Genomic DNA, 144179 nt, shown 5'->3' with positions numbered 1-144179 from the left:
ACACAGACAAGGGCCCTCAGTCATGAGGAATGCTCTCTGCAACATCTGGACATAGCCAGCGGCCGTTTGACGCCCCTGCACTTCCTGAAGCTCCATTGTTCCACTGAAGGAAAAAGCACCCCAGGCCATTATGGTGCCCCCTCCACTGTGGCGCGTAGAAAACATCTCAGGTGGGATCTGCTTGTCATGCCAGTAATGTTGGAAACCATCAGGACCATCAAGGTTAATTTTTTTCTCATCAGAGAATAAAACTTTCTTTCACATTTGAATGTCCCATGTTTGGTGCTCTCTTGCAAAGTCCAAACGAGCAGTTCTGTGGTGTTCAAGGAGACGAGATCTTTGAAGACATTTTTTGTTTTTGAAGCCCTTCAGTCTCAGATGCCGTCTGATGGTTATGGGGCTGCAGTCAGCATTAGTACGGGCCTTAATTTGGGTCGAGGATCGCCCAGTGTCTTGACGGACAGCCAATTGGATCCTCCGGCTCAGTGCTGATGAAATTTTTTGGGGTCTTCCACTTGACTTTTATGTTCCATAACCCTCAGGATCATTTAAGAAATTCCTTACTGCGTCCCACCTCAGCAGCGATGGCGCGCTGTGAGAGACCCTGCTTATGCAGTTCCAAAACCCGACCATGTTCAAAAAGGGAGAGGTTTTTTTTGCCTTTGCCATCACAACGTGTGACTACCTGACAGAAAATGACAATGAATCCACATCTTTGCACAGATTTGGCCTTTTAAAGGCATGTGGTCCTAAAATTTGGATCAGCTGAAAAACAGCCTGTTTCAGTTTAATCATTATTTTCAATTAATTGAATGCTCAAAAATGTTTTGTCTCACTCTCATTTCTTCTTGTTGCATGTTGATGCTCTACTTGGAACCTTTTTAAGATCCAACAATGTAAAATATGAATTTTTTGGCATTTTTTAAGTGGTCTTAAACTTTTGATCAGGATTGCAATTGGCTATGTTAAAACAATGTAAAACAATATAGACAATAAAATATAAAGGTAAAAATAGTCCACAAGTGAGATTTTTTAATATTACCTATTCACTTGTGGACTATTTTTACTTTTATATTTTATTGTCTATATTGTTTTACATTGTTTTAACGTTGACAATTGCAATGTGTCGGGTTGTAATAATTCAATTAAGAATTATTAATTATGGTCATAAAAATAATTAATCATAAAAAAATTAATTTTATAAAATTTGTCATAAATTCTAAAAATCATGACCTATTGAATTGTAGACAACCTAATTGATACAATTCACATCTGAGTCTGACTATTTCCTCAGATAAATAAGTTCTTTTTGACCTGAGATGACGTTAATGATAAAACATGTAGTTCTGCATTATACAATAATACACAGGTTTATAAAAATATGCAGATTTATTGGTTACAAGATTATAGAAAAGGCACGACAAATGAAGTGATGGTTATATATGTTGCTATATATATAACAAGCAATTAATACAAATCATTGACCTGCACATTTATAGATTTGAGTGCACAAGTACGCATGCGCTGATCATTTTTTAATATCTGACCTTAATTAGGAGGAAGTATACAATTATGATCAGTTTGTTATAAATACCTACCTTTCCCTTTTATTTGTGATTTTAGATTTTTGAAATATTTGATATTCCAGAAATAAAGGCTTTTATATAGAATTTTCCCTGTGACATGCAGATATTTTGAGTGCCCTCAATGTTTTTCCTTTCTATTGAACCAGTTTATTAGGGCAAAGGGTGTTGCCCTGGGAGAGAGCACCATTTCTATGATAAATGCCTGTTGGTGAGCCACTGGAATTATAATGTACCAAGTGCATGGATTTGCATGTAGAGGTCCCAAGTTTGAATCCTAGGAGAGAACAGTCATTCACTAAAGTCTTGCGCAACTTCGGCCGAAATGAAGTTTGGCTTCACAGAGCCAATACATTTTAATGCTGTACGGAAACAGCATTACCTATGAAGTATTTTTTTAGCAAGTAGACTTCAGATTATGAAGAGTGATCGGCTCTGTCATTAGGATCAACCCTATAAGACCAGACATACTGGCTGGTAGGGCTTGTAACATTGTACCTAAATCAGCCATCGTTCAGATCATCAAAAACTTCAAGAGCAGAAGTTCAATTGCTGTAAGGAAGGCTTCAGGGTGCCCGAGAAAGTCGAGCAAGTGCCAGGACCGTCTCCTAAGGAGGATTCATCTATAGGATGGGCAAACTGCGGCTCTCCAGCTGTTGTAAAACTTCAACTCCCACCATGCCCTGCTGTAGACTGATAGCTGTAGGCAGTCTGGGCATGCTGGGAGTTGTAGTTTAGCAACAGCTGGAGAGCTGCAGTTTGCCCATCCCTGATCTATGGGATCAAATCACCCCCAGTGCAGAGTTTGCTTAGGAATGGCAGCAGGCAGGTGGGAGTGCATCTGCACACACAGTGAGGCAAAGGCTTTTTATAGAATGGGCTGGTGTCAAGAAGGGTAGCTGCGTGTGATAATGCCCATACAATTAAAATATAACAATATTAATGGCATACAGCAAATGGTGTAACGGGGGAAAAATAAAAACAACCAATTTGCCATTTTTTGTCACTTTAACCACTTCAACCCCGCTAGCTGAAACCCCCTTAATGACCAAGCCACTTTTTACACTTCTGCACTACACTACTTTCACTGTTTATTGCTCGGTCATGCAACTTACCACCCAAATGAATTTTACCTCCTTTTCTTCTCACTAATAGAGCTTTCATTTGGTGGTATTTCATTGCTGCTGACATTTTTACTTTTTTTGTTATTAATCAAACTTTAACGATTTTTTTGCAAAAAAATGACATTTTTCACTTTCAGTTGTAAAATTTTGCAAAAAAAACGACATCCATATATAAATTTTTCGCTAAATTTATTGTTCTACATGTCTTTGATAAAAAAAATGTTTGGGTAAAAAAAAATGGTTTGGGTAAAAGTTATAGCATTTACAAACTATGGTACAAAAATGTGAATTTCCGCTTTTTGAAGCAGCTCTGACTTTCTGAGCACCTGTCATGTTTCCTGAGGTTCTACAATGCCCAAACAGTAGAAAAACCCCACAAATGACCCCATTTCAGAAAGTAGACACCCTAAGGTATTCACTGATGGGCATAGTGAGTTCATAGAACTTTTTTTTTTGTCACAAGTTAGCGGAAAATGCTGATTTTTTTTTTTCTTACAAAGTCTCATATTCCACTAACTTGTGACAAAAAATAAAAACTTCCATGAACTCACTATGCCCATCACAAAATACTTTGGGGTGTCTTCTTTCCAAAATGGGGTCACTTGTGGGGTAGTTATACTGCCCTGGCATTCTAGGGGCCCAGATGTGTGAGAAGAAGTTTGCAATCAAAATCTGTAAAAAATGACCGGTGAAATCCTAAAGGTGCTCTTTGGAATGTGTGCCCCTTTGCCCACCTAGGCTGCAAAAAAGTGTCACACATCTGGTATCGCCGTACTCAGGAGAAGTTGGGGAATGTGTTTTGGGGTGTCATTTTACATATACCCATGCTGGGTGAGAGAAATATCTCGGCAAATGACAACTTTTCCCATTTTTTTATACAAAGTTGGCATTTGACCAAGATATTTATCTCACCCAGCATGGGTATATGTAAAATGACACCCCAAAACACATTCCACAACTTCTCCTGAGTACGGCGATACCAGATGTGTGACACTTTTTTGCAGCCTAGATGCGCAAAGGTGCCCAAATTCCTTTTAGGAGGGCATTTTTAGACATTTGGATCCCAGACTTCTTCTCACGCTTTAGGGCCCCTAAAAAGCCAGGGCAGTATAAATACCCCACATGTTACCCCATGTCACATGTGGGGTATTTTTTGTTGAATAAGTTCAAGCGGAAATTGATTTATTTTTATTTTTTTCTCACAAAGTCTCACTTTCCGCTAACCTGGGACAAAAATTTCAATCTTTCATGGACTCAATATGCCCCTCACGGAATACCTTGGGGTGTCTTCTTTCCGAAATGGGGTCACATGTGGGGTATTTATACTGCCCTGGCTTTTTAGGGGCCCTAAAGTGTGAGAAGAAGTCTGGAATATAAATGTCTAAAAAATGTTACGCATTTGGATTCCGTGAGGGGTATGATGAGTTCATGTGAGATTAAATTTTTGGGACACAAGTTAGTGGAATATGAGACTTTGTAAGAAAAAACAAACAAAAAAAAATATTTCCGCTAACTTGGGCCAAAAAAATGTCTGAATGGAGCCTTACAGGGGGTGATCAATGACAGAGGGGTGATCAGGGAGTGTATATGGGGTGATCACCCCCCTGTCACTGATCACCCCTCTGAAAGGCTCCATTCAGACGTCCATATGATTTTTACGGATCCACGGATCGGATCCGCAAAACACATATGGACGTCTGAATGGAGCCTTACAGGTGGGTGATCAATGACAAGGGGGTGATCACCCATATAGACTTCCTGATCACCCCCCTGTCATTGATCACACCCCTGTCATTGATCACCCCCCTGTAAGGCTCCATTCAGACGTCCGTATGATTTTTACGGATCCACGGATACATGGATCGGATCCGCAAAACACTTACAGGGAGGTGATCAATGACAGGGGGGTGATCAATGACAGGGAAGTGATCAGGAAGTCTATATGCGTGATCACCCCCTTGGCATTGATCACCCCCCTGTAAGGCTCCATTCAGACGTCCGTATGTGTTTTGTGGATCCAATCCATGTATCCGTGGATCCGTAAAAATCATACGGACGTCTGAATGGAGCCTTACAGGGGGGTGATCAATGACAGGGGGGTGATCAATGACAGGGGGGTGATCAGGAAGTCTATATGGGTGATCACCCCCTTGTCATTGATCACCCCCCTGTAAAGCTCCATTCAGACGTCCATATGTGTTTTGCGGATCCGATCCATGTATCCGTGGATCCGTAAAAATCATACGGACGTCTGAATGGAGCCTTACAGGGGGGTGATCAATGACAGGGGGGTGATCAGTGACAGGGAAGTGATCAGGAAGTCTATATGCGTGATCACCCCCTTGTCATTGATCACCCCCCTGTAAGGCTCCATTCAGACGTCCGTATGCGTTTTGTGGATCCGATCCATGTATCAGTGGATCCGTAAAAATCATACGGACGTCTGAACGGAGCCTGACAGGGGGGTGATCAATGACAGGGGGGTGATCAGGGAGTCTGTATGGGGTGATCTGTGGTTCATAAAGGGTTAATAAGTGACAGGGGGGGGGGTGTAGTGTAGTGTAGTGTTTTGTGTTACTTTACTGAGCTACCTGTGTCCTCTGGTGGTCGATCCAAACAAAAGGGACCACCAGAGGACCAGGTAGCAGGTATATTAGACGCTGTTATCAAAACAGCGTCTAATATACCTGTTAGGGGTTAAAAAAAAAACATCTCCAGCCTGCCAGCGAACGATCACCGCTGGCAGGCTGGAGATCCACTCTCTTACCTTCCGTTCCTGTGAGCACAGGAAATCTCGGCTCTCACGGGAGGACGCGTATATGCGTCCACCCAGAAGAGCAGGGCCGCAATCCTGCGTACGGCGGTCCTGGAGCGGTTAACTACCCAATATTTTTTTTTTTTAGAAATGATCAAAAAGTCACCTACACTTCAGATTGGTATCACTGAAAAGAACCGATCGTCCCACAAAAAATGAGCCCTCATACAGCCCTGTACACATAACTTCAAAAAAGTTCTAGGGGTCAGAATATGGTTATAAATTATTTTTTTTCCTCAAAGGTTAAAAAAAAAAAAATCACTATTAAAACACAAGAAAAATTATAAAAGTGTGGTATTGTTGTAACCGTACTGACCTGGAGAATGAAGATAGCAGGTCAATTTTACCACATAGTGGACAGTTTAAAGAAAGAGAAAATAAAAACTTTTATCAGAATTGCGTTTTTTCCCAATTGTACCCCATTTGGAAAAAGAAATCCGCTTCCTACTACATGGTATGCAACCGTAAATGGTTCCATTAGAAAGTACAACTTGTCCCACAAAAAATAAGCCCTATGTGAATGAAAAAATAAAAAAGTTAGGACTATGGAAGGCTGGGAGTGAAAAACAAAAACGCAAAAATGGAAAATCTCAAGGTCCTTAAGGGATTAATGCCCTCAGAAATTATAATTCCTCAGCCCCTCCACCATACAGTCCTATGTAAGTAACATTATTTCCCTCCGCTGTAGAGTCAATGTAAATAACATCACTCCCCTCCCTTCAGCCCCTCCAATGTACAGTCCCATGTAAATAACATCACCCCCTCCCACAGCTGCCTTTGACGTACAGTGCCATGTAAATAACATCACCCCCTCCCACAGCCGACTTCAACATACAGTCCCATGTAAATAACATCACCCCCTCAACATTCAGTCCCATGTAAATAACACCACTCCACCCCACTCCAACATACAGTCCTATGTAAATAGCATCCCTTCCTTCAGCCCTAACATACAGTCCCAGTTAAATAACAACTCCTAGCATTACTCTGCCTCTCACACTGAGAATCTATCCCTTCACTTACCTCTCCTCATGTAGCAGACCTCACCACAGCTTGTTTCCCAGGACTTGTCCTCTTCACTCCTGAACGCCATCCGCTCCTGCACTGGTCACATGATGGTGACATCATCGCAGGTCCTTCTCAACTACTGCCTTTTGCACTGATGATATGGACTGTGATGTCATCACAGGTCCTTTAGCCCTTGCAATGCATTAGATTCAATTGTATTGCCATCCTGAGGAGGCGGTACATTCGGGCCTGGGACAAAACATCCGGGGCCTAGGCCCCGAATGTTTTAACCTAGCAACGCCCCTGCAAGAAAGTAAAAAAAATGCAATATAAAGTGTTACTACATAAAAAATGGGATATCCCTTGAACATCTACATTATGTCCTATTAGTGTACCTGTGTATATGAGAATAAATATAGGGGGAGGGCGGTATATATGTATTAATTCAATGGGTTTGTACATGTATTTAATATTATTAATATATTCTCACACGTGGATCTCATTAACATAATGTTTTAGCATATGGGGTCTTTTACAGGCACAGTACCTATACCACTGTGTCATATCACAGCTATGGGAGGTTCCAGTCCTCATCTGTCAACAAATCCACATTATGATGGTGATCCTAAGCAATGCCCAGGTTTCAGCAACCAGTGTATATTGGATTTGGAGCTGCTGTCCCACCAGTTTCCCATTGGCCGCTTTGATAGCCCATCTTTCAGCAGAAGCGCTGGCCTGGATAAATCCCTTATGGATTATAGATTTCCTGTAGGTCTTCCAAAGGGTCTTTGAAGAACCCTGAGCACTTCTTCAGCTGCCTCCTCTCTACTACAGTTCAGGGCAGTCTCATGGGCCATCCAATTACAAACCCTGGCCTGGAACTGGCTTGCAATAATAACGTTTTGGTGGTATCTTTCCAGGAGTGTCTTTAAGGAGTTGGCAGGTTGTGACATTCCCTCTACTCTGGACACTCTGATCTCCTTGGCCATGAGTATCAACCAGCTTTCCAGGGAAGCACTCCATAAATGAATATCTATTCCACTGGCACCCCAGTTCCAGAGACTGCCTCTTCATCTCCTACTTCCGCCTTAGCTACTGGACCAAAGCCTATGCAGGTGGACAGGCTCAAGCTAATGGATGAGGAGAGTATGCACAGGCATACCAATAATCTGTGTATGTATCGTGGAGGCAAGGATCACAATGCACGCACCACCCTTTTCAAGCTGGGGAACTATAGAGCCTAGGGTTAGTAGGAGAGGTTACACTAGGTGAAGATCAGTCATCTGCAATATTGACTTTGCCTGTGATTATTTCCTTCCCTGGTACTCTGCTCACCACGTCGGCCCTTCTGTATTATGGTTGGCAGGAAACTTCTTGTATAAGGCTGTGGCGAATATCGGTATTCATGCAATGAGAGACCTTTGGTGGTGACTAGGGATGAGTAAATCGACTTTGGAGCTCTGTACAGTATTAGAATGTATTGGCTCAATGAGCCGAAGTTGGCTCAACTGAACCCGAGTTCTGTAAATGTTTTTTACAGTACAAGTTAATTTATGAAGTTATTGCGCGAAGAAGCAATAACTTTCGGCTCATCTGAGCCAATACATTCTAATACTGTACGGAGCTCCTGCTCCGTACAGAATTAGAATTTTTCTGCGAATCGACTTTGGATGTTTCATCTGAAGCTGATTCGCTCCTCCCTAGTGGTGACGTCTGTTGATGGGTTTGCAAGTGGGTGCACTCCACTCTTAGAAGATCTCCCTAATGGTTCTCCTGAAGTCCTCTACTTCCCTACTGCTGGGACCACCCTGGCTCCGTCTGCATACTCCAGTCCTTGATTGGGTGTCAACATTCTACATTGGAGATCAATCTGCCATTCCAAATACATGTTTTCGGTGCAGCCTGTTCGACATCTACCTGTACCTCAAAATCTGGAAGGTCTATCAGTAGCTTACTAAGACTTTGCTAACGTCTTTGACAAAAAGGAAGCCATGTCATTGCCAATGCATCGTCCTTACGATTGCCCAATTGATTTGGTGCCTGGGACCACTTGGGCTTGAACTACCTTTGTAGGGAGCTAGTTGTCTGGTCATCATTTATACTGATCATAAAAATTTGACATATCTTCAGTCTGCACAATGCCTTAACCCTGGTCATGCCAGATGGTCCTTGTTTTTCGCCTGGTTTAATTTCTTGTCGCTCTGAATATTAAAGCAGATGCCCTGTCGAGATCCTTCAATCTGACTAAGGCCTCATGCACACGACCACTGTTTGGGTCCGCATCCGAGCCGTCGTTTTGGCGACTCGGATGCGGACCCATTCACTTCAATGGGGCTGCAAAAGATGCTGACAGCACTCTGTGTACTGTCTGCATCCAGGGCTCTGTTCCGTGGCCCTGCAGAAAAAAAATATAACATGTCCTATTCTTGTCCGCGCTTTGCGGACAAGAATAGGCATTTATATTGCTGGCGCCCGTTCCGTTCCGCAAATTGCGGAAGGCAACACGGGCAGTTTGCGGACCGCAAAAAACGGCACGGTCGTGTGCATGAGGCCTAAGGGGAGAAACTGCAGCATATTATTGATTCTGACAAAATTGTGACTGTTGCCCCAGTTTGTATAAGGTACATTCCTCCTGGTAAAACCTATGTACCTGAATCCAAGAGGAGACTGGCTCTGCCTCAGGATCATTGTTCCAAAACTGCCAAACATCCAGGGCAACATAAAACTGCCAAATTAATTTCCTAATATCTTGGTGGCTGTCCATGTACGGAGTTTTGTTTAAGCATGTACCACGTGTGCCCAGAATAAGACTCTAAGGCAAAAAACGCTGTCCTTCTCCATACATGTTTCTGAAGCTACCTAGCAGCACACAACTAGTATGGGCTTTATTACTTACCTTCTGTACTCCTCTGGATGCAGTTATTTGCATAGTGGTAGACTGCTTTCCTAAAATGGCCTATTTTATACCCATGTCCGCTAGCCAAGATTTTCATTCTTCATATCTTCCGTCTACATATTGTGCCCAATAGAGGAATGCAGTTTATGTTAAAGTTCTAGAGAGCAATTTGTAAACTTTTGGATGTGTCCTTAGACTTCTCCTCTGCTTACCATTCCTAGTCTAATGGGCAAGTGAGCATATAAATCAAACCTTGACCAACTATCTGCGCCATTTCACTAATGTACATCAGGATGACTGGGCCGAGCTGCTCCCTTGGGCAGAGTTTTCCCACAACAACCTTGTCAACGAATTCACAGACAAATCTTTGTTCTCCACCTTATATGGTCACTAACTCAGAAATCCCCTTCCAGTTTCCAACACTTCAGATCTGGCAGGAGACCAAAGCCACTCTAGAAAAAAAATCTGTTGAAATTTTCTGACCATGAATAGTGTTGAGCGGGAGGTGCCATATTTGATTGCATGATATTTTGCGAATATTCGTCTTATATTCGTCGAAATCGGATGTTCGGCATTATTGTATTTATCGCAATTAATATGCGATTTAATAATTTGCATATTGCGATTTTTAAGCTTGGAATTAGAAGTTATAAATTATAACTTCTAATTGCCTTATAACTTAATAATAAGGCAACTTTCCTATTCTTTAATCTTGGAGATCTAGATTTAACACGTCACTCTTTATATTAGTAAAAGAATCAAGATTTTGATAATGGTGGTATTGGGAGAATTAACGGTCGATATAATGAATATAGTACTATATCTAAGAATAGTGGATTATAAAAGTTGGATTTGCAATGCGGTTAATAATAATAGCAAATATTATGCATATGATTAATATAACTTGAATTAATCGCATTGCGATTTCAACTTAGACCTGGTTTACTAAATTATTTTAAATTAGCGAGGATGACGAATATATTTATTAGTCAAAATGAAATATTCTCCATCTTCTCTAATTCAAGAAAGCCAACAATTGTAAACCAGGTACAAGTTAAAATCGTTATGCGATTTATTCAAGTTATATTATTCGCATTGCGATTGTTGTGGAAAAATTATTGTGCGCCGTATGGTCGCCATCTATCCTATGGAGATGCACAGATTCGCTCTCATTCGCATCTGCGCAGAGACTTTTGCACAATGGTCCGGTCGTCCTGACCTGTAGCTGATTAGTGCCCGGCCTGGTATTACTGCAGGATATTGTTCGCCGTATGGTCGCCATCTAACCTATGGAGATGCGCAGATTCGTTCGTATTCGCGTTTGCATCTGCACAGAGACTTTCACACGATGGTCCGGTCGTCCCGACCTGTAGCTGATTTGTGCCATGACAAAAGTACTGCTTTTGTCATGGCGCCGGCTGAGGAGGGAGGGATGGGGACCGTCGAGCGGGGGTTTCTTCATCCACGAGGATAAGCGCGGCAACAAGGGCGCAAATATGTGTGTGAACGCACGAACATAAGTTTGCGTGATCATTCGCATCTTCGCCAGCCAATCACTTCATACCATAACCTGTCTCCTCATTGGTCATGATTGTAAGACCGCCTTCCAGCCAATCACTTCATACCATAACCTGTCTCCTCATTGGTCATGATTGTAAGACCGCCTCCCATCTTCTGGTATAAATAAACCACGCCTAGCCGCTGGGAGGGAGGCACATTATTGGAACCTACTTGAGAACGTCTCTTTGATGTTATTTTGGAGGAATTGCGCACACATCGACGCACACTACACCAGGGATTTCCCAATTGTACTTCTGGTGGTCGTTTTCGGTTGTGAGAACGAGACAAAGGAGCACACAGCGACATCACGATTGCAACTTGATTCTCACATCCGACAGTACATTCTAGCATGGAGGCGTTCCCATGGTGATGGGAAGTAGATAGAGGCGGCAACGGGCACTGACTTGAGCAAGCAGGGAGCAAGGAATCCTCTCTTAAAAGTACTGCTTTTGGACAAAGCTAGGGTAACAATAAAAAATAATAATAATATTCAAAATAACGAATATATAACAGTATATTCGAAATATTCGTGAATTAGCGAAGTGCCGATATTCGCTTGCAGGTGGCTGAGTGTGGATTGCAGCAGAGATCATTGAAAGTTAAGTGTTTGTATTCTAGTACTGCCATTTAAACCTTTTTTTTTTTTCTCTGCTTAATTAAGGGGAGTGCCCTGGGCAACCAGGTGCTATAAATTGACCCACTAAAACTCTCCTGAGCCTGCTCTTCCTGAGGCTTGCTCTACTAAGTGGGCTTCTTATTAAGTGGAGTTAAAAAAACAAGGAGTTCTAGTGCTGTGTGTGGTTTTGTGGGAGTGATTGCAGGTGGCTGAGTGTGGATTGCAGCAGAGATCATTGAAAGTTAAGTGTTTGTATTCTAGTACTGCCATTTAAACCTTTTTTTTTTTTTCTCTGCTTAATTAAGGGGAGTGCCCTGGGCAACCAGGTGCTATAAATTGACCCACTAAAACTCTCCTGAGCCTGCTCTTCCTGAGGCTTGCTCTACTAAGTGGGCTTCTTATTAAGTGGAGTTAAAAAAACAAGGAGTTCTAGTGCTGTGTGTGGTTTTGTGGGAGTGATTGCAGGTGGCTGAGTGTGGATTGCAGCAGAGATCATTGAAAGTTAAGAGTTTGTATTCTAGTACTGCCATTTAAACCTTTTTTTTGTTTTTCCTCTGCTTAATTAAGGGGAGTGCCCTGGGCAACCAGGTGCTATAAATTGACCCACTAAAACTCTCCTGAGCCTGCTCTTCCTGAGGCTTGCTCTACTAAGTGGGCTTCTTATTAAGTGGAGTTAAAAAAACAAGGAGTTCTAGTGCTGTGTGTGGTTTTGTGGGAGTGATTGCAGGTGGCTGAGTGTGGATTGCAGCAGAGATCATTGAAAGTTAAGTGTTTGTATTCTAGTACTGCCATTTAAACCTTTTTTTTTTTTTTTTTTCTCTCTGCTTAATTAAGGGGAGTGCCCTGGGCAACCAGGTGCTATAAATTGACCCACTAAAACTCTCCTGAGCCTGCTCTTCCTGAGGCTTGCTCTACTAAGTGGGCTTCTTATTAAGTGGAGTTAAAAAAACAAGGAGTTCTAGTGCTGTGTGTGGTTTTGTGGGAGTGATTGCAGGTGGCTGAGTGTGGATTGCAGCAGAGATCATTGAAAGTTAAGTGTTTGTATTCTAGTACTGCCATTTAACCCCTTAAGGACCAGGCTCATTTTCACCTTAAGGACCAGGCCATTTTTTGCAAATCTGACCAGTGTCACTTTAAGTGCTCATAACTTTAAAACGCTTCGACTTACCCAGGCCGTTCTGAGATTGTTTTTTCGTCACATATTGTACTTCATGACACTGCTAAAATTGGGTCAAAAAAGTTAATTTTTTTGCATAAAAAAATACATTTTTTACCAAAAATTTTGAAAAATTAGCAAATTTCAAAGTTTCAGTTTCTCTACTTCTGTAATACATAGTAATACCCCCAAAAATTGTGATGACTTTACATTCCCCATATGTCTACTTCATGTTTGTAGCATTTTGGGAATGATATTTTATTTTTTGGGGATGTTACAAGGCTTAGAAGTTTAGAAGCAAATTTTGAAATTTTTGAGAAATCTTCAAAATCCCACTTTTTATGGACCAGTTCAGGTTTGCAGTCATATTGTGAGGCTTAGATAATAGAAACCTCCCAAAAATGACCCCATTCTAGAAACTACACCCCTCAAGGTATTCAAAACTGTTTTTTCAAACTTCATTAACCCTTTAGGTCTTCCACAAGAGTTGATGGCAGATGGAGAAACAATTTTGAAATTTCTATTTTTTGGAAAATTTTCCAATATAATCAATTTTTTCCAGGAGTAAAACAAGGGTTAACTGCCAAACAACACTCAAAATGGGTTGCCCTGATTCTGTAGTTTGCAGAAACACCCCATATGTGGTTGTAAACTACTGTTTGGCCGAACGGTAGCACATAGAAGGAGGGGAACACCATATGGGTTTTGGAAGGCAGATTTTGCAGGACTGGTTTTGTTTATACCATGTCCCATTTGAAGCCCCCTGTTGCACCCCTAGAATAGAAATTTCAAAAAAGTGACTCCATCTAAGAAAGTACACCCCTCAAGGTATTCAAAACTGGGTTTACAAACTTTGTTAACCCTTTAGGTGTTCCACAAGAGTTAATGGCAGATGGAGAAACAATTTTGAAATTTCTATTTTTTGGAAAATTTTCCAATATAATCAATTTTTTCCAGGAGTAAAACAAGGGTTAACTGCCAAACAACACTCAAAATGGGTTGCCCTGATTCTGTAGTTTACAGAAACACCCCATATGTGGTCGTAAACTACTATTTGGCCGAACGGGAGCACATAGAAGGAGGGGAACACCATATGGGTTTTGGAAGGCAGATTTTGCTGGACTGGTTTTGTTTATACCATGTCCCATTTGAAGCCCCCTGTTGCACCCCTAGAATAGAAATTTCAAAAAAGTGACTCCATCTAAGAAAGTACACCCCTCAAGGTATTCAAAACTGGGTTTACAAACTTTGTTAACCCTTTAGGTGTTCCACAAGAGTTAATGGCAGATGGAGAAACAATTTTGAAATTTCTATTTTTTGGAAAATTTTCCAATATAATCAATTTTTTCCAGGAGTAAAACAAGGGTTAACTGCCAAACAACACTCAAAATGGGTTGCCCTGATTCTGTAGTTTGCAAAAACACCCCATATGTGGTCGTAAACTACTGTTTGGCCGAACGGTAGCACATAGAAGGAGGGGAACACCATATGGGTTTTGGAAGGCAGATTTTGCAGGACTGGTTTTGTTTATACCATGTCCCATTTGAAGCCCCCTGTTGCACCCCTAGAATAGAAATTTCAAAAAAGTGACTCCATCTAAGAAAGTACACCCCTCAAGGTATTCAAAACTGGGTTTACAAACTTTGTTAACCCTTTAGGTGTTCCACAAGAGTTAATGGCAGATGGAGAAACAATTTTGAAATTTCTATTTTTTGGAAAATTTTCCAATATAATCAATTTTTTCCAGGAGTAAAACAAGGGTTAACTGCCAAACAACACTCAAAATGGGTTGCCCTGATTCTGTAGTTTGCAAAAACACCCCATATGTGGTCGTAAACTACTGTTTGGCCGAACGGTAGCACATAGAAGGAGGGGAACACCATATGGGTTTTGGAAGGCAGATTTTGCAGGACTGGTTTTGTTTATACCATGTCCCATTTGAAGCCCCCTGTTGCACCCCTAGAATAGAAATTTCAAAAAAGTGACTCCATCTAAGAAAGTACACCCCTCAAGGTATTCAAAACTGGGTTTACAAACTTTGTTAACCCTTTAGGTGTTCCACAAGAGTTAATGGCAGATGGAGAAACAATTTAGAAATTTCTATTTTTTGGAAAATTTTCCAATATAATCAGTTTTTTCCAGGAGTAAAACAAGGGTTAACTGCCAAACAAAACTCAAAATGGGTTGCCCTGATTCTGTAGTTTGCAAAAACACCCCAAATGTGGTCGTAAACTACTGTTTGGCTAAACGGCAGGACATAGAAGAAGGGGAACGCCATACGGTTTTTGGAAGGCAGATTTTGCTGGACTGGTTTATTTACACCATGTACCCTTTCAAGCCCCCTGATGCACCCCTAGAGTAGAAACTCCATAAAAGTGACCCCATCTAGGAAACTACGGGATAAGGTGGTTGTTGTTTTGGGACAATTTTTGGGGTAAATTAGATTTTTGGTTGCTCTATATTACTCTTTTTTGAGGCAATGTAACAAAAAAATTTAATTCTAAAATTGTTTCTACATTCGCTATTTAGTTTTGTGGAACACCTAAAGGGTTAACATAGTTTGTAAAGTAATTTTTGAATACCTTGAGGGGTGTAGTTTCTTAGATGGGGTCACTTTTTTGGAGTTTCTAGTCTAGGCTACATCAGGGGGGGCTTCTAATGGGACATGGTGTAAAAAAAAAAAACTGTCCATCAAAATCTGCCTTCCAGAAACCGTATGGAGTTCCCTTCGTTCTATGCCCTGCCGTGCGGCTATATAGCCATTTACGACCACATATGGGGTGTTTCTGCAAACTACATAATTGGGGCAATAAATGTTTAGTTTTGTTTGGCTGTTAACCCTTGCTTTATTACCGGCAAAATGGATTTAAATTTAAATTTTGCCCAAAAATAGGTGTTTTGGCACCGTTTTTATTTTATATTTTTAACACCGTTCATCCGAGGCGTTTGGTAAAAAGTTATTTTTATAGCGACGACTTTTACGCACGCGACGATGCCCAATATGTATGGCTCTCAGACTTTGGAGACACTAAGCAGGCATCCTAAAACTGCGGCCCTCCAGATGTTGTAAAACTACAATTCCCACCATGCCCTGATGATGGCTGTAGGTTGTCTGGGCATGCTGGGAGTTATAGTTTTACAACATCTGGAGGGCCGCAGTTTGAGGATGCCTGCACTAAAACTAATATTTTTTGGGGAAAGAAAAATTGTTTTCGTGTCTCCAAAGTCTGAGAGCCATAGTGTTTTATGTTCTCTAGTGAACTGTTGGGGATTATAAAAATTTAGTACTCCATGGAAGTGTGATACTCCCTGAAGCAATCGATAATGCAGAGGCCCGGATGATCGGGGCACGTGTCACATTGAGTTGTGGTGTCCTTCCGTATCCCCCTCTTGTGACACACTCTGCACTTTTTTTGGGTTCGTCCCTTCTTTCCAGTATGGGGGACCACACCTGGAAAGTGTTGGCCAGGGACGATCCGGGCGCCTCCAGTTCCCGAGGTACTCCGGCCTGCTCTTTCCCGGTCCGAAAAGATCAGGTCTTTGAGGACTGCCTCATAGAATTGGAGGAATGTCCCTGTGCTGCCAGCGCTTCGGGATAGTACAAAAGAGTTGTACATGGCAACCTGCACCATGTAGACCGCAACTTTTTTGTACCATGCCCGGGTTTTGCGCATGGCGTTATATGGCGTGAGGACTTGATCAGAGAGATCAACTCCTCCCATATACCGATTGTAGTCGACGATACAATCGGGCTTGAGGACCGTTGCCGCGGTACCTCGCACAGGGACTGGGGTGGTGCTGTTACCGTGGATTGTGGACAGCATAAGGACATCCCTCTTGTCCTTATACCTGACCAGCAACAGGTTTCCACTGGTAAGTGCACGGGTCTCACCCCTGGGGATAGGTACCTGGAGGGGGTAGGCAGGGAGGCCGCGTTGATTTTTCCGCACGGTCCCACAAGCGAACGTGGATCTGGCGGCAAGGGACCTGAACAAGGGAATGCTGGTATAAAAGTTGTCCACGTTACAAGTGGTAACCCTTATCCAGCAGTGGGTACATAAGGTCCCACACGAGTTTCCCGGTAACACCCAGAGTGGGGGGACATTCTGGTGGTTGAATCCGGGAATCTCGCCCCTCGTACACACGAAATTTGTAAGTGTACCCTGAGGTACTCTCACAAATTTTGTATAGCTTCACGCCATACCTCGCCCGCTTTGTGGGAATGTATTGGCGGAAACTGAGTCTCCCCTTGAACGCAACGAGAGACTCATCAACCGCGACCTCCCTTCCAGGTACGTAGGCCTGCTGAAATGTGGCCCCAAAGTGATCGATGACCGGCCGTATCTTGTACAGCCGGTCATAGGCAGGATCACCTCGGGGTGGACATGCTGCATTATCGGAATAATGCAGACATTTCCGGATGGCCTCAAACCGGTGACGTATCATGACCATACTGTACAGTGGGGTCTGGTACAGGACGTCCCCACTCCAGTATTGCCTGACACTGGGTTTTTGGACTAGACCCATATGCAGCACGAGGCCCCAAAATGTCCTCATTTCGGCTGCACTGACCGGCGTCCAGCCACCGGGTCTAGCCAAAACTGAGCCTGGGTTTTGAGCGACGAACTGTTGGGCGTACAGATTCGTCTGCTCCACCATCAAATTCACCAGTGGGTTACTGAAAAAAAAACTAAAAAAGTCTATTTCAGTAAACCCCACTGTGGGAATCTGGATTCCAGGATTGCCAGCGAAATCCGGAATCTCAGGCTCAAAGTCCACTGGGGGACACCAGCTAAGTTCATCGGCAGGGGGCTCCGGTGAACTTATTTGGTGGGCCGGGAAACCAGTACGAACCCCAGGGCGGCTCGTACTAGGGTGGGCCACAGGATCCCTAGCATGTGTGGCCCCTGGCTCCGCCTGGCGGCGTCTCCGCTGCCTTGGTGGCTCATCGTCATCCGATGATGATGAGGAGGATGCGGATGACAAAAGGAACGTGGGGTCATCCTCATCCTCACTGGGGCTCTCAGAGTCGGAGGCAATCTGGGCATATGCCTCCTCGGCCGAGAACACCCGGCGGGCCATGGGTGTGTGTGTGTGCGTGTGTATGTGCGTGCGTGTAAACCTTTATTCTATGTGCGTGTGTGTGGGGGCACGGGTGTTCACGTACTAAAAAGTCCAGGCAAAAAAAAGTGTTAGGAAAAAAAAAAAAAAAAAAAAAAAGTTCAAACTTGCTGATCTGCGGTTCAACGCTGATCAGCGGTCGGTGGGGTGGTGGGGCGGGCGATGCGCTAACAGTGGACGGACGCTAAAAAGTGCCGGCCAGTCAGCGCACGCAGAAAAAAAAAAAAAGTGGTGGTGGGGGAAGGGTCTGGTGGTGGGGGGAGGGGGTTGGTGGGGGGGGGGGGCTGGTGGTGGGGGGGGGGGGCTGGTGGTGGGGGGGATGCGGGGGGGGCAAGTGGCAGGGGGGGTCTGGGGTCTGAAAGTTGAAAAAAAAAAGTTTGGAATAAATGTGCTTTTTTTTTTTTTTTTTTTTTCTAACTTTTCCCTTCTATCCCTGCCTAAAGGTGCCTCTCCCTCACTGACCCTAACCTACCTGGGTGGCGATGGGTGCAGGAGGGTGATGGATGCCGATTTAGGGGGACACAGGAGCTGGTGCTGGACGATGCTGCACGGTCAGGGTGCTGGACAGGAAGAGGAGGGGAGAGAGGAGCGCAGGAAGTTTGAATCTCGCGCCTCTCTCCCCTGCACCAATCAGCACCCTGGACAGCGGCGTTCAGCACCAGGGCCAGCTCCGCCTCTGCAAATCCTCGGACTGCGATTGGTGGTGTAAAATTACGCCACCGATCGCAGTCTTTTTCCGGTTCATCGGGTCACAGGACACCCGAATGGACCGTAAACGCAGAAAACCGCAGGTCTGAATTGACCTGCGGTTTTCTGCGATCGCCGATACGGGGGGGTCCAATGACCCCCCCCTGCGTTGTTACGGGATGCCGGCTGAATGATTTCAGCCGAAATCCCGTTTCGATTAACCCCAGCGGCGCCGGAATTCAGATTTTAAGTCAGGACGTACCGGTACGTCCTCGGTCCTTAAGGACTCGGGAAATAGGGCGTACCGGTACGTCCTCGGTCCTTAAGGGGTTAAACCTTTTTTTTTTTTTTGTTCTCTCTGCTTAATTAAGGGGAGTGCCCTGGGCAACCAGGTGCTATAAATTGACCCACTAAAACTCTCCTGAGCCTGCTCTTCCTGAGGCTTGCTCTACTAAGTGGGCTTCTTATTAAGTGGAGTTAAAAAAAACAAGGAGTTCTAGTGCTGTGTGTGGTTTTGTGGGAGTGATTGCAGGTGGCTGAGTGTGGATTGCAGCAGAGATCATTGAAAGTTAAGTGTTTGTATTCTAGTACTGCCATTTAAACCTTTTTTTTTTTTTTTTTCTCTGCTTAATTAAGGGGAGTGCCCTGGGCAACCAGGTGCTATAAATTGACCCACTAAAACTCTCCTGAGCCTGCTCTTCCTGAGGCTTGCTCTACTAAGTGGGCTTCTTATTAAGTGGAGTTAAAAAAACAAGGAGTTCTAGTGCTGTGTGTGGTTTTGTGGGAGTGATTGCAGGTGGCTGAGTGTGGATTGCAGCAGAGATCATTGAAAGTTAAGTGTTTGTATTCTAGTACTGCCATTTAAACCTTTTTTTTTTTTTTTCTCTGCTTAATTAAGGGGAGTGCCCTGGGCAACCAGGTGCTATAAATTGACCCACTAAAACTCTCCTGAGCCTGCTCTTCCTGGGGCTTGCTCTACTAAGTGGGCTTCTTATTAAGTGGAGTTAAAAAAACAAGGAGTTCTAGTGCTGTGTGTGGTTTTGTGGGAGTGATTGCAGGTGGCTGAGTGTGGATTGCAGCAGAGATCATTGAAAGTTAAGTGTTTGTATTCTAGTACTGCCATTTAAACCTTTTTTTTTTTTTTTTTTTAATTAAGGGGAGTGCCCTGGGCAACCAGGTGCTATAAATTGACCCACTAAAACTCTCCTGAGCCTGCTCTTCCTGGGGCTTGCTCTACTAAGTGGGCTTCTTATTAAGTGGAGTTAAAAAAACAAGGAGTTCTAGTGCTGTGTGTGGTTTTGTGGGAGTGATTGCAGGTGGCTGAGTGTGGATTGCAGCAGAGATCATTGAAAGTTAAGAGTTTGTATTCTAGTACTGCCATTTAAACCTTTTTTTTGTTTTTTCTCTGCTTAATTAAGGGGAGTGCCCTGGGCAACCAGGTGCTATAAATTGACCCACTAAAACTCTCCTGAGCCTGCTCTTCCTGGGGCTTGCTCTACTAAGTGGGCTTCTTATTAAGTGGAGTTAAAAAACAAGGAGTTCTAGTGCTGTGTGTGGTTTTGTGGGAGTGATTGCAGGTGGCTGAGTGTGGATTGCAGCAGAGATCATTGAAAGTTAAGTGTTTGTATTCTAGTACTGCCATTTAAACCTTTTTTTTTTTTTTTCTTCTTAATTAAGGGGAGTGCCCTGGGCAACCAGGTGCTATAAATTGACCCACTAAAACTCTCCTGAGCCTGCTCTTCCTGGGGCTTGCTCTACTAAGTGGGCTTCTTATTAAGTGGAGTTAAAAAAACAAGGAGTTCTAGTGCTGTGTGTGGTTTTGTGGGAGTGATTGCAGGTGGCTGAGTGTGGATTGCAGCAGAGATCATTGAAAGTTAAGTGTTTGTATTCTAGTACTGCCATTTAAACCTTTTTTTTTTTTTTTTCTTAATTAAGGGGAGTGCCCTGGGCAACCAGGTGCTATAAATTGACCCACTAAAACTCTCCTGAGCCTGCTCTTCCTGGGGCTTGCTCTACTAAGTGGGCTTCTTATTAAGTGGAGTTAAAAAAACAAGGAGTTCTAGTGCTGTGTGTGGTTTTGTGGGAGTGATTGCAGGTGGCTGAGTGTGGATTGCAGCAGAGATCATTGAAAGTTAAGTGTTTGTATTCTAGTACTGCCATTTAAACCTTTTTTTTTTTTTTTTTTTAATTAAGGGGAGTGCCCTGGGCAACCAGGTGCTATAAATTGACCCACTAAAACTCTCCTGAGCCTGCTCTTCCTGGGGCTTGCTCTACTAAGTGGGCTTCTTATTAAGTGGAGTTAAAAAAACAAGGAGTTCTAGTGCTGTGTGTGGTTTTGTGGGAGTGATTGCAGGTGGCTGAGTGTGGATTGCAGCAGAGATCATTGAAAGTTAAGTGTTTGTATTCTAGTACTGCCATTTAAACCTTTTTTTTTTTTTTTTTTTTAATTAAGGGGAGTGCCCTGGGCAACCAGGTGCTATAAATTGACCCACTAAAACTCTCCTGAGCCTGCTCTTCCTGGGGCTTGCTCTACTAAGTGGGCTTCTTATTAAGTGGAGTTAAAAAAACAAGGAGTTCTAGTGCTGTGTGTGGTTTTGTGGGAGTGATTGCAGGTGGCTGAGTGTGGATTGCAGCAGAGATCATTGAAAGTTAAGTGTTTGTATTCTAGTACTGCCATTTAAACCTTTTTTTTTTTTTTTTTTTAATTAAGGGGAGTGCCCTGGGCAACCAGGTGCTATAAATTGACCCACTAAAACTCTCCTGAGCCTGCTCTTCCTGGGGCTTGCTCTACTAAGTGGGCTTCTTATTAAGTGGAGTTAAAAAAACAAGGAGTTCTAGTGCTGTGTGTGGTTTTGTGGGAGTGATTGCAGGTGGCTGAGTGTGGATTGCAGCAGAGATCATTGAAAGTTAAGTGTTTGTATTCTAGTACTGCCATTTAAACCTTTTTTTTTTTTTTTTTTTAATTAAGGGGAGTGCCCTGGGCAACCAGGTGCTATAAATTGACCCACTAAAACTCTCCTGAGCCTGCTCTTCCTGGGGCTTGCTCTACTAAGTGGGCTTCTTATTAAGTGGAGTTAAAAAAACAAGGAGTTCTAGTGCTGTGTGTGGTTTTGTGGGAGTGATTGCAGGTGGCTGAGTGTGGATTGCAGCAGAGATCATTGAAAGTTAAGTGTTTGTATTCTAGTACTGCCATTTAAACCTTTTTTTTTTTTTTTTTTAATTAAGGGGAGTGCCCTGGGCAACCAGGTGCTATAAATTGACCCACTAAAACTCTCCTGAGCCTGCTCTTCCTGGGGCTTGCTCTACTAAGTGGGCTTCTTATTAAGTGGAGTTAAAAAAACAAGGAGTTTAAGAAAAGGAGTTTGGAAACTAAGGTTGGATATAATTTCATTGTGTTGTTGGCTTAATTTTACGTAGCCCTTCAACTACAGCAGACAGGGTCTAAATCTAAATCATATATACTGTTTTACTTTTTTACTGTTGTAATCCCCATTTAGTATGAGTTGCACAATTTACAACGCAGTCCAGTGCACGTCTTGCATGATGTATACAGTCCTGGAACAGTTCCAGGGTGCATATCTTTGTTCTAGGTGTGAGCAAATAACCCGTTTGGAATCGCAAATCGAGTCTCTAAACAGGCAAGTTGCAACACTGAGAGGCATTGATAATTTGCAAAAGAGTTTGCTTCTCACCAAGCAAGCACTCTTTGGGGTAGATGAGGGGGAGGGTGACAGAGAATAGGCTGAGGAAAGTGAGGTAGCTAGCTGGGTAACAGTTAGAAAGCGGGGTAGAGGGAAGAGTGCCAGGGAGGCTAGCCCTGATCTGACACACCCCAACAAGTTTGCACGTTTGGCAGATGAGGGGGATGTCAGTCCGGGGACGGCACTGCTACAGCCGGACACTTCCTCTGCCAGTCAGGGGAATGTCAGCTCCAGTAAGCAGCGAACCAGGAGAGCAGGGCAGGCCAGACAGGTGCTGGTAGTGGGCGACTCCATTATTAGGGGAACAGATAGGGAAATCTGTCACAAAGACCGTGATCGCCGAACAGTGTACTGTCTTCCTGGCGCTAGAGTTCGACACATCGCGGATCGGGTTGACAGATTACTGGGAGGGGCTGGAGAAGATCCAGCGGTCATGGTCCATATCGGAACCAATGACAAAGTTAGAGGTAGGTGGAGGGTCCTTAAAAATGATTTCAGGGATTTAGGTCAAAAGCTGAGGGCAAGGACCTCAAAGGTAGTATTTTCCGAAATACTGCCTGTACCACGAGCCACACAAGAAAGGCAACGGGAGATTAGGGAGATTAACAAGTGGCTCAAGAACTGGTGTAGGAAGGAGGGGTTTGGGTTCCTGGAGAACTGGGCCGATTTTTCTATCGGCTACAGGCTCTATCGTAGGGACGGGCTGCACCTCAATGGGGAAGGGGCAGCTGTGCTGGGGAGAAAGATGGCTAGAAGGTTGGAGGAGTGTTTAAACTAGGGACTGGGGGGGATGGTAATTACGTTATAGGACGGGAAGATAGCGCAGATAGAGACCGGGGGCAAGGTAATGGGACTGGGGGAGGAATGGAAGGAGGGACTAGAACAGTTCAGAAGGAAAGGTGTAGGGTAAAAAATATACATAAACCTCTCAAATTTATGTATACTAATGCCAAAAGTCTGACTAATAAAACTGGTGAACTGGAATTAGTGATGTGTGAGGAGAACTATGACATAGTGGGAATAACTGAGACATGGCTGGATGATAGCTATGACTTGGCGGTTAATGTACAAGGTTACAGTCTGTTTAGAAAGGATCGTCAAAACCGGAGAGGGGGAGGAGTCTGCCTTTATGTAAAGTCCGGTCTAAAGCCCACACTCCGCGAAGATATAAGTGAGGGACATGAACATGTGGAGTCAGTGTGGGTAGAGATACATGGAGCTAAAAACAACAATAAATTACTAATAGGAGTTTACTATAAACCACCTAATATACCAGAGTCCACAGAAAATCTATTACCAAACGAGATAGACGAGGCGGCAAATCATAATGAGGTGGTTATTATGGGGGACTTTAACTACCCAGATATAGACTGGGAAACTGAAACTTGTATATCTCATAAAGGAAACAGGTTCTTGGCAATAACCAAAGACAATTACCTCTCCCAACTGGTTCACGACCCGACTAGAGGGACGGCCATACTGGACTTAGTATTAACCAATAGGCCGGACAGAACAACAGACGTGCAGGTTGGGGGACACCTGGGAAATAGTGACCACAAAGTAATAACCTTCCAATTATCATTCAAAAGAGCGTTTCTACAGGGAGGAACAAAAATACCAAACTTCAAAAAAGCTAAATTTAGCCAACTAAGAGAGGCCATAGGCCAAACTAACTGGGACAAAGTCCTCAAAAATAAAAATACAGCCACAAAATGGGATATCTTTAAAAACATCCTAAAATCTCATTGTGAGAGGTACATACCGTATGGGGAATGAAAGGTTAAGGAACAAAAAGAAACCAATGTGGATAAATAGAACTGTAAAGAAAGCAATAAATGACAAAAAGAAAGCATATCATTCATTGAAACAGGAGGGGAGCACGGAAGCACTGAAAAACTATAAGGAAAAAAATAGAACATGTAAAAAACAAATAAAAGCGGCCAAACTAGAGACCGAGAGATTAATTGCCAAAGAGAGTAAAACTAACCCTAAAATGTTCGTCAATTATGTAAATGTTAAAAAGTATAAATCTGAAGGTGTCGGCCCTTTAAAGAGTAATGAGGGAGAAGTCGCAGAGAGCGATGAGGAGAAAGCAAAGCTGTTAAATATTTTTTCTCCAATGTATTCACTGAGGAAAATAAATTGTCAGATGACATGCAGAATGCAAAAATAAATTCCCCATTAAAAGTGTCCTGTCTGACCCAGGAAGAAGTACATCAGCAACTTAAAAATATTAAAATAGACAAATCGCCAGGACCGGATGACATACACCACCGTATCCTAAAGGAAATAAGTAATGTCATAGCCAGATCCTTATTTCTGATATTTGCAGATTCTATATTGACAGGGAATGTCCCACAGGATTGGCGCATGGCATATGTGGTGCCAATATTCAAAAAGGGGCCAAAAACAGAGCCTGGAAACTATAGGCCGGTAAGTTTAACATCTGTTGTGGGTAAACTGTTTGAAGGTTTTCTGAGAGATGCTATATTAAAGCATCTCAACAGAAATAAGCAAATAACGCCATATCAGCATGGCTTCGTGAGGGATCGGTCATGTCAGACTAATTTAATCAGTTTCTATGAGGAGGTAAGTTCTAGACTTGACAGCGGCGAATCAATGGATGTCGTATATCTGGACTTCTCCAAAGCATTTGACACTGTACCACATAAAAGGTTAGTATATAAAATGAGAATGCTCGGACTGGGAGAAAACGTCTGTATGTGGGTAAGTAACTGGCTCAGTGATAGAAAACAGAGGGTGGTTATTAACGGTACACACTCAGATTGGGTCACTGTCACTAGTGGGGTACCTCAGGGGTCAGTATTGGGCCCTATTCTCTTCAATATATTTATTAATGATCTTGTAGAAGGCTTGCATAGTAAAGTATCAATTTTCGCAGATGACACTAAACTGTGTAAAGTAATTTACACTGATGAGGACAGTATACTACTACAGAGGGATCTGGACAGATTGGAGGCTTGGGCAGATAAGTGGCAGATGGGGTTTAACACTGATAAATGTAAAGTTATGCACATGGGAAGGAAAAATGCAAGTCACCCGTACATACTAAATGGTAAAACACTCGGTAACACTGACATGGAAAAGGATCTAGGAATTTTAATAAACAGCAAACTAAGCTGCAAAAACCAGTGTCAGGCAGCTGCTGCCAACGCCAACGAGATAATGGGTTGCATCAGAAGGGGCATAGATTCCCGTGATAAGAACATAGTCCTACCACTTTACAAATCACTAGTCAGACCACACATGGAGTACTGTGTACAGTTCTGGGCTCCTGTAAACAAGGCAGACATAGCAGAGCTGGAGAAGGTCCAGAGGAGGGCATCTAAAGTAATAACTGGAATGGGGCAACTACAGTACCCTGAAAGATTATCAAAATTAGGGTTATTCACTTTAGAAAAAAGACGACTGAGGGGAGATCTAATTAATATGTATAAATATATCAGGGGTCAGTACAGAGATCTATCCCATCAGCTATTTATCCCCAGGACTGTGACTGTGACGAGGGGACATCCTCTGCGTCTGGAGGAAAGAAGGTTTGTACACAAACATAGAAAAGGATTTTTTACGGTAAGAGCAGTGAGACTATGGAACTCTCTGCCTGAGGAGGTGGTGATGGTGAGTACAATAAAGGAATTCAAGAGGGCCCTGGACGTATTTCTGGAGCTTAATAATATTACAAGCTATAGCTACTAGAGAGGGGTCGTTGATCCAGGGAGTTATTCTGATTGCCTGATTGGAGTCGGGAAGGAAGTTTATAGTCCCCTAAAGTGGAGAAAATTGCCTTCCTCTGGATCAACTTGCGGGATAACAGGCCAAACTGGATGGACAAATGTCTTTTTTCGGCCTTATGTACTATGTTACTATGATATTCGAATATTCGCGCTCAACACTAACCATGAACGCAGATCTCTCTAGGCTATAAAGTTTGGTTATCCTCTACAGTATCTCACAAAAGTGAATACACCCCTCACATTTTTGTAAATATTTTATTATATCTTTTTAGGGGATAACACTGAAGATATGACACTTTGATACAATGTACAGTAGTCAGTGTACAGCTTTTATAACAGTGTAAATTTGGTGTGCCCTCAAAATAACTCATCACATAGCCATTAATGTCTAAACCGCTGGCAACAGTCTTACAAGTTGGCTCCTTGTTTCATGTCCTGTATGATATTAAGCACAAGTCCAGCTCACCTATGGGTGTACCAATGTTTACATAAAAATATGGAGAAATTCAGCTTCAGTAAAAATCCGTACATTACTTATGCAAAAAGATCAAAAGCCATACACAGACAACAGCGTCATGCAGTTGTATATCTGTATGGCTTCTTATCTTTTTGCATAAATAAACTACAGATTTTTTTTTATGGAAGCTGGATTTCTTCATATTTTCTGGTCTGCTATAAGTTACATCTACCAGCCTTTCAACAAACACCCAGTTCCTTTTATATATCTCTCCTCAGACCTGTGATCTTCAATCCCTATTCCAGAGGTTCTACATCTGCTGTCTCACTGGTCACTGCTGAAAATGTGTATGAGGTTAAGGATATGCTCTTAGAGGCAAGACTTTCTTTCTGATAGACTGGAAGGGCTTTGGCCCAGAGGAAAAATCCTGGGAGCCCCTGGAGAATATTGATGTCCTGGTGCTTTTGAAGACATTTCTGCAAAAATCCAGTGCAAAGAAAAGGGGAAGGAAGGGTACTGTTCCACTGGTGTCCTCTGCTGTCCCGCTCATTTCTGCAGGCACGGGTGCCACACTACTCATCCCTTCTCCCTGGCTGTGGTGCCCCTTGTCTGTGGCCTGCATGTCTGCTTTGTTGGCCTCCTGGTCTGCTTCCTTAGGGTACGCACATGCTTGCTCTCAGCTTGTTATAGGGCAAGTGCACGCATCCAAATCCTTCCTTACCCAATGGCTAAATATCAAACAACCGCCAGGACAATGCCCTTAGGTTTAACCCAAAGCCAAACCAGTTATTTGGCACAGTGGATCCAAGCCAATTGTCTGTAACAGTGACAAGTCCCACAGAAAGGAAAGTCTTCCAAATAATGTGATTAAAAAAAGAAAACCGGTGAATACTACACTGGAGAGCAGTATTATTTAATTGATATACACTCATTGACAAAAAAAAGAATGCACCAAGAAGTGGAATGAACTAAAATGTTATATGTTTGAATGTAATGATGATATACAACAGACCAAAAGTTTGGACACAGCTTCTCATTCAAAGAGTTTTCTTTATTTTCATGACTATGAAAATTGTAGATTCACACTGTAGGCATCAAAACTATGAATTAACACATGTGGAATTACATACATAACAAAAAAGTGTGAAACATATGAAAATATGTCATATTCTAGGTTCTTCAAAGTAGCCACTTTTTGCTTTGATTACTGCTTTGCACACTCTTGGCATTCTCTTGATGAGCTTCAAGAGGTAGTCACCTGAAATGGTCTTCCAACAGTCTTGAAGGAGTTCCCAGAGATGCTTAGCACTTTTGCCTTCACTCTGCGGTCCAGCTCACCCCAAACCATCTCGATTGGGTTCAGGTCCGGTGACTGTGGAGGCCAGGTCATCTGGTGCAGCACCTCATCACTCTCCTTCATGGTCAAATAGCCCTTACACAGCCTGGAGGTGTGTTTGGGGTCATTGTCCTGTTGAAAAATAAATGATGGTCCAACTAAACGCAAACCGGATGGAATAGCATGCCGCTGCAAGATGCTGTGGTAGCCATGCCGGTTGAGTATGCCTTCAATTTTGAATAAATCCCCAACAGTGTCACCAGCAAAGCACCCCCACACCATCACACCTCCTCCTCCATGCTTCACGGTGGGAACCAGGCATGTAGAGTCCATCCGTTCACCTTTTCTGCATTGCACAAAGACACAGTGGTTGGAACCAAAGATCTCAAATTTGGACTCATCAGACCAAAGCACAGATTTCCACTGGTCTAATGTCCATTCCTTGTGTTCTTTAGCCCAAACAAGTCCCTTCTGCTTGTTGCCTGTCCTTAGCAGTGGTTTCCTAGCAGATATTCTACCATGAAGGCCTGATTCACACAGTCTCCTCTTAACAGAACTCTGTGTGGATTTGACCTGGTCTCTAATCTGAGCTGCTGTTAACCTGCGATTTCTGAGGCTGGTGACTCGGATGAACTTATCCTCCGCAGCAGAGGTGACTCTTGGTCTTCCTTTCCTGGGGCGGTCCGCATGTGAGCCAGTTTTTTTGTAGTGCTTGATGGTTTTTGTGACTGCACTTGGGGACACTTTCAAAGTTTTCCCAATTTTTCGGACTGACTGACCTTCATTTCTTAAAGTAATGATGGCCACTCATTTTTCTTTACTTAGCTGCTTTATTTCTTGCCATAATACAAATTCTAACAGTCTATTCAGTAGGACTATCAGCTGTGTATCCACCTGACTCCACAACACAACTGATGGTCCTAACCCCATTTATAAGGCAAGAAATCCCACTTATTAAACCTGACAGGGCACACCTGTGAAGTGAAAACCATTTCAGGTGACTACCTCTTGAAGCTCATCAAGAGAATGCCAAGAGTGTGCAAAGCAGTAATCAAAGAAAAAGGTGGCTACTTTGAAGAACCTAGACTATGACATATTTTCAGTTGTTTCACACTTTTTTGTTCTGTATGTAATTCCACATGTGTTAATTCATAGTTGTGATGCCTTCAGTGTGAATCTACAATTTTCATAGTCATGAAAATAAAGAAAACTCTTTGAATGAGAAGGTGTGTCCAAACTTTTGGTCTGTACTGTATGTAATTACATTATTAGAGTGAAAGGATACAATTTACTGGGGAAAACTGTACAGTTGAATGGAGTTTCTAGCAGTACCCTTGTACAGTGGTACAAGATGAGACACAGTTGGGCATGGAAGAATACAGGTTCCGTGTGGTATGCAGCTGCATATTTGCCCACAGATGCAGCTGGGGCTGTAACTTCTGCATATTCATACATTGCTGAAGTTAGAGACCATGCTGGTCCCATAAATACTCAATTGGCGATAAATCTGGCATCAGGGCAGACCAATTATGTACCTTCTTACCTTCCAGGATCCTGAGGGCGCAGAGACAGTTGAATACAATAGTAGCCATCAACTCCCTGCATCACCATTCATCTGGCCGGTGCTGAGAGAGTGCACAGGCAGTGATGGTCAGTTTGCAGTGTTTGCCAGCGAACATATGCGGGCTGCCATCCTTAGTAAGGTAGATTCACCCGTCCGGCGATGCACAGGTAAGCCCTTACCTGTGCCTGTGCCGGTCTGAGATCAAATGCAGTCACCGGGCGCAGGCAGTTCCGAAAACAGCCTTTAACGGGCTGGCGAACACTGTGAACTGACCATCACTGTGCACAGGCCTAGGATTGATAATCATTCACCAGCCTGTGCGCTCTTGTGTTCATCTTGCTGCTAAGGAGAGTATGATGGTCACGATTCACTGTGGGAACGGGGCGGACTGGGAACTTAAAGTGGCCCCATGTTGTAGGTGAGTCCAACACAGGCAGGCAGGGCCAGCAATACTTTAGTGCAGCACAAAATACCTCCCCAGCAGAACCAAATACCACAGTGCAGCATAAAATACTGTCCTCATCCTGAGGACGGTGATAAAGTTGTGGTCGCTGGCCAGGTTCATAAGTACGAGATTCTGTTAACATTAATTCATGTTGAGAGTCTTGGATCATTATGTACCCGGCAGCGTAAGAAGGGCTCGAGTGGCCCCTGGGAAATTTCCCTGTAAGGTCTATGGCCAGTCAACCCCTGGGGCTGTGGAGCATTCAATTGTGAAGGGGGCATTAATGGGCATAACTACTGTGTGGGGGCACTAAGGTTGTATAACTACTGTCTGGGGGCACTAAGGTGGCATAACTACTGTGAAAGGCTTCATCCTGACTTCACCTGGATACACATTGTGCATTCAAATAAAAATCCAGATAGAAATAGCAAATTCTGTTGTGTGCTGTGGAATTTGATATTGAATTGTCTGACAGGAACGTGTCATCTCCACTGGCAGCATACAGCATGGCACAGGTCTCACCTTTACATGGAAGATCTCTATGACATGGCAGAGCTTTTATGAAATGATGGGTAGGGTCTTGAGTGTGGGCTTTAAATGGCTACATCTGGTGAATTTTTTTTTACGTATTCAGTATTACGATGAATGGAACACTAGATAACAGTTCAACTTTGATGTAAGAAAACTATTGAATGCATTGTCTGCATTACTTGAGTTGTGAGGATTATTGGGGGCTGGATAGGCGCAGCCATGATACAGTGTGTTTAGTAGATGTGAGCAGCAGAAGCACGTCATTCTCAATGTGCGCTCCATGGCACTATCATGAGCTCTAGTTGTATATTTCTCAATTCTCAGCACAGTCCGACAGCTTTTACTAAAGCCACTATCTGCACGAAGGCAGCGTCCTGGTTGTCTTGACAACGCACGCGCTTTCCACGTCAGCCGGCCGCGTAAGTTCCGTAACCTTTCGTCACCACGTCCAAACAAATGCAAAACGAGGAGCCTGAGCTGCGTGATGACGTCTTACTCACGCCCATACACGGCGACCTCTGAGCGCATGCGTGTCAGAAAGCGGCCCTATTATTATTTATGTGGGGTCCAAGATGGCGGTGGCGCACAGGATAGTTAATGTAATGGAGCTGGTGGCGGCTAGCAGGACATAGGAGTTTTGCCGTCACCAGTGCTCCGGCTACACGGGGTTGAAGTAAAGGAATAAGCAAGACGGTCTACAGGCCCTTAGCCTGGTGGTCTCGCAGGAGGCGCCCGTATCCGTAAAGAATGGCGGAGCCGCGCAGGGTGCCGTTTGTTAGCCTGTCACCCGTGAAGCCACGCGAGACTGGCGGAAGCTTGCTGGCGGAGCAGCAGCGGAGTACTTCCACCCCGTCGGCCGCTCAGCGCTCCCAGGTAGCTCGTCCTCCGCTTCCAGGTATGCAGCCGAGGCCTTCTCCACAGACCTCGCTCCAGCGGCCCCAGCGAGAAGCAGCCACTTCCTCCACTACGGTCAGGGAGGCCGGAGCCTGTCCTGCCAAGGCCAACAGTAAAGCGGAGGACGAGAAGCAGAGGGCGGAGAACACCATCAGGCTGGAGCTCACCCTGACAGACCCCACGGAGGAGAGCTGTGCGGAGTTCAGTTACCGAGTGCTGCTGCAGAACGAGAAGAAAGGCGGCAGTGTGGCCAAGGAGGAGGTGAGGGCGGCACCGGGGTAGCCCTTGGCAGGTCCGGCCTGTCCTGCGCGTTCTCCAGTGCCCTGTCCATAAGAGAACGAGTATGACTAGTGGGAGACTGTCAGCAGGTTTGGGGCCACTGAGCCCCTAGCAGTTCCTTATGCAGCTGGGGCTGAGTGTTCCTGAATTGTCTCATCCAAACCAGCTGTTTCTGCATTAAAGGGAACCAGTCACATTGGACATGGCGGCAGGAGGAGCTGAGCAGACCGATGCTTTTATGGGACGTCATTCAGTAAAACTTGTATTTAATTCATTTACATTCTGGCTCACTCTGGGCTTTGGAGTCCAGGAGGTGGTCCTATCAGTGTTTCACAGCCTTCCCTCTATGACACTGTATATAGAGATGGCTGTCAGTCACTGATAGGACCTCCTCCTGGACTCCAAAGCCCAGAGTGAGCAGAAATGTAAACCCAAACTGCACAAGAACATGCTGGTGCCTAAGTGACCCTAAACCTACCGACAGGTAACATAGGGGTTCTCTGATATGTATCAAACACCTATCCCATAGCCACAGTATAGGGGACACGTGTCTGATCTGCGGGGTTCCTATTCAACCTGTTTGAGTGCAGCAGGTGGTTGTGCTTGTCCACTGCCTCTACTCAACTCTGTAGGACTGTGGGTGAAAGTCAAGTCCAGCATCTGGGTATCTTCGTAAGTCCTATAAAATTGAATGGAGCAGCAGCGCATAACAACCCGCTCCTTTCAGATTTTGTCCCTATCAACTTCTCACCTTCATTACGAGTGTGGACTGTAACCAAGGGTTAAAGAGAGCCTGCCACCACCAAATGCAGTGTGATATACCAGGAGGAGCTGGGGAGATTGATTTGTAGTTCTAAGGGAAAATAGTCAGCATGACTTCTAGTTTATACATTTAGATCTCTGACTTAGGCCTCTTTCACACTTGCGTTGTCCGGATCCGGCGTGTACTCCATCTGCCGGAATTACACGCCGGATCTGGAAAAACGCAAGTGAACTGAAAGCATTTGAAGACTGATCCATCTTCAAAATGCATTCAGTGTTACTATGGCAGCCAGGACGCTATTAAAGTCCTGGTTGCTATAGTAGGAGCGGGGAGTGGGGGAGCAATATACTTGCCGTCCGTGCGGCTCCCGGGGCGCTCCAGAATGACGTCAGAGCGCCCCATGCGCATGGATGACGTGTCCATGCGATCACGTCATCCATGCGCGTGGGGCGCCCTGACGTCACTCTGGAGCGCCCCGGGAGCCGCATGGACGGTAAGTATACTGCTCCCGTGCTCCCCACTACACTTTACCATGGCTGCCAGGACTTTAGCGTCCTGGCTGCCATGGTAACCATTCGGAAAAAGCTAAATGTCGGATCCGGCAATGCGCTGAAATGACGTTTAGCTTAAGGACGGATCATGCCCAGATTAATGCCTTTCAATGGGCATTAATTCCGGATCAGGCCTTGAGGCAAGTGTTCAGGATTTTTGGCCGGAGCAAAAAGCGCAGCATGCTGCGGTATTTTCTCCGGCCAAAAAACGTTCCGATCCTGAACTGAACACATCCTGATGCATCCTGAACGGATTTCTCTCCATTCAGAATGCATTAGGATAAAACTGATCAGGATTCTTCCGGCATAGAGCCCCGACGACGGAACTCTATGCCGGAAGACAAGAACGCAAGTGTGAAAGAGCCCTTACCCCCACTCCATGTACAGATATTAGAGTTGGCTATACACACACAGAATGCTATGACTGGTGACACCTCCCTCATGTGCTGAGAGCTGTACACAAGGGTGCAGGTATATAAATGTATAAATGACTCATTTTACTTCATCTTTCCCCACACAAATATACATCAATCTGCTCATCTTCTCCTGCTCCTTCACATGCTGCCTGCAGATCGCACTGCTTTTTATGATGCCAGGTTCTCTAACATGTGCCACTACTCCAGTGTCGTGCCACCTATAAGGCCTCCTGCACACGAGCGTTTGCTTCTTGTTGCTGTATTGCAGACTGCATTTGCGGATCCGCAATACACGGGCGCCGTTCCGTGGCCATTCTGCGTCACAGATGCGGACCCATTCACTTCAATGGGTCTGCAAATCTGGAGATGCGGAACAGAAACACAGAACGGAACCCTACGGGAGCACTACAGAGTGCTTCCTTGGGGTTTCGTCCTGTACTTCCGTTCCTCAAAGAGATAGAACATGTCCTATCTTTTTGTGGAACGGCCGGATCGCGCACCCATTAAAGGGAATGGGTCCGCGATCCACTGCGACTGCCCCACGGATGGTGTTCGTGCATTGCTGCCCGCATTTTGCGGGATGCAGCACGACCACGGGGCGCACACGTTCGTGTGCAGGAGGCCTAAGGCTAACCTGAAATGGAGATTACATGTGTGAATGCACTTGTTATATAAAAGTGTTAAATATTCGGGGTGTAGTGTTTGCAGCTGATTGTCATCCTTGGCTACCTAAAGAGGACCTTTCATCGGTCCGAACATTGTGAACTACGTATCATGATCTGTACAGCGGCGCCCAGGAATCTCACTGCACTTGCTATTATGCCTGGGCGCCGCTCCGTTCTCCTGCTATGCTCTCTGGTATGTTCGGTCACTTGGTTATAGTAGGAGGAGACTGCCCTTGTTCTCCTGGGCGTCTCCCTCTCCCAGGCTGTAGCACTGGCCAATCGCAGCGCAGAGCTCACAGCCTAGGAGTTTTTTTTTCTCTCCTAGGCTGTGAGCTCTGCGCCTACTATAACCAGGTGACCGAACATACCAGAGGGCATAGCAGGAGAACGGAGCGGCGCCCGGGGATAAGTCAGTGCAGTGAGATTCCTGGGCGCCGCTGTACAGATCATGATACGTAGTTCACAATGTTTGGACCGATAAAAGGTCCTCTTTGAAGGGGTCCCCCCCCCCCCCAAATATATGCCTGGGCCTCTCACACAGATTAGAATAGCCGGCCGCGTCACCTGCGATGCTAGGGGGTTCGTTCCCATCGCGGCCTGCTATTGGCTACCACCAGCATTCACCACCGTCGCCGGATGTTTTCATCTGTACGACATGGAGATGCAGCGGCTGTGCCAGCATCAGAAGTGATGCGGGTGTCGGGGAGCGAGGCAAGTACAATCCGTGTGAGGGGCCCAGACATATGAGGGGGCATTATAGATCTTGGATAATGCCTTTTAAATATTGCTTTATTATAAATATATTCCCTGACAGGTAGTATAGGTGAGTGAGGCAGCTCTTCAGCTCAGTGATGTGTAGTAACTTGTCCTCCTGTGTGATCAGTACAGGTTTTACAGCGGCCATTTTATTTCCCCTGATTGCTCCCTAGACAAAACAAGCCACTATAACTAATGAAAGGTATTTGGGAATACTGTATATTTCTAATAAAGTAATATTTAAATATTTTCATTTTCTTAATTCTGGAGAACCCCTTTAAGTGCCATATTGTTTTGTCAAGCATAGTTCGTCAAACGCCATGTCATCTAGTTGTGTTGGGCTATGCCAAATAAAGGGATTGTAAGCTCTTCCTCCTTCTAAGGTGCTTTATTATAAAGTGGTCATCGTTATAGTTTAAGGATGCGTTCACATACGGGTTTTATATTCCGTTATGGCAGTCTGTTATAATGAAATTTAAAGGGGTTGTCTCACTTCAGCCAATTGAATTTATTATGTAGAGAGCGATAATACAAGGCACTTACTAATGTATTGTTTTTGTCCATATTGCTTCCTTTGCTGGCTGGATTCATTTTTACATCACATTATACATTGCTCATATCCATGGTTACAACCACCCTGTAATCCATCAGCAGTGGCTGTGCTTGCACACTATAGGAGAAAGTGCCGGCCTATGAGCACTCTCGCAGTCCTGGTCACCGGAGTGTTCAAGCACGAACACCACTAATGGATTGCAGGGTGGTCTGTAACCATGGAAACGAGCAGTGTATGATGTGATGGAAAAATTAATCCAGCCAGCAAATTAAGCAATATGGATGATAATGCATTAGTAAGTGCCTTGTATTAACTTTCTCTACATGATAAATGCTATTTGCTGAAGTGATAAAACCCCTTTATGGATGGAATGTAAAACAGAACCCTTAAAGGGAACCTGTCACCAGTTTTATGGTGTCCTAACTAAGGGCAACATAAATAAGTGACTGATTCTCTTAGCAAAATGCTGGGTCACTTTGTTTAATTGACCCAGTCTATCTGCCAACATCTTGTATTGAAAAGCTCCAGCTCATAATGATGAGTCCTGAATATTCATGAGCTCCTGACTCTCCCCGCCCACCTGCTGCTGAATGACAGTCATTTTCCATATGAATCAGCAGCAGGTGTGTAGGGGAGTGGCTGTAGCTCTGAATGAAAAAAACAACCCACTGGACTCATATTGGCTCATTAACATGCGGCATCTTTGTGTGTATATTATGAGGTAACCATCTGTCACACCAGTAAGTGAATACATCTAAGGTACTTTTTAGTAGTTAATGATTGTATATAATTAGTTAGATTATAATCAAATATCCACATGACAGGTTCCCTTTAAGAGACATTCAGTTTTGATCCATCCTAATATAGTTCTATGGGCACAAATAACGGTTCCGTTATGTAAGATGGAGAAAGGCCTGTAGACTGGATTTTTTCCATCTTGCACAACCGAACAAGATGGAACGGTTATTTGTGCCCATAGAACTCCATTAGGATGGATTAAAATGGAATGTCTCTTAAGGGTTCTGTTTTACATCCCATCCTTAAATTCCATTATTTTGTTATAATGGAGTATACAACACATATGTGAACCCAACCTAACAGTATGTTTCCTTAAGGAGTTGCCAAGATTTTGTAAGGCAAAATCATATCGCAGCTACTCCTCCTTATGCCCTGTTTCCAAAACGCCCCGAAATTTGTGCATTTGACTAATCTGAGCATGTGAAGAGCACAGCAGACTGGTAGTTATGAAGGGAGTGCCACCCCTGTCCCTTGTGGCGGTGACTGACAAGTTGTGAATAGAACAACCTCATGAATGTTGGACTCCTAACTAAGAGTCCAGCATGGACAAGTTCAGCTGAGAGATCCGCTTTAAAACTACAAGGCTAGCTGCACACATTGCGGGCGCTCCAAAACTGCAGCGCTATACAGTACCAGCAAAGTGTATTAAGTTAGACAAATCTCATGAACGCTTTTTTGGCGTTCTTTGTGTAATTGATTTGCCTTGTGGAGTTTGAAATCCTCAGCCTGTCGGTTCTTTGTGCAGATTTCACTCTTTTAAGATCTGCATCAAAACGGCATGAAAGCTGCACCAAAATCCGCAAGTAACCCGGAAATATGCACATGCATTTGTGTGGAATGTCTGCTAGACACCCCGTACCCGCGTGCAGGTATGCCATGGATTGCTAACCTCCGGAACTCCAGCTGTGGTGAAACTACAACTTCCAGCATGCTCCAGCAGATGTGCATTTTGGGAGTTGTAGTTTTACCAGAGCTGGAGTGCCGGAGGTAGGCTAATGCCTCTGTACCTGGCTGGTCTGTGTCTGTGAAGAAGGCTAGTGGAGGTGTGGAGCGGGCACAGTTCAGGATATTGTAGCAATGCTGCACAGACTAGAAGATCTGTCTACAGAATGAAGGGGCAGTGGTGCTAGCTGGAGCTACCATAGCAACGTGCCCTTTCAGTGGAGTAGACTGAGCCGTAGTAGCAGACTGTGCAACGTGGGCACGGACATCGCCACATCAGGTACTGCACTGATGGTGCTTTTATCATGGGACCCTGTGGGTGATGGATGCCACACAGGCCTTCGCTAGTCATATAGACTGGTGCCAAAAACACACAGAATTAGATTTATCAAAACGGATGTAGAGCAAAACAGGCTTAGCTGCCCCTAGCAGCCAATCGGAGTGTTATTTGCCAGGCTCGTGCTGTGTCTGCTGGGCCGCATGGAACAAGCAGCTTGTGGGTGTCGCTCAGCAGTATGCTCTTTCACTGTGCTAATAGTGACACCTTTTTCTAGTAAGAGTTTTCTGAGATTTATTTTTTTAAGCATGACCTATCCTCTGGATAGGTTATCAGATTGGTGGGGGTCCGACACCCTGTTTGAGAAGGCATTGGTGTTCCTGTGAGTGCTGCTGCTTTCTCTCAGCTCACCAAGCACAGCACAGTACATTGTATAGCGGATGTGCGTGGTATTGTTTGAATGGGTCTGAGCTGATCAGATACTGATGACCCATCCAGGGGATAGATCATTGGATAAAAATCTCAGAAAACCCCTTAAACAAAGCTCTATGTTTTGGAATAAAATAACTAAAAAGTAACCCATTATCCCATAACAATCGGTTCTGCTGTATTTTACGTTCTAGGAGAAAGCTCCACCATCCAATGATCCGTTTAATGATGACGAACGTGAAAGGCTTGAAGTAGAAAGAATTGCAAAGAAATTTGAAGCTAAATATGTAAGTAGGTTTTTAGTTCTCTGTACTGGGAAAGGAAATGGCAAATGAAGGATTATCCACTGATGGTTATTGCTTTCCATTGTTATGCAAATCACTTATTTATTGATTTTATTTTTTATGGAAAAATGACTGTAAGGCCCCTTTCAGACGAGCGAGTTTTCCACGCGGGTGCAATGCGTGATGCGAACACATTGCGCCCACAGTGAATCTGGACCCATTCATTTCAATGGGTCTGTGTACATGAGCGTTGTTTTTCACGCATCACTTCTGCGTTGCTTGAAAATCTCAGCATGTTCTATATTCTGTGTTTTTGCTGGCCCCATAGAAGTGAAGCTGCGTGAAAAACGTATCGCATCCGCGAGGATGCTAGGCGATGTTGTTTGTAAAACTTGAGATTTTTCTATCACGCGCGTGTAAAAACGCATCAATGTGCATTGCAACCGCGCGGAAAAAACTAAACGCAAACAAAACTGACTGAACTTGCTTGCGAAATGGTGCGAGTTTTCCTGAACGCATCCGGACCTAATCCATGTCGTTCGTGTGAAAGAGGCCTAACTCGGTGTATAAACCACATGGAAGTAGTCCTATGTCCATTTTCATATTAAAGGGAATGTCTTTTGTATTTAGTTTTTTAAGCTCACCAATTAGATTTTAGTATGTTGTGGAGAAATAGTTTGCCTTTTACTTTGTCACATTGCGCTGGTAATTAATGCCCTGTGTTGCAGTAGTATGTCATGTGCAGCCTCAGGAACTGGGCCTGCTCTATTGCTTGTGGGTGCTCGCAATTTAACCACCTGATTTCTCACGCTTGCACCATCCTCCATTGTTCCCAGTGCACCTAGTTGTAGTGTACTGGGCTTCTGAGGCTTTTTGCGCAATCTCCCAGGCTTGCTCACTCCTGGGCGCCTGTGCAGTGAGCTTTGGAAGCCCAGTACACTACAGTTGGCCTGGCACACTGCATAAGCGCCGAAAATAATAGAGCGAAAGAGCGAGATATCGGGCGCATCTGGCCTGTAGAAAGGAAAATAGCTGTCGACCAAGATTGCAGGGGACAGGAAGGAGATGTGGCAAGCTTGACTCGAGGCGTGAAGGCTACTGCCCCCTTGACTTCCAGCTTCCTCCTTTGCAAAGTTGGCCATCAGATGACAGAACAAAATACAGCATTGAAGACCAGGTGATTTGAACTTTAAGTTACTGCGAGCGGTTGGGGACAGGGACATTATGGAGATGTCAGGTTCCCTTTAAATAGGTTTTCCAGGAATATAATATTAATGACCTGTCCTAAGGATAGGCACCCTTTGCTGATCAGCTGTGTGAAAGGGTTGCAGAGCTCCTCAGCATACCAAGCTCAATGGGTTGCATAGTGGCAGTTCTTGGTATTGAGGCCATGGCCTATTTTCTTCAATGCGTCTGAGCTACACATAGCCAGTGTTACCTTATTGGACTAGGAGGAGGCCACAGTGGGCAACAGCCTCTTCAGACAGCTGGTTGGTGGTGGTTCTGTGGTTGGATCCACCACTGATCTGATATAGATGACTTATCATGAGGATAGGCCATCAATATTACTCCCAAAAAAACTAAAAAAAAATAGAGAGCAAAAATCAAAAGATAATATATCATAATTGGCGTTGCTGCATTCTGTAATGAATGATCGATTCTTTAAAATTATTTAACCAGCACAGTGAAAGCCCCCCCCCCCCCCCCAAAATAAAAATAAATGATCCTATGGTATCCCAAATTGATATTCTTAAAAGCTGACTCGCCCTGCAAACATTTTGCTCTTTTGGCAGAAAAGTAAAAGTTATGGATGTCAGAATATAGTTTAGTTTACATAGTTCATATTTTTTTTTTAGAAGTTCTTCATTTTCTGATAGTAGCACAGCATAAAACATTATTTACGGTATTGTTTTATTTTATGTATTTATATAGCACTACTATATTCCACTGCGCTTTACAGGCATTAGCATCACATGGTCCCCAGTGGGACTCACAATTTAAGCTCCCTATCAGTATGTCTTTGGAGTGTGGGATGAAACCGGAGCACCCGGAGGAAACCCACACAAACACCGGGAGAACATACAGACTCCATGCAGATGTTGTCCATGGTCGGATTCAAATCTAGGACCCCGGTGCTAACCACTCAGCCACAGTGCTGCCCTAATTTGGTATCTCCATAATTGTACCGACCTGTGGAAAAAGTTAACGTAATTTTTCTGCACAATGAACGCTGTAAAAATAAAGTTATACAATGCAGTAAAGGTACCTCAAAATGGTGACATTAAAAATTCAAATTTGCCCACAAACAACAAGCCCTAATATGACTTGACGGTAAAATAAAAAAAGTTATGGCTTTTGCAATGCAGAGATGAAAAAAGGAAAAAAACTGCCTTAAAGGGGTTGTCACTTCAGCAAGTGGCATTTATCATATAAAGAAAGTTAGTAGAAGTTACTTACTAATGTATTATTATACATATTGCTTCCTTTGCTGGCTGGATTCATTTTTCCATCACATCATACGTGCATAATGCGATGGAAAAATGAATCCAGCCACCAAAGGAAGCAAAATGGATAATAACAATACATTAGTAAATGCCTTGTATTAACTTTCTCTACATGATAAATGCCATTTGCTAAAGTGACAAAAACCCTTTAAAGAGGACCTTTCATGGGTCCAGACATGATCAAATAAGTAGTGGGTTGTGTAGGGCATAGTGAAGGGATGTAAGATTGCTTACTAGTTTATCTGTGCGCGGCTTCGTTTGTCCGCTGTGCCCGCTTTTTCTTTTCCCTTCTGTTATGTAAATTTTATATCTTTGGTACAGGGTGGAGGAGACGGCCCTGTTTCTCAATGGGCATCTCCTTCTCTCTGGCTGTGACCTGTCCAATCACAGCGGAGAGCGTCACAACCAGAGAGAAAAAAAGCTAACCTGCTCTCTGCTGCGATTGGACAGGTTTAAAGCCAGAGAGAAGTAGACGCTTATTGAGAAACAGGGCCGTCTCCTCCTCCCAGTACCGATGATGATAATTTACATACCATGCAGGAAGCGGTGCACAGATAAACTAGTAAGCGATCTTACATCGCTTTACTATGCCCTACACAACCCACTACATATTTGATAATGTCTGGACACATGAAAGGTCCTCTTTTTTTTAAAGGGGTTGTCCAGGTTCAGAGCTGAACCTGGACATACCTCCATTTTCACCCAGGCAGCCCCCCTGACTTTAGCATCGGAGCAGTTCATGATGCTCTCCTTTGCCCTGCACTAAATCTCACAGGGCAGAGGCATTTTAAGGAGTTCCAGTGACGAACCGGGCTGTCCATGGGGCTGCCAGGAACCCTGGTGATGTCTCTAGCACTGATGGGCGGGCTTTAGCGCTGCCCTAGTCAGTAAAATGACTAGGGCAGCGCTATAGCACGCCCATCAGAGCCAGTGACGTCACCGAACACACTGCCAGACGGAAGCCTCCACCCGGCAGTGTGTTATTTTAAACAAAAGAGCCCTGCCCTGCGATCTAGCACAGGGCAAGGGAGCGCATCAGAGTACGAGATGCTGCGATGCTAACATCAGGCTGGCTGCATGGGTGAAAATATGGGTATGTCCGGGTTCAGCTCCGAACCCAGACAACCTGTTTAAGTACCCAACAAGACAGGGTCCTTCCGATGTTTAAGGAGGCTGTGTCCTCTTCACTGTTTATGGCCTCATGCTCCATTTTTGTCCACAAAACACTGACATCTGTTGTTTTTTTTTTTTTTTTTTTTTTTACTTCAATGGGTCTGTGGTGAGGATTTTGTGGCCAAGAATGTTCTATCTTTTTAAGGAACGGACACATGGATGCAGACAGCACAGAAATGAGTGTATTGGACAAGGATACAAAATATGGTCGTGTGCTTGACGTCTAACTGCACACGATCTTACTTGTAACGTTTTAATGGCAGTGCGGTTTAATTACAACTGCTTGTCCCGTTGTCTTGAAGGAGCTGAGCAGTTGTAATTACACTTCCACTAGAAGTTAGACAGCGTTCAGTTAAACAGTGAAGAGGATACAGTGCTAGGCCTCTTCACACAGCTGATTTAGCATAGCCACTGTATTATTCAATAAAATGTATCTGTATAGCGCCACCTGCTGTTTTTTCTTATTACTTTGTCCTGCTCACTGAGAAGGCCGCACATGCTCAGTTTCATCCTTCAAATGCCTCCTGAGCTGTGATAGGAAGAGCTGAGAAACGCCCCTTAGCAGCAGCAGAAAAGACACTCCCCTTGAGTTGAGAGCTTGATATAAATCTAGTAGAGCAATGAATGGGGAGATCTGGATCCATGTGAGGTACAGGGCTGGTTCTAGCTTTGTTAGAGATTGTCATGATGTACTATATGATGTCTGATTTTCATTATTTACATTAGTCATGGGATAACCCCTTTAAGTAAGCAGGCTCTACCTGGCATGCTTGCTCTTACTTTGGTTCAGAGCGCCCAAGTGTGAGAGAGCAACATAGTAGTTAGTGCCTGCCCACTCTTCAGCTGAATTCTTAAAGAACTTACAATTAGAAATTCCAATTTTATATTTTAAATCTTTGCAGGGCGTAAAAAGTCACCGCCATCGGAAGGATCGTATGCAGGATCTTATTGATATAGGTTATGGCTATGATGAGACAGATCCCTTTATTGATAACTCTGAGGCAGTAAGTATACTTTCTCAATTCTAAAGTGTGTACTACAAAAACAATTTAACCTTGTTGCAGGTTAACACCCCCTAAAGCTGGCCATACATTTGAGATAATGATCGGCCACATTGCGACCGATCAGTCATCCATGGCATCATTTGTATGAATGATCCCACCAACTAAGCTGCCTGAACAGAGTAAGTTGTTTTAGAAAACAAGTGGTCGGCTGAATTCAGCCAATCATGCCAATGCCATCAACATTACGTTTTGGCCGATGAACAGCCAAAGTTTTTCAGCACGGCAGATCACAATTTGTTGTCTGCCGTCATCGTTAGCGAATGCTTGTTCACTCTAGTTTTTCAAATAGTTTGTGTAATGGCCAAAATCAGCCATTCCGGCCGACTTTAATTTCATGTGTATGACCACCTTAAGGATGAGGTAGTTGTCCAGGGAATATGTCTCCTATTTTTTTTGCCACTTTTGGCATGTGCATCAGGGAAGCTCCCAGCGGACGTGGCAAACTTACATAATCTCCCATTCGCCCAGCAATGCTGAGGAAACGTATACTGCTACTGTACAGTGTGTGTGTGTGTGTGTGTGTAATTTTTTTAGTAAAAATGTATGTCTAATATCTATCTTTAGGGCTGAAATGATTACTCGAATCAGTTGAGTAACATACATAAGAAATCCTCTGCAAATCTTTTTGCATCGAGGGTACATTTGTATCATGTGACCATGGAGCGTGAGCGAAGCGCTTGCGATTACTCACCACTATGTGGTCTCCCGCCAGCTGGCACTGTGCTGCACTGTGTAGTGCACTTAAGCATGCGCTGTGACCTGACACTTTGTGATGTCGGGTCCCAGTGCATCGCATGAAGAAGAGGATGGAAGAGCTGTCGAGTGTCGGTGGTATTTGATTTCACTGGAGCTGCGCCTGAGCACTGACAGCTAGGAGTGGGGGGTACAGATGGCATGGAGGGTACAGATGGCATGGGGTGGGCTGATGAGTTTTTATATTTTAATTAGATTTTTTTTATTTGAGTACCCGATTAATTGTTAGATTAATCAATAGAATACTTGATTACCGAAAGAATCAGTACCGGCAGGCCTATAACCTATACCTAATCATTGAACCTTTTCCCTAACTGAAATTACACTCCCTAATGGGATTTTACTTTGCCAATGTTTGGTTCATTTTCCATATTTCTTTCTTTGTCCAAAATGTTTAGTGTGATTACAAAATGTCTTGTTATGATTTATATTGTAACATTAAAAAAAAACATTGTTCTTTTGTTCTTTTCTTTCCCTCATTGTTAGTATGATGAGTTGGTTCCAGCGTCATTGACTACGAAATACGGGGGGTTTTATATAAACACAGGGACACTGCAATTTCGCCAAGCTTCAGATTCAGAAGCTGAAGATTTTGTTGAAAGTAAAAAGCACAAATCGTCGAAAGTGAGTATGCCGTTAACCCCTATCTGTGCAGTACAATAAATGCTCAATACTCACAGGCATAATGCAGTGCAAAGTGTTGCATGGTATTATAAAAGTGATCAAAAGTACCATATGTTCAAGTTCTGGGAATGGGGCCTAAAGGGGTTGTCTCCTCACTAGGAATATGCTCTCATTGTTTTATAGGTGCGGGACCCCCACCTATATCGAGAACGGGGCCCAGCAAGTTAAGGAGGGCGCATGCGCAGCCGCCCTCCATTTATTTTCTACGAAAATAGCCGGCTCCCCATAGAAGTGAATGGGAGCGTACTGCGCATGCGCGGCCCCCGCTCCCATTCATTTCTATGGGGCCGACGGAAATAGCCGAACCAGCGCTCAGCTATTTTAGTCGAACCAATAGAAAATGAATAAAGGATGGCTGCGCATGTGCAGTGCGCCCTTCAGCGGTGGGACCCTCACCTATAAGACAATGGGGGCATATCCTAGCGATCTGCCCCCTTTGTCCATGATGAGACAACCCTTTTAAATGAAAGATGTACAAGTTTCGGGGAAAAAAATGTGCTTCATTAAGGCTACTTTCACACTAGCGCTTTTGCTGTATCCGGCAAGGTTCCGTTATGAACAGATCCGGTTGCATTATCTTTAACGTACCCAAGACGGATCCATCATGAACCCCATTGAAAGTAAATGGGGGACGGATCAGTTTTCTAGTGTCAGAGAAAATGGATCCGTTCCCATTGACTTATATTGTGGGTCATAACGTATCCGTTTTGGTCCGCATCCCAGGATGGAAAGCAAACTGCAGCATGCTGCGGTTTGCTCTCTGTTATGAGAACGAAATGCATTTTGGAGCGTTCTGTTCAGTTACGTTTACGATGAATGGGGACAAAATGGAAGCGGAAAATATTAACGCTAGTGTGAAAGTAGCCTAAAGGAGTTGTCCACAATTTTCATATTGACAGCCTATGTTTTTTGGGGCATACCCAAATCATCCTGGCTAGACCTGCAAACGAAAGCATACTTGCCTTCTTCCTGCCACTGGGTCCAGCCTCCTTCGCTTCCCAGCCTTTGCTGCCTTGCTCTTGTCCCCTGCAGTTGACATCTGCTTTGATGCTACTGCAGGCTTGACCACTTGCATCATGTCAGTTGGTTGTGTGACACTAGGTGGGCAGGTCACTGCTGTGCCAGTCATTAGCTACAGCGGCATCAAAGCGTATGTTGACAGCAGGGGACCAGAGTGAACCAGCCGAGGCCAGGTATCGAAGGAGCCAGGACCAAACAATGCTAGCAGGTAAGTGTGGTTCCCTTTGCATGTTTGACCAGGGTCGAGGAAAAAATTTAAAAAGTGGCCATCCCCATTAAGGATGGAGGACCTCAGACTTCCAGTACGCGCAAATGCACAATGAGTTCCTGTAATAGGCATCTGGCATTTTTTTAATCAGTTTTGTTCTCTTTAGGTATCGAAGTTGAAAGATGATGATCGGTCACTTAAGAAACGTAAACGGAAGGAAGACCCAGGAGAGAAGGAAAAACAGTCAAGAAAACTGAAAGTCGCCAAATCAATGGGGTACAACGGGACAACTGTTTTCCTTATCTTTGTACTTTAAAGAGCAAGTGCAAGGGGATATTTGGCCTGGTTGGCTTTTGTCTATGCTCCTGAATGTTGAGGAGCACATTATGATCACTTGTCGTGTTTGACAAATGATTTCTTTCCTAATAGTAAATTTGTTGCAGTGAAGACAGAAGGAAGATGTTGTCATACAGACAGTCATTTGTCATACAGGATGTTGTCATACAGGCTCATTTTCACCTTAAACCTGACCATTGTCACTTTGTGGTTATAACTTTTAAAACACTTTCTTATCCAGGCCATTCTGAGATGGTGTTTTTTTTTTTCTTTTTTATATTTTTTTTTTGTCATGACACTGGTAAAATGGAGTAAAAAAAATAATCATTAATTTTTATTTATAAAAAATACCAAATTTGCAAAAAATTTAGAAAAATTTGCAAATTTCCAAGTTTCAATTTCTCTACTTCTATAATACATAGTAATACCTACAAAAATAGTTATTACTTTACATTCCCCATATGTCTACTTAATGTTTGGATCATTTTGAGAATTACATTTTATTTTTTGGGGATGTTACAAGTTTTAGAAGCAAAAACCCACTTTTTAACCCCTTAAGGACCGAGGACGTACCGGTACGCCCTATTTCCCGAGTCCTTAAGGACCGAGGACGTACCGGTACGTCCTGACTTAAAATCTGAATTCCGGCGCCGCGGGGGTTAATCGAAACGGGATTTCGGCTGAAATCATTCAGCCGGCATCCCGTAACAACGCAGGGGGGGGTCATTGGACCCCCCGTATCGGCGATCGCAGAAAACCGCAGGTCAATTCAGACCTGCGGTTTTCTGCGTTTCCGGTCCATTCGGGTGTCCTGTGACCCGATGAACCGGAAAAAGACTGCGATCGGTGGCGTAATTTTACACCACCAATCGCAGTCCGAGGATTTGAGGAGGCGGTGCTGGCCCTGGTGCTGAACGCCGCTGTCCAGGGTGCTGATTGGTGCAGGGGAGAGAGGCGCGAGATTCAAACTTCCTGCGCTCCTCTCTCCCCTCCTCTTCCTGTCCAGCACCCTGACCGTGCAGCATCGTCCAGCACCAGCTCCTGTGTCCCCCTAAATCGGCATCCATCACCCTCCTGCACCCATCGCCACCCAGGTAGGTTAGGGTCAGTGAGGGAGAGGCACCTTTAGGCAGGGATAGAAGGGAAAAGTTAGAAAAAAAAAAAAAAAAAAACACATTTATTCCAAACTTTTTTGTTTCAACTTTCAGACCCCAGACCCCCCCTGCCACTTGCCCCCCCCCCCCGCATCCCCCCCACCACCAACCCCCTCCCCCCACCACCAGACCCTTCCCCCACCACCACTTTTTTTTTTTTTCTGCGTGCGCTGACTGGCCGGCACTTTTTAGCGTCCGTCCACTGTTAGCGCATCGCCCGCCCCACCACCCCACCGACCGCTGATCAGCAAGTTTGAACTTTTTTTTTTATTTTTTTTTTTCCCTAACACTTGCCCATTTTTTTTGCCTGGACTTTTTAGTACGTGAACACCCGTGCCCCCACACACACGCACATAGAATAAAGGTTTACACGCACGCACATACACACGCACATACACACGCACACACACACACCCATGGCCCGCCGGGTGTTCTCGGCCGAGGAGGCATATGCCCAGATTGCCTCCGACTCTGAGAGCCCCAGTGAGGATGAGGATGACCCCACGTTCCTTTTGTCATCCGCATCCTCCTCATCATCATCGGATGACGATGAGCCACCAAGGCAGCGGAGACGCCGCCAGGCGGAGCCAGGGGCCACACATGCTAGGGATCCTGTGGCCCACCCTAGTACGAGCCGCCCTGGGGTTCGTACTGGTTTCCCGGCCCACCAAATAAGTTCACCGGAGCCCCCTGCCGATGAACTTAGCTGGTGTCCCCCAGTGGACTTTGAGCCTGAGATTCCGGATTTCGCTGGCAATCCTGGAATCCAGATTCCCACAGTGGGGTTTACTGAAATAGACTTTTTTAGTTTTTTTTTCAGTAACCCACTGGTGAATTTGATGGTGGAGCAGACGAATCTGTACGCCCAACAGTTCGTCGCTCAAAACCCAGGCTCAGTTTTGGCTAGACCCGGTGGCTGGACGCCGGTCAGTGCAGCCGAGATGAGGACATTTTGGGGCCTCGTGCTGCATATGGGTCTAGTCCAAAAACCCAGTGTCAGGCAATACTGGAGTGGGGACGTCCTGTACCAGACCCCACTGTACAGTATGGTCATGATACGTCACCGGTTTGAGGCCATCCGGAAATGTCTGCATTATTCCGATAATGCAGCATGTCCACCCCGAGGTGATCCTGCCTATGACCGGCTGTATAAGATACGGCCGGTCATCGATCACTTTGGGGCCACATTTCAGCAGGCCTACGTACCTGGAAGGGAGGTCGCGGTTGATGAGTCTCTCGTTGCGTTCAAGGGGAGACTCAGTTTCCGCCAATACATTCCCACAAAGCGGGCGAGGTATGGCGTGAAGCTATACAAAATTTGTGAGAGTACCTCAGGGTACACTTACAAATTTCGTGTGTACGAGGGGCGAGATTCCCGTATTCAACCCCCAGAATGTCCCCCCACTCTGGGTGTTAGCGGGAAACTCGTGTGGGACCTTATGTACCCACTGCTGGATAGTGGTTACCACTTGTACGTGGATAACTTTTATACCAGCATTCCCTTGTTCAGGTCCCTTGCCGCCAGATCCACGTTCGCTTGTGGGACCGTGCGGAAAAATCAACGCGGCCTCCCTGCCTACCCCCTCCAGGTACCTATCCCCAGGGGTGAGACCCGTGCACTTACCAGTGGAAACCTGTTGCTGGTCAGGTATAAGGACAAGAGGGATGTCCTTATGCTGTCCACAATCCACGGTAACAGCACCACCCCAGTCCCTGTGCGAGGTACCGCGGCAACGGTCCTCAAGCCCGATTGTATCGTCGACTACAATCGGTATATGGGAGGAGTTGATCTCTCTGATCAAGTCCTCACGCCATATAACGCCATGCGCAAAACCCGGGCATGGTACAAAAAAGTTGCGGTCTACTTGGTGCAGGTTGCCATGTACAACTCTTTTGTACTATCCCGAAGCGCTGGCAGCACAGGGACATTCCTCCAATTCTATGAGGCAGTCCTCAAGGACCTGATCTTTTCGGACCGGGAAAGAGCAGGCCGGAGTACCTCGGGAACTGGAGGCGCCCGGATCGTCCCTGGCCAACACTTTCCAGGTGTGGTCCCCCATACTGGAAAGAAGGGACGAACCCAAAAAAAGTGCAGTGTGTGTCACAAGAGGGGGATACGGAAGGACACCACCACTCAATGTGACACGTGCCCCGATCATCCGGGCCTCTGCATTATCGATTGCTTCAGGGAGTATCACACTTCCATGGAGTACTAAATTTTTATAATCCCCAACAGTCCACTAGAGAACATAAAACACTATGGCTCTCAGACTTTGGAGACACGAAAACAATTTTTCTTTCCCCAAAAAATATTAGTTTTAGTGCAGGCATCCTCAAACTGCGGCCCTCCAGATGTTGTAAAACCATAACTCCCAGCATGCCCAGACAACCTACAGCCATCATCAGGGCATGGTGGGAATTGTAGTTTTACAACATCTGGAGGGCCACAGTTTTAGGATGCCTGCTTAGTGTCTCCAAAGTCTGAGAGCCATACATATTGGGCATCGTCGCGTGCGTAAAAGTCGTCGCTATAAAAATAACTTTTTACCAAACGCCTCGGATGAACGGTGTTAAAAATATAAAATAAAAACGGTGCCAAAACACCTATTTTTGGGCAAAATTTAAATTTAAATCCATTTTGCCGGTAATAAAGCAAGGGTTAACAGCCAAACAAAACTAAACATTTATTGCCCCAATTCTGTAGTTTGCAGAAACACCCCATATGTGGTCGTAAATGGCTATATAGCCGCACGGCAGGGCATAGAACGAAGGGAACTCCATACGGTTTCTGGAAGGCAGATTTTGATGGACAGTTTTTTTTTTACACCATGTCCCATTAGAAGCCCCCCCTGATGTAGCCTAGACTAGAAACTCCAAAAAAGTGACCCCATCTAAGAAACTACACCCCTCAAGGTATTCAAAAGTTACTTTACAAACTATGTTAACCCTTTAGGTGTTCCACAAAACTAAATAGCGAATGTAGAAACAATTTTAGAATTTAATTTTTTTGTTACATTGCCTCAAAAAAGAGTAATATAGAGCAACCAAAAATCTAATTTACCCCAAAAATAGTCCCAAAACAACAACCACCTTATCCCGTAGTTTCCTAGATGGGGGTCACTTTTATGGAGTTTCTACTCTAGGGGGGCATCAGGGGGCTTGAAAGGGTACATGGTGTAAATAAACCAGTCCAGCAAAATCTGCCTTCCAAAAACCATATGACGTTCCCCTTCTTCTATGTCCTGCCGTTTAGCCAAATAGTAGTTTACCACCACATATGGGGTGTTTCTGCAAACTACAGAATCAGGGCAACCCATTTTGAGTGTTGTTTGGCAGTTAACCCTTGTTTTACTCCTGGAAAAAACTGATTATATTGGAAAATTTTCCAAAAAATAGAAATTTCAAAATTGTTTCTCCATCTGCCATTAACTCTTGTGGAACACCTAAAGGGTTAACAAAGTTTGTAAACCCAGTTTTGAATACCTTGAGGGGTGTACTTTCTTAGATGGAGTCACTTTTTTGAAATTTCTATTCTAGGGGTGCAACAGGGGGCTTCAAATGGGACATGGTATAAACAAAACCAGTCCTGCAAAATCTGCCTTCCAAAACCCATATGGTGTTCCCCTCCTTCTATGTGCTACCGTTCGGCCAAACAGTAGTTTACGACCACATATGGGGTGTTTCTGCAAACTACAGAATCAGGGCAACCCATTTTGAGTGTTGTTTGGCAGTTAACCCTTGTTTTACTCCTGGAAAAAATTGATTATATTGGAAAATTTTCCAAAAAATAGAAATTTCAAAATTGTTTCTCCATCTGCCATTAACTCTTGTGGAAGACCTAAAGGGTTAATAAAGTTTGAAAAAACAGTTTTGAATACCTTGAGGGGTGTAGTTTCTAGAATGGGGTCATTTTTGGGAGGTTTCTATTATCTAAGCCTCACAATATGACTTCAAACCTGAACTGGTCCATAAAAAGTGGGATTTTGAAGATTTCTCAAAAATTTCAAAATTTGCTTCTAAACTTCTAAGCCTTGTAACATCCCCAAAAAATAAAATATCATTCCCAAAATGCTACAAACATGAAGTAGACATATGGGGAATGTAAAGTCATCACAATTTTGGGGGGTATTACTATGTATTACAGAAGTAGAGAAACTGAAACTTTGAAATTTGCTAATTTTTCAAAATTTTTGGTAAAAAATGTATTTTTTTATGCATAAAAATTAACTTTTTTGACCCAATTTTAGCAGTGTCATGAAGTACAGTATGTGACGAAAAAACAATCTCAGAACGGCCTGGGTAAGTCGAAGCGTTTTAAAGTTATGAGCACTTAAAGTGACACTGGTCAGATTTGCAAAAAATGGCCTGGTCCTTAAAGGGATTCTGTCACCTCCCCTCAGCCAAAAAACGATTTAAAAGCAGCCATGCAGCACAGCTTACCTGGATTAGGCTGTGCTCTTTTATCTTGAAATCCGTCCAGCAGTTACTTCAAAAAACGACTTTGATCAATAAGGAAATGCGTCCTGAAGGTGCCCAGAGGGGCGTTTTTTTCTTCCTAGTGAGCCCAGTACCGCCCCTCTTTCAGTGCCCAGCCCGCCTTCCTTGTATTTTCTAACCGCCGCCCCCAGCCTGCCACAGCCTCCCCTCCCTCTCCTCCCCCTCCCTCACGCCGAACGAAGTCTCGCACAGGCGCAGTACCCACTGAGGGCTGCGCCTGTGCGATCATCAGGAGACTGAGGGCAGCAGCTTCATCTTCGTCACTGGGCATGCGCCGAGCCCAGTGACGTCCGATGCTCGCTCTTCCCTGCTGACTGAGGGAAGAGCGAGCATCGGACGTCACTGGGCTCGGCGCATGCCCAGTGACTAAGATGAAGCTGCCGCCCTCAGTCTCCTGATGATCGCACAGGCGCAGCCCTCAGTGGGTACTGCGCCTGTGCGAGACTTCGTTCGGCGTGAGGGAGGGGGAGGAGAGGGAGGGGAGGCTGTGGCAGGCTGGGGGCGGCGGTTAGAAAATACAAGGAAGGCGGGCTGGGCACTGAAAGAGGGGCGGTACTGGGCTCACTAGGAAGAAAAAAACGCCCCTCTGGGCACCTTCAGGACGCATTTCCTTATTGATCAAAGTCGTTTTTTGAAGTAACTGCTGGACGGATTTCAAGATAAAAGAGCACAGCCTAATCCAGGTAAGCTGTGCTGCATGGCTGCTTTTAAATCGTTTTTTGGCTGAGGGGAGGTGACAGAATCCCTTTAAGGTGAAAATGAGCCTGGTCCTTAAGGGGTTAAGGACCAGTTTAGGGCTGAAGTCACTTTGTGAGGCTTAAATAATAGAAACCACCCAAAAATGACCCCATTCTAGAAACTACACCCCTCAGGGTATTCAAAACTGATTTTACAAATTTTGTTAACCCTTTAGGTGTTCCACAAGAATTAATGGAAAACAGAGATACAATTTCAAAATTTCACTTTTTTGTCAGATTTTCCATTTTAATTTTTTTCCAGTTACAAAGCAAGGGTTAACAGCCAAACAAAACTCAATATTTATGGCTCTGATTCTGTAGTTTACAGAAATGCCCCATATGTGATCGTAAACTGCTGTACGGGCACACGGCAGGGCGCAGAAGGAAAGGAATGCCATATGGTTTTTGGAAGGCAGGTTTTGCTGGACTGGTTTTTTGACACCATGTCCCATTTGAAGCCCCCCCCCGATGCACCCCTAGAGTAGAAACTCTGAAAAAGTGACCCCATTTTAGAAACTATAGGATAGGGTGGCAGTTTTGTTGGTACTAGTTTAGGGTACATATGATTTTTGGTTGCTCTATATTACACTTTTTGTGAGGCAAGGTAACAAGAAATAGCTGTTTTGTCACATTTTTTATTTTTTGTTATTTACAACATTCATCTTTCAGATTAGATCATGGGGTATTTTTATAGACCAGGTTGTCACGGAAGCAGCGATACCTAATATGTATACTTTTTTTATTTTTTATTTATTAACAGCTTTTTTAAAAACAAAAAAAAATGTTTTAGTGTCTCCATATTCTGAGCCATAGTTTTATTTTTATATTTTGGGCGATTGTCTAAGGTAGGGCCTCATTTTTTGCAGGATGAGGTGACTGTTTGGTACTATTTTGGTGGGCATACGCCTTTTTGATCGCTTGCTGTTGTACTTTTTGTGGCGTAAGGTGACAGAAAAATTGTTTATTTAGCACAGTTTTTCTTTTTTACAGTGTTCATCTGAGGGGTTAGGTCATGTGATATGTTTATGGAGCTGGTCGATATGGCCATGGTGATACTTAATGTGTCTACTTCTTATTTATTTATTTTTTACCAATTTTTTATTTTTTCTCCTTTATTTAGGGAAAATATCAAATCTGATGTACACTTTTCTTTTTTCTTGCTAAGACCTCTCCTAGCAACATAGGACAGGTCTTAGCTGGCCAGCTACAGTATCAACAAATAGATGTTATTCTCTGTATAATTGAAAGAATTGTGAAATCTATTTCAATATCTGTTCCTCACTGTTTTTGAGATCTTTGTATCTTCTGGATCTCCACAGCAGCAATATCACTAAATGGTGCAGATTTTGTTGCGCAGTCCATTGCGTGCATTCCATGGGTGTGCTCTTTTGAGCACCAGTGGGCCGGTCATATAAGCCTTAAAACACCCCTCTCCTCTGTGGACTTTCCCTTCCCTGTGATTTACGGGGCTAGACATCCCACCTAGCCCTGTAATCTCATGCCTGTGCCATGGCTCATTGACTTGATACTTGCACCCTTGATCTACTGCTGCTTCTCGAGCAGCAGAGCAGCAGAGCCAGACTGCGCATATGCCAATGACTTGAGACTGCACCTGGAAGCAGAAGTATCAAAGCTGTCCTCTCCATTTCCTGGTGGACTCATGTGCCCTTGGGGCATGCGCAGTCAGCATCTGCACTGCCTGGGAAGCAGCAGTACATTGAGGGTGCTAGTACCAAGTCACTGAGCAATGGCGCAGGCATGAGAATAGATAACTAAGATACTGTTTTATTCAGCATGATTGACCCTACCATACAGAGCTGACTGATGCTCTTTAAAATCTGCATTGCAAGTTGTGTGGATTTTGATGCAGACATTGCCTACAGTGTGTGAAATATTAGTTGGAATCTCATTCACTTTGTTGCTACTGTAAATGCTGTGTATTTTTTTATCTCTGTTCCTCTATGAAAAGTCTGCAGCATATACGCAATGTGTGGGTCGGTTTGTGAATCTTTCCTGTGATGTTGAAAATTGTGAGGACCGATACAGAAAGTATATTAGAAAACTGTATGCATTTTAATTGTACAGTGAATAACTTTTTTGTCTGCTTAAACTGGAATTTGCCTTCAAAGGGATTATCCAAGTGCAATAATCCTTCCCCAGTAGCGGTACCATACCATACCATATTTCTTCCCTGTGCATTCCTGCGCCTCTTCCCCAGTGTTTGGCTGCAGCAGTGAAATCCCATACACCATGTGGCACTGCGGCAGCCAGTCACTGCCATCAGCAGTCACATACTATACACTGCTGAGACCAGTTGGTGGCTGCATGGTGGTGAGCTGTGCACAGAATATATCTACTGCATCCTGTTCGGTTCATATGATGGTCACAATCGGCTCTAGGGGGCCAAAGCACATGTCAGGAAGCAGCAGGGGAGAAATGTACTAAGTATGGCTTTGGTTGTTACTTTATTACATTTACTGATGTGGGGGAAGTAGTTAAAGGGTAACTGTCATATTTATTTTGTATTTGCAAGTTTATTAGAGCTAGGTATATATACCTGAGTTAGTCTGTCAATGATTTGTCAAAAGATCTGTGATGACCTTATAATAACAGCTTTCATTATTGTCCTCTGTCCCTTTCCACTGCTCCCGTAAAAGATCCACTTCTGCCTTTCTTTCAAAATACTGCATTAAAAACAGCAGTATTTCTCCAAAAAACAGTAAGAGGGGAGTTTATCAAGACTGGCATTTCTATCAGCAGTCATGATCTAGTTTGCATGAGATGCGGCAGATTTATGAAGCGGCCCATACCTTTTAATAATTTTGCTGCATCTGGGCAGTTCCTTGTATTAGAATCTGCCATCTGTGCCCGCTAGCAGCCAGAAAACTGGTGCAAAGTTTTTACAAATGCATAAAAGAGGCAAGAGTCTCAAATTTCTGCAGGGCTTTAAATCCCCCTGTGTGTGAAACCATCCCTATAGTTGATCCTTCTGACAAGGGGAAAGGGTAAAAATGTCTGCCCCATTCTGAATAGAGTTACTCTCCCCAGCATGCCTGAGCTGGGGTGGTGAAAGCCTTTTCACTTCAGAATTAGGAGAGAATAGTTATTTGTAAAGTATAGCTTGTTTCAGGGTTTTCATTTATTCCTCATATTTATGTTTTTTAGGGTTGTTGCCTTTAATGCGCATAAACCTGACAAAAAGAAGAAGAAGCTGTACAAAGACTCCATGGCTCTCGCTGCAATGCTTCAGAAATTTCAGAAGGAGAAAGATGCAATGCGAAAAAATGAAAACAAACCAAACCCACCAACTGTAACTGTAGTTTCTGCCCCTCCAAAGGCCAACACCACTCCCATTTCCAGCGATTTGTCTGATCTGACACTTGGTAATGACCCCGTCCTTGCCATCTTTGGTGGGGGAAGTGAGCGAGAGCTTTTACAGGAGGCAGAGTGTGCACTTAAAATGCTTGGGGATTTTGACCTTGATAAACTCTTGGATTCTGCATCTAATGACAGTCCTGCAGCTTCAGATCAGGGTGAGAATGGGAACGTGGTACAGTCAACAAATCCAGCCCAGGTGCAGACACCAAAACCAATCCCACCTCTTCCTGAGGGTCTTCCAGCTCAGCTGGAAAAAAGAATTGAAGACCTGCGGGCGGTAAGCTCAAAAGAGGCAGGAGTGTGTTGTAGTGCTCTTTCTATATGTGTGTCTGTGTTTTCATTAGCATATCCCTCTGTTTTCCCCTAGGCTGCAAAAATGTTTGATGAAGAAGGTCGGAAGAAATTTTTCACTCAAGAGATGAATAACATTTTGTTAGAGTATGTCAAACTTTTATTTTGCTATGAAAAATACACATTCAGTTTATCATCTGTTAGCACTGCATTTATGCTCTGTTGGATTTTCTGAATACCCAAAAACTATATTCAGACTTATTCCTCAGCGATCCATTCACTTCAGAAAGGTAAAGTCTAAAGGATTGAATTTTGGACTCTCTTGACTTGCATTCTGCCTGCTTTTCTTTCTCGTTAATGTCATTGGGGGACACAGCACCATGGGTATATGTCCAGCCACCACTAGGAAGCGACACTAGATATCAAAAAGTTTGTCTTCGCCCAGATGGGCTACAGACACAAGGCTAATCAGTTCTAGTCTAGTGTGCGTAGGAGGCAGACATGACCTACTCCATTTTTTGCAGGTGTTGCTGCTTTTCATTTTTATTTTATTCTTTTTTTCCTTTTCTTCTGCAGGTCTCTGCCTGCTGCAGGATGGGGCTCCATCATAGATTACCACTTTAGTTGCACCCGCTGCGGGCACGTACTTGAAGTACTTACGCTGGTCACCCACTCCCCCATTACTGCATCCACAGTGGCATGCCGGCAATCTCACGTAAGTGTTGAGTTTGCTGAAGGGGTGACCCTGCGGCACCTGAAGATGCTGGACGGTAAGTATTCTCCCCTGCCCCAAGAGGTCCCCCGGGTTAAACCCCCCATTTGGCCAAGGGATGGGATTCATTTTATTTGTGGGGCCTGGTTAGGTCCCTCCTTTCCCCTTTTTCTTCCCTCCCTTGGGTATCCTTTACCTTCCTGGCCACCCATGTCTCTCCTGTCCTTTCCCTTTACTTTAGTTCCCTGCTTCGTCTGGGACTAGGTCTCATCTTCCCCGGCCTGTCCTCGGGCCCCTGGTGCTCCTTTTGCCCCGTTTTTGCCCTCCCTGAGCGTCGCTCCTCCTCAGGAGCCCCCCTCACCCATTTTTATTTATTTAAACATTTTTTATTCCGGGGGGTTCTTTCTCGCCTAGGCAGTGTCTTCTCCCGGACCTGCCCCCCCTTTCCTTCACAGGCTTTTTCTTGGCCCCTCCCTGCTCCTTTCGGCTTTTGGGAGGGGTTCACTGCCCCCATATCCTCCTCCAGAGAGGACTCTCATTCCCAGCCCCCGCTTCTGGTCACCATGTATCTTACATATGCCCGTTGCGATAAAAACTTGCCATGCGGTCAGCCTTCCCTGTTTGTGCGCAGTACCTTGCTCCCAGGCCCTTCATGTCTCCCTGACTGGTCCTCTTTCCTGTCCCAAGCCATAGGGAACCTTGTCTGACTCTCACAATCCAGTGTGGAGTTGCTGGACCGCTTGCCTGCCCAAATTGCGGCCACCTCTTCCCCTCTCAGGGACTCATCCGCAGATGGGGCACGCTCACATTCAGACACCAGGTCACGCAAATGACCTTGGGTTGTCCTCCTCCTCCTCTGCATCCCTCCGGTCACCCCCAGGATAGGTCTGAGGCGGGTGACGTATTCTTCCCTGCTGCGTCTTGCGCCTCCTCGGGGGACACCCCTGCACCGGTTCTGACTCGGAACAGAGCATCAGGCATTCTTCCACCATACAGAATCGCTCTGGGTGGTCAAAGACCACTGAGGAACCTCTCCTCTCCAGGGTTGGTATCCCATTTAGTGGATTTTCAGATGGCACTTCCCTGGCTGCACACCTATGTGGTGTCCCAGGTACATACGCCTTCCCCTTCACAGGGGGGTACTAGTACCACTGCCAAATGCTGTATCCGACAGACTTTCCTCGTTCCAAGGTATCTCCTTTTCAGCTGGAGTAATTTCTCTATTCCAGGGGCTATATTCAACACACTCTCCTAGCCGGAGAGTGTTCCGGGCCACCGTATCACTTCTTCAGATGCTGTAGCCAGTACACCAGCCTGGGGCTAGCGTGCTCCACGCAACATCTTATTGGGGGAACCCTGGTTTACCATATTACTCCTTTATTAGGTGAAGTACCTATATCATCTCCAGCGGCTGTAGCCATTACACCTGTTTGGTTCTAGTGTGCATCACAGGCAAAGTATTCATGCCATGTTCATTTGCTGTAGCCATGGCACCTGTCTGGCTCTAGTGTGCACCATGCAACCACCTTGCTTCCTTCTTCAGTGGAGTACCTGTACCATCTCTAGATGCTGTAGCCATTACATCTGTCTGGTTTTTAGTCTTCACTACACAACTTATTACTTCCTTATTAGATAGAGTACCTGTACCATTTGCAGATGCTGTAGCCTTTACACCTGTCTGTTTTTTAATCTTCATTACACAGCCGTTTTTCTCGCCATTTACATATGTCTGGTTCTAGTATGCATCTTACAGTCATTCTACTCCTTTTATCAAGCGCAGTTCCTATGCCATTTCCAGATGCTGTAGCTATGTCTCCACTCTCATTATTGTGTGCACCATGCAATCAGATTACTCCTATTCAGGTGGAGTATTTATAGTATCTCAAAATGCTGTTCCCTATTTGTACAATCTGTGGCCCATACGGCTCCTGCATTACTGGGTATATTTTCCTGGCTCTAATGTGTGCTAGGCAATCCTGGGGCCCCTCTTCATGCTGAGTGATGGTATCATCCCCAGAAGCTTTTCTAGTTCTAGTATGCATCTGGCACCTCATTACCATCGTGCTCGGCGGTGTACTTGTACTATTTCAAGGCGCTGTATCAGACAGGCCATCATGGTTGGAGTATGTACCTGGCAACCGTAGGTTCTTGCCCCTTTTTTGACGGAGTAGAGTTGCAATTCTTAGTGTATGGCTGGCTTCTTCAGATCTGATACTCGATGCAGTACCTCCAAGTTTTCTTATTGCCCCTGTATTAGGCATGATTTTTACTTTATTGCTTGTCGTGCACCAGACAACCACACTCCCCTCACGTGCGCAGGTTGTTGGCTGTCATGATAGATTTTCAACCCTATAAAGTACTACTGTATTCCGCACAGTCTCATTACCCCATTTCATGGAGTACTCGTGTTGTTTTTACAGCTTTTCTGCTTTTTCCCAGAGTTACGTGGTCCAGTCCTGACAGAGTTCCGGGATCTCCACTGAATGCTCTATCCTGCAGAGATACAAAGCATTGTGAGCACCAGCCACTACTGCAGTTTTCGGGTCATCGCTGGAGGACCTCACTGATATGGCTGTGACGCGACTAGTGAGCACCTCACACCCTCTTGGTGGGTGGGATTTTCCTCTGCTCGCCCTGGTATCGGATATGGTCCTGTAGTTCTTCCATGGTCCCAGGCGTTCTTGTACGCCATTAGATTTGTGGATTAGTGGTTCAACATGACAGTAGTGCCATCCCCTTGGGCCTTGCCATTTTCTGCACCTGTCAGTTTCTTCCCCCTTCCTTGGGAGTTTCATTGTGCTCTGCTGGTAGCTGGTTTCTACATGTCAGTGTAGTCTCTCCTGCCTTCCCCAGGCAAATTCTGCATCCTCTTCTGACATATGGATGTCTGGCTCTTCTTTTACAAAATCCAGGTTGCTGTACTTTCCCATTCCGGAACAGTGTTATACAGTATGCTAGCCACGCCGCTTGGGATGGTTGGTTAACCATGGCCGATGTGTTGTTTTTTCTTTTCCCTATGGTGGATACTTTTCATTTTTCCCTTGATAATCTAGCTATTATTGTCCTGATATAGTCCAGTTCTGTCGACCCTACTTGAGCCTCTGTCTGGGTAATCTTGCTTGGAGTCCCTATCCCAATGATTATTTGACCATCTAGCTGGCCGGTTCCCTCTGGGGAATCTACTCGTGGCATCTCTGACCGCACATGCTCTGTATGACAGCTGCTTCTTTGGGCCCGGTTTGGTTCTTTTCCCTCCTGGGTCGCCATAGGCTCTTCCCATCTCCCCGGGTCAAGTACCTGGTATCTGGGAGTTTAATGCTACGGTTTGCAATTTGGATCGTATTGGTCACTTTCGGGATTAAGTTTTCCTTCGTTTTGAGAACTGTTCCCCCTTAGGCTGTTTGGAGTCCTCTCCCTTCTACTCCAGTATATCTCAGACGTGTGTCTGCTACTGTTTCCCTTTTCCCTGAGACTTCATGTGGCCAGGGATATCTCTGGTCTTACATTTCACAGCAATATTTTGTTAGTTTTTCGGAGGCTCAATCCTAGCCCCTCTCTCTCTGTCTCTCTCTCTGTCTCTCTCTCTGTCTCTCTCTCTGTCTCTCTCTCTGTCTCTCTCTCTGTCTCTCTCTCTGTCTCTCTCTCTGTCTCTCTCTCTGTCTCTCTCTCTGTCTCTCTCTCTGTCTCTCTCCTGTCTCTCTCTCTGTCTCTCCTCTTCCTCTCGTCGGTCTCTCTCTCTGTCTCTCTGCTCTCTGTCTCTCTCTCCTCTGTCTCTCTCTCTCTGTCTCTCGTCCTCTGTCTCTCTCCTCTTAGTCTCTCGTCGTGCTGTCTCTCTCTCTTAGGTCTCTCGCTCTCTGGTCTCTCTCGATCTGTCTCTCTCTCTCTGTCGTCTCTCTCCTGTCTCCTCTCTCTGTCTCTCTCTCTCTGTAGTCTCTCTCTCTAGTCTCTCTACTCTCTGTCTCTCTCTCTCTGTCTCTCTCTGTCTCTCTCTCTGTCTCTCTCTCTGTCTCTCTCTCTGTCTCTCTCTCTGTCTCTCTCTCTGTCTCTCCTTCTTGCTGTTGAAGGAGGCTCGCTCCCTTCCCATGGTTCCTCTCTACCCTGGCCTTTACAGGAGGTTGCCCACAGACAGGCCATGTTTTTGGTCTGCCACAAGTTTAGTTTTTTCCTTGCTGGGTCCTCTTTCTGGTCGGGTTCCTTTGCTTCCAGGCCTTATAGAAGCGCCTTCCTTTTGCCGAGGGGCGGTCCACAGGGTCTTTTAGCTGGTTTCCAGGAAGTGTTTCTCCTTGGTTAAAGACTGCTCCTTTCTTTTTTCCAGGCATTTTTTTTCTCCTGCCAGGTACCCTCATAGTCTAATTTTGTTGTTGGGTCTGTCCTCTTATGGATTCTTCTCCTCCTCCTGGAGCATTCTTCCATATGCAGAGCGCTAGTTTGTTACTAACAGACGTTGCTGTGCTACTCTCCTGTTTCTTCCGGAGGAGCCCTGGTTCTTCCAGATCCTTCCTTGGGCTCTTTAATGCGCACTTGTTCAACTGGTTCTTGTGTAGGGCATCTGCCTTGCTCCCTATCCCACCACAGGAGGAACCAGGTGTTTCCTGTCACCCGGCTGCTGTTCTCGTTTCCTTTCCTGGTCCAAAATGTTGGTTTTTCGCTTTAGTTTCTCTCTCCTACTGCTATAGGTACAAACTGATTAGCCTAGTGGCTGTGGAGAGGGTATAGCCCACCTGGGCAGAGCCAAACTTTTTTTATATCTAGTGGTAGCTGGGCATATACCCATGGTGCTGTGTCACCCAATGAATTGAACGAGAAAGGGATTTTACGGTAAGTACAAAAATCCAATTTTGCAGAACACTATCGTGCAGTAAACTATGCTATAGTCCCCCTCACCCCCCAAAAAATGTACAGAAAGCAGTTACGATGGACTCCAAATTTTAATCCTTAATAATGTAGCCCCGTGGCAGAAAGCACAGCAAAGTTATCCCCTATCCACGGGCCCCCCATTCTTGTGTTTGGTGGAGGTCCCAGTGATAGGGCCCCCACTGATCTAATAGTTTATCCCAGGGCTTGACACATTTCCTTGGAATCTAGGAGCCAGCTAAAAAAGTTAGGAGCCTCCCCGGTATTAAAATCATTGGTGGGCAGTGCGCCCCCCTCCCCGGTATTAAAGTCATTGGGTTACTCCGTGTGCATTCCGTTTCCGTATGTCCGTATACTCGTGTGAAAAAAAAAAAAAAAACCCGAAGGTTTGCATAAATCTCCTAGCAACCATCCCTGAAAAACGCATTGCACCCGGACTGCATTTGGATTGCATCCAGATGCAATGCGTTTTTCACTGAAGCCCCATTTAACTTCTATGGGGTCAGGGCTGTGTGAAACGCAGAATATAGAACATGCTGCGATTCTTACACAACACAGAACTGATGCGTGAAAAAAAAATGTACACAGACCTATTGAAATCAGTGGGTCAGTATTTTACGCAAAATACGGAATGCACGTAGACGCATACACACAGTTTTACTCCAGGTTTCCATAAGAACCCAACAATTTTTCTTCACTGCTGTATGTCAGCTGTAGGCAAGGGCTACAGGACGACATGTGTCGCGCGGCAATAAGTCGCACGACACATAGGGCACAACTACACTGCTACATGTGTTGGACGACAATTTTTATAATGATAGGCTATGGGGTTGCACTGCGACATGTGACATGCTGCAACGCGACAATCGCAGAAATATCCATCTGGGATGTATTTTTTACAACTGTTGTGTCACAGCATGTCACATGTCGCAGTGCGACACCATAGCCTATCATTATAAAAATTGTTGAGACAAAATGTCGTGCGACACATGCTGTCGTGTAGCCCTAGCATTAATGGGGCAGGGCGCTGTGGAGGTCACTGTTAAGGCAGCAGGGTACTGTAAGGTCACTGTTAAGCCAGCAGGGTACCGTGGAGGTGGGCTCCTGAGGACGTCACTGTCAAGGGAGTGGGGTGCTGTGAAAGTCGCTGTTAAAGGGGCGGGCTGCTGTAAAGGTCAAAGTTAAGGGAATGGGCTGCTGTGGAGGTCCCATTTTAAAGTGGGGCGGTCAGTGTTAAGGGATGGGGGACTGTGGAGTTCACTGTTATGGGGGATACTGTCGATATCTTTCAACGATACACACAAACATGAAATGAAATATACCCGTGCAAAGCCGGATCCTTCTGCTAGTAAGGTATAATGGAAAGATTTGCACTTGTTCATTTGTTTTTGACCCACACTTGGTTTTGGCTCACAAAAAAACTGATGAAAATAACGGATCAAATAACTAAAGTGCAAACTAGACCTTAGTAAATTTGAGTTGATATGTTTTACTATTTATTTAAAAAAAATGGAAAAATTCAAAATTTGAATTTCTTTTACTTTTAAGACAGTGGTACCTCACAAAATAAAATTGTATGTCTACTTTATGTGAGCATCAATTTGTAAAATGTATTTTTTTTAGGACGTTAGAAGGCTTAGAATTTTAGAAGCAAATTTTCAGATCTTAAAGAAAATGTCCAAAATTGACTTTTACATAATATAAATCATCCAGAAATGACCCAGAAATGTGTAGAAACTGCACTCCTCAAATTATGAAACACTTGGGTGTGAAAATGTTTTTTTTTTTTTTCTTTATTTATTTTTTTAGCAATAATTAGGCTTGAGCACATCTGGTTCAGATTGCTGTTTCTGAACCTGATTTGTTTGAAAACTTCGTTTTACAATATCTCCTCCATGCAGTGTGGCACATCCCCATCTTTTTTACGGATCACACTGGAAGTACTTTGCTGAAGAAAATGTGTGACTAATCGCCCTTAAAATCCACATTTACACCTGAATTTGCCATGGATTTCACTCTAAGGCTACTTTCACACTAGCGGCAGGATCCGTCCTACCGCTATTTCGCCGTGCCGCCGCTCGGTCCCCATTAACTATAATGGGGATGGGGGAGGAGTTCCGGCGCAGTACTGCATGTCCAATGACCTCTCACCGTGCACTGCACTGGGGACCGAGCGGTGGCACGGCGGAATAGCGGCAGGACAGATCCGACAGGGTGAACAGCCTGTCGGATCCGTCCTGCCGCTAGTGTGAAAGTACCCTAAGCATTGCATCTTTTGCATTGACATGCTGATTTTTGTTTAACTCTCATCCATTTTACTGCTACTATAAAGATTTTAGGGCCCATTTATTACGCCGCTCTTAATAAGGTCCAGCTCTTGAGGTTATAAAGAGGCGCCGGCCTCTACATAACTTTGGCTTATCCACTGCTTCTTTTAAATGTCAGACCGCTTCCTAGCTGGCTTATATTTAGACCATTTTCTAAAACAGGCGTAGACAATGGTAAATGAGACAGGGCTATTGGCCCGTCCCCGCACACACCACGCCCACTTTATTTTTATTTTTTTTAGACCTGGCATGAGCGGGGAAGAGTCTGCTGATATAGGCCTATTTCTGTTTAATAAGTGACACCCTTTCTTGTGTGAATGGTACCCTAAAGGTAAACTTTATTTGAAAATTAACTGGCTGTTTAAACAGTTTGCTACCATTTTATATAACACATAGAAATGTTTTCACTATGGGTTCATAGCATATTTAGCTCTATACCTTAAAGGAGTGAAAATCTGTGATGTTAGCAACATAATTTTAAATCTGCAACCCGTTTGATTTTTCCATAGAGATTCATTCCACTGCATGTGGATTTTGATTTTGAAAACCCCATATACATGTTTTGTACAGTAATACTGTAAACTCATGTAGCTGGAGTACAGTCATTTCCCGGTGAGTTATGATCCTGAACTGCAAGCAGACTAAATTCAGTAAAAGGGCAAACCTATGTAAATATGGCTTATGTGATTCTTTGTGAAACTGCAGAAATGAATTAATCTGAACCCTAGTTATTTTCTGACAGCATTGAGTTGCAGCTGCAGGAACTTGGCCCAGCGACTAGAAATGGAGTTTATGGTTATATCGAAGCATTTGTACCATGCACAAAGGATACTCTTGTGAAACGACTGAAGAAACTGCACCTTCACATACAGGTATTTTACGTTCAGAATATATGGTTTTGTGCAAATAAACATATATTATTTTTATATGTATCTCTTTTTACTGCCCATTAAAAGCAGTTTGCATTTTTCTTTGTGGTATGTAGTTGATGGGTTCTAGCGGTCTGGAATTATTTGCAGTGTTTGGAGTTAAAGCCAGTGATGGATTCTTTTCAAAACATGCCACAAGTCCCTTCCATTCCAGGCCTCATGGGCTTCCAGTCACCTTTTGGACTGGATGTGATGACATCAGTGACGTAGTGTGGGTTGCCAGCGCCTGGGGCAAGCCGAGTAATGTGACCCCCCCCCCCCCCCCAACCTGTGAGATGTACATGTACAGCTCTTGGTTGTTGTGGAGTTAATATGGAGGATTATTACTGTGAGGGTTAAGTAGAGTCAGCGCAGCAGGCCTATAGGAATTTTACTTTTACTTTAAAATTCCCCAAGTGGATGCAGTACTGTCTCCTGACAGCCCCTCCCACACTAGATGCAGTATTGACCCCTGCCAACAACTTCCACACTGGCTTCAGTGTTGTCCCCTGACCACCCACCCCCAGGCAGCAGTATTGTCCCCATTTGTTTCACCTGTCTTGGAGACTTGCAGAACAGGAACAGTGAGGCTTTAGTTACAGGTTATGGGATTGGGTAAAAGGAGACGTGATGTTTCTGGTGTTTCCTTTTGTCTGAGTACTGCTGTGTGGGTCAGGCTTTGGGGCTCGAGTTTAGGGCTGGGATCAAAGGGTAGAGTTAGGGTTTACGGCGCTGCGGGAAGTTACTTCAGCTGTAGGGAATCGGCTGTTCCCGTTAGCCGGACCCCTGCTGTATGAACCGGCATCGGTGAAAACGCAGATGTCTGCGCATTAACCCGTGCTATGCCGCGGTCAGCAGTGACCGCGGGGTGTGTGTAGGGAGGGAGCGAGCTCCCACCCTGTCCCCATCGGGTCCCCGTGCTGCTGTGACGGGGAACCGATGGCTGGGATGGCAGCCCGATGTCTTCCATAGGCATCATGCTGCCTTCCCTGTTGGCCTGTAAGTGTATTACAGTGAATAATACACTTACAGCCAATGCATTACAATACAGATGTATTGTAATGCATTGAACAGGGGATCAGACACCCAAAAGTTGTAGGAGAAAAAAAATTGTTAAAATAAAGTTTTGCATATAAAAAAAAAGTTTCAAGTATAGAAAAGTTATAGAAAAATTGGAAAAGAGAAAAGAAAAGTATACATATTAGGTGTTGCCGCGTCAGTATCGATCTCTATAAAAATATCACATGATCCACCCTGTCACGTGAATGCAGTAAAAAATAAATAAATAAATAGTGCCAAAACAGCCATTTTTTGGTCACCTTTCCTCACAAAGTGTATGTAATGCCAAGCGATCCAAAAGGTGTATGTACCCCAAAATTCTACAAATCAAACTGTCATCTCATCCTGCAAAAAATAAGACCCTACCTAAGACAATCGTCCCAAAAATATAAAAATAGGGCAGTCAGAAAATGGTAACACAAAAACACGATTTAATGTGTAAAACTTAACAAAAATAAAAATAAGACATATTGGGTATTGCTGCGTCCGTAACAACCTGCTCTATAAAATATCACATTATATGCCCCTCAGGTGATTACTGTAAAAAAAATATACAAAAACAGACTTTTTTTTGTCACCTTGCCTCAGAAAAAATGTAATACCAAGCGATCAAAAAGTCTTATGTACCGTAAAATGGTACCAATGAAAAGGTCACCCATAAATTATTCCATCAAAATCTGCACTGCAAAAGCCATATGGCACTTCTTCCATTCTGAATCCTGCAATGTGCTCCTCCAGCAGTTTACCACCACATATGGGGTGTTGCCATATTCAGGACAAAATGGGTAACAAATTATAGGGTGCTTTTTCTTCTGTTAACCCTTGTGAAAATGAAAAATTTGGGGCTAAAGCAACATTTTATTGGAAGAAATGAAACTTTTTATTTTCACAGCCAAGTGTTTTCAAATTCCGTAAAACTCTTAGGGGGTCAAAGTGCTCAGTACCCCCCTTAATGTATTATTTGAAGGGTGAAGTTTCCAAAATGGGTTCACTTTTTGAGGGTTTCCACTGTAGCGATACGTCAGGGTCTATTCAAATACAAAATGGTGCCCAAAAACCTTTCTAGCAAAATCTGCCTCCAAAAACCTTATGGCGCTCCTTTCCTTCTGACCACTTCCATGTGCCCTGACAGCAGTTTACGACCACATATGGGGTATTAATGTAAACTGTAGAATCGGAGTAATGTATATTGAGGTTTAGTTTGCTGTTGACCCTTGCTCTGTTGCAAGACCAAAGTAATTACATATATATATATATATATATATATATTATACATTATACACACATTTTCTTTTAATTCTTGTGGAACACCTAAAGGGTTAATAAAGTTTGTTCCATCAGTTATTAATAATTTGAGAGGTGTAGTTTCTAAAATGGCGTCATTTATGGGTGGTTTCTATTATGTAAGACCCTCAAAATCACTTTATATCTGAATTGAAAATTTGAAAAAAGGTTTCTAAACTTCTAAGCCTTCTAACGTCCTAAAAAAGTTACAAAATAATGCCAACATAAAGCAGACATATGGGGAATGACGACTGATAACTATTTTGTGAGGCATTACTATCTGTCTTAAAAGTAGAGAAATTCAAATTTAGAAAATTGAGAATTTTTCCAGATTGTGGGGTAAATTTGGGATTTTTTTTTAATAAATAAAGGAAACATATATTGCTTCAAATTTACCACTGTTGTGAAGTACAATGTGTCACGAGAAAAGAGTCTCTGAATGGCTTGGATAAGTAAAAGTGTTCCAAAGTTATTACCACACAAAGTGATACATGTCTGTCAGAAAGGTGAAAACTGGCCCGGGATAGAAAGGGTTAAACCTTGACCATGGAATGAGAGAACTTTCTCCTGCATTTCTTGTATATTCTATCACAGGTCTTGCATCTGTACGTACCCTCGTAACGTCAGAGCTACATCATTGACAATGCAGTTCCTTTACATTTAGAAGGATCAGGACCTGTGATGCTTTCTTTCTAAGCTTTCGAACTGCACCATCAGTGCAGTTATTGTTCAGCAGATTGCCCCCTGGTAGTTTTGAACTTGGTGCACCAGTCTCCCTCGATCTCGCGTCGGCAGGGAGCAATGGTTGTGAAGTCCTTTCTTCCGGTCCAGCAGAATGGAGACCTGTAGCAGGTGAGTAAGCTTATTCTTTGTTTTATAAGCCTCTTTACTTCCCAGAAGGTTTTGCTGATGGCAAACATTTAACAGAAAACTAAAGTTATGGTTCTGGGAAGGCAGGGAGTGAAAAAGGAAAATGAAGGGTTTAAAGGAAGGAAAATGATAAGGCTACTTGCTTATGAGGATAGATCATCAGTTTAAAAGAACTGCAGAACCCCTTTAATTATAAAGGAATGATTTGGCATTAAATTACAATGTTTTTAGGAGACTATTTTATTAGTTTGTTTTGTCCAACGTCATGCTCTACTGCTATAAGGAGGTCTGCCTTAGTTGTTAGACACATACTGTATCTCTCTTTACAGTTACTGTCTTTTCATTGCCAGGATGATCGACTGAAAGAGCCACTACAAAAACTGAAAACTGCCATCAGCAATGTGATGCCAGGCCAACTGAACAGATACCAGGAAGATTGTCAAGCACATAACCAAGCTAGAAATGCCAAGTATGTGTCTATATACACTTAGGTACCAGGTTACAGTTGTTTTCCTCCTAAGTTTTTTTTTTTTTTTTTTCTTGGGAGGAGACAAGCAAGAGAAGGTGGGAGCAGCTGCCGAGAGAGAAACACATAGGTGCACAAAGGCACTTCTTATGCTGTCTCACCCCAACTAGACATGGCTATACTGCTCTGTATTACTGTATAATGTCCTACATACTTCTGCCACTTCTGAAGCTGTTGCGCCACAAAAGTCAGGGGAGCAGGATCTCTTCTTTCCTGTTTCTATCTAAACTGTAAGGCTACATGCACACGACTGTGCAGTTTTTTTTTCTGATATAGTGTTAACCCTGAAATGATTGGTATTCTTTAAAGTTCCTTATGTTAAAGAATAGACAGAATGAAATAACCCAAATAAAATAAAAACTGAGTACTATTGAAGTCCTTTAAAATTATTGCAATTTTTATTAAATATTATAAAAATAAACATAAATTCATAGTAACTGCAGGGAAACTACAAAAACACGCCATATGCCTTCACCTGCAATAACAAATTACTAACATGAAAAAAGCCCATACACAGGGCAAAAACCTTATGAGGGTGTGGAATACTGGACTTAGTGTTGGTGAATGAATAGTATAAACAGTCACTACCATACCATAACTGGATAACAAATGACATGGTCTCTTACTACTTAACAAGCGCCTCCATTTTGTAGATTATAAGGCCCATATAATAGACTGAAACCTGTAGCAGATCATGACCTACCTAAAGTGCAAGTGTGCAATGACTTTATATTAGTCATTCACCAACACGAAGTCCAGTATTCCACACCCATATAAGGTTTTTGCCCTGTGTATGGACTTTTTTCATGTTAGTAATTTGTTATTGCAGGTGAAGGCATATGGCGTGACTTTGTAGTTTCCCTGTAGAATTTATGTATTTTTATCATATTTAATGAAAATTGCAATAATTTTAAAGCACTTCAATAGTGCTTATTTCAATTCTTTTTGTGGATTATATTATTCTATATCATTTAGGAGACATGAAAGGGGTATTCTCAAGACTCTATTTCATACTTACCTGCTCCCGGCATGCTGTCTACTGCCTGGTTTCGGCACTCGGCGGGGGCGGGCTCCATCTTGATTGAAGTCTTCTCCCGGCTGGGCCGCGCATGCGCCCTGGTGATTTCTTCCTGGCCAGTAAACTATACTGGCCAGGAAGAAATCGCCATAGTGCATGTGCGGCCTCGGCGTGCGCGTTCAGCACAGCGCGCAACCGGCCGGGAGAAGAGAAGTCATTTGCGCACAGGCGGCCACCGCGATTCCTAAGAAGAGCGGTGGCCGTAACCAGGGGAGACGGAAGACAACAGTCAGGTAAGTATATGTTTATTTACTTCTATGGGGTGGGGATTTGTTAATTAAATATATTTAGAAAAATGATCACTGTTAAATCATTAACAGATTTAACAGTAATCATTAAGATGGGAATACCCCTTTTAAGATCAGGCCTAATGCCGGGCTTTCACCTCGTCATAATTTAGGCACTGCATCCGGCAGTCTATGTGCCTATGGCTGGCATAGATTTCAGTGTTCATTTACACCAGAAAACTGTTGTAAAAGATGATGTAGCTGGGCACTCATCACTCCCTCCTTTTGGGAAAGTGGCGAGGCCAGCTGAGAAATGCCACTAGCGCACACTTTCTTGCGCAAATGGCTATTCAGAAGTCGCAAATGTATAGTTTGCAGCTTTTTCGCTACCTCAAAGTGGCTAATATAACTGATAAGTCTGCCACTTAGCCCTGCCACTCCTAAATGAAAGGGAGCTGGGACAGTATTCTAGCTGTAATTGTGTGTGTGTGTGTGTGTGTGAGTGTGAGTGTGTGAGATGTATCAGAAGGTCTGTATACTGTACTTTAAGGGTAAGGGCCACAAGTGATCACAAGAAAGAAAAATGTTATTGTATAGGAAATAGAGAAAAATGCATCCAAACAATATATATTTGGTCAAACTGTACAGTAAAACTTTAAAGACCAAAATAAATTGGGGGAAGATTTGCTAGTTGATTGCATACAGAGCTTTTTATAAAATATAATTTCTCGCGCACTTTCCTTGGGGGACACAGACCTTGGGTATAGCTCAGCTCCCTAGGAGGCGTGACACTAAGTAAAACTGTTAAGCCCCTCCTCCATCAGCTATACCCTCAGCCTGGAGATAGAGGCTACCAGTTTTTAGCTTAGTGTCCAAGGAGGCAAGACACTCCCTGCTACTGCAGGGCTGTTTTCTCCTTGTTATTTTATTTTTTTCTTCTAATTTTGTTATTTTATTTTTTCCTAGGGATACCAGAGACGCATTGGACCTCTCTGCTCTCCCGGGGTTGAGCTGCGCCAGTGCCAACTTATCTGCACTGCTGCCTCCCCCGCAGAAGCAATAGGAGGATCTGGGCAGCAATGGCTCCCCTACATCCCGCCAGCTAGGGGGTCGCCCGCACGCCAAGCCCCTCTTCCAGCTTCCTGCCACTGCGGTGCCAGTGGCTGAAGGGGCGACCCTGCTGGAAGGAACTGAGGGTGAAGACGTCGGTCGGTAAGATGGCTATTCCAGCCCATACCCCGTCCCTATCTGCAGCATCTACCCCTCTGGGTACGGGGGGCACCCGTGGTCGCTCATTCTGAGCGCTCTAGCAGACTCTCCCCAGCTCCCCTCAGGTGTATCCTCCGCACCCCCACGCCGTTCCCCCCACGCTGTTTCTATCAGGGCCCGGCATGCTCTCTCCCTTCCCGCCGCCGCCCGCTCCGTTCCGTGAACGGGGGGCGGGGCTTATGCCCGACATCGGCTGATCGGGCTCGGCGGGGCGAGGGACATGGTGGCAGAAAGGTCACCCACCTGGGCATATCGCCGCGCTCTAGGGGCCTGCGGGCCATTTATTTTCTGGCATGGTTCTTCTTAGCCCTGAGAGTTTTCGGCAGCAAGGGCGTGTCTTACACGCGCGTGTGCGTCACTTTGGGGGCGGAGTTACGTTCTCCTTCACAGGAGACATTTCAAGCGCTGGAGGGGGCGGAGCTTGTTCCCCGCACTTCTGCTGAAGGTTTTCCCGCGCTTCCTCACTCCTGACAGGAAGCTGGGACACGGTGGGAGACTCTAACTCCTGTGTACATCGCTCGGCACTGCTGTTTGCTGCTCTCTGCTGCTGCTGATCTGGACCTTCTACTCCTGACGTTCTTCTGAGGCACTGGTAGGACAGTTAACCCTCTCCTAACCCTCCTGGTCATAGCTGCTACAACTCTTTGTGGTCTCTATATTGGAGTGCGACCACATTTCAGCATGTCAGATCCCACGGGTGCCCCCAAACCCTGGTACCATGCCTGTACCGCCTGTAAGGAACTTTTTCCGCGTGGGCAATCTGAGCCGCATTGCCTTGCATGTCAGGCCCCGGTGCAGGGCCCGCTTCCCGCTGCGCCCCCCGGTGCCTCTGAACCCCCTGATTGGGCTAGGTCTCTGTCTCAGGCAGTGGAAAGCCTTACACACGTAGTGGGCCGTCTCGTGGATAGACCGCCTCTCCCGCAGGCTGCCACAATCCCTGTCGCACCCGCTGGGAATACCGTTTCTGCCGCCCCCACTGGTTCCCTGCCTCCCAGCGAATCTTCCAGGGCCCGGCTTACTCAGAAACGTTCAAGGGTTGAGCGCACATCTTCTCCAGATGCTTCGCTCTCTCCGCCATGCGTGCGAGCTCAGTCAAGTCTATCCTCTCACAGGGATACGCCTTATGAGGGAGAACTGGCGGATTCGGACGTGGACATGGACTCAGAGCTTCCGTCCAAATTGTCGTCCGCGGTGGGGCATCTTATCACTAGCATCCGTGATACCTTTCAGATACACGATGACCCCCCCCCAGTTCTGAGCAGGCCGGCGTGTCCTTCCTCCGCCCCAGACAGGCCTCCAAGGTTTTTCCCATACACGCTGACTTTTCTTCTGTGGTATCCAAGGCTTGGACTCGGCCCAACGTCCGCTTTATTACCCCCAAAAAGCTGGACATTTGTTATCCCTTTTCAGCGGATTCTGTAACCACGTGGACATCCCCGCCTAAGGTTGATCCTCCCGTGGCTCGCCTGTCCAAGAGCACTGCTATTCCTGTACAGGACGGATCTTCCCTCCAGTCTGCTGAGGACCGTCGTACGGAATCCCTCTCCAAGGCCATATTCACTGCCTCTGGTTCGGCCCTTAGACCGGTCTTTGCCTCCGCCTGGGTTGGTAAAGCGGTCTCTGAATGGGGTTTGCAACTGGAACAGGAGTTAGGGTCGGACGTCCCTGTTCAGGACCTCCGTTCCTTAGCCCAGCTAATTGTTCAGGCCGGAAAATTTGTCTGTGAGGCCTCCCTTGATGCGGGTGCCCTCATTGCCCGTTCCTCGGCCCTGGCAGTTTCTGTCAGGAGGGAACTCTGGCTGAAGGTTTGGGCGGCGGACGCCGCTTCCAAACGCTCTTTGGCCGGCCTACCATTCACGGGTTCCCGCTTGTTCGGGACCCGTCTGGACGAACTTATATCAGAGGCCACGGGTGGGAAGAGTACTCGCCTCCCCCAGTCCAGGCCAAAGGGCGCCCCCCGTGGTCGCGCTGGTTCGTCCCGGTTTCGGTCCTTTCGCAAGCCCACCAGGTCTAGACCCGCAGCCGGTTCTTCTTCCTCTGGCCCAGCCCAGGATAGACGCAAGAAGCCGTTTTTTCGGGCGCAACCTACCTGGCGCAAGTCCCAGCCTGCACGGGCTCCCACAGACCAGCAGACCTCTGCCTGAAGGTGCGCCCCCACCCACCCGGGTGGGGGGCCGCCTTCTCCTGTTCAGGAACGTATGGCGGGCCCACATCTCAGACGCATGGGCGCTCGAGATTGTATCTTGCGGATACAAGATCGAATTTGCGTCCAATCCGCCAGACCGTTTCTTCCGATCCCGTCCTCCGCGGGATTCCGTGCGAGCGGCCGCCTTCTTTGCGGCCATTCGCTCTCTAATGGACAAGGGTGTCGTCGCCCCCGTGCCTCTGACGGAAAGGTTCAGGGGGTTCTATTCGAACCTCTTTGTGGTTCCCAAGAAGGAAGGCTCAGTGCGACCGATCTTGGACCTAAAGCGCCTGAACCGTTTTCTCCGTCTGCAGAGATTCCGGATGGAGTCTCTCCGGTCCGCAGTGGCCTCCCTGGAAAAAAGGGGATTTCATGGCCTCAATCGACGTTCAGGATGCGTACCTCCACGTTCCGGTTGCTCCATGTCATCACCACTTCCTGCGCTTCGCGGTGGGGGACGATCACTTCCAATTCGTCGCCCTTCCCTTTGGTCTGGCGACGGCTCCTCGGGTGTTCACCAAGGTCCTGGCCCCTGTCTTGGCCCTTCTACGTTCAAGAAGTGTTTTTCTTCTCCCATACTTGGACGACATCTTGGTCAAGGCACCCTCCTTTTCTCAGGCATCCGGCAGTGTGGAACTCACTCTGGAGACCCTGACGCGGTTCGGTTGGATTATCAACCACCCCAAGTCTTCCCTTACCCCCTCCAGACGGCTGATCTTCCTGGGGATGCTCCTGGATACGGAGTTGGCGGAGGTCCGCCTTCCGTCGGACAAGCGTCTGGCCCTTCGCGGATCGGTTCGCAGTCTCCTCCGTCATTGCCGCCCTTCCCTCAGATCCAGCATGCGGTTGCTGGGAAAGATGGTTGCCTGTTTCGAAGCTGTGCCGTTCGCACAATTCCGATCCCGCACCTTTCAGAGGGCGATTCTGTCGGCCTGGGACAAATCACCAAGGAGTCTAGACAGGACCTTTCTTCTGCCTCCCCTGGCTCGGGCCTCCCTCAGCTGGTGGTTGCATATCCCTCTCAGGGGAAGGTCCTTCCTTCCACTGAACTGGCTGGTGATTACCACCGATGCCAGCTTGCGGGGGTGGGGGTGGGGGGGGTTTTCCCTCCCCGATCCGTCCAGGGCGTTTGGTCTCTATCGGAGTCCAGACTTCCAATCAACATTCTGGAACTGAGGGCGGTTCTTCTGTCCCTCAGACACTGGACCCATCTACTGAGGGGCCACCCTGTTCGGATCCAATCGGACAATGCCATGGCTGTGGCATACATAAACCATCAGGGAGGCACTCGCAGCGATGCAAGAGGTGTCCCTCATTCTCCTCTGGGCGGAGACGCACGTGCCAGCCTTGTCTGCGATTTACATCCCGGGGGTGGACAACTGGGCGGCGGACTTCCTCAGCCGGTCCACCATCGACCCGGGAGAATGGTCCCTGCACCCAGAGGTGTTCGAGGCCCTTTGTCTTCGCTGGGGTCGCCCCGACGTGGACCTCATGGCCTCCAAATTCAACCACAAGGTCCCCCTGTACCTGGCCAGGGCACGGGACCCGAAGGCATACGGCGCCGACGCGCTCGTCCTTCCGTGGCGCGAATTCTCCCTTCTGTACGTCTTTCCTCCTTTTCCCCTCCTGCCACGGGTTCTTCGGAGGATCGCGGCAGAGGGCGTTCCCGCGATTCTAATCGCCCCGGATTGGCCCCGCCGGTCCTGGTACGCCGACCTGATGTTGTTGTTGGCAGACGCACCGTGGCCACTGCCCTCCAGGGAAGACCTTCTCTCTCAGGGACCGATCTTCCACGAGCATTTAGGCTCGCTACGTTTGACGGCGTGGCTATTGAGACCGCCGTCTTAACGCGACTGGGTTTCTCCGCGGACGTAGTCCGCACCATGATCCGTGCTCGTAAGCCCGTATCCTCTAGGATCTACTATCGGGTTTGGAGGTCCTATCTGGGGTTCTGTGAGTCCCGGAGCATCCCACCTCTCCGGTTTTCTCTTCCCACAATCCTGTCCTTCCTCCAGTCGGGTCTGGACCTGGGGCTGAGCCTCAGTTCTCTGAAGGGCCAGATTTCGGCGCTGTCTATTCTTCTCCAGCGTCCCCTGGCCCCTCTAGGGCCAATTAAGACCTTCTTACAAGGGGTGGCTCACTCTGTTCCGCCGTACCGCCCTCCAGTTCCTTCCTGGGACCTGAATGTGGTGCTCTCGGCGCTCCAATCAGCCCCCTTCGAGCCTTTGCGGGAGGTCTCCCTTCGCCTTCTGTCCTGCAAGGTCATCTTTCTTGTGGCCATCACGTCTCTCCGACGGGTGTCGGAGTTAGCGGCTCTTTCTTGCTCCGATCCTTTCCTGATCTTCCACCAGGATAAGGTTGTGCTTCGGCCTGTCCCGACCTTCCTGCCAAAGGTGGTCTCCGCCTTTCACATCAATGAGGACATCGTCCTTCCGTCGCTCTGTCCCTCTCCTTCCCACCCCAGAGAACGGGAACTGCACCGTCTGGATGTGGTCAGGGCGTTGAGGATTTACTTGGAGGTCACCGGATCCTTTCGGCGCACGGACTCCCTGTTTGTGGTTCCGGAGGGTTCACGCAAGGGTTTGGCGGTCTCCAAGGTGGCTATTGCCCGTTTCATTAAACTGGCGGTGTCTGAGGCTTATCGAGCCAAGGGCAGGGGTCCGCCTTTCGGCGTCACTGCTCATTCCACCAGAGCAGTCGGAGCTTCCTGGGCGCAGAGGCATCGGGCCTCGGCTGAGCAGTTGTGCAAAGCAGCCACTTGGTCCTCTCTGCACACTTTCACAAGGTTCTATAGAGTGCATACGCATGCATCAGCGGATGCTGCTTTGGATCGCCTGGTTTTGCAGGCAGCGGTTTCCTGATGCTCCGGTGGTGTTCCGCCTTGGGTTTGTGGTCCCTCCCTTCTTGGACTGCTCTTGAACGTCCCAAGGTCTGTGTCCCCCAAGGAAAGTGGGCGAGAAAAGGAGATTTTTGTATAACTTACCAGTTAAATCTCTTTCTCGCTCTTCCTTGGGGGACACAGCACCCACCCTTCTGTGTTTGGTTACAGGGTTATGGTCTGGCGCCCCGTTGGGTTGCTGGCTGGTTGTTTCCGTTATTGGTTGTTATCCTTTCACTACTTGGACACGCAACTGGTAGCCTCTATCTCCAGGCTGAGGGTATAGCTGATGGAGGAGGGGCTTAACAGTTTTACTTAGTGTCACGCCTCCTAGGGAGCTGAGCTATACCCAAGGTCTGTGTCCCCCCAAGGAAGAGCGAGAAAGAGATTTAACTGGTAAGTTATACAAAAATCTCCTTTTTTGGCACTTTTCTGGTTCACAATGTTGCATCAAGTTTTAGACTTATTTATGAAGCAAATGCACCAAAACATAATGGTCTGTACTTAGTTTTGAGATGTGACAACATGTGACGATATTTAGCCACCAAGTAGTTGATGTAGAGTTAGACAGAGGAAGGCGCTAGACGCTTTAGTCTACATTTCAAACATGATTAGGAGGTCTTCCCACCCCCCAATTCATTTTTTGGGATAGTCATGGTTTCAAAGTATGTTCTTGTTCGATACTATAAGGTCCAGTAGTGGGAGTATTAATTTATTGCTTTTTGTGGGTCTTGGTAGAAACCTTGGTGGAAAAAGAATCAAATTATATTTTTGTGTGTTTTTCATTTTAACTTTGACTTCTTTTACCTATAGGCATCAAGCGGATGATGATCGTGAACGTAATCCGTCAGAGGAGGAAGATGAAGAGAAGCCTGGAAAGAGAGTAATGGGTCCAAGGAAAAAGTTCTGCTGGGATGACACAATAAGGTATTATGATGTTCCCCTACAGCAGGAATATTTCATGCTCTCTCTTCAGCCCTTGCTTTCATAGTCATTCTAAACCTTCGGAATATATTTGTGGCTGTTAGTATAGCAGCTTAAAATAACATCACATTTTCTCATCCACTGACTTTTTCATGTAGGAATTTACTGTGTAATCTAGTAAAAATTAAACTGGGATGTTATGAACTTGAACCCAGTAAAAGTCAGACTGCAGAAGACTACTTGAAGAACTTTATGGAAACCGAAGTTAAACCCTTATGGCCAAAAGGCTGGATGCAGTCCAGGTAATAGTAACTCAGTTTTACTACATTGCAATGCAAGATTTTATGAGATGAGCTGTTTGACTTTTTTTTCATTTTATTTTGATAGAATGCTCTTTAAGGAGAGTCGCAGTGTGCATAATCACCTCACTTCTGCTCCGTAAGTACATACTGTGCACACAGCTGTGCAACAAAGGTTAACAGATATGATGAACCTTTGCGTGGCTTTACACCACCTTTTGGGTGGTTTAACGCAAGGTGACCAAAAAATGGCGAATTGAACGGTTATTTTTTTTCTGTTACGGTATCTACCGCATAGGAGATATTTTCAAATATTTTAATAGTTGGGACTTTTTTGGGTGTGGCGATACCTAAGATCCTTATTTTTTTATTGTTTTGAAATGTAATATGTAAAATTGGGAAAGGGGCTAATTAAAATTTTATTATTTTGCTTTAGTATTTTTTTTTTTTACTTTATTTTTTACCTTTTATTTAATAACTATCAGCCCTCTTAAGGGGCTAGAATCCTTGTCCTAGTCACCCTAATGGAGCTCTATTAGGGTGAATAGGACTTCACACTGTCCCTGTGTTTTGTGCACACAGCCGCAGGGAGCTTACCATGGCTTGCCCTGTCATTGAGGCTGGGTTCCGGCTGGGTGCCGGCTGGGTGAAATGGTCAGCACCCGCCGCCCCTATTTGTATGTCACAATGGAGTGGGAGGGACTCCTTCTTTTTCCACTGTGCTTCTGAGGAGAAAACGTGTACTAAGATATATTTCAAAGTTTCTTATAATTGCTTTTAAAAATCTATGAAAAAATCCGGAAAAGGGTCTCAATACCGGAAAAACAAACGCCTCTGTTTTGTCCCAATGCATTCTAACTGGAAAGCAATCAGGATGTCTTACAGTTCTGTCCCTTGTACAAATACATTTTCCGATCAAAATTCTGGAACGCTACTGCACTTGCCGAATCCAGCATTAATTTCCATTGAAATGTATTAATGCCGGATACGGTACCAAGTGTTCCGGAAATTGCCGAATCCGGTTTACCGGTCTGCACATGCGCAGTTCTTTCTAGCTTTGATTTATTTAATTTTTTATACCAGATCCGGTATTCCGGATGATACCGGAACGTCTGATCCGGTATTTCAATGAAGTCTAATGGATCCGGAAAAAAAAAGATATCCGTTTGCATATGGATTTCCGGATGCCGGAACTGCCTGCTGGATTCTAACAACGCTAGTGTGAAAGTACCCTTAGGCTACTTTCACACTTGTGTTCGGTGCCTATCCGTCTGATATCTGCACAGACTGATCCGCACCTATAATGAAAACGATGGTATCCGTTCAGAACGGATCCGTCTGCATAACAGCTTTTTCAGATCTGAGTTTTCACATTGTGAAAACTCAGATTCGACAGTATATTCTCCAGGCTGGAGGAAGTAACTGTCAGGCAGACATCCCTGAAAAAACATCTCATTGGAAGTTGTCAACTATGACGAGGACCTCCAAGAGAACCAGGTAAAAGTCCGTACAGCAGAACGCGCTAGATACGGCACCTGAGGGGTTAATTGTGCAGATCACAGCCCCCTGTAAGAGATCGGGTGCTGCCAGGCAGCGGGGGGCAGTTATGTCCACAGTTCTCAGTATATTCTAACTTGAAGCATCCCAATCACTATGGGAACGCCTCTGTGTTAGAATATACTGTCGGATCTGAGTTTTCACAATCTAACTCAAATCCGATGGTATATTCTAACATAGAGGCGTTCCCATGGTGATGGGGACGCTTCAAGTTAGAATATACCATCGGATTGGAGAAAACTCTGATCCGATGGTATAATAGGGACTCCTGACTTTACATTGAAAGTCAATGGGGGACGGATCCATTTGCAATTGCACCATATTGTGTCAATGTCAAAAGGATCCGTCCCCATTGACTTGCATTGTAAGACGGATCCGTCTGCATAACAGCTTTTTCAGATCTGAGTTTTCACATTGTGAAAACTCAGATCCGACAGTATATTCTCCAGGCTGGAGGAAGTAACTGTCAGGCAGACATCCCTGGAAAAACATCCCGTTGGAAGTTGTCAACTATGACAAGGACCTCCAAGAGAACCAGGTAAAAGTCCGTACAGCGGAACGCGCTAGATACGGACCAGTAAATCTCAGAGGCCAAATTAGATGGCTGATGGAGAGCCCGCCCTTAAAAATATGAGGGAGAAAGAAGAGAAAACCATGTCTGAGATGACCTGGAAAGCGGCAACTACCTTCTGCAAGAAAGAAGATACTGGGCTCAGCACTGCCAGATGCAAATGACAAAGGACAAATAGACGTACAAGAAGGCGCTATCAAGTCGGAAAGCCGCCGGATGGAAGATCCTGCCACACGGAATGCCGCCTTCCTAGAAATAAAAAGAAGTCGTTGTCCCAGAGGGAGGGCTTGTTTGTCCCTGAAACGCCTCCAGCGATCTACAGATCGCTGGGACGAAACCAGTTGCTGGCCACAACTGTGGAAGCGGAACCAAAATCTAGGTCCGCAGGATCCTCCTCTGGGTAAAAGAACACCCCTTAGGAAGGGGTAAATTGGTAGACTACTGCCCCTAGAGCCATCAGGCTTGTGGTGAGACTTCTAGCAAGAGAAGCTGCTTGAGAAACTACAGAGAAAAAAAATCCTGAACCAGACATGCCCAACTGCAGGCCAAAGAACCAATACCTTTGATAAAGGTAAAGCAAAAAAAAAAACGATGTGAGCATCACCGGTGATGGAAAGCCCCATAAGTGACATACACTCACCTAAAGAATTATTAGGAACACCTGTTCTATTTCTCATTAATGCGATTATCTAGTCAACCAATCAAATGGCAGTTGCTTCAATGCATGTAGGGTTGTGGTCCTGGTCAAGACAATCTCCTGAACTCCAAACTGAATGTCAGAATGGGAAAGAAAGGTGATTTAAGCAATTTTGAGCGTGGCATGGTTGTTGGTGCCAAACGGGCCGGTCTGAGTATTTCACAATCTGCTCAGTTACTGGGATTTTCACACACAACCATTTCTAGGGTTTATAAAGAATGATGTGAAAAGGGAAAAACATCCAGTATGCGGCAGTCCTGTGGGCAAAAATGCCTTGTTGATGCTAGAGGTCAGAGGAGAATGGGCTGACTGATTCAAGCTGATAGAAGAGCAACGTTGACTGAAATAACCACTTGTTACAACAGAGGTATGCAGCAAAGCATTTGTGAAGCCACAACACGCACAACCTTGAGGCGGATGGGCTACAACAGCAGAAGACCCCACCGGGTACCACTCACCTCCACTACAAATAGGAAAAAGAGGCTACAGTTTGCACAAGCTCACCAAAATTGGACTGTTGAAGACTGGAAAAATGTTGCCTGGTCTGATGAGTCTCGATTTCTGTTGACATTCAAATGGTAGAGCCTGAATTTGGCGTAAACAGAATGAGAACATGTATACATCATGCCTTGTTACCACTGTGCAGGCTGGTGGTGGTGTAATGGTGTGGGGGATGTTTTCTGGGCACACTTTAGGCCCCTTAGTGCCAATTGGCCATCGTTTAAATGCCACGGGCTACCTGAGCATTGTTTCTGACCATGTCCATCCCTTCATGACCACCATGTACCCATCCTCTGATGGCTACTTCCAGCAGGATAATGCACCATGTCACAAAGCTCGAATCATTACAAATTGGTTTCTTGAACATGACAATGAGTTCACTGTAGTAAAATGGCCCCCACAGTCACCAGACCTCAACCCAATAGAGCATCTTTGGGATGTGGTGGAATGGGAGCTTCGTGCCCTGGATGTGCATCCCTCAAATCTCCATCAACTGCAAGATGCTATCCTATCAATATGGGCCAACATTTCTAAAGAATGCTATCAGAACCTTGTTGAATCAATGCCACATAGAATTAACGCAGTTCTGAAGGCAAAAGGGGGCCCAACACCGTATTAGTATGGTGTTCCTAATAATTCTTTAGGTGAGTGTATATTGACCATACGTAGACACTGCCCGAAGGGCAGATGACCAAGATAAGAGAATACTCTCCGTGGAAAAAAAATAGATCCCAGGCTTGAGGTGACACAGAAGTAACCATATCTGAAGGAAGGTATCACTGTAGTGGTAGACGAGTGCCGCAGGGACTAAGCTACCCAGTAGAGTGCACCCAAAGTACGGTGCTGATAGCTATGGCATGGCATTTACGCCAATGCAAAGCCCGAGTTGACGACACAAGAACAACAGTTGTCAGAGCAACGGACAATTAACAGTAATGAAGACCATTAAGAGGCCAGGGCAAAAGCCCATTGCCATCAGAGACTGGTACTTTACAGAATCTCTTGATAATGTAATACACCGCCTGAGGAGGAGCCCATACAAGTGAAGCTACCAGAGTAATGCAAACGCCATACTCCAGCTGAGGAGGAGGCCACACCGTAGAGGATACCAATTCCAGAGTCAGAAGAAACCGCCGACTGACGAAGGAACTGTGCAATAGGAACCCTAGCATGTAGTGGAGGTGCAAATACCCCTTGTACAGTAAGAGCTACAGCATGCTCCTCCCAGGAAAAACTGAGGGAGAGGCCTAAGGACACCCAGAAGTAGCATGACACCATGCTATCTCAGTCAAGTAGAGCCATCCTGAGGCACTCCGTCTAAAAAAGGGGGCAGAACAGGAGCAACCACCGAAGCAGTGCCAGGGTAGAAATCCTATCTGAGGGAGGCTGTCCCACTGCTGCGGGTTCGATCTCTAGCCATTGCAGAGTGGTGGCCCAGAATACAGAGTCAGTGCAACCTTGGGCTCGCTGGATTGTAATCACAACATTTGTATAATGGCGTGCACACCACACGTTGTAGAGGACCAATTCCTGACCGACCTGAACGGTGAAGGCCCATGGGGATGGAGGGTCTCTAGGGCACCTGACTGTTGCTGACTGACCCCCCTGAGAGAACAAAGGTTGACATATCTGCGCCCCCAACCAGTATCGGAAGAAAAGAGAGGATACAATATGGGAGTAGCCCCAGTATCCATATACCACTAGATGAAGAGTACCAGGCACCAACGGTAACGACTGTTGCCGCGGCCCACCTGTGAAGGAAGCCAAGGTATCTAGGGTTTTGGCTTAGTTGAATTAAAGCATGCATAGATGCTCAGCAATTTCCTGTTGGTTGTAAAAGGGGGTAATGCCACGACTGTTGAATAGTATTCAGTGGTAGCGATATCCTCCGCCAACTAAGGGAGGTAGCGAGATAATCAGAACCGTATCCAACGGTAGTGTAATAACCCCTCCTATGGAGGAGGTAACACCTACAGTAAGCATTGCACTCAATAGAAGTGCAATTACTCCACCTATGAAAGGGAGAAAAATATATAGGAAGTACTGTATCCTCAGTTAGCGCAAGTACCTAACCTATGGTAGGGAGTAATGCACCCAACAGGAATTGACCCCAATGGTAGAGAATTACGCCCCTATGGAAGGGGGTAATGCATATGATTAGTGCTGTACCCGTTGGGAAGAGAAATTCCTCCACCTATGTGAGGGGGTTATGTTTACGGTAGACACTGCCACCCGCGATAATGCCATAACGCCTCCTATGAGAGAGGCTAATGCATAATGCCAGTACTATACCCAGTGGAACAGCAAATCCGTAAACTACGGAAAGGGGGGACGCAAATGGCTGGCACTGACAGTGCTAGTGCAGTCAGTCCACCTGTGGAAGGAGGGAATACAAAAGGCAAGTACTGTACCCAGTAGTAGTAGTGCAAATGCTGCCTAAGGAAGGGGGTAATGCATACAATCAGTACTGCTGTTAGAATGGATGCAATCATAGAAGATTAAACTGGATTCATATCAGAGTCTGCAGAACTGATCCCCCGTTCCCTCAGAACCAACCCCTGCCAGAAGGGACTATAACCCTAATGAGGAAGAGTGGAGGTGCGGAGGAGACCGAGGAGTAGAGTGTCCTGCTCTGGCCAGCTCGTGCGCAGCTCTACCTCTCAGCATCTAGCCATGTCAGTTGCAGGCTGTGTCTGTGGTGATATAACAATCGAACCACCCAGGAGGTGGAATCGGCACCTCTACATGACCGCTCTATGGATTGTGTGGGCGGTACTTAATCAACCCACGACCCAGGAGGGTGGATTGGAAACTTCCAGAGGTCCTCTGTTGGATTGCGCAGGTGGATTATCAACCAAATGACCCAGGAGGGTGGATTGGGATTCTTTCAGATGTGCTGCCCTGGATTTGTGCAGGTGGCGTTATCATCAACCAAACTGCCCCAGAGGGCGGATTAGGAATACTTCAGATGTGCTCCCCTGGATTTGTGCAGGTGGACCGTAGGGCGGATTGGGGAGTTACGGAGGTCCTCCACTTGATTGCACAGGTGGTGGCATATAGACCAGACGACCCAGGAGGGTGGTCTGGGAATTCTTCATGCGTCCTTTATCAACCAAACCGCCCCGGAGGGCAGATTGGGAAACTGTGAGCAATCCTCTGTCTGGATAGGACATGGGCCCAGTCCCGTACCCCACCATCAGATGTGGACTGAGGGGGGCAGGACTACCTGTGATGCCCCCGCTAAATGAATAAGAGGCAGGAAAGGGTTAAATTTCCTAAACTTGAGGTATTTGGCCTGCAGAAAGGGAGACACTGGACAATCCAGTGCTGGCTGCAAAAATGTGACTTGCCATGAAGGGTTAACCCCACTCAGAGGACTGGAGGCAGAGCTCAGCGGGCACCTGGGGGAGGGGGAAGCTATTCGGGGAGAATTAATGCCTAAAGGACTAACCCGCCCCCTCCATAACCGGGATGAAAGTTGCGGCCTAGTAGGCCGCAAAGTCGGGGCATGAAGTTCGGCGCACGGCCAACCGAGCGGTGCTGCCGACCGGCTACCACAAACAGACTTGGGTCGGTGGGTGGATGTGCCCACTTGCGTCCACCTGCCGCGGGAACCCATCCTGTGGCCGCAAAAAAACAGCGCGGGCCGAGTACCTATAGGCCCGAATAGAAGTCGGGGCCAAAATTTTCGCCGCCCGGCCGAACGAATAGCCAGCTGGGAAGCAGAGTGTCTGGAGCGGCGGTCTCAAACTCCCTGGTTGCATACCGGCCGCGGGCGCTCACCCCGGATAATGTGAGGCTGCAGAATGTTAAAAATGTGCCCTTTTAAATAGCGGACGCAGACCCCGCATGAATAACCGGAATTAAATAACTAGAAAGGGGAACCCAGGCCCCCAGATGTGGACAGAAGCCCAAAACCTACATTGGGGCTGAGGTAATGTGGGGCCCTCATCAGGGATTGGCCCACTTTGAAGAAAAATGTCCTCCATTTTGTGATGATGGGGAGAGGGGGGGGGGGGGCCTGAGGATATTTGCCCAATCCGGACTACTCACCCAGTCTTCATCCTCTTCTCTTCACCCCTTCTCAGAGTACCAGCAGGGTCACCTCTTCAGCCGCTGGCACCCGAAGTGGCGGGAGACTGGAATGGTGGAGGGTCTCACCGGATTCAGGTGACCCCTTGGGCTGCCTTGGTCCACTTTTGTTTCTTGGGGAGGGCGAGCGGTGAGGGATTCAGACACCGGCCTTGCTGCCGGGGTAGACAGAGTGGCTAGGCGACTGTTTCCCCAAACCTAAAAAGATAAAATAATAAAAGTAAGCCGCCCTGCAAAAGCAGGGAGGTCTGCCTCCTACGACACTAAGCTAAAAACTGATATGTTTTCTCCAGGCTGGAGGGGATATAGCCTGCAGGGGAGGAGTTATCACTTTTCAGCCTATGTCGCCTCCTAGTGGCAGCAAGCAGCTATACCCCACGGTCCTGTGTCCCCCAATGATACGAGCGAGAAAATACATTTGTTGCAAATTGTTACTCTAAAGTACTTTGGACAAAGGATAAAACAAGAATGCATGGGGCACACAGTGAACTAAAGCTCTAACATGCATAAAGAATAACTTACTTTTTTATTATTTTTTTGGACACGTTATTGATACCTTTTAGAACTCTAATAGAATCAGCACTATTGTCAACTTACTAGAGCATTCGTGCCTCTGCCCCTTCATTGCGGTGCCAGCCCCTTGTGATCATTTCCCCAACATGTCTGTTGATGGAGGGGAATGTGACTAGACCTGTCCTTACTTTACAGAACACTTATAGAATTGAATGGAGGCATGGGTATGTGAGACGGGTCTGTGGGCCCCTGTTCTTGAGATAGCTGCAGGTTCCAGAGAATGTGCCATGAATGTCACAATGGTAATAACCCTTTAAAGGGGTATTCTGGGGTTGTTTCACTTTAGCAAGCGCCATTTATCATGTAGAGAAAGTTTATACAAGGCACTTACTAATGTATTGTGATTATCCATATTGCTTCCTTTGCTGGTTCCATCACATTTAAACACTGCACGTTTCCATGGTTATGACCACCATCAGTGGGGGCTGTGTTTGCACACTATAGGAAAAAGTGCCAGCCTCTCTGGTGCTGTTTCCTGTAGTGTGCAAGCACGGACTCTGCTGATGGATTATAGGGTGGTCGTAACTACGGAAACGAGCAGTGTATAATGTGACAGAAGAATGAATCCAGCAAGCAAATGAAGCAATATGGGTAATAACAATACATTAGTAAGTGCCTTGTATTATCTTTCTCTACATAATAAATGCTATTTGCTGAAGTGAGAACAACCCCTTTAAGTTATTCCCCAACTATTAGAATGGTGGAGGTCCTACCGGTTTTGAAATCCATGCTTAAAAAAAATAAGTGCGGGATGCACGGTTATTTATTTTTAATTTTTTCTTTCCGACAGGCGCAAAACGCACAAAAAACGCCTGGAACCGTTTCTTCTGCTTCCTATTTATTTCAATGGCTGATTCAGCGCTGGTTCTGACCCATGCTGCTTCTTTTTTACATGTGTAAAAGGAAGTGCTGCTTCCCATTGATATTAATGTGATGCTGTTTTGAAGCTGGTTTTGTGGCAGAGACACTCTCAAATCGGCACCAAAAAACTGTGTGAACTGGCCAAAAGGGAAAAAACTGAAATTTTGACAAAAACCCGCCAACAGCTGTGTCCCCTCTGCTTCTCATTTGTCTCAATGCCATCACTGCACTGAGAAAGGCTTAAAAAGCTGCCATGTGAACGTCCCCTTAGGGTCCATTCACACGTCCGTTGTTCCTTTCCTGATTGTGCTGTCCGATATTTATTTATTTATTTATTTTTTTTTATTTTTTTTCCCAGGACCCATTGAAAATGAATGGTTACGCAACTGGTCCAGATCTGTTCCGCAAAAAAACGGAACAGATCAGGAAAGAAACAACGGACGTGTGAATGGACCCTTAGAGTGGCCTGAAATGACAAGTTGCGCACTGCCACTTCATTTATCTCTGTGGGAGTTCTAGAGATTGCCGAGGACAACGCTGAACTATTTCTGGAACTCCCATAGAGATGAATGGAGTGGAAGTTGATATGCCTGAGCTGCTGCTCAGTTCCTTTTGGGGACGCTCGGAGCTTTATGGGGTACCCATTCTTTTAATAGGTGGGACCCATGCTGATCTAATAGATATCCCCTATCCACAGGATGGATATAACCCTTTAAGTGTTGCTGATTTAATTTTGCTTATTTTTTTCTGTTTTACTTGTAGAGCTAAGAAGAAAGTAATTTTGGTCCCAAAACTGAAAACTAAGGTATTCATTTATATTTAGCTGAACAGATGAATGTACCCATTTCATGTGCCATTACATTAATATTTGTACTTATTTAGTTTGGATTATTATTATTATTAGTCCGGCTTGTAGATTGGTATAATATAGATTTCTTTGGTGGTTTATGCCATGATGATATTTAATTTCTCTGATGTGTGCGTTAAACAGCATTAATATAATTTCAGTTATATTGAAGGTAATTTTCAGCCGTAAAATACTGATGACCCAGCCTCAGGCTATAGGTCATCAATATCAGATCAGTGGGGTCTCACTTTAAAAACGCCCTCCAATCAGCTGTTTGAAGAGGCCACAGTCTCGTAGAGGCCCCAATAGGCCTGGGCTGTGCTACCAAGCCATTACACTATCCAATGTCCACTCCTGTGCTTGGTATGCTGTGAGGAGGCTGCAGTGCTCATCTGTGTCCTTTCCAAACAGTGGATCAGCGGGAGTGCAGGAAGTCTGACCCCCGGCAATCTGATATTAATGATGTATCCTGAGGATAGGTTATGTCTATTGTATTACCCTTTAATGATGATATTTCGAAAAGCCCATTGGCATCCGTGGTGGTTACATATAACAGTGGGAAAGATTCCAAGCATGTTTTATGCAAAATATATGCTTTTTAACATCCTGTTTTAGGGCTGGGCAATCAATTGAATTTATTTCATTATTCGCTGTTTCTTTGAATACTGATTCTAATTTTATTAAAATTACGAAATAGATATTATATATTCTGTATACTCTTGAATAGCGTCTGTGGCTACACGCTACCACAGGCACTTGTATTGATTAGCTCTGCTAATGATGCTCACTGCCTGGGCTAAAACATAACTCAGAATCTGCCCCCTGGTTACTCAGCGAAACATGTGGGGAAGGGGGGTTTATGTTTTAGCCCAGGCAGTGAGCATCATTTAAAAGTATACAGAATCTCTGTGCGAGAGCGATAGCTCAACCTGAAAGTTTAACGTTTAGGTTCTCGTAAAATTGTTAGATTTAGGTATTAATGTTAAACAGTAAAGGTAAAGTTCTAACAATTCAGTGTTGAGGGGGGAAAAAGCGTATTTCAGCTGTTGTAATACAGCTTATGCTACAATTGTAATTTCAAACGCTGCTCCTCCACAATAGGGTTTTTGTGAGTGTGCAAATGAAATGGATATTACACCTGTCCCTTCAGGGGGGATGATAACAGGCCCCATGAACGTTGCAAGAGCTTAGCAGCGACTACAGCGGGAACCCAGCTTCAATGGCCTGAATCAAAGAGAACTCTGTTCCCAGCTGTTTAACCCTCTAGATGCTATAATCAATAGCGACTACAGCATCTAGGCAGTTATAGAATCGCAGGATGCTGATGCACCCAAAAAGGTCTCCAGACCTACAAAACTGTGCTTGCGCAGCGCCGCGCACACCCTCCTCCAGCTGATTCCTTGGCGATGTAGTCACTTCCAGTATAGACTTTTGGCAGGGTATAGACATTTGGCAGAACAAAGGCAAGAAACATCGCAGTCACCTGTCTAGCAGTCCTGGCTTGGCTGCGGATTTTGGCGGGTCAATAATATATAAAAACTGAATGCCATCACAGCAGCAACATTTGAAGTCAGCAGGTCTGTTACTACACTATGCTGTCCTCTGCTTACAGATTCACTTTAAACTGTCTGTTTTCTCCCTAGAATAAAACTAACCTGCTAGTTATACCATAGGAATGGAGCAGCAGGTCAAGCATGCATACTTCAGCTCCATCCATTTTCTATGGAGCTGCCAGAGAGCATAAACAAAAAAAAAAAAAAATTTGAAAATTCGTAATCATGCTTAATTTGTAAGAAAACAAGATTTACATTTTAGGTAATATCGTTCAACCATACAGCTTATGTCCTTTTATTCTTTTGTAGGAATTAAGTCCAAAAAAAGAACAGAAACTTTCAACGCTTCTCCCTACTGTGGCTCGTACACCTTCTATAAATTCTACACCTATTGGAGGTCCTGCAAGTTCTACTTGTTCTGAGACTATTTGCCTGGATGACTCCTTAGATGAACAGCTTTCTTTCAAAACTCCTTCACTAGAATCAATCTCTGAAGCTCTGGCTGTTCTAAACAATGGATCCGTCCCACAATCTAGTTCTCACGCAGATGCCCCAACCTCCCGGCCAAAAGTTACCCTGAGAGAAGAAAAGCTAGCTTCCATCATGAGCAAATTGCCTCTGGGTGGCCCTAAAAAGGCTGATACTGCTCAGCATACCACTAGTCTCATTGCAGGCCACTCAACCCCTGTACCAAAGAAGCCCCAGGATCATGCAACAGCCCATTCAACAGTGGTGTCTGGGCTCATTGCAGGTTCTTCCATTCAGAATCCCAAAGTGTCATTGGAACCATTGCCAGCTAAGCTGCTTCAGCAAGGATTGCAAAGGTCTTTGCAAGCTGAGGTATCATCATCCTCTACACCTGCTAAAATGAAAGCATCTTCTGCTTCTCAACCTAAAACTGCTTGCGCGCCTTCCTCTACTTCACCATCTCCCACTTCAGTACCATTGACGTCTTCGTCACATGCTCATGTTTCTTCCTCCTCATCGCAAGTACAGAACTCTTCTTTGCAAACAGTCAAGGTCAATCCACCCATTCAACAAAACTATGTTACTCCTTTGCAAGTTACAATAAGCAAATCTCATACTAATCCTGTTGTTCGCCTGACCAGCAGTCCCCAGATCTCTTCCACATCACCCATTATCAAGACACCTGAAAAAACAGTTGGTTACCGACCACCTTCTTCACCTTCTCCAGGGAGCAGCCAGCATGCACCAGTATCTCGAACAGCTGCCTCTTCTACCTCTAGTAACTTAATGTCAAAAAATGTTTGCGCTCATTCAAATCCAGGTTTTAAGTCCCCTTATACTATGGCTCCTTCGCCCAGTTCTTCCAGTTCATGTTCTCCTGTCCCCCAGAGTACGCCACATCATAAACTGGCAAGTGGGATGAACATTGGACGTCCTTCACCCACAGTTAGCCCAATACCTTCTGGTCGAGGTACAGCAATTCTTCAGGGAGTGAGAAACCCTTCTGCACCACCCAAGATTCCTAGCTCCTCTCCCAAATTAGTGTCACCTGTTAACAGGCAGCCAAGCTCCTCTCCAAAAATACCTGTATCTTCTCCAATACCGTCTCCTGTCCCTTCTCCAAAACTGTCCAGTCCACCTCCAAAAATACAAAGCCAATCTCCAAAACCACCTAACCCACCTATGAAAACCCCCAACCCATCTACCAAGTCAGTGAACTCTACACACCCTGGGCCTGTTAAGGCCACCATTTCCAGCTCTGTTATAAATGTGCCTATCAGCAGAGCCAATCAAAATTCAAATGTTTCAAATAGGACTCATATTTCTGGGGCATCAGGGAGCGGAGCCCTGGGTGCTACTAAACAGCCTATGCCTCACAGACAACCATCTGCCTCAGGGTCTCCTATTGCAGCAGCTACTGTACAGGTGAGTTATTTTATGACTATTGCATTAATGAAATTTCTTTTAAGACCAGCATTACTATTGCAGAAAATATGAAAGGAACCGAATAAACTTACAGCGCATAGTGATCATATGATAAATACGTTCTGCAATATGCAGCAGATTTTCCCTGAGCAACTTACACTGCAACTGTCCTATTTATTTTCTACAAAATGCTGCTTAATATTCATGACTTCACCCTTGTCTTAGAATAGCAGCTGATTGGTTGATCTTGTGGCCTCACAAAATCTGCTGAATGTTATTGGTCAGAGCCATCCATGCGGCTCTGGCCTTTAGAATTTTTCAGCCTCAGGGTAACCCTTTAGAACTTAGTAAAGGGGATATTTGGGAGTACAATATTGATGACCTAGAGTGGTTCTCCAGGCCTTTACTAAAATTCTTATGTCTTCTTAAATGTTTGGAAACAAGATTGTTTCAGCAGTACTTACCGCTCTGTCTCTCCTCCATTTTTGCCACCTCCGCTATACTCAGTATAAATACTGGGGTATTTATACTGCCCTTGCATTTTAGGGGCCCTAAAGCGTGAGAAGTAGTTTTAACTTTTTACATTTGTTTTATACAACATTGTCAATTTACAGAGATATTTCTCTCACCCAGCATGGGTATATGTAAAAATACACCCCAAAACACATTGCCCTACTTCTCCTGATCACGGCGATACCACATGTGACACTTTTTTGCAGTCTAGGTGCGAAAAGGGGCCCAAATTCCAATGAGTACTTTAGGATTTCACAGGGCATTTTTACGCACTTGGATTCCAAACTACTTCTCGCGCTTTAGGACCCCTAAAATGCAAGGGCAGTATAAATACCCCACATATGCCCATCAGCGCATACCTTAGGCCCCTTTCACATGGGTGTTGCGGGAAAATGTGCGGGTGCGTTGCGGGAACACCAGCGATTTTTCCCGTGCGAGTGCAAAACATTGTCATGCGTTTTGCACTTGGGTTCGAAACATTGCACATGTTTGGTACCTAAACCTGAACTTCTTGACAGACGTTCGGGCTTGGGATCGGTATTCTGTTGATTGTATTATTTTCCCTTATAACATGGTTATAAGGGAAAGTAATAGCCTTCTGAATACAGAATGCATAGTTAAATAGCGCTGGAGGGGTTAAAAAATGTAAAAATTTATTTACTCACCTTAGTCCACTTGCTCGCGTAGCCGGCATCTCCTTCTGTCTTCATCTTAGCTTTGTGTAGCAACAAGGACCTTTTGGTAATCACTTGATCCATCACCATGGTAAAAGATCATGTGATGACTGACGTCACCAAAGGTCCTTGTTACTGCACACAGCTAAGATGAAGACAGAAGGAGATGCCGGGCTGCGCGAGCAAGTGGATTAAGGTGAGTTACTTTATTTTATTTTTTTTTTAACCCCTCCAGCGCTATTTAACTATGCATTTTGTATTCAGAATGCTATTATTTTTCCCTTATAACCATGTTATAAGGGGAAATAATAATGATCTGGTTTCCATCCCGATAGTCTCCAAGCAACTGTGCGTCAAAATCGAGCCGCATCCTCACCTGCTTGCGGATGCTTGCGATTTTCACGCAACCCCATTCATTTCTGTGGGGCCTGCGTTACGTGAAAAACGCTGAATATAGAGCATGCTGCGATTTTTACGCAACGCACAAGTGATGCAGGAAAATCGCTGCTCATGTGAACAGCCCCATAGAAATGAATGGGTCCGGATTCAGTGCAGGTGCAATGCGTTCAACTCGTGCATCGCATCCGCGCGGAATACTCGCCCGTGTGAAAGGGGCCTTAGGGTGTCTACTTTCTGAAATGGGGTTATTTGTGGGGTGTTTCTACTGTCTGGGCATTGTAGAACCTCAGGAAACATGACAGGTGCTCAGAAAGTCAAAGTGCATAAATTCATTTTTTTGCACCATAGTTTGTAAACATTAACTTTTACCCAAATACAATAAATATACACTTATTGCATTTTTTTTTTATCAAAGACATGTAGAACAATACATTTAGAGAAAAATTATATAGAAATGTCAGCAGCAATGAAATACCACCAAATGAAAGCTCTATTAGTGAGAAGAAAAGGAGGTAAAATTCATTTGGGTGGTAAGTTGTATGACCGAGCAAGAAACCGTGAAAGTAGTGTAGTGCAGAATTGTAAAAAGTGGTCTGGTCATTAAGGGGGTTTAAGCTAGGGGGCTGAGGTGGTTAAAGAAATGTTGGTGTGCCATAGATTTTTTCTACTGATAATGCTGTTAGTGTCATCTAATACATTCCAGAACTATAAGTGTTACATAGCATAATAAATCAATATAATGCTCTGTGACCCCCGTCAGTGCTGGGAGGTCAGGCCGGGAGCTGTGACTCACACATTTCTGGAAGGGGCCTTAGACTATCTTGTCTAAATATTAGATAGGATTAGTAATTCTGCCCCATTGCATTTTAAACCGTTTGGGTTTACAGGTTCAAAATGTGATGGATATCTATACATTGTCTTTTGCAGTGTTTTACCTATAATGCCCTCAAGTTTATTTTTACTCTTGAATGTGCAGTTTATTCACATATCCTTAGTTAAAGGGAGCCTGTCAGTTATTTTGGAGCATGTATTAATTAAGTAATAGTAGCGTGAATATAAACTTTCAGTGCCATGGCGGCAGTGCAAGGAGGAATAAAAGATCATTAGCACAATACTCCTATACAGCTGCACAAAAAGTATGCATATCTTGCTCTATCCAGCCCCAAGTTAGGCATATAAACAGTATGGAGTTGTCCAGCTTTATTAATCTTATACACACCTGCTTCCTTGCTGCTCTATTCCGGCACTCTGACTCCCTTCAGCAGTGTTCTGGTCCCTGTCCTGTAAACGTCTGGGTGGACGGGACCATGTATGCCACTCCAGCTAGCAACTGGCCTCAGTGGTGATGTGCCAAACATGTTGCCCAGCAGTGACATGCTGCTTTGGGACACTTCACTGTGAAGCCAGTCATAGGCTGCAGCACACAGGTCAGAAAGTCCCCTAAGCAGAACAACCTCTTTAAAGGGGGGTGGTTTGCCTCTCTAACTTTATAATCCTTTATGAAGGTAATGTAATTTTTATAATTTTTATTTCTTTTACCTTTTCTTACTGCTGGGCTTGGTTATGTCCACGGACAAAGTATGTACAGGGACAGTGATAGGGCAGTATTTGTGTAACTAGCTCGGTTAGAACTAGCGGTGGTGTTAGGGGCAGTGCTGGAGCTGTGGTAGAGAGGAGAAATTCATCATGGGTTTGGTGTGTTGCAAGCAACAGGAAGTGCTACATACTGGATGGAAACAATCCAGGATGATTTGTTACATGGTGAAAACAGTTAAGTAGAGTACAAACTTAAAAAAACATGGGGAGGATGTACATGAATTAAGCAACTACATGAGTGTCAGTGTTTCATCCTCCACAGTTGTATTATAATCTGCATGTTCTTACAAGTGGTTGGACTAATAATGGCAATGGTCTCATTTATATTTTAAAAAGGATGTTGGCATTCAGTGGTCATGATATTTAATATATTTTCTTGCCCATATTCATTGGGGGACACAGGAACTGTGAGTATATAGCTATGTCCTCTAGGAGGCGTTGACACTAGGTAGAAGCTGTTAGCCCCTCCCCTGGCAGCTATACCCCCTCCAGTCTGGAGAGAGAGCTTCATTTTTATTTTATTTTTTTCTAGTGTCACTAGAAGGCAAGACCTTTTTGAAGATTTTTTATTTTAGTTTATTTTTTTCCTTTTCTTTTTCAGGTGGGAAACAGTGGTCGCCTAGCCTCCCTGTTCTCCTGGGGGAGCATGCCAGCGTTGGCCTGCCACACTGCCTCCTCCCCCACAAGAAGACAAGGTGGACCAGGGCAGCCTCGCTCCCCTGCATCCCGCCAGCGGAAGGGTCACCTATCCAAGTCCCTCTTCCAGTGTCCTGCCACTAAGGTGCCAGTAACTGAAGGGGTGACCCTGCTAGAGAAGACGAAGGGTGAAGATAGCAGCAGGACAGATAAGTAATGCCTGCTCCCAGCCTTGACCTTGCGGGCAACAAGATTCGGTCTGCACTGCTTGTCAGCCTCTACTTCTGCCTTCCCCTCAGGCATCTGAGTTGCCGGATTGGACCAGAACCCTCTCTTTAGGCAGTAGAAAACCTCTCTAAAATCTCCCAATCCACCCTATCTATAGTGGGTCGCTTGGTTGAGAATCCACCACCAGCGCAGGCTGCACCTCCCTCAGATGCACCCTCCAGAGCTTCTTGCTGGGGTGACCCCCTTAGGTCACTTCCCTTTGGTGAATCCGTCAGTACACTGCAATCACAAAAGCGTCCCAGAGTAGAACACATTTCTTCCTCTCCACCCCATGTAAGATCTCTCAGGTTTTTCTTCTCCTGGGGACGTGCCGTCTGAAGGAGAGGTAGAGAATTCTGATTTGGACATGGATACGGAGCAGCCTTTTAAGTTGGCCTCCACTCTAGATCGCCTCATTGCTGCCATCAGTAACACCTTCCAGGTGCAGGATGATATTCCCCCCCCCCCCCCCCCCCCCCACTGAGCAACAGGTGGTATCTTTTTTCCATCCAAAACAGGCCTCGAAGTCATTTGCTCGCCATAATGAGTTTTCGGATGTGGTTTCTAAGGCTTGGGATCATCCAGACATGCATTTTTTTTCACCCCTAAAAATTGGATGTTCTATATCCATTCCCAGCCGATTGTGTGTCCACGTGGGCATCCCCCCCTAAGGTCGACCCACCAGTGGCACAGCTAGCCAAAATTACGGCTATTCCTGTAGCTGATGGATTCTCACTTCAGACCCCTGAAGACTGTCTGATGGAATCCTTGACTAAGTCCCTCTTTGCAGCTACAGGGTCAGCCCTGGTTAGGCCCGTGTTCGCCTCCGCGTGGGTGGCTAAGGCAATCTGAGTGGTCCAGCCAGCTGGACCAGGACCTGGTATCTTAAGTCCCTGCTCAGGATCTCCGATCCTTGGCACAGCTGATCACCCAGGCGGGGAATTTCCTCTGTGAAGCATCCTTGGATGCAGGCACGCTCTTCAGCGCTTGCAGTCACCTTACGCCATGAGCTCTGGCTAAAGGTATGGGCAGCGGACGCGACTTCCAAGCGTTCTCTAACCGGAATTTCCTTCGCCGGTGCCAGTCTCTTTAGTACCTGGCTGGACAAAATTATTTCCAAGGCCACGGGAGTTAAGAACACCCATCTCTCACAACCTAGAGCGAAGCGTTCTCACCCACCCAGACAGGTTTTTTTCAATACCGACCTCCACGGCATCCCGAGCGGACGGCCGCCTTCTCCCATGCCATTCAGTCCCTCTTGGAACGAGGAGTCATCTCTCCTGTTCCCCCAGCAGAGAGGTTCAAGGGGTGTAATTCAAACCTTTTTGAGGTCCCCAAAAAGGAGGGCTCTGTGCGCCCAATCCTGGACCTCAAGGGGGGAATTCCTTTCGGCCGTAGATATCCAGGACGCGTACCTTCACGTCCCCATCGCACGGAGTAATCAGCTCTTCCTGAGGTTTGCAGTTGGAGAGTATCATTACCAGTTTGTCGCCCTCCCGTTCAGGCTGGCGACTGCACCTCGAGTCTTCACAAAAATTCTGGCCCTTTTCTCGCCCTGCTCCGTTCCAGAGGCATCTTCCTTATGCCTTATCTGGACAACATCATCAAGGCTCCCTCTTTTTTGGTCAGGCGTCGAGCAGCGTAAAGATCATGCTGGAAGCCCTTGCACGTTTTGGGTGGCTGGTTAATCGTCAGAAATCGTCTCTGACTCCCTCCAGACAACTGGTGTTTCTGGACACAGAAGCGGCACAAGTTTGCCTTCCTCCGGACAAGCGACTGGCCTTAAACCGCTCTGTTAGGGTTCTTCTCAACTGCAGGCTCCCGTCCATTCGCCTCTGCATGAAGAAATTAGGGAAGGTGGTCGCCTGTGTTGAGGCGATTCCTTTTGCCCAATTCCACTCTCTCACGTTCCAGAGAACGATCCTGTCCTCCTGGGACAAATCATCCAAGAGTCTGGACTATCCCATCTGCCTCTCTCCTCAGGTGAGGTTGTCCCTCTGTTGGTGGCTGTCTGATCCAGTTCTCAAAAGGTCCTTCCTTTCAATATCCTGAATGGTTGTTACCACCGACACCAGTCTGCAAGGTTGGGGAGGAGTGTTCACGCAGTGGGAACACACAGCTTCGCGGTGATGCAGGAATCTGCCAAAATCTTACGGTGGGCGGAGGCCCACGTACCGTCAATTTCAGCAATCTGCATCCTGGGTGTGGAGAATTGGACTGCGGACTTCCTCAGCAGGACAATAGATCCGGGCAAGTGGTCCCTGCACCCGTAGGTGTTCGAGGCGATCTGTCTACGTTTGGGTCGCCTGGACGTGGACTTGATGGCCTCAAGACTCTATCGGAAACTTCCCACCTTCCTCTCCCGAGCAAGAGATCCGGAAGCTTGTGGCGTGGACGCCCTGATCTCCCCTTGGCAGGGGTTCTCCCTCCTTTACGTGTTTCCCCCTCCTACCCCGGGTTTTACGGAAAATCAGGATGGAGGGCATTCCGACGGTCCTAGTCGCCCCGGATTGGCCCCATCGCGCGTAGTACGCCAACCTCATTCTCCTTCTAGGAGACGTACCCTGGTCACTGCCGCTCAGAGACTACCTTCTTTCGCAGGGACCGGTCTTCCATCAGTATTTAAAGCGAACCTTTCACCTGCATTTCACTTAATAAACTATCAAAAGTACCTTATAGATAATTCCGTTACAGGATCGCGCTTGAGTCCGCGCAATAGACGGGATTGCGCTGCTACTGAGGCCGACGGCGCATGCGCCGCCTGTACAAACGTGGTCCCGGCGACTGAGGCGGGTGTCAATTAGACTGCATAGAGGCGGGGTTAGGGCAGGGGAGTTGCAGCCTGGAGTGAGGGAAGGGCTACCCCCTTGAATTCTATCGTGACTTGTGGAGCTGGAGAAGAGTACTTTATAGGGCGATTATTTTTTTCTTTTTTTTTTCTTTCATGCATATACATGGCAGAAAAGCGGGACAAGACTGTATGATAACACAATTCGGATGATCTATAAGGTACTTTTGATAGTTTTATTAAGTGAAATGCAGGTGAAAGGTTCGCTTTAAGGTTTCTTCGTTTGACGGCATGGTTATTGAAACTGACGTGAAGAGGGTTTTCGGCGGATGTCATCTGCAGTGTGATTCAGGCCATAAAGCCTGCATTGTCCAGGATCTATTACAGGACCTGGAGGTCCTGCCTGGGTTTCTGTGAAAGCTGGAACATTCCCCCACTTCGTCTTTCTCTCCCCACGGTCCTGTCCTTTCTACTATTAGTGTTGGAGCTTGGTCTAGCCCTTAGTTCTTTGAAGGGTCAGGTGTCGGCGCTTTCTATCCTTTTCCAGCGCCCTCTGGCCCCCTGGGGTCTGTAAAAACCTTCCTTCATGGAGTGGCACATAGGGTTCCTCCGTACCGTCTTCCTTTACCGCCTTGTGATCTTAATTTGGTCCTCTCCGCACTCCAGGCTCCTCCCTTTGAGCCCTTGCTGGAGATTTCACTCAGTTTCCTGTCCTGGAAGGTAGTTTTTCTTGTAGCCATCACATCCATTAGACGGGTGTCCGAGTTGGCGGTGCCCTCTTGCAGAGAACCCTTCCTGGTTCTTCATAAGGATAAAGCGGTTCTCCGGCCTGTTCCTTCCTTTCTCCCGAAGGTGGTCACTCACTTTCATATCAACGAGGAAATTGTCCTTCCCTCACTTCCCTCTCCTGCACACCGTAAGGAAAGGGAGTTACACCATTTGGATGTTGTCAGGGCTCTGAAGATTTATTTAGCAGCCTCCGGTCCCTTCCGCCGTACAGGCTCCCTTTTTGTCATTCCGGAGGGTCCTCGCAAGGGATTGGCGGTCTCCAAGGTGGTAATCGCACGTTGGATTTGCGCTGCAATTGCGGAGGCATACCGCGGCAGGGTTCCCCTGGCTCACTCCACCAGAGCGGTGGGTGCATCTTGGGCTCGAAGGAATCGCTCTTCAGCTGCGCAGTTGTGTAAGGCGGCGACTTGGTCCTCCTTACACGCATTCACAAAATTTTACCAGGTGCATACTTATGCATCGGCGGACACTGCCTTGAGCCACATGGTCTTGCAGGCGGCAGTTTCTTAGATGACTGCAGGGACGCTTGCTTCCATGGGTTTGTTTTTTTTTTTGCTTGTGTTCCCCCCCCCCCCCCCCTCCCTGTAGAGTGCTTTTGAACGTCTTATGGTTCCTGCGTCCCCCAATGAATATGGTCGATAAAATTAGATTTTTGTAAAACTTACCAGTAAAATCTTTCTCGCTCTATATTGGGGGACACAGCACCCACCCAGTATTGTTGTTCGGCCACAGTTGTGGCTGTTGCTGGTTAGAACCCCGTTGGGTCCTTGGCATCATTGGTGTTCCGCGTTTTTTTTTCCTTTGGTTAGCTTGCTTCTCCTACTACTTGTGCACAAACTGAAGCTCTCTCTCCAGGCTGGCGGGGGTATAGCTGCCAGGGGAGGAGCTAACAGCTTTTACCTAGTGTCAACGCCTCCTAGAGGACATAGCTACACCCACAGTTCATGTGTCCCCCAATGAAAAGTGATAGAGATTTTACTGGTAAGTTTTACAAAAATCTCATTTTGCAATAGAAATCTGTTTGCTGCATGCACAGATAATTTATCAAAAAATAAACTTAAATCAAAAAGTTTATATTGGCAGTCAGTTGCAATATTAAGTCCTTTTTTGAAATGCCTTCAACAATTCTTAAGGCTGTATTACACAGCCCAATATAAAAGGAGATTGAATTGGTCCTTCCCAGCAATATTACATGTAGCAATCGCCTCAGTATAGGAAGGAGTGATAGTTATGCCATCGCTCTTCCCTATACTGAATCATTGTTTGCTGGTAGCAGATTGTGAATATACACTGGGATCTGCCACCTGCAAACAATTATTTTCTAACCTGTCACAAGATTTGGTCTGGCAGTCGGCAGCAGTATTAGACTGCCAGATGATCATTAGCGAGTGCTACAACAAACGCTCATTAGCGATCATCTGACAAAAAAATGGCATGTGTAATACAGGCATTATACACTGAACTTTGAAAGTCCATGTATAGTTTTGGCTTGTATTTCATTAGGGGATGCCAGTATTGCCCCTAAGGGGTTGCTGTTTCGAGGTATACTGACAGCCACTCTTAGATCTTCCTTTTAAGGGCGACAGAAGCTTTCCTTAAAGGAGTTGTCCGATTCTGAGCTGAACTTGCACATACCCACATTTTCACTCAGGCATGCTTCAATGCTCTATTGCCCTGCGCTGAATGGCGCAGATAAGACTTTTTTTTAGATCAGCCTAGCAGTCGCTATGGAGAGCCCGGTGACGTCACCGGCACTAATGGGCGGGCTTTAGCGCTGCCCTAGCCTATAAAACTGCTAGGGCACTGGTAAAGCCTGGCCATCAGAGCCGGTAATGTCACCGAATACACTGCTAGGCAGAAGCCTCCACCTAGCCGTGTAAAAACATAAACAAAAAAAGCCCTTGCCCTGTGCAATTCAGCACAGGGCAGGGGAGAGCATCGGAGCATTTCATGCTCCAATGCTCATATCAGCGGGCCGGCGGGGTGAAGATGGGGTTATGTCCGGGTTCAGCTCTGAATCCAGTCAAGCCCTTTTACAGGGGTTTTCCGGGATTTAAATACTGATGACCTATCCTCAAGATAGGACATCAGTATCTGATCGGTGGGGGTCTGACACCCGAGCTCCTGTGAGCGCCGTGGCCTTCTCTGTGCTCACAGAGCACAGTGCCGTACATTCACTTTAATGGGGCTGAGCACGATGGCAAGCACAGCTGCTATACAATGTACTGTGCTTTTGTGAGTACTGAGAAGGCTGCAGTGCTCCTTATCCAGCGACCTCCTTACCCAACTATTTGTATAAACCCATAGCTATTGTTCACCTGATTAAAACAGTTATTCTTTTGTTTTTCAAAGGCTCCTTTCCAGAGTTATAATTTTTCTTGTTATGCAAATTAGGCCGTCACCATTGCACCCAAGCTATGCTCCTTTTTGTGGCCACTCCCTCCCTCTCTGCTTTGGGAGCAGCTGGCAACAGAAAGGAGCGTTGTTCCAATGCAAAGAGAGCAATGGTGATGCCCTCGTTGCAGGAGAGCGTATCAACTCAGGAATAAAACACTCAGGTCCACTAAAGAAATTGTTTTAATCAGGTGAAATACAGCTATGTGTCTCTGCAACTAGTTGAGTAGTGACGTTGCTGGTGACACTTTAAAAAAAAAATATATTATTATTATCCTTACGCTTGCTAAACTTGCAAGTTATAGAACTTACAAAATTACTTTAGTTATCCAAGGTGCTGTGATCTGAAGATATCCTCTTCATCCCCAGCACCTCTTTCTCTCTGGACAGTCATCAATGCAGTCTGTGAAAGAGGTTGGATGTCTGGCTCATTTTACTAGCTAAGCCAGCCCCCTTCTCAGTCTATACAACGGCCTTCACTTTGTAGGGAGCTGGCATAGCTATCTCTTGCACACACAGCACTGATGTGCCAACACAGGAAATGCTGCAAGCACAAGACAGAATTGGAGGTGACTGAACCGGAATAGATATCTTCAGATCGGGGCATTTGGATAATTATACTGTGTAAGGCCCCATGCACACGGCCGTGTTTCACAGCCATGTGCGGGCCGTGGAACCGCGGCCTGGATCCCTCCTGAGAGCAGGAGCGCACGGCGTCACTGGTTGCTATGACGCCGTGCGCTCCCTGCTGCCGCCGCAATACAGTAATACACTGGTATGATCTATACCAGTGTATTACTGTACTGTGCCGGCAGCAGGGAGCGCACGGCGTCATAGCAACCAGTGACGCCGTGCGCTCCTGCTCTCAGGAGGGATCCAGGCTGCGGTTCCACGGCCCGCACACGGCTGTGAAACACGGCCGTGTGCATGGGGCCTAAGGCTGGGTTCACATCTGCATTGTGAACTCGAGCAATGTCATCTGGGCACTGTATCCGGCATACATGCCAGCTTTCCGCCAGACAATTTTTTTTTTTTTTTTACATGCAACATTTTTCTTTTGGCCAAAATTCTGCATATGTGCAGCTGAATTACCACTGGATCTGATTACAGTGCATTGTGTGATATGGTGAACTCCGGCAGTCTGTTCCTCCACCGGAACAGACTGCCGTAGTTCACAGGGCAGATATAAACTCAGCCTTGTTTAATATATACATGTATAATTTATTTTTGCCTGTACCACTCCCTTTTAATGACATTTGTATCTAACAAAAATACAAACCATTTAAAAAAAACGTTATACCCTTGCATAATGTGTACAGAGGTGTTTGAATATGTGGCTAAACTCTGCATTGATCATGTGCTACTTCACTGCAGCCTCCTAACCAGTGCTTACCAAAGTATTGTCTACTTCAGTCATGCAAAACACTTAAAATACATGACACATTCTAACATGTTTGGGACCAAACTTAAAGGGAACCTGTCATGTGGATATTTGATTATAATCTAACTAATTATATACAATCATTAACTACTAAAAAGTACCTTAGATGGTGTGACAGATGGTTACCTCATAATATACACACAAAGATGCCGCATACTAATGAGCTGATTCGAGTCTGGCGTGATGTCATGGAGTCCAGCGTTTATTTAATTCAGAGCTATAGCCACTCCCCTGCCCACCTGCTGCTGATTTATATGGAAAATAAATGTCAATCAGCAGCTGTTCGGGGAGAGTCAGGAGCTCAGAAATATTCAGGACTCATCATTATCAGCTGGAGCTTTTCAATACAAGATGTTGGCAAATTGACTGGGTCAATTAAAGAAAGTGACCCAGCATTTTGCTAAGAGAATCAGTCACTTATTTATGTTGCCCTTAGTTAGGACACCATAAAACTGGTGACAGGTTCCCTTTAAAGCGACTGTGTCATCCTGGACTTTGATGGCATATAGCTAGTATATGCCATGAAATTCAGATAGGTGTGGTTCCCACCTCTGAGACCCACACCTATCTCTAAAATAGGCACCCAAACTTGAAGGAGAGTGCACCGCGCATACACTGTGTGCTCTCCATTTATTTCTATGGGGGTTCTGAAAAAAGCCAAGCAAGCGAGCATGCATGTTTTCAGAAGTCCCATAGAAAAAAATGGAGAGCGCAGTCACTGTTACCCCTCCATTCACTTCTGTGGGACTGCTGAAAATATGGTTACTGCAGCTCAGCTCCCACTCAAGTGAAGGAAATATATGAATGCACTTTATACAACCATCTAATATACAGTACTTTTGTTTCATTTAGTCACCATTTGCAAGATATGAGTTTGCTGTAAAAGAATAAGCACAGTTGTTCCAGGCAATGAGCTAAGCAGATCAGCAGCAGCTGCAAAAATCTTTGGAAGTTTGCCTCAGTCTGGCAATAGGCATGGTGTGGGGATGGTGGTTAGTCCCTATGTTTAGATGAATTATCCTAATCATGTCATGTGGATTATAGATGGATATTTGATTTTGCATGGTTTTCCTTTGTAATGCAATTTTTTTGTATTCATGTTTTACTTATGGGCACAAGTGATTTCCAGGTTCCAAGCCTCCATGTGTAGACACTATTTACCAATAACTTATAATATATATTTATAGGAAAAGTGTCATTTGTACAGTGATTAAAGGGGTTTTCCTAAACTTTAATACTGATGACCCATCCTCTGACACCTGGGACCCCCGTCGATCAGCTGTTTGAGAAAGCACTGGTGCTCGCAGTAGAACTGCATCCTTCTTGCTGCTTTTCCGAGGCCATGTGACGACACATTAATCTGTCATGTGACCTATTCCAAGCACAGCTGCTATACAATTTACGGTGCTCTACATGGTAAGCACATAGATGGCCGCGGCACTCACAGAAGTGCTGGTGTCTTCTCAAACAGCTGATCAGCAGGGGCCCCGGGTGTCAGTCCCCACCAATCGGATACTGGTGATAAAATGTTGGAGAACCCTTTTTAAGCTTTATTTGTGTATAACCAGAAAACCCCTAAATTACAGTTTGCTTGTCTCCATAATTTCACACTATTTAGTACCACAGTGTCCACAGCATCTGGATTTTATATTGAAATCCTGCAAGTGCAAGATTGGTTATTCTATTGGATCGGATAGTGTACACAACACTTTCACCTTTTGGAAAGACACATTCTTAGGACAAATGATTTCTTTATTTCTTAAAGAGGCAGTCCCACAAAAATTATTCTGTGACCTGATAGAAAGTTATGATGTAATAAAGATAATCTTCTTACCAGTGACTGTATTTGTGAGTTATAACCTCCCTTCTGATCCTCAGCTGTGGTATCTGACCAACTTCTCTGTTCATTCCTGAGGCTGACATTGAAGCTTCTATAGGAATACTGACTTCCTGTCCACACATACGATGCTATGTTATTTGGAGAGGCTGAATGTTGGTCACATGACACAGCTGAGGATCAGAAGGGAGGATATAACTCACAAATGCATTCACTGGTAAGGAGATTACCTTCACTACAGTTTACATCATGTGCTTCTTTACATGGGTATTCCCTTCATTTTTAAAATATTTGTCTTTTGGGAGATATCCAGTGTGATTTACCCTGTCTCTATAGTGTTGTTTATGAAGCATTTGTAATGGCTACGGCCATTTCTGCTGTCCTACAGAGGCAGTCATGCTTGTCTAGCTCCTGCTTGGTATACAGTCCTGATCAAAAGTTTAAGACCACTTGAAAAATGGCAAAATCATATTTTACATTGTTGGATCTTAACAAGGTTCCAAGTAGAGCTTCAACATGCAACAAGAAGAAATGAGAGTGAGACAAAACATTTTTTGAGCATTCAATTAATTGAAAATAATGATTAAACTGAAACGGGCTGTTTTTCAGCTGATCCAAATTTTAGGCCCACATGCCTTTTTTAAAAGGCCAAATCTGTGCAAAGATGTGGATTCATTGTCATTCTCTGTCAGGTAGTCACACGTTGTGATGACAAAGGCAAAAAAACTCCCTTTTTGAACGTGGTCGGGTTGTTGAACTGCATAAGCAGGGTCTCTCATAGCGCGCCATCGCTGCTGAGATGGGATGCAGTAAGACAGTCATTTGGAATTTCTTAAATGATCCTGAGGGTTATGGAACAAAAAAGTCAAGTGGAAGACCCCAAAAAATTTCATCAGCACTGAGCCGGAGGATCCAATTGGCTGTCCGTCAAGACACTGGACGATCCTCGACCCAAATTAAGGCCCTTACTGGTGCTGACTGCAGCCCCATAACCATCAGACGGCATCTGAGACTGAAGGGCTTCAAAAATAAAAAACGTCTTCAAAGATCTCCATCTCCATGAACGCCAATGAACTGCTCGTTTGGACTTTGCAAGAGAGCACCAAACATGGGACATTCAAAGATGGTGAAAAAAGTTTTATTCTCTGAGAAAAAAATGTAACCATGATGGTTTCCAACGTTACTGGCATGACAAGCAGATCCCACCTGAGATGTTTTCTACGCACCACAGTGGAGGGGGCACCATAATGGTCTGGGGTGCTTTTTCCTTCAGTGGAACTATGGAGCTTCAGGAAGTGCATGGGCGTCAAACGGCCGCTGGCTATGTCCCAGATGTTGCAGAGAGCATTCCTCCTGACTGAGGACCCTCGTCTGTGTGGTAACGACTGGGTTGTTCAACAGGACAACGCTACAGTACACAATGCCCGCAGGACAAGGGACTTCTTCCAGGAGGATAACATCACTCTTTTGGCCCATCCTGCGTGTTCCCCTGATCTAAATCCAATTGAGAACCTTTCGGGGATGGATGGCAAGGGAAGTTTACAAAAATGGACAACCGTTCCAGACAGTAGATGGCCTTCGTGCGGCCGTCTTCACCACTTGGAGAAATGTTCCCACTCTCCTCATGGAAATGCTTGCATCAAGCATGCCAAAACGAATTTTGGAAGTGATTAAACAATAATGGCGGAGCTACTCATTACTGAGTTCATGTTTGGAAGTTAGATTTCTGTTTTGTGGTGGTTTTCCTTTTTTTTTTTTTTTTTTTTTTTTTGTGGTCCTAAACTTTTAATCAGCTGAAAAACTGCCTGTTTCAGTTTATACATTGTTTTCATTAAATTGAATGCTCAAAAAATGTTGAAGCTCTACTTGGAACCTTGTTAAGATCTAGCCATTCTAAATATGATTTTTTGCCATTTTTCAAGTGGTCTTAAACTTTTGATCAGGACTGTATTTTTGAGACAGGCCAGGTTCTCTGGACCATGCATTGCTGAGAGCATGTGCATAACTCCGTGCCTGGCCACCTTCTTGCACTGCAGTAGGAAGTAAATAAGGCAATTCCTGGCATGTGTAGTAGCTGAGAAGGCATCCTATTCTCTTTAAGCTCCTAACAGTCACATTAAAATTGGAAAAACCCTCCCAAAAATGTAACTTTATTGTATATTTTTTTGTGTCTGCATTAAATCTTGGCACACAACTTGGGACACAATTTTTAACCCCTTAGTGACCAATAATAGTGTGTGTGTGTATATGTATATGTGTGTGTGTATATATATATATATAATTTACAGTACAGACCAAAAGTTTGGACACACCTTCTCATTCAAAGCGTTTTCTTTATTTTCATCACTATGAAAATTGTAGATTCACACTAAAGGCATCAAAACTATGAATTAACACATATAGAATTATATACATAACAAAAAAGTGTGAAACAACTGAAAATGTCATATTCTAGGTTCTTCAAAGTAGCCACCTTTTGCTTTGATTACTGCTTTGCACGCTCTTGGCATTCTCTTGATAAGCTTCAAGAAGTAGTCACCTAAAATGGTCTTCCAACAGTCTTGAAGGAGTTCCCAGAGATGCTTAGCACTTTTGCCTGCACTCTGCGGTCCAGCTCACCCCAAACCATCTCGATTGGGTTCAGGTCTGGTGACTGTGGAGGCCAGGTCATCTGGCGCAGCACCCCATCACTCTCCTTCATTGTCAAATAGCCCTTACACAGCCTGGAGGTGTGTTTGGGGCCATTGTCCTGTTGAAAAATAAATGATGGTCCAACTAAACGCAAACTGGATGGAATAGCATGCTGCTGCAAGATGCTGTGGTAGCCATGCTGGTTCAGTATGCCTTCAATTTTGAATACATCCCCAACAGTGTCATCAGCAAAGCACCCCCACACCATCACACCACCTCCTCCATGCTTCACGGTGGGAACCAGGCATGTAGAGTCCATCCGTTCACCTTTTCTGCGTTGCAAAGACACGGTGGTTGGAACCAAAGAGCTCAAATTTGGACTCCTCAGACCAAAGCACAGATTTCCACTGGTCTGATGTCCATTCCTTGTGTTCTTTAGCCCAAACAAGTCTCTTCTGCTTGTTGCCTGTCCTTTAGCACTGGTTTCCTAGCAGATATTCTACCATGAAGGCCTGATTCACACAGTCTCCTCTTAACAGTTGTTCTAGAGATGTGTCTGCTGCTAGAACTCTGTGTGGCATTGACCTGGTCTCTAATATGAGCTGCTGTTAACCTGCGATTTCTGAGGCTGGTGACTCGGATGAACTTATCCTCCCCAGCAGAGGTGACTCTTGGTCTTCCTTTCCTGGGGCGGTCCGCATGTGAGCCAGTTTCTTTGTAGCACTTGATGGTTTTTGTGATTGCACTTGGGGACGCTTTCAAAGTTTTTCCCAATTTTTCGGACTTACTGACCTTCATTTCTTAAAGTAATGATGGCCACTCGTTTTTCTTTACTTAGCTGCTTTTTTCTTGCCATAATACAAATTCTAACAGTCTATTCAGTAGGACTATCAGCTGTGTATCCACCGGACTTCTCCACAATGCAACTGATGGTCCCAACCCCATTTATAAGACAAGAAATCCCACTTATTAAACCTGACAGGGCACACCTGTGAAGTGAAAACCATTTCAGGTGACTACCTCTTAATGCTCATCAAGAGAATGCCTAGAGTGTGCAAAGCAGTAATCAAAGCAAAAGGTGGCTACTTTGAAGAACCTAGAATATGACAGATTTTCAGTTTTCACACTTTTTTTGTTAAGTATATAATTCCACATGTGTTAATTCATAGTTTTGATGCCTTCAGTGTGAATCTACAATTTTCATAGTCATGAAAATAAAGAAAACTTTGAGAAGGTGTCCAAACTTTTGGTCTGTGTAGTGTGTGTGTGTATGTATGTATATGTGTGTGTATATATAATTTTTTTTTTTTCTTTCCCACAAAAAAAAAAAATCTATTAATATTTTGTGAACTTTATTTAGTGTTCACTGTGTGGTCAAAATAACACAACTTGGTTAATAAAAGTGATGTCCATGTCCCTTTCACAAGCAGGGAAGGTCTGTTGAGGTTGCTCCTTTTCCCCCTGCTAAGAGTATCTACAGGGCTCCAGATGGTGACCAAAATGGTCGCCAATGCGACTTAGAATTTACAAATGTTGACAAGACTCTTTAGTTTTGTCGCCATTTGCGACTAGACCCGCCGCTGCAGCTCTGCCGTTGAACAACGGCAGGTCACAGGAGCTGATAGTTCTCTGCCCCGCCGCCGATGTTCTTCTCAGCAGCGCAGTGGAGAAGGAGTCTCTCCCTCCCCCCTGTGCTGCTGCCGCCGTCTCCGCCAATAAGAGACGGGAGGAGGGGCTGTGGCCACTGCACCACCAATGAAGAAAACTGACCTGTTAATGCAAATACAGGAGGCGGGTGCCGGAATCAAATTGCCGGCACCCGACCTCTGTGACAGGGAGCTGCGATCAGCGGCAGTTGAGTTAACCCTTCAGGTGCGGTACCTGAGGGGTTAACTGCCGCTGATTGCAGCTCCCTGTCACAGAGGTCGGGTGCCGGCAATTTGATTCCGGCACCCGCCTCCTGTATTTGCATTAACAGGTCAGTTTTCTTCATTGGTGGTGCAGTGCGCCCCCCCCAACACCCCAGTATAAGAAGCATTGGTGGCTCAGTGGGAAGTGCCAATGAGGATTAAAAAAATATATATAAAAAAAAAATTAACTCGCTGCCTCCAGTTAATCGCGTAGCTGCCGGTCTCCTGTTCTTTCTTCGGGACCTGTGGTGATGTCACTGAGCTCATCACATGGTCCGTTACCATGGTGATGGATCATGTGATGAGCACAGTGATGTCACCACAGGTCCTTTGACAGGTCCTGAAGAAAGAACAGGAGACTATCAAGTGGAGGAGGTGAGTTAATTTTTATTTATTTTTTTAACCCTCATTGGCACTGCCCCACCAATGTTTATTATATTGACCTTCTACTATGCATTCTGTATTAAAGAATGCAATAATATACAGTGAATAGACTGTCATCTTAGCAACCATGCGTGAAAATCGCACCGCATCCGAACTTGCTTGCGAATGCTTGCGATTTTCACACAGCCCCATTAATTTCTATGGGGCCTGCGTTGCGTGAAAAACGCACAACATAGAGCATGCTGAAATTTTCACGCAACGCACAAGTGATGTGTGAAAATCACCTCTCATGTGCACAGCCCCATAGAAGTGAATGGGTCTGGATTTAGTGCGGGTGCATTCCGGTATTTTGAATGCCGGATCTGGCACTAATACATTCCTATGGGGAAAAATGCTGGATCCGGCATTCAGGCAAATCTTTTTTCGCCGGAGATAAAACCGTAGCATGCTGCGGTTTTATCTTTTGCCTGATCAGTCAAAATGACTGAACTGAAGACATCCTGATGCATCCTGAACGGATTACTCTCCATTCAGAATGCATGGGGATATGCCTGATCAGTGCTTTTCTGGTATAGAGCCCCTAAGACGGAACTCTATGCCGGAAAAGAAAAACGCTAGTGTGAAAGTACCCTAAAATATTTAACTCCCCCCCCCCCCCCCCTTTCCCAATTTTACATTTAAAATATATAAACAATAAATAAATATATTACATAGCGCTGTCCAAACTATTAAATTATTAAAAAATATCTCCTATGCGGTGAGCATTCGCCATTTTTTTAGTCACTTTCTCACCGAAAAAAATAGGATAGGACTGTTCCATTATGGGCCGAACGTTTCAATGCACACATTTTTCTTTTTTTTTTTCTTTCGCGGTATTGAGTATCGCAATACTTTTTTATGGTGACGAAAGCAAATCAAATCTGATCGGCGTAGCGTTGTCACGATACCAAAATTTTGATTGTTTCGATTTGGCTCCTAAATTTTTAATTTCCGGAGCCAATGGCTACTAGGTATTTTTTTTTTTAGTCTGGAGCACTGATCTATACCGCAAACAAAGGAAGGAGTTGTAGACTGACCACACAAATTCCCATCAGCGGGTACCAATGGAACCTTCTTGCATAGGCTACTTTCACACCAGCGCTTTGCATTTTCCACTATTGAGATCCGTCATAGGATCTCAATAACTGAGGAAAATGCTTCAGTTTTGTTCCCATTCATTGTCAATGGGGACTGAACTGAACAAAACAGAATGCACCAGAATGCATTGCGATCCGTTTGGTTGCCTCCCCATGACGCGCACACAAGCGCAGCAAGAAGCGTTTTTGAGTGCGTCCTGGGATGCGGAGCAAGACGGATCCATCATGACTCACAATGTAAGTCAATGGGGACAGATCAGTTTTCTCGGACACGATCGAAAACTGATTAGTACCCATTGACTTTCAACGGTCTTCCTGACTGATCCGTCATGCCTATTTTAAAGCTAATACAACCGGTTCCATTCATAACGGATGCAGACTGTTAAAAGCGTTTTTGCTGATCCATTACGGATCCAGCAAAAACGCTGGTGTGACAGTAGCCATAGCCGGATGGGATGGCCATAGAACAACATTGGGAAAGGAAGGGACTCCCTTGATCACACATAGGATTGTACCAACCACCACTGAATCCCATTAACCACAAATGTCCCTGTAAGATCATGTGGTTCCACAGTATGGGGCAGATTTAGGAAGTTGTCTAAATGCAAAACTATCTGTCTTGTTGCTCATATCAACCATTCACAGCGTCTCTTATATTTTTCAGTAGCAGAGTACACTGCAAAATGTTTAATAGCGCTGTAACTTGAGGGCAAAAAAATAATAAAGTGAAATGAGAATACATCTTTGAGTCAGATATTGTTTTTGCCTTTTGTTGCAATAAAGATTAGTCTTTAATATGGTACCTAAAAAGTACCACTATTGTAAAAATATATTTATTTTTAAGTGATAAATGGGCAGAGATTAACGGTACAAAATATCTAATTAGTTTAACGTTCATATTTGCTTTAACACCCAAGAGCAAAGTTTACAGTTCTATCTTTCGCACCTTTTCCATCCTGCATGTTTTTTTCTTATAACTGTACCCTTTTTTTCTTATCAGCACCCTATCAGCCCATTTCTGGAGTAGCACATCCCTATTGAGCAAAATCTAGCATTAGTATTTAGGATGCTCTTTTACAGCATGTGGGGGGGGGGGGGGGGGTTAAGTTATTTTGCCTTGTCTGAATGGAAAAATATGTGTTTGTGCTATTATAATAATGTGTTGTACTAATGAAAGTCCATTGGAGTTTCAGTGTTGTGTCTCACCATTCTGGAGTGCAATCAGATCAACTGATGCAACTGTGATCTAGATTGAACTATGACTTTTACTGTACTGTTTGGTATTTTAGAACTTTTGGGGTAATTTTGTCTCTAATAAGCAATTTCTTTTACAGTCTGCCACAGCATCTCTCCTTGCAAATACAGCACCGTTGACGCTCATGACATCACCGCTATCCGTAACAAACCCAAATGTGACGACAAGCCCTCTTGGTCCATTTGGCATGTTGGGCGGACTGGTACCGGTCACCATGCCTTTCCAGTTTCCTCTGGAACTGCTCAACTTTGGGAGTGACACTGCTGGTGCAGTAACATCCCCAGGTTCTACCTCAGCAGCTTTCCACCACAATATCACACAGAGTAAGAATTGTGTTGTTAATCTTTAGCAATTTTTTTTATAGGTGCAATAAACTTCAGATAACACTTTGTCTTAAGGTCACACAAGTGTCCTTTTGTCATGCAGTATGAAGGGTTTGTTCACACAACAGCTTTTTCTGGGAAAGCTTCTATCGCATAAGCCCCTTTGACCAGAGGCATCCCACATGCATATTGTCATTGTCTATAATAAATGACCCTGTTGCCTAAAATCTGAGAAGAGGTTTACTCACACTGGTTTGGTCTTGGTCTAATGTTTTTATGAGGGTTTTACACAGTCTGTGATTTCCACTGCTTATGTTTTATGTTATTGTAAATTACGGCACCCATGTAATCTCCTAAGGGTAGACTATTTGCCTGTGACTATAGCCACCACCCCACAACAGTAGCCAGGATCAGAGAAAATCCTGATCATGACTGTTTAACCCTTGTTATATAGTGATCAGTAGTGATCGCAAGCGGGGGGGGGGGGGGGGGGAGAGAGTGGATTCTTCCTGGTGATGACAAATGCCAGGGTCCGCTCTAGGCTAATCAGAGGCCCATGGGACTTTTCTGTACAGTTTCCTGTTAAGACATACCAGGCAGCAATGCATTGGACTATGGGATGAAGATTTGTAAATAAAATGTAATAAAATGTCTTAATGGTTTGCACATTCCACTTAAAGAAAAATAAGCTATTAAACGAGCCACAGTGTTTATTAGTCAGGCGGTAACATAGTCAGGTCCAAAAATATTGGGACATTGACACAATTCAAACATTTTTGACTCTATATACCACCACAATGGATTTGAAATGAACAAGATGTGCTTTAACTGCAGACTGTCAGCTTTAATTTGAGGGTATTTACATCCAAATAAGGTGAACGGTGTAGGAATTACAACAGTTTGCATATGTGTCTCCCACTTGTTGAGGGACCAAAAGTAATTGGAAAGTAAAATAATCATAAATTAAACTTTCACTTTTTAATACTTGGTTGCAAATCCTTTGCATTCAATTAAAGTCTGAAGTCTGGAACGCATAGACATCACTAGACGCTGGGTTTCATCCCTGTTGATGCTCTGCCAGGTCTCTACTGCAACTGTCTTCAGTTCCTGCTTGTTCTTGGGGCATTTTCCCTTCAGTTTTGTCTTCAGCAAGTGAAATACATGCTCAATCGGATTCAGGTCAGGTGATTGACTTGGCCATTGCATAACATTCCACTTCTTTCCCTTAAAAAACTATTTGGTTGCTTTTGCAGTATGCTTTGGGTCATTGTCCATCTGCACTGTGAAGCGCCGTCCAATGAGTTCTGAATCATTTGGCTGACTATGAGCAGATAATATTGCGCGAAACACTTCAGAATTCATCCTGCTGCTTTTGTCAGCAGTCACAATCATCAATAAATACAAGAGAACCAGTTCCATTGGTAGCCATACATGCCCAGACCATGACACTACCTCCACCATGCTTCACTGATGAGGTGGTATGCTTAGGATCAGGAGCAGTTCTTTCCTTCTCCATACTCTTCTCTTCCCATTTCTCTGGTACAAGTTGATCTTGGTCTCACATGTCCATAGGATGTTGTTCCAGAGCTGTGTAGGCTTTTTTAGATGTTTGGCAAACTCAATTCTGGCCTTCCTGTTTTTGTGGCTCACCAATGGTTTACATCTTGTGGTGAACCCTCTGTATTCACTCTGGTGAAGTCTTCTCTTGATTGTTGACTTTGACACACATACATCTACCTCCTGGAGAGTGTTCTTGATCTGGCCAACGGTTGTGAAGGGTGTTTTCTTCACCAGGGAAATAATTCTTCAGTCATCCACCACAGTTGTTTTCCGTGGTCTTCCGGGTCTTTTGGTGTTGCTGAGCTCACCGGTGCGTTCCTTCTTTTTAAGAATGTTCCAAAAAGTTGTTTTGGCCACGCCTAATGTTTTTGCTATCTCTCTGATGGGTTTGTTTTTGTTCTTTCAGCCTCATGATGGCTTGCTTCACTGATAGTGACAGCTCTTTTGGATCTCATCTTGAGAGTTGACAGCAACAGATTCTAAATACAAATGGCACACTTGAAATGAACTCTGGACCTTTTATTTGCTCATTGTATTTGGGATACTGAGGGAATAACACACACCTGGCCATGGAACAGCTGGGAAGCCAATTGTCCCATTACGTTTGGTCCCTTAACAAGTGGGAGGCACATATGCAAACTGTTGTAATTCTTACACCTTTCACCTGATTTGGATGTAAATCCCCTCAAATTAAAGCCGACAGTCTGCAGTTAAAGCACATCTTGTTCGTTTCATTTCAAATCCATTGTGGTGGTGTATAGAGCCAAAAATGTTTGAATTCTGTCGATGTCCCAATATTTATGGACCTGGCTGTATTTTGTATTCGCATTTTGTTTGACATCTTCTTCAACTCTAATCTTTAGAAATAATTATTTTTTTTGTACAATTGTCCTATAATTTAGAGTTTTTGATAATCTGGAAATCTATCGGGGCAGATTCAAAGAATGATAGTATTTTCATTTACTCAATGAAAGTGGATATAGGAAACTTTGTATTCAGGAAATGTATGCTTCCTTCTCTTTTCAGACACCTGCTGCTCCCTCTCCCATTTATTAAAATGCACATGTAGACAATTGGCCAATCATTTAGGCAGTTAATGACAGTAATTTTTAGTGACATAAACCTGATGACAGACAAGCATATTCATGCAAATATTTTCATGTCCATATTTGTTTGCATGTGATTGTGTACTTCTCTCGCACGGATGTGTCCAGGAGGAATGAATTAACCGCCTCCCGACCGTTGAACGCACGGATGCGTCCGGGAGGCGGTTGATTCATTCCTCCTGGACACATCCGTGCGTCATCTCGCGAGAGGCGAGATTTCCTGTGAACGTGCGCACACAGGATCGGAAGGTAAGAGACAGGATCTCCAGCCTGCCAGCGGCGATCGTTAGCTGGCAGGCTGGAGATGCGATATTTTATTTTTTTAACCCCTAACAGGTATATTAGACGCTGTTTTGATAACAGCGTCTAATATACCTGCTACCTGGTCCTCTGGTGGTCCCTTTTGCTTGGATCGACCACCAGAGGACACGGGTAGCTCAGTAAAGTACCACCAAACACCACTACACTACACTACACTACACCCCCCCCGTCACTTATTAACCCCTTATGAACTCATGATCACCCCATATAGACTCCCTGATCACCCCCCTGTCATTGATCACCCCCCTGTCAGGCTCCATTCAGACGTCCGTATGATTTTTACGGATACATGGATCGGATCCGCAAAACACATACGGACGTCTGAATGCAGCCTTACAGGGGGGTGATAAATGACAGGGGGGTGATCACCCCATATAGACTCCCTGATCACCCCCCTGTAAGGCTCCATTCAGACATTTTTTTGGCCCAAGTTAGCGGAAATTATTATTATTATTTTTTCTTGCAAAGTCTCATATTTCACTAACTTGTGTCAAAAAATTAAATCTTACATGAACTCACCATACCAGTCACGGAATCCAAATGCGTAAAATTTTGTAGACATTTATATTCCAGACTTCTCACGCTTCAGGGCCCCTAAAATGCCAGGGCAGTATAAATACCCCACATGTGACCCCATTTTGGAAAGAAGACACCCCAAGGTATTCCGTGAGGGGCATATTGAGTCCATGAAAGATTTAAATTTTTGTCCCAAGTTAGCGGAAAGGGAGACTTTGTGAGAAAAAAAAATATCAATTTCCGCTAACTTGTGCCAAAAAAAAATAATTTCTATGAACTCTCCATGCCCCGCATTGAATACCTTGGGGTGTCTTCTTTCCAAAATGGGGTCACATGTGGGGTATTTATACTGCCCTGGCTTTTTAGGGGCCCTAAAGCATGAGAAGAAGTCTGGGATCCAAATGTGTAAAAATGCCCTCCTAAAAGGAATTTGGGCCGCTTTGCGCATCTAGGCTGCAAAAAAGTGTCACATGTGGTATCGCCGTACTCAGGAGAAGTTGGGGAATGTGTTTTGGGGTGTCATTTTACATATACCCATGCTGGGTGAGATAAATATCTTGGTCAAATGCCAACTTTGTATAATAAAAAAAAAAAAAAAAAAAAAAAAGGGAAATGTTGTCTTTTGCCAAGATATTTCTCTCACCCAGCATGGGTATATGTAAAATAACACCCCAAAACATATTCTCCAACTTCTCCTGAGTATGGCAATACCAGGTGTGACACTTTTTTGCAGCCTAGGTGGGCAAAGGGGCACACATTCCAAAGAGCACCTTTTCGGATTTCACCAGTCATTTTTTTTTTACAGATTTTGATTTCAAACTTCTCACGCATCTGGGCCCCTAAAATGCCAGGGCAGTATAACTACCCCACACGTGACCCCATTTTTGATGGGCATAGTGAGTTCATGGAAGTTTTTTTTATTTTTTTGTCACAAGTTAGTGGAATATGAGACTTTGTAAGAAAAAATAAATCATCATTTTCCGCTAACTTGTGACAAAAAATAAAAAGTTCTATGAACTCACTATGCCCATCAGCGAATACCTTAGGGTGTCTACTTTCCGAAATGGGGTCATTTGTCGGGTGTTTGTACTGTTTGGGCATTGTAGAACCTCAGGAAACATGACAGGTGCTCAGAAAGTCAGAGCTGCTTCAAAAAGCGGAAATTCACACTTTTGTACCATAGTTTGTAAACACTAACTTTTACCCAAACCATTTTTTTTTTTTTTGCCCAAACATTTTTATTTTATTTTTTTATCAAAGACATGTAGAACAATAAATTTAGCGAAAAATTTATATATGGATGTCGTTTTTTTTGCAAAAAAAATCGTTAAATTTCGATTAATAACAAAAAATGTCAGCAGCAATGAAATACCACCAAATGAAAGCTCTATTAGTGAGAAGAAAAGGAGGTAAAATTAATTTGGGTGGTAAGTTGCATGACCGAGCAATAAACAGTGAAAGTAGTGTAGTGCAGAAGTGTAAAAAGTGGCCTGGTCATTAAGGGGGTTTCAGCTAGGGGAGTTGAAGTGGTTAAAGGGGCTCTGTCGGAATATTTATGCTTTCTCCGATTAACAGTCTATATTTATGTGAATAAATTAGAATCTGTAATGAAGGAGATTTTAATCTATCATGAATACCATGCTAAAACAAGCTTGTGATCTGCGTTGAATTGAAGAACAAACCCAGTTACAGACAAAATATATATATATAATTTATTAATACAATTTTTTTTTAGTGCAAAACAATATAATGTAAAGTTGGTAACAATCAAATACTTATCAATTGAAAATCAATAACAATAGATTAATAATGATCAAAATGTCATTAGAAAAACTCAAGATGATTTCACTGAATATATTCTAATTACAGATATCTTAATAACTTAACTCCTTAAGGCTACTTTCACACTAGCGTTCGATCGGATCCGTTCTGAACGGATCCGATCATATTAATGCAGACGGAGGCTCCGTTCAGTACGGATCCGTCTGCATTAATAACTTAGAAAAAATTCTAAGTGGGAAAGTAGCCTGAGCGGATCCGTTCAGACTTTCAATGTAAAGTCAATGGGGGACGGATCCGCTTGAAGATTGAGCGATATGGCGACATCTTCAAGCGGATCCGTTCCCATTGACTTACATTGTAAGTCTGAACGGATCCGCTCGCCTCCGCACGGCCAGGCGGATAGCTGAACGCTGCAAGCAGCGTTCAGCTGTCCGCCTGTCCGTGCGGAGGCGAGCGGAGCGGAGGCTGAACGCCGCCAGACTGATGCAGTCTGAGCGGATCCGCTCCATTCAGACTGCATCAGGGCTGGACGGAGGCGTTCGGGTCCGCTCGTGAGCTCCTTCAAACGGAGCTCACGAACGGACCTATGAACGCTAGTGTGAAAGTAGCCTAACTGTACTCTTGACCTCTCCCAGCCAACAGATGAATCGGAAATCCAGAAAATTTCCTTATACATATAGATGTTTTCAACCATATATAACTAGAACGAAATCAGTTCTTTAGGTTCTTCATACTGAACAAAATTTAGATTTTGATACTGCAGTTACAAGACCCAACTCATTTCAGTATAAATCCTACCTACACAGTATGGTTAATACAATATGTATAATATAAAGCGACATGTGTAGCTTTATATTGTATAATATAAAGCTAAAGTATAAAAATGTATACTATACCGGATGATTTGACTGGAAAGATCAACGTCACGGTTCAGGGATACCACCGGGATTTTCAAATAAATGGAGAGATGGATGGAATTGCTTGAATAGTAGGATAGCTAGTCAGATGGCTTCCCCAGGTATCAAAAAGTGGATGTCTGGTTTAAAAGATGGATTTCGAAGATGGATCCTTCTGTCCTCAAGATGACCATCCATCCCATGCTGATTTCAGAAGCTCCTGATGATGATCCTCTGTAGTTCCATACCCTATTTTATTCCATTTTAGAAAGGGCTTGGTCAAGTTTTATCATTAACAAGTGGCATTATTTGATAACTAATAGGACCTCCCATAACAAATTTTACACTCTAAACCTTAATGTTAACTAGATGGCACTAGTACTCCATATAAAAGTCGATGCACTTATCTCTCTCTTCTGTATATTCTCTTATTCATTTGACTGAGATAAACTTTAACTAATGTTTTAGACAAAACCTTGATGAGATCTGAAATAGACGATGACTTTTGTATTTAGGCTAATGTCTAGTTCTTCCTCTTAATCTTCTGACCAGACCTAATTAATTCAAGATACACATTACCACACTCAGGTCATTGTTCTGGAGGAAGACTCAGTATTTATTTGCTTTTAACACCTGAGTCCACATCCCTCCATTCAAGAAATCCTTAAGGGAAAGATCAGTTTTCAGTCATGTATTTTGGAATTACATAGGAATAACTACTATAATTCAAACTTTAAAATTGAATATATCTAAAAGGACCTGTGTGTGTGTGTGTGTGTGTGTATGTGTGTGTGTGTGTATATATATATACGCGCACACACACACACACACACAAAACTATGAATTAACACATGTGGAATTATATGCATAACAAAAAGTGTGAAACTGAAAATGTCATTTTAGGTTCTTCAAAGTAGCCACCTTTTTGCTTTGATTACTGCTTTGCACACTCTTGGCATTCTCTTGATGAGCTTCAAGAGGTAGTCACCTGAAATGGTCTTCCAACAGTCTTGAAGGAGTTCCCAGAGATGCTTAGCACTTGTTGGCCCTTTTGCCTTCACTCTGCGGTCCAGCTCACCCCAAACCATCTTGATTGGGTTCAGGTCCGGTGACTGGAGGCCAGGTCATGTGGCGCAGCACCCCATCACTCTCCTTCATGGTCAAATAGCCCTTACACAGCCTGGAGGTGTGTTTGGGGTCATTGTCCTGTTGAAAAATAAATGATGGTCCAACTAAATGCAAACCGTATGGAATAGCATGCTGCTGCAAGATGCTGTGGTAGCCATACTGGTTCAGTATGCCTTTAATTTTGAATACATCCCCAACAGTGTCACCAGCAAAGCACCATCACACCACCTCCTCCATGCTTCACGGTGGGAACCAGGCATGTAGAGTCCATCCGTTCACCTTTTCTGCATCGCGCAAAGACACGGTGGTTGGACCAAAGCACAGATTTCCACTGGTCTAATGTCCATTCCTTGTGTTCTTTAGCCCAAACAAGTCTCTTCTGTTTGTTGCCTGTCCTTTAGCAGTGGTTTCCTAGCAGATATTCTACCATGAAGGCCTGATTCACACAGTCTCTTCTTAACAACAGTTCTAGAGATGTGTCTGCTGCTAGAACTCTGTGTGGCATTGACCTGGTCTCTAATCTGAGCTGCTGTTAACCTGCGATTTCTGAGGCTGGTGACTCGGATGAACTTATCCTCCGCAGCAGAGGTGACTCTTGGGCTTCCTTTCCTGGGGCGGTCCGCATGTGAGCCAGTTTCTTTGTAGGACTTTGGTATTTGTGACTGCACTTGGGGACACTTTCAAAGTTTTCCCAATTTTTCGGACTGACTGAACTTCATTTCTTAAAGTAATGATGGCCACTCGTTTTTCTTTACTTGGCTGCTTTTTTCTTGCCATAATACAAATTCTAAGTCTATTCAGTAGGACTATCAGCTGTGTATCCACCTGACTTCTCCACAACGCAACTGATGGTCCCAACCCCATTTATAAGGCAAGAAATCCCACATATTAAAACTGACAGGGCACACCTGTGAAGTAAAAACCATTTCAGGTGACTACCTCTTGAAGCTCATCAAGAGAATGCCAAGAGTGTGCAAAGCAGTAATCAAAAGCAAAATGTGGCTTCCTAGAATATGTTTATGTATATAATTCCACATGTGTTAATTCATAGTTTTGATGCCTTCAGTGTGAATCTACAATTTCCATAGTCATGAAAATAAAGAAAACTCTTTGAATGAGAAGGTGTCCAAACTTTTGGTCTGTACTGTATATATCTCACATATTTCAATCAATGATAAAAATATCAAAATCCCATACATTGATTAGTATAAAAACCCCAAAGAAAATTAGTCTCTTTCTATTCACTGAGAATCGCCAAAACTCAGCACATTTCTACTACATTGTCTTATCTAAATAAATACTTTTCATTAGACCTTGTGAAACCTCCTTCTCAAAAAAGCAGACTTGGGTAAACACTTTTTTTTTTACAGATTGTTAATCTGAAGTTAGGGAATCTAAGTCCAAAAGGTTTTGACCTCATCCTGCCCTTTCCAAATAAGGTAAAATGGTTGTTCTTAATGTTCATGTCCATACATCTTTATAGGCCTTATACTATGGACTTTTTTTTTTTTTTAAATACCCAATAGTTCTGACACTCTCCTGAAAAGATAAAAATGAAAAAGATTTATGATCATAAAATCCGCCCTTCACGTGACACTGCAGGACGGCCGGTGTGAGAAGGCAAAGCACAGAGCCCTATGTCAAGTCTCAGTCCCAGCACTGTGAAGCTGTATATTATGTGCAGATTACAGCTAAGATAGCTGCTCAGCTGTATCCCTGTGTCCAGAAAGGAATTTACCTCATCCCGTACTTGGAGGCTGAAGAGTAGGAATGAGGAGAAGATGCGCTGATGTGGGGGAGGAGCAACATTAGAAAACGCCTCAGCCTGCGAGTATGGGATAAGGAAACTCCTTTCTGAAGCAGTTATCTCAGCTGGTATCTGCACATAATATACAGCTTCACAGTGCTGAGACTGGCAAACTTTACATAGGGCTATGTGCTCTGCCTTCTCACATCGATTTTATGATCGTAAATCTAAAAGCCGCCATTTTAGTTTCTTCACTAGTTGTCCCCTAGACTAAATGAGCCATTCTAAATAATTAAAGGCATTTAAGAGTTTTTTTGTAATTGTTATTTTCATTCATATCTTTCCCGGAGAACCCCTTTAATTGAGGATCGTTCACTGTATTTAGACAGCAACGATTTACATAAAACACGTTTTTTGTTTTTTTTTGTTTTTTTACATTGTTCACATTGCCGATAGATTACTCAAAGAACTCCTACATTTTCACAATAAAATATGAACAAAACAGAATTCCTTCGTACACAAAAACATTTTCACTAAGATCATTCAGACATTACATACACTTACACTACACTATTATCATTCAACATGAATAGTTAGTGTTTGGTAACAATTATCTGTTTGTATAAATGCACCTTAACTTTGAATTCACTCCTCAAATCTTTCTTCTGAAGATGGGCTGCCTGCTCACTGAAGGATCAGATTACTTAGAACAGGAGTGAGTAACCTCTTGCACTCCAGCTGTTGTGAAGCTACAACTTTCTGCATACATACTTCCTCTGCTCGTCTCAGAACTTTCATAGAACCGAATGGAGCATGCTGTGAATTGTAGTTTCTCAACATTTGTAGTGCCAAAGGTTGCTGACCCCTTGCAAAGAAATCTCTGGAGGGGGTGGGGGCAGGGCCGGTTCCAGGTGAAATGGGGCCCTGGGGCGGAAAACAATAAGGCCCCCCCCACATGACACTTGCTGACGTTAACGTCCCGTATTGTCCCAGATCCGATCCAGTTTAATCAACCAACCTACCAGACTGGGAAGGATCCCGATTCAGTTTAATCAACCAACCACTTACTGGTAGGTTGGTTGATTAAACTGGATCAGATCCATCCCAGGCACCATCTCGCCCATCCCAGTGCCAGTATACTAGCCCGCCCTGGTTCTGTTTGGAACTGGAGTTGGACTGGAGAAATGTGCATTTGGGGAGGGGGGGGGGGCAGTTAAGGGTAGTACCAGTAACTGCGCCCCCCCTCCCCCAAATGCACATTTCTCCAGTCCAACTGACTCCAAACACAAACAGAACCATGGCGGGCTAGTAGTACACTGGGAGGGACAGTCCGGACGGGTGAGATGGTGCCTGGAAGTGGGACTAAGTAAGCCAGTGAGTGGGAAACTGGGAATGGATGGATCATGGATCCAATCCAGTTTAATTAGCAACAAAACAATATAACCAATGAACCTACCAGACAGAGACAGTAATTGTAACTGGTCTGTGATGACAGACTTCTTCTGTAGACTGGACTTCAGTGGAAGTTTGGAACTTAGCTGGGGGCTGGCTGCCTTCTGACTGTGGACGGCGGGCCTTCCCTGGCGCTGTTGGCAGAGTCAGACTGGGCTCTGGGCTGTGGCTGGCTGGCTGCCAATGGTGCTTGCTTGCTTTGCTTGCTCCAAAGGGACACTGTCAGGCCTTCTGAGCATTATTAGAGCTTTATATGCCCTCCTAGGTCTTGTGTAATAAGTTTCCAATTCCTATAAGTATTATCCCTGTGCGCATTGTAAAACTTGAAAAATAATCTTCATAATCACCTGTCAATCAACTGATCTTTATGCCCAAGGAGCGTTCTTTGCGCCGCATTTGTGCCCAGCCGCGCTCCAACTGCCGGATCCTTAGACACGCCCATCTCATTAGAATTCACTTCGCTGGGCGGTATTTTCCTGTCCCTGACATTTGGAGATCCTGTGCATGCGCCCGGCACCCTCCCTCGCCGGGATCACATCGTGCCTGTGTCCCCTATTGAGGCTGATGACCGTAACTTCGTATTGGGCATGCGCGGGATCTGGGCGTATCTAAGGATCCGGCAGTTGGGGCTCGGCTGGGCACAAATGTGGCGCAAAGAACGCTCCTTGGGCATAAAGGACAGTTGATTGACAGGTGATTATAAAGATTTTTTTTTACGTTTTACAATGCGCACAGGGATAATACTTATATGAATTGGAAACTTATTACAAGACCTAGGAGGGCATATAAAGATCTAATTATGCTCAGAAGGCCTGACAATGTCAAGTTCAATCCAAGTTCTCTGCTCTGGGCGGGGGGGGCGGAGCCTGTAGCAACGTACGTCAGCCAGACGCTAGACGTCCCTGTCTGTGCCGTGCATGCTGCTGCTCCAGTCTCGAATCTCTTAGAGACAAGCAGCGCAGGCACAGTGGCTGCCGGCACCCGTCGTTGGGCCCACCCACTCCAGCCCAGTTTTTATTACATTACTGTGGCGCCGCGCCGTCTCCAGACCACACAGGCACACAATAGAATTATAGATAATATAGTAGTTGCGGCCGGGCCGGCGCTGGAGGCCCCTAAGGAGTCGGGGGGCCCGGGGGCAATTGCCCCTCTTGCCTCTATGGTAGCGCTGGCCCTGGGTGGGGGGGACTGGAGGTGCAACAGAGAGGGGCTGCTACAGAGACTTGTTTGTAAGTGATATACGGTCTCATTTAACTGCTGGATTCACATCTAATCTGTTGAGTTATTATGTGTAATGTCCTCCATTACTGTTGCTGCTTCTAAGAATGTGCTAGAGAAAGGTAGGGCGCAAATTATCCTAAAAAAAAACTAATTATTGTTGCAGCTTTAAGAATTCATTGTATTCTTTTATTAATCTTGTGATTCTGGTATTTATTTTTGTTTCTAAAGGGGACAAACAATTGGATTGTCACAAAGTTTCTTAAAGGCATAGTTGAGGATTTTGTTATTGGTGGCCTATACTCAGGTGGGACATCAATATCTGATTGGCAGGGGAAAAATGTACCGCATTCCTGCCGATCAGCTGTTTCAGAAAAGCTTCAGAGCCATAACTACACCACTACATCCAGTTACAGCCGTGCTGCTCCTATTGACGACAGTGGAAGCAGCGTAGAAGTAACCAGCTATTTTAACTACGCAGTAGACAAATCTGTTTATTTTCGGCACTGGAGCTACACTAAAACATATACTGAGTATAGGCCATCAAAAACAAAATACTTATCATAAGCATGCCTACATTTTTTTTTTTTTCTTTACTGTATTTCATTCATCATTTTATCTTTCTCAGATTTACTAAAAGGATTACAGGCCACCCCTACGCACACACCTACCATCTCCCACTCCGCTTTGCCTCCTCACATGCAACAAGGGTACACAGGTAAGGGGTCCAGTTACTGAACTTTTTCTTTTTTTTCTTTGCTGAAATGTAGACATTTCTCAACTTTATAAGGCAGTTATGATAGGTGGGATTTTTTTTCTAGTTCTTTATTTCTCTATTCCATGACTTATGAATAAAAAATATACTGTATAATTTGAGTAATCTCAGTGGCAGATGGATGTTTGCACTGTATTTCTTTTAATTTGTCTTAAAGGGGTTATCCCGTGATTAATATGGAAATCGGAGTACTTTCACCAGTGTAAAATATTACCTTTTACTGATGATCATAAAAAATCACCCAATTTGTGCCCTTAAAAAGCAATTAACAGTGAGGCTGGGCAGGACAAGGAGGTTCTTGACAAGGGTTGGATACCGCCACCCGAGAAGAGACTTAATAGGACTACAGTCCAATAGTAATGTCATAAGTCAATGCATGTATCAGAAAATAATAGTTACAACAAAAATAATCGCACATAATACATTTATGCTCCCAAATAAACCAGTGGCGTCCAGGTTTTGATCACCAGTGGAAAAGAATGGATCACCTACCATATGTCCCAGGAATGCAAACTTTGTCCCAATGCGTTTCTCTGAACCGTTCTCTGGGGTCAATTCATCAGGGGACCACATATAACAAAAAAAAAAAAACGTTGCAGGAATGGAGGCAATAATATGTGTGCGAATCAGATTATATTCTTGTAGTAATACCCAAATGATAATGGTAAATCTCATGGCCATAAAGAAAGACAATTCCCACATATTTGGGACCAAGTATAATGCATCTGCATCACATACCACATGTCCACAGTGCTGCTACTACCTTAATGAGACCCTTTTAAAAATCTACCACACCCCATTTAAATACTGATGATCAAAGTATGGCTTTCAATAAAATCGAAATAACAGCACGATAGGCCAATCAACATAACAATCACTATGACAGAAAGGGGAAGATATGATTATACTTCCCTAAATCCCAAATGAGATGCCAAGTCTGAAGAGGGTACAATAAGTGATCAGTCTGGGTCAACATAGGAGCATTGGTGGTGCAGTGGTGGCCATCTTGATGTAAAGTCTGCCACCTGACCATCGATAGTCATGTAAAAATATTGTCTAATAGCACATGGTACCTCATTTCCAGATGTATCTTTTTTCAGTGATTCTTGTTTTCTAACTTCAGAAAATTCACTTTGTTTTGTATGCAAATCGGCCAATAAAGTGCCCTTTGCTCGCTCAGACATGCCGCCCCTGCTGCAACGTCTCTGCCTACCCCACCTGTCACAATAGTACCATAACCCCGCCCACCATCTCCTTGATCAGCGCTTGACCAGTTCCAAAGTTGAGCAGATGCCCTCCGTGGGAGAGAGAGTGCAGGCAGTGTATACCACTGCATATCCACAGGATTTGTAAGCGATGATGCAAGAAGATGGTGGGCGGGTTCATGGTCTGATTGTGACTTAGTGGTGAGGTGGGCGGACAGTGCAGCGGTGGCGTCATGTCTGAGCAAGGAGAAGGAGTGCTTGGGCTCTGCATGAGGCCTTCCAGGGCTCCTTCAAGTCAAAATAACGCCCCTCTGGGCACCTTTCTGTCTGATTTGCATACCAAGCAGTGGATTTTCTGAAGATAGAAAACAAGAATTGCAGCAAGAAAGGTACATCTGGAAATTGGATACTATGCGCTATTAGGCCTCATGCACACGACAGTTTTTTTTCACGGTCCGCAAAAACGGGGTCCGTGGGTCCGTGATCCGTGACCGTTTTTTCGTCCATGGGTCTTCCTTGATTTTTGGAGGATCCACGGACATGAAAAAAAAGTCGTTTTGGTGTCCGCCTGGCCGTGCGGAGCCAAACGGATCCGTCCTGAATTACAATGCAAGTCAATGGGGACGGATCCGTTTGATGTTGACACAATATGGTGCCATTTCAAACGGATTCGTCCCCATTGACTTTCAATGTAAAGTCTGGAGTTCTTTTATACCATCGGATTGGAGTTTTCTCCAATCCGATGGTATATTTTAACTTGAAGCGTCCCCATCACCATGGGAACGCCTCTATGTTAGAATATACTGTCGGATATGAGCTACTTCGTGAACCTCAGATCCGACAGTATATTCTAACACAGAGGCGTTCCCATGGTGATGGGGACGCTTCAGGTTAGAATACACTACAAACTTTGTACAAGACTGCCCCCTGCTGCCTGGCAGCACCCGATCTCTTACTGGGGGATATGATGGCACAATTAACCCCTTTAGGTGCGGCACCTAAAGGGGTTAATTGTACTATCATATTCCCCTGTTAGAGATCAGGGCTGCCAGGCAGCAGGGGGCAGCCCCCCCCCCCCCCTCCCCAGTTTGAATATCGTTGGTGGCACAGTGTGCCCCCACCATCGCCCCCCCCCCCCTCCCTCTATTGTATTAAATCGTTGGTGGCACAGTGTGCCAACCACCATCGGCCCCCCTCCCTCCCTCTATTGTATTAAATCGTTGGTGGCACAGTGTGCCAACCACCATCGGCCCCCCCTCCCTCCCTCCCTCTATTGTATTAAATCGTTGGTGGCACAGTGTGCCAACCACCATCGGCCCCCCTCCCTCCCTCTATTGTATTAAATCGTTGGTGGCACAGTGTGCCAACCACCATCGCCCCCCCCCCCCCTTCTATAGCAGTAACATTGGTGGCAGTGTGCGGTCTCAACAGTAGAAGATTCATACTTACCTGCTTGCTGCTGCGATGTCTGTGTCCGGCCGGGAGCTCCTCCTACTGGTAAGTGAAAGGTCTGTGCGGCACATTGCTAAAGAACTGTCACTTACCAGTAGGAGGAGCTCCCGGCCGTTCACAGACATCGCAGCAGCAAGCAGGTAAGTATGAATCTTCTACTGTTGAGACCGCACACTGCCACCAATGTTACTTCTATAGAGGGAGGGGGGGGGGGCGATGGTGGTTGGCACACTGTGCCACCAACGATTTAATACAATAGAGGGAGGGAGGGGGGCCGATGGTGGTTGGCACACTGTGCCACCAACGATTTAATACAATAGAGGGAGGGAGGGGGGCCGATGGTGGTTGGCACACTGTGCCACCAACGATTTAATACAATAGAGGGAGGGAGGGGGGGGGCGATGGTGGGGGCACACTGTGCCACCAACGATATTCAAACTGGGGAGGGGGGGGGGTCTGCCCCCTGCTGCCTGGCAGCCCTGATCTCTTACAGGGGAATATGATAGTACAATTAACCCCTTTAGGTGCCGCACCTGAAGGGGTTAATTGTGCTATCATATCCCCCTGTAAGAGATCGGGTGCTGCCAGGCAGCAGGGGGCAGTCTTGTACAAAGTTTGCAGTGTATTCTTACTAGAAGCGTCCCCATCACCATGGGAACGCTTCTGTGTTAGAATATACTGTCGGAAATGAGTTTTCACGAAGTGAAAACTTAGATCAGAAAAAGCTTTTATGCAGACGGATCTTCGGATCCGTCTGTATGAAAGCAACCTACGGCCACGGATGCCAATCTTGTGTGCATCCGTGTTCTTTCACGGACCCATTGACTTGAATGGGTCCGTGAACCGTTGTCCGTCAAAAAAATAGGACAGGTCATATTTTTTTGACGGACAGGATACACTGATCACGGCCTCGGCTGCAAAACGGTGCATTTTCCGATTTTTCCACGGACCCATTGAAAGTCGATGGGTCCGCGAAAAAAAACGGAAAACGACACAACGGTCGTGTGCATGAGGCCTTAGGCAATATTTTTTAATGAATAGCAATGATCCATGATTCCTTTAATTAAAAATGCAATAGTGAATGTAAATGGACCCAACAACTGAGCGTGGTCACCACAATGCCCAAAAGACCTAGAAAAATATAGTAATGAGAACTATTATAGTAAAAATAGACCTGCTCTCAAGTAGTTAATTATAGGATTGAATATATAAATTAAAAATGGCAACAATCTAATCAAGGAGGGAGTGGGCATAAAATAAAATAAAAAAAATAGCTAAACACTTAAAAATGCAATTGTAGGCCAAACATGTGGGGCCCTCACAAACAAATTAAAAACGGCAACAATTTATAAATACCATACATAACCATATAAACTTAACAGGTTTATCCAATTTTAAAAAAATGTATGCCCCAGTCCCCGTTGATTAGAGTAACGTATGCACTGTGGGTTGTAAGCAGGTTAGGATCGCATGCACAATGTACGGCAGAACATCCCAGAAGTGCCAGGAGCATACAATTGGACCGGGAGTGCAGCATTGGCCCTGTAAGCAACTTTTATTACTGTACATGCCAATGAAAAAAGTCATCTAATCAAGGAGGGGGTGGTGCGTAAAATGAAAAAAAATTGATAAAGCCTTAAAAATGCAACCCTAAGCCAAACATGCTGGGCCCTCACAAAATATAAATGTTAAAAATAATGGAAGGCAATATAGACATCCATAGAGATCATTATTTACACAGTGTCCGAGTTCAAAGCATTATATTTATGAATAATAGTGTCAGAATGAATGATGGTAGTGTAATACTGTACACATGCAATATATGGCACCCTGATATCCTATGGGGAAGCACTTCAATTAGATGAATGTAAGCTCTAATGACAGTGAGTAAATGGCTGGATGCGTTTTGGAGTGAATTTGCTTCCTCCTCAGTGGCGGTCACATATATAAGGGCTTATACACACAAATGTAGTTTATGCTGGTTGGATGCAGACCCATTCACTTCACGGCCCTGCAAAATTATAGAACATGTCCTATTATTCGCATTACAGAGAAGGATAAGACTGTTCTATTAGAGGCTGAACGTTCTGTTCTGCAAAATGTGGAATGCACAAGGCCGATATCCGTGTTTCTCATCCATTTCATTGGGGGACACAGCAAAGACTTTAGGTATAGCCGCTGCCACTAGGAGGCGGGCACTAAGCAATGTTAACTCCTCCCACCAGCTATACCCCTCCTGTGGACACTGAGCTAAACAGTTTTAGCTTAGTGTCCATAGGAGGCAGACATCTGCTCTGCAGATCTTCATTTATTTATTATATTTTTTTTTTCTTTCACTTGGGCCCAGGGTGTAATTATTCCTCGTTATTTACCTGGCAGCACAGCGGGATGCCTCCAAACATCCCCAGTGTCTAGGATAGAAGAAAAGGCGGTGTGGAGGACCACCAAATCCTCCACCGCTTGCAAACCCCTGCCCCCCTATCGAAGGAGTGGGCGGTCCCAGATAAGCGTTTCTCTATAACAAAGTGTCTTCCTGGCAGAGGTGATAGACTTGTTTCCTCCTCCGCCCTCCCCCCCCCCCCCCCCCCCCCCCCCCCGTGGTAGACTCCTCAGTCTCACGCCTGTCCAAGCACATCACACTTCCCCTTGCTGACACCGCCTCTTTCAAAGACCCTAGAGAGGAAAAGATGGCGTCTTTTGCTAAATCAGTCTTTGAGGCCACTGGTTCAGTCCTGCGCCCAATCTTTGCCACCTCATGGGTCAGCAGGGCTACCACTGACTGGATCAGCTAGGGCCTACTTGCCGGTACTTCCTGGGAAGATTTGTCAGAGTTAGAATTTCAGATTATACAGGCTGGTGAGTATATCTGTGAGGCCTCCCTTGATGCGGCCAGGATGATGGCAAGAGCATCAACTATGTTTGTGGCCACAATCCTCAAAGAAGTCTTTTAAAGTCCTTCCTTTCCAGGATAACCACTTGTTCGGATCCCTCCTCTAGAAGACAAACCGAGGAGACCAAGAAGGCCATCATTTAAGTTGCGACTAGCTTGGTGCCCAAGATCCAGACTGCAAAGCCTGGTTCTGGTAAGCCCACTTCGGCATTATGGGCTGCACCCACCGACCCCTTCTTTTGTCTACAGTCCTTTTGATTTGCACATGTTTTCAATTCCTGGGTTCACAAAGTAATTGACCACATAGTCCAGGGCCAGTGGTCCTGCCTAAAAGCAAGGCTGCCAATTAACATCTTGGAGCTACGAGCGATTCTACTAGTACTCAGATACTGGAGTCTGCTGTTGATAGGCTTCCCAGTCAGGATTCAATCCGACAATGCAACTGCGGTGACCTCCCTAAATCGCCAATGGGGAACTCACAGCCAAGCCGCGATGGAAGAGAGAGACTGCAAAGATCTTCAATTGGGCGGAGAAGATGGTTTCAGCTCTGTCCACATTCCAGGAGTGGACAACTGGATAGCAGACTTCCTGAGCTTGGAATGCGTAGGCCCCGGAGAATGTTCTCTCCATCTGGATGTCTGCGAGGAACTCTGCTCCAGTTGATCCAGTGACATCCAGGCTGAACAACAAATTGCCACAGTTCGTGGCCTGGTACCGACGGACACCCTGGTAATTCCTTGACATGTGTTCAATCTCCTGTCCATATTCTACCTATGGCACCGGTCCTCCTGGAGGAAGCCTTCCTCCTCCAAGATATACTGTTGCACTTGGGGGTCTTTTTTTCGTTGGTGTGAGGGCCACCTCTTTCATCCGATTAGTTTTTCCATCCCTCGTATTCTTACTTTTCTCCAGGAAGGCCTTGATTTGGGGTTGGCCATTTGCTCACTCAAAGGCCTTTCCGTCTTATTTTAACTCCCTTGGCTTCCATCTCAGCAGTCTGTACCTTTTTATCTTGGGCATTAGACGACTGGTAGCCCCAGCTGTCCCCCTTTGAACCCCTCCGGGAGATCCCCCTCCACCTTCTTTTTTGGAAAGTTGCTTTCCTTGTAGTCATAATGTCTGTACAGCGAGTTTCCGAGCTCACAGCGCTCTCTGCTAGGCCCCCGTTTGTGGTTCGGCATCAGGAAGTTCGTCCTGCGACCAGTTCCTTCCATTCTGCCAAAGGTGGTATCCTCGTTCCATCTGAACAAGGAGATACCCCTCCCTTCCATTTATCCAGCCCCAGTTTATCCCAGGGAGAAAGAACTTCACACCTTAGACGTGGTCCAGGCACTTGGTCTGCCTAGATAGAATGGTGGCCTTTTGCAAGTCCCTGGCAGGCCTTGGCGAGGGCAGGCAGTAGCCACATCCACTGTCCTTTGCTGGATCAGGTTGTCTATCGGTGAGGCTTATCATTCCTTCAGGTGGCGGCCCATTCCACTAGGGAAGTTTGCGCCTCTTGTGCAGTCCTGTACAAGGCTTCCTCTTTGCAAGTGTGCAGGGCAGCTACGTCCTTGCACACTTATACAAGTTCTATAGGGTGCATACCTTTTGCACCTTTCGATGCGGCTCTTGGTCACAGGGTGCTGCAAGAGGTGCAGTGCATTGACTGCACTCGCGGTACTAGAGGGCTGCTCTAAAACGTCCCAAGGTCTTGCTGTGTCCCACAATCATACAGACGAGAAAATTTGTTACCGTGAAATCCCTTTTTCGTCTTGTTTATTGGGGGACACAGCACCCTCCCCTCTTGCATACTTTCTGTTCTCTACATAGTGCACCGTGCATGTTACCCTTCTTGGGTTGTTTTCCTTTTGGATTGGACATGTTATTGGTTGCATAGGTTCTTTACCTATGCGTCTGGAGGAAAGAAGGTTTGTACACAAACATAGAAGAGGATTCTTTGCGGTAAGAGCAGTGAGACTATGAAACTCTCTGCCTGAGGAGGTGGTGATGATGAGTACATTAAAGGAATTCAAGAGGGGCTGGATGTATTTCTGGAGTGTAATAATATTACAGGCTATAGCTACTAGAGAGGGGTCGTTGATCCAGGGAGTTATTCTGATTGCCTGTTTGGAGTCGGGAAGGAATTTTTTATTCCCCTAAAGTGGGGAAAATTGTCTTCCTCTGGATCAACCTGCAGGATGACAGACTGGACTGGATGGACAAATGTCTTTTTTCGGCCTTATGTACAATGTTACTATGTAATGAAAAATCCAATCAAATTTTTGCGGATCCACAATTTGCGGACAGCAAAATTGCATGAGCCCGAACTAAAGTTATTTGTGTAGCTGTTGTGGTGTGTGTGTTTTTTTTTTTTTTTTTTTTTTTTTAACATTGCTGGATCTACAAGGTTCTAAGTAGAGCTTCAACATGCAACAAGAAGAAATAAGAGTGAGACCACAATTTTTTTGAGCATTCAATTAATTGAAAATAACGATTAAACTGAAACAGGCAGTTTTTCAGCTGATCCAAATTTTAGGACTACATGCCTTTTTAAAAGACCATATCTGTGCAAAGATGTGGATTCATTGTCATTTTCTGTCAGGTAGTCACACGTTGTGATGGCAAAGGCACAAAAACTTTCCCTTTCCCTTTAAACGTGGTTGGGTTGTTGAACTGCATAAGGGTCTCTCACAGCGCGCCATCGCTGCTGAGGTGGGACGCAGTAAGACAGTCATTTGGAATTTCTTAAATGATCGTGAGGGTTATGGAACAAAAAAGTCAAGTGGAAGACCCAAAAAATTTCATCAGCACTGAGCCGGAGGATCCAGTTGGCTGTCAGTCAAGACTCTGGACGATCCTCGACCCAAATTAAGGCCCTTACTGGTGCTGACTGCAGCCCCATAACCATCAGATGGCATCAAAGACCTCATCTCCATGAAGAGAGGAAGAAAGTTTTATTCTCTGATGAGAAAAAATGTAACCTTGATGGTTTCCAACGTTACTGGCATGACAAGTAGATCCCACCTGAGATGTTTTCTACGCGCCACAATGGTCTGGGGTGCTTTTTCCTTCAGTGGAACAATAGCGTCAAACGGCCGCTGGTTATGTCCAGATGTTGCAGAGAGCAATTCCTCATGACTGAGGGCCCTAGTCTGTGTGGTAACGACTGGGTTTTTCAACAGGACAACGCTACAGTACACAATGCCTGCAGGACAAGGGACTTCTTCCAGGAGGATAACATCACTCTTTTGGCCCATCCTGCGTGTTCCCCTGATCTAAATCCAATTGAGAACCTTTGGGGATGGATGGCAAGGGAATTTACAAAAATGGACAACCGTTCCAGACAGTAGATGGCCTTCGTGCGGCCGTCTTCGCCACTTGGAGAAATGTTCCCACTCGCCTCATGGAAATGCTTGCATCAAGCATGCAAAACGAATTTTGGAAGTGATAAACAATAACGGCGGAGCTACTCATTACTGAGTTCATGTTTGGAAGTTGGATTTCTGTTTTGGGGGGGTTTAGTTTTTTTTGGGGAGGTGTGGTCCTAAACTTTTAATCGGCTAAAAAACAGCCTTTTTTAGTGTTTTTTTTGTTTCATTTAAATTGAATGCTCAAATGTTTTGTCTCGCTCCCATTTCTTCTTGTTCATTTCTTCTTGTTGCATGTTGAAGCTCTACTTGGAACCTTGTTAAGATCCAGCCATGCTAAACATGATTTTTTTGCCATTTTTCACGTGGTCTTAAACTTTTGATCAGGACTGTATATGTGTGTAGAAAAAAATAGAGAAACAAACAGCAGCACTCTATAGGTATGCCAGGTGCAAATCCCACAATAATTCCTGGACCAGAAACAGTAAGCTAGAAACGATGACAAGAGGGCAGCACTCCAGTCTTGTGATGAAAATAAGGTGGAATTTATTACACCCAAAAGCAATGCGGCATTTCAGTTCTCTCAATGGAGCCTTTGTCAAGCTAGTGAATACAGTGCTCTCAACATATTTAAACAGATAGATCTCATCAGTTACATAATTGTTCCGCAATAAATAAATATACAGTGGAAAACCATGATTAAAAACATTGTTTCAATATGGTACATGTGCACAAAATCCAGTTTTATAACAGTGTACGTGATTATAATGAATAGTTATTCCATATCCATGATTCAGTGTTACATTCATAATTACCACTAATTCATACATAAAGTGCATCTGTGCTTAATCATAAATTAATTAATTAAAAAAGAGAGGACAAACCCACGTCATGAATTCTCTCGTGTAGCCAAACTTCAGCATCCCTTGTCGGGTACTGCGCATGCGCCAACATACATCCTAGGTACGCGAGATTCCCTCAAGTCCCACGCTTGCGCACCGCACGCCCTCACACCCTCACTGGATATGTCTGCTTGTGTGGTAATCAGCCACTGCGCATGATCAGAAGATCGGGATCTGACGTTTTTGTCATCCTGTGACCATAGTAACCATTATCGTGTGTGGCAAAAGGAAACAAGACTCGTATGAGACCGGAGGGTGTCCATAACAGGACACACACTAAGCGTCAACTTAAGTGTATAAACCCCTTTGTGATAGGGGATCAGGGGAAAGCCATTGTCCCCAACCACTACATCCCCGATGTGGCATGAAATGAATAAGGGGGTGGTGCAAGGTTGTGAACGCTCCACACCGGTACGCACAATCCAATTAGGGTGTAAGCCCCCGTGCGGAACTGAGGACCGGGACACTATAGTGTCACCTCTACTCCGCTCCATCATCCATAGACCAATACACATCCCCTCAGCCAGGTTCACGTAACATTGCAATACCACACAATGGAAAATTATACATCAATGTCAAATCCCCTTGTTCCCTTTTCAATTGCATATTTTTAATATAGAAACAATAGATATAAGGAGAATTAAAAACCCCTTGCATGGGTACATAATCACATGGAGGTTTCATGTCGGGCGATGTCCTCATGATCAAGACATTGATTTCCATCAAGATATCCTGAATAAAAAAATAATAATATATATATATATATATATATATATATATATATATATATATATATATATATATATATATTTATTTATTATACACACAGTTGCAAGAAAAAGTATGTGAACCCTTTGGAATGATATGGATTTCTGCACAAAATGGTCATAAAATGTGATCTTCATCTTCCTGGACGCATCCGTGCGAGATTTCCTGTGAACGCGCGCACACAGGAACGGAAGGTAAGCAAGTGGATCTCCAGCCTGCCAGCGGCGATTTTTCGCTGGCAGGCTGGAGATGCGTCTAATATACCTGCTACCTGGTCCTCTGGTGGTCCCTTTTGCTCGGATCCACCACCAGAGGACACAGGTAGCTCAGTAAAGTAGCACCAAACACCACTACACTACACCCCCCCCCCCCTGTCACTTATTAACCCCTTATGAACCTGTGATCACCCCATAGAGACTCCCTGATCACCCCCCTGTCATCGATCACCCCCCTGTCATTGATGACCCCCCCCCCCCCTGTAAGGCTCCATTCAGATGTCCGTATGATTTTTACGGATCCACGGATACATGGATCGGATCCGCAAAACACATACGGACGTCTGAATGGAGCCTTACAGGGGTGTGATCACCCATATAGACTCCCTGATCACCCCCCTGTAAGGCTCCATTCAGACATATTTTTCTTTGGCCCAAGTTAGCTGAAATAGTTTTTTTGGTTTTTTTTTCTTGCAAAGTCTCATATTCCACTAACTTGTGTCAAAAAATAAAATCTTACATGAACTCACCATACCCCTCACGGAATCCAAATGCGTAAAATTTTTTAGACATTTATATTCCAGACTTCTCATGCTTTAGGGCCCCTAAAATGCCAGGGCAGTATAAATACCCCACATGTGACCCCATTTCGGAAAGACACCCCAAGGTATTCCGTGAGGGGCATGTTGAGTCCATGAAAGATTGAAATTTTTGTCCCAAGTTAGCGGAAAGGGAGACTTTTTTTTTTTTTTTTTTTTTTTCTCACAATTTCCGCTAACTTGTGCCCAAAAAAAAAAAAAATTCTATGAACTCTCCATGCCCCTCATTGAATACCTTGGTGTGTCTTCTTTCCAAAATGGGGTCACATGTGGGATATTTATACTGCCCTGGCATTTTAGGGGCCCGAAAGCGTGAGAAGAAGTCTGGGATCCAAATGTCTAAAAATGCCGCCCTAAAAGGAATTTGGGCCGCTTTGCGCATCTAGGCTGCAAAAAAGTGTCACACATGTGGTATCGCCGTACTCAGGATTAGTTGGGGAATGTGTTTTGGGGTGTCATTTTACATCTACCCATGCTGGGTGAGATAAATATCTTGGTCAAATGCCAACTTTGTATAGCAGTATAACTACCCCACAAGTGACCCCATTTTGGAAAGAAGACACCTCAAGGTATTTCGTGATGGGCATAGTGAGTTCATGGAAGTTTTTATTTTTTGTCACAAGTTAGTGGAATATGAGACTTTGTAAGAAAAAATAAAATAAAAAATCATCATTTTCCGCTAACTTGTGACAAAAAATAAAAAGTTCTATGAACTCACTATGCCCATCAGTGAATACCTTAGGGTGTCTACTTTCCGAAATGGGGTCATTTGTGGGGTGTTTGTACTGTCTGGGCATTGTAGAACCTCAGGAAACATGACAGGTGCTCAGAAAGTCAGAGCTGCTTCAAAAAGCGGAAATTCACATTTTTGTACCATAGTTTGTAAACGCTATAACTTTTACCCAAACATTTTTTTATCAAAGACATGTAGAACAATAAATTTAGCGAAAAATGTATATATGCATGTCTTTTTTTTTTTTGCAAAATTTTACAACTGAAAGTGAAAAATTTCATTTTTTTTTTGCAAAAAAAAACGTTACATTTCGATTTAATAAAAAAGTAAAAATGTCAGCAGCAATGAAATACCACCAAATGAAAGCTCTATTAGTGAGAAGAAAAGGAGGTAAAATTAATTTGGGTGGTAAGTTGCATGACCGAGCAATAAACGGTGAAAGTAGTGTCGTGCAGAAGTGTAAAAAGTGGCCTGGTCATTAAGGGTGTTTCAGCTAGGGGGGTTGAAGTGGTTAAACTAATAACACACAAATAATTAAATGTTACCATGTTTTTATTGAACACACCATGTAAACATTCACAGTGCAGGTGGAAAAAGTATGTGAACCCTTGGATTTAATAACTGGTTGAACCTCCTTTGGCAGCAATAGCTTCAACCAAACATTTCCTGTAGTCGCAGACCAGACATGCACAATGGTCAGGAGTAATTCTTGGCCATTCCTCTTTACAGAACTGTTTCAGTTCATCAATATTCTTGGGATGTCTGGTGTGAATCGCTTTTTTGAGGTCATGCCACAGCATCTCAATCGGGTTGAGGTCAGGACTCTGGGCCACTTCACAAGGCGTATCTTCTTCTATTTAAGCCATTCTGTTGTTGATTTACTTCTATGCTTTTGGTCGTTGTCCTGTTGCAACACCCATCTTCTGTTGAGCTTCAGCTGGTGGACAGATGGCCTCAAGTTCTCCTGCAAAATGTCTTGATAAACTTGGGAATTAATTTTTCTTTCGATGATGGCAATCCATTCAGGCCCTGATGCAGCAAAGCAGCCCCAAACCATGATGCCCCCACCACCATACTTCACAGTTGGGATGAGGTTTTGATGTTGGTGTGCTGTGCCTCTTTTTCTCCACACATAGTGTTGTGTGTTTCTTCCAAACAACTCAACTTTGGTTTCATCTGTCCACAGAATATTTTGCCAGTACTGCTGTGGAACATCTAGGTGCTCTTGTGCAAACTGTAAACGTGCAGCAATGTTTTTTTCTGACAGCAGTGGCTTCCTCTGTGGTATTCTCCCATTAATCGTAGATTCGCTAACAGGGATGTTGGCATATGCCAGAGACTTTTGGAAGTCTTTAGCTGACACTCTAGGATTCTTCTTTACCTCATTGAGTAGTCTGCGCTGTGCTCTTGTAGTCATCTTTACAGGATGGCCACTCCTAGGGAGAGTAGCAACAGTACTGAACTTTCTACATTTATAGACAATTTGTCTTACCGTTGACTGATGAACAGCAAGGCTATTAGATACTTTTATAACACTTTCCAGCTTTATGCAAGTCAACATTTCTTAATCGTAGGTATTCTGAGAGCTCTTTTGTGTAAGGCATCATTCACATCAGGCAATGCTTCTTGTGAAAAGTAAACCCAGAACTGGTGTGTGTATATATATATTATATATATATATATGTGTGTGTGTGTATAATATATTATTTTTTTTTAATTTATTTATTGATGACCAATTATGTAACACTGATGAGATCTAAAAGTTTAAATACATTGAGAGCACTGTATTCACTAGCTTGACAAAGGCTCCATTGAGAGAGCTGAAATGCCACATTGCTTTTGGGTGTAATAAATTCCACCTTATTTTCATCACAAGACTGGAGTGCTGCCCTCTTTTCTATATATATATATATATATATATATATATATATATATATATATATTCTGGACTCAATTGCATATTTAAATAGTATACTATTTGAAAAGAGGTTATTGCCTTTTAATAGCTTTCAAATTATTTAATTATGACCCACTACTGTCTAAGTAGCAATATCTAATATGATCGAATATTTAATGGAGACATAACACAAGTGAGAATAAAAGACTGGATTGGAGGGGATTATATTTCCCTTTGTCATGAGTGTAATCTTCAAAAATACCAAAGGGCGCTCATTAGTACTGGAGGACCAGGAAGCGGTGAAAGCTCTGTACTTACTGATCCTCGGCTGTTGGCTGTGAAGGCTGCGCACAGCGTGAGGGTGCTTTGTGATCTCACGCTGTGCACGCCAGTTCACAGCAGGAGGAAGAGATTGCGATGTGAGGAGTGGACATCGTCCATGAGCAGGAGAGAAGTGTTTTTTTTTCTTTGTTTGTTTTTTTGGGTGATCTCAGGCTGAATTATGGCTGGGGGCTGATATGAGGCATGGGGGTCTCATCTGAGGTATGATTCGGGTTGTCTTTATATTGGGTTCTGATTGGGGGTCATTCACATTGGGGGCTGATCTGAGATCTTAACATTGGGGATCTGATTGGGGCTGTGAGCTATTGTCTGATTTACATTGGGGGTCTGATTGCTGATCTGAGGTCTAATTACATTTTTTTTTCTTATTATTGTCCTCCTCTAGTACTTATGTGCGTCTTATAGGGCGAAAAATACGGTATGTGGGTTTGGAACACTGGCCTCTAAAGATTTGAATGCAGCGCTGGAAGTTTTGGGTTTTCTGTAGTTTGGGGCTCATTACCCACTTCACGTTAGGAGCCAGACTGTTTTACCAGCACATCAATGTGCTCTGGGTGTGCCCCTCTATGTCCTCTGTTCTCCAACTTTATAATAGTGTCCAACTTTGTAATAGTGGCATACAGTTGCCGTTATAGAATGTCTTTTATATTCTCATTTGTGTTGTTGTGTTCCATTATGTTCTTCTCTAGGTTATACTTTTCAACTCTACTGGTCTGTGTCGATTGAATATTGGATCACTATTGTTATTTAGACAGTAGTGAGTCATCATAATTTAAATATATAGGAAAGCTGTTGAATAGAGAACACCTTTTTAAAATTGTATCCAAGTTAAATATGCAATCCAGTTCGTATCCTTTTAGAGATTTATCTCCTGGGCTTCATATAAAGTAGAAACATAAATAATTTTCAATTATATATGTGATTGCCACTGAGGAGCAGGCAAGCTGGCTCCGAAATGTGTTCATCAGAATAATGAGGCACACAGCATCCAGCGATTTTTAATTCACAGTCAATAAACTTAACATTCATCAAATTAGAGTCCTTCCCCATGAGATATCAGCGTTGCATATATTGATGCCCGCATGTGTCAGGAAAAACTAACCAACCATCTTGGGTAACTCACGGCAGGGGTTCAGTCAGTCCACAGACAGTGCCCGGTGACTGCACTTTAAGAATTAGTGCGACTTGTTAACCAGTACGCTTCAAGTCTTTTTGCATACACACATGGCATTGTAATTTGTAGATTTCATTTTACAGTGTTAAATTCTCAAAATCTCAGCATGTTTTTTCTTTTTAACATTCAAGATGCAGCTCAAAGTAAAGGGGACTCCAAATTGCAGCGTAAAAACCCATGACAACTGATCAGTTGATCTAAGTGGACAAGTAAATTTAAAAATGATTCTTCTGGTTGGCTTGGACAGTCTTATCAGAAAGTGCTTTGCCGTCAGAAAAAGCTGCCGTGTGCTGTCTGTTTACATTAATCCTAAGCACTGTGGAGAGCGGAAGAATACTTGATCCAAGCAGGAGGAAGAAGGCAGCAGGAAACTGTCCATGAGCATGGTGCTATCAAGCCACAAAGGATTTCTTCTAGGGCGAGTGATAGATGGGGGACAATGCTTCCCTCCGTAACCTTAAATAATCACTGGGCTAAATGATTGTTTTATATTTATTTTTCTTGCAGGTATCATAGAGCATAAACCACATGAAGTGGCTATGTTTGCATTCCATTCTATATTAATGAAATTGAAGAATAAGGTTGCTGGAGAAACATAGTTACAAATAAAATGCAGAACACACCTTTCGCCCCCTGTCAAGAAACTTAAATTTGTGGATTTTCACAAATCTTTATTTAATTCAAGTGGGACTTTATTTTCGGTTTTCAAATGGTTTATAAGCATAATTAATTAATTGCCTTATTTTTTATTTAACTGTTAAAACTTTTAAAATTCATGTAGGATTAAAGTTTTAAAAAATTTCTTGCACAAAGGTTCGAAATGATAGTCTTGGGAAGTTTAAACTTTTGCAATTTTTTTTATTTTATTTTTATAGTAGATAACTTTTTGTGGTAGGGAGCATTTAAATTAAATCATGTGTAACAGTAAACTTTCCATTGATTTTCCTAGAACTTCATCAGGCTTTCATCAAGAAATACTAAAAGCATTTATAAGGTGGTGCAGGTGGCATTTCGATATAAAAAGTATTACGTGAAAAAAAAATTAAATATGCTGTTTCCACCAGTGTTTAATACTTGAAGATATTTTCTTTCTGAATGTTTATAACAATTGAGATGATATTGCACACACTTAAAAATTTTAAAAAATTGTTTCCTGTAAAGTCCGTTGAGATCAGTTCTGTTCTTAATTTTTATTTTTTATTGTGCATCATTGTTTTCAGGTTTGCCTTCTAAAGTGAAATTTGTGTGCATTTTTGCACCTAGTCTTTAACCTTATTAAAGGAAACCTGTCACCAGGATTTTTTGCATAGAGCTGGGGACATGGGCTGCTAGATGGCCACTAGCACATCTGCAATACCCAGTCCCCATAGCTCTTTGTGCTTTTATTGTGCTAAAAAAAACCATTTTGATCGATATGCAAATTAACCTGATATGTGTCCTGTATCCGGAGATGAGTCCAGCGGAAAGGAGCCCAGCACCGCCCCGCATCCTCTGAATCTCCTCCTTGCTGGCTGACATCACAGAGCTGGAGCGCCGAAATCTTGCGATGCGCGAGCTAGCGCATGCACAGTGTCGGCATCATGTTCATTCCCTGTGCTGGCATCAGCACAGGGAACGAACTACGCATGCGCTATTTCGCGCATCGCGAGATTTCGGAGCTCCAGCTCTGTGACGTCAGCCAGCAAGGAGGAGATTCAGAGGACGCGGGGCGGTGCTGGGCTCCTTTCCGCTTGACTCATCTCTGGATACAGGACACATATCAGGTTCATTTGCATATCGTTCAAATCGTTTTTTTTGGCACAATAAAAGCACAGAGAGCTATGGGGACTTGGTATTGCAGATGTGCTAGTGGCCATCTAGCAGCCCATGTCCCCAGCTCTATGCAAAAAATCCTGGTGACAGGTTCCCTTTAAACTGTTCCTCCAATTTTGGAGAGATGCAGTGATGTGCTGGCCCCAGGCTCCTGTACAACACCAGCAAGTATTCTGCTTTGGTCTATTTTTAATTAATAGCACATGTGCGCAATACTCGCAGGGCTTCATAACTGTTATCTTAGCAGCCATATCTAAATCTCCATGATTGATCTAACATTCGGGTGGGAGAGTAAATATGGAAGAACACTTTAAATGGAATTATGATTTTGATCTTGATGGCCTGTCTTCACGATAGGTCATCAATATCAGACCAGTGGAGGTCTGACAGACTGCATGCTTGCCTATTGGTTGTTTTGTTGTAGCTCCATAAATACAAAGTAGGTATGTGAGCTACATGGCTCTGTCCATCATGTAGTGGACAGAGCTAGTAACTGCACCAGTGCTCCCATTGAGCACTACACTACACAATAGACAGGCCTGTGTAGTTCAGCAGAATCTTGCAGATCTGATATTAATGGACTATCCTGAGGATAGGCCATCAATATAAAAATCCTGGGAAACCCCACAAAGATTTCTCAGAGATGGCTCTAATATGGTTTCCTGTCGAATTCAACTTTTTGGTGCCAAGAGTGTCATTGTATCCTGTCACCACATGTTTAGCATGAGAAATGTTTCCCTGATTTGTTCTCATGGGTAATAATCAATTTTTTACCACTGAATAAACATAGCATTATTACTGCTATCTATATCCGGCCTGAGGCTGGTCTCAAGCCTCAACATAGCTGGATTTTGTGGTCTTCATTACAATTGCAAAGTTCAGTTCAGTTGAACTACATGACATTGGACTGCTGTTCACAAGGGCGTACTACGACTAAAACACATTGGCCACTGTGAGTTATCTGAGCCGAGGAACAAAGCCTGGTTCAGATGAACTGCAAGAGATTTGGGTTTTACAATTGTAATTTGGCTGTGAAAATGTGCCAGTTTAAGCTGTGTGAAAGTGGCTCTGCTGATCATTTTGACTTCAATACAAACATTATATGGCATTTGTTGGTACAATATGTAAAAGTGCTGCAGTAGTGGAGCTTACTTTTAAACATTTCAGGCTTTTCAGAGAACAGAAAGCATTCTGACATTCTTTAAAGGGGTATAGCTGAGCACTGAACTCTATTTGATGCACTGTCATGAAGATGAATGGAGCAGCAGTGCAGATAATGTAGAATACCTGTTTAATTCTCTTACACCGAAGAATTAATTTACATAGTTAATACCGTTGAAAAAATACATAAGTCCAGCAAGTTCAACCAAGGGATAGGTGGGGACACGGATCCCAGAAGGAAGTGAGACTCAGATTTCTACACATTTTCATAAGCAATAATGTAATTCAATTTTAAGAATTCATCTAAACCCTTTTTAAAACTGTCCACTGTTCTTCTGTGACCACGTCCTGAGGTAGACTATCCCACAGATTCACAGATCTTACAGTAAGTAAGTGGCAGTGCCCCCTTGTCTTTTGAGGGCATTGACAGTTTTTCACCGTATTTTTTGTATGGCCCATTTATATATTTGTATAGGTTAATCATGTCCCCCCTTAGATGTCTCTTTTCAAGACTAAATAAATTCTATTATTTTAATGTTTCCTCATAACGAAGACCCTCGATGCCCCTTATCGGCTTAGTTTTCTCCTTTGTACTTTTTCCGGCTGCAGAGTGTCCTTTCTATGTACTGGTGCCCAGAACTGAACTGCATATTCCAAATGAGACCGCACCAACGCTTTGTAAAGTGGCAGTATTCTATTCCTGCCCTGCAAATCCATGCCTCTTAATGTCCTGGTGGCCTTAGAAGCAGCTGATTGTCATTGTATGCTGTTATTTAATCTACCATCTACAAGGACACCCAAATCCTTCTCTATAAGTGACTCCCTGTGTTACATCCCCTAGGACATATGAAGCACAAACATTATTACTACCGAAATGCATAACTTTACATTTGTTCACATTGAACCTCATTTGCCAAGTTGATGCCCAATCACTGTGTTCAAGTCAGCTTGTAGTTTATGGACATCTTCCATAGACTGCACAGTACTACACAGCGTCATTTGCAAAAGTAGAAATGGTGCTAATAATCCTGTCCTCAATATCATTAATAAATTAAATAGAGGACCCAGCACTGAACCTTGGGGTACACCACTGATACTCTGGACCATTCTGAATAGGAATCATTGACCACAACTCTCTGGACACGGTCCTTCAGCCAGTTTTCAATCCAATTACAAACTATACTTTCCAAGCCTATAGACCTTACTTTACCTATTTAAAGTCTATGAGGGAAAGTATCAAAAGCCTTTGCAAAATCCAGAAACACTACATCCACAGCCGCCCCTCTGTCCAAGCTTCTACTCAGCTTCTCATAAAAACAAATCGAGTTGGTCTGACACTTTTCTGTACTTGATAAACCCATGTTGGTTATCACTTTTATAATATTATTTACAGTCAATTATGAAACTACTTAAATATTACCCCAACTGGTGCAATGAGTTGCTTCTTATTTCTTAAACAACATGTCAAAAGACGCATCTCGTGGTCGTGGAAAAGATGCATCAAGCAGAGAAAACATCTAAGGAGATTGCAGAAACTACTAAAATTGTGTTAAGAACTGTCCAACGCATTATTAGAAACTGGAAGGATGGTGAGGACCCATTGTATTCGATGAAAAAATGTGGCGGGGTAAAAATCCTGAATGATCGTGATCGGCGATAATTTAAACGCTTGGTGAAATCAAAGCGAAGAAAAACAGTAGAACTCAGGGCTATGTTTAATAGTGAAAGAGCATTTCACTAATATAACTAATGTAAGGTACACCGATAGATCGCCGTAATCTCGCGATGTGCGAGCTTGCGCATGCGCAGTGCCGGTATAGTGTTCCTTCCCTGTGCTGGCATCAGCCTCAGGAAGGAACTGCGCGAGCTAGCGCATTGCGAGATTATGGCAATCTATCG

At 44.5% G+C, this 144179-nt stretch overlaps 1 protein-coding gene across 2 annotated transcripts; it reads left to right on the top strand.

Moving 5' to 3' along the window:
- Positions 1–30899: 30899 nt before the first annotated feature.
- On the top strand, positions 30900–140467 carry UBN2 (ubinuclein 2). 2 transcript variants are annotated; one of them, XM_044301360.1, is made up of 17 exons: positions 30900–31510; positions 37873–37965; positions 42542–42643; positions 43943–44080; positions 45535–45644; positions 55258–55747; positions 55838–55908; positions 64397–64526; positions 68126–68244; positions 76752–76865; positions 77021–77164; positions 77250–77300; positions 86776–86818; positions 88723–90306; positions 111036–111279; positions 123634–123723; positions 139439–140467. In XM_044301360.1, exons 1-17 carry the CDS (start codon positions 31103–31105, stop codon positions 139486–139488), a joined length of 3981 nt encoding a protein of 1326 aa, XP_044157295.1. In that variant the 5' UTR covers positions 30900–31102; the 3' UTR covers positions 139489–140467. The 2 variants fall into 2 exon arrangements, with proteins under 2 accessions (XP_044157295.1, XP_044157296.1); XM_044301361.1 differs by lacking the exon at positions 42542–42643.
- The last annotated feature ends 3712 nt before the right edge of the window (positions 140468–144179 follow it).

Source organism: Bufo gargarizans, chromosome 7 (assembly GCF_014858855.1).
Source record: "Bufo gargarizans isolate SCDJY-AF-19 chromosome 7, ASM1485885v1, whole genome shotgun sequence".
Lineage (NCBI taxonomy): Eukaryota > Metazoa > Chordata > Amphibia > Anura > Bufonidae > Bufo > Bufo gargarizans.
Note: the sequence above shows the minus strand (reverse complement) of the source record. Positions and strands in the feature narration are given on the sequence as shown.

Excerpts from the sequence above, each read along its gene's own strand:
- UBN2 (XM_044301360.1), top strand. The coding sequence starts at position 31,103 with ATGGCGGAGCCGCGCAGGGTGCCGTTTGTTAGCCTGTCACCCGTGAAG. Across the intron at positions 44,081-45,534 it reads AAAAGCACAAATCGTCGAAA|GTATCGAAGTTGAAAGATGA; the intron begins GTGAGTATGCCG and ends TGTTCTCTTTAG. Across the intron at positions 64,527-68,125 it reads AACTGCACCTTCACATACAG|GATGATCGACTGAAAGAGCC; the intron begins GTATTTTACGTT and ends TTTCATTGCCAG.